This window comes from Acomys russatus, chromosome 2 (assembly GCF_903995435.1).
Source record: "Acomys russatus chromosome 2, mAcoRus1.1, whole genome shotgun sequence".
In the NCBI taxonomy this organism is placed as follows: Eukaryota; Metazoa; Chordata; class Mammalia; order Rodentia; family Muridae; genus Acomys; species Acomys russatus.
Window position 1 is genome coordinate 92,692,174 of NC_067138.1, and position 140,453 is coordinate 92,832,626.

At 44.3% G+C, this 140,453-nt stretch overlaps 3 protein-coding genes, 1 non-coding gene and 1 pseudogene across 5 annotated transcripts; 4 read left to right on the forward strand and 1 right to left on the reverse strand.

Moving 5' to 3' along the window:
* Positions 1-4,757: 4,757 nt before the first annotated feature.
* On the forward strand, positions 4,758-22,829 carry LOC127198692 (60S ribosomal protein L13a-like; annotated as a pseudogene).
* Positions 22,830-49,838: 27,009 nt separating this feature from the next.
* On the forward strand, positions 49,839-72,824 carry Plin2 (perilipin 2). Of its 2 annotated transcripts, XM_051164001.1 has the most exons (7): positions 49,840-50,207; positions 51,438-51,520; positions 54,367-54,652; positions 56,367-56,548; positions 58,552-58,686; positions 59,874-60,164; positions 72,666-72,824. In XM_051164001.1, exons 1-7 carry the CDS (start codon positions 50,126-50,128, stop codon positions 72,744-72,746), a joined length of 1,140 nt encoding a protein of 379 aa, XP_051019958.1. In that variant the 5' UTR covers positions 49,840-50,125; the 3' UTR covers positions 72,747-72,824. The 2 variants fall into 2 exon arrangements, with proteins under 2 accessions (XP_051019951.1, XP_051019958.1); XM_051163994.1 differs by lacking the exon at positions 72,666-72,824 and having other exon boundaries at positions 49,839-50,207; positions 59,874-60,558.
* Positions 72,825-73,689: 865 nt separating this feature from the next.
* Positions 73,690-117,152, forward strand: Haus6 (HAUS augmin like complex subunit 6). The gene is made up of 17 exons (XM_051164010.1): positions 73,690-73,973; positions 78,396-78,491; positions 83,477-83,555; positions 85,158-85,290; positions 86,487-86,631; positions 88,244-88,309; positions 88,781-88,829; positions 90,406-90,576; positions 93,644-93,837; positions 94,993-95,119; positions 96,335-96,437; positions 102,442-102,523; positions 108,298-108,364; positions 108,936-109,121; positions 113,314-113,449; positions 114,664-115,647; positions 116,758-117,152. Exons 1-17 carry the CDS (start codon positions 73,846-73,848, stop codon positions 116,805-116,807), a joined length of 2,796 nt encoding a protein of 931 aa, XP_051019967.1. The 5' UTR covers positions 73,690-73,845; the 3' UTR covers positions 116,808-117,152.
* On the forward strand, positions 108,090-108,220 carry LOC127207577 (small Cajal body-specific RNA 8). The gene has a single exon (XR_007832936.1). It is a non-coding gene; the product is annotated as a small Cajal body-specific RNA 8 (non-coding RNA).
* A 4,791-nt stretch (positions 117,153-121,943) lies between the features above and the next one.
* Rraga (Ras related GTP binding A) lies at positions 121,944-123,554 on the reverse strand. Its single transcript, XM_051164020.1, has one exon. It carries the CDS (start codon positions 123,314-123,316, stop codon positions 122,375-122,377), a length of 942 nt encoding a protein of 313 aa, XP_051019977.1. The 5' UTR covers positions 123,317-123,554; the 3' UTR covers positions 121,944-122,374.
* Positions 123,555-140,453: the final 16,899 nt, after the last annotated feature.

The window sequence follows — 140,453 nt, forward strand, 5'->3', positions numbered from 1 at the left end:
AGAACCAGGACTCCTGACTGCTTTGGTTTCCTAAGCATGCAAGGAACCCCTTCTCCTTCCCTTCCCCTTCCTGTAGCCCCACCTCTGAAACCCTCCCACCTTAATATGCTGCCCTCATGTGTCTGCAGGTCAGCTACTATAAATCTTTAAACATCAGCAATGGGAATGGTGCTAAAAACTACCCACTAAGTGAAACTGCTGAGATGGCTGGTAAGAGTCAACTGCAGACAGAGGATCCTCCAAGGAAGGGAAAGGGGGAAAGAGAGGAATTAAAACAAGAGTGTTGGAATAGATCCATTCTCAACCTACATGGTAGAGTCCATTGTTTTAACCAACGCTGTCTGAATTAGTACAAAGCTGTGCTCTATGCCCTCACTGTCTGTAATGTGACCAATTATACACAACCTTAGATCTGATATGAGAAGTATATGTGAATGCTTGGCTGTGGTGGCGCACGCCTTTAACCCCAGCATTTGTGAGCCAGAGGCAAGTGAATCCCTGAGTGTGAGGTTAGCCTGGTCTACAAAGCAAGTTCCAGAACAACAAGGGTTGTTACACAGAGAAACCCTGTCTCAATAAAAACAAAAACAAGCAAAAAACAAAAACCAGACAGACAGACAGACAGACACAACACACACACAGAGGTATTTGTGAACAATTGAAAGTTAATCCTGGTACTCAAAAATCCATGTTTTAAAGAGCCTATAAACAGGCAGATCTCTGAGTTCGCGGTCTACAATATGAGTCAAGGACAGCCTCAACGACAAGAGAAACTGTGTCTTGATAAACTAAAATAAAAATAAAAAAATAAAGTCTTTAAAGTAATTTAACATGAAAAAGTACAGAAAATGCACAAAACAAATGTGTTAAAGTAAAAGATTTCCCCTCTTGTCTTCTATAAAAAGACATCAGCAAGTATTTGTGACGCATTTTCCCTCTCCTTTCCCCCCTTAATCAGAATTTATGAAGTCAATTTTATTTAAATTAAAAACAAGAATCCTTCTTAAAACAAGTCCTCTCCCCGCCCCCCTTCCTTTTAATTTGTAACAGAGACTCTAAGAAAATAAAATCTAAGGTTAAGGAAATTTCCATCAATGTGAAGAAAATATTTTCCAAAATTAAAATAGCAAGTTCCTCCCTGGTTCACATAACTGATTTAAGTTGCAGACACATGGCTGCCCTAGAGATCACCTTCCTCTGCACACTCCCAGAAACAGCCAAATCCACATCCTCTGAAGCGATTGGCCGGTCCTCTCTAGGGCTAACTTCTTTATGAGATGCTGCACATACGACCAACGCTACAGAAATAGTCCAGGGTACATTCCCATCCCTGTCATGGAATTTCCTGCAAGTTGCACAAAATCTTTAAATGGCACACAGTGAGCCATAAAATGATGAGATATAAAAGTAAGCTGTGTCAACCCTGCGCTGACATCTACATTTTTGTCAATATTTCAGAAAAAGTAGAGGTGCTACATTCTAATCTCAGGAGGAAGATTTGTTATTTATATTGCTTTACTAACAAGCCTTTGATGCTGGGCATTTTGGCGTAGACCTTTAATCCCAGCACTCAGAGGCATGGGCAGGTGGATCTCTGTGAGTTCAAGACCAGCCTGGCCTACAAAGTGAGTCTAAAATAGCCAGGGCTACATAGAGAAACCCTGTCTCGAAAAACAAAACAAAAAAAGAAAGAAAGAAAAAGAAAAAAGAAGAATATCTTTTTATACATTTCTCTTTCTATTTTGTGTTTGGGTGTCTGTGCACCAGGTGTGTACTTGGGGCTGGACAAAGGCAGCAGGGGCTGTGAGCTACCATGTGGGTGCTGGGAACTGAACTTAGGTCCTCTGCAAGGACAGCACATCCTCTTAACCACTCAGCCATTGTTTCCAGCCCCTTAAATCCTCTTGAACATTTGTTTATGTATTTTTTTTAACTGTGCATGTGTTGAGGCACATGTGTGGAGATCAGAGACAACTGTGAAAATCTGTTTCTCCTTCCAGCATGTGGGCTCCAGGCCTCCAAGGTTAACGGCCCCCTTAACTGATGAGCCAGCCTGACCACTCTCTAGGTGAATCTTTAAGCCTGGCATCATGGAGCATGCCTGTAATCCCACCAATAAGAAATATAAGGCAGGAGACTCACAAGTTCAAGGCCAGCCTGGCCTACATAGAGAGCTCCTGTTGGAAAAGAGGAGAAGAAAAGGTTCTGCCTATGTTGTTTGAAATTACACCAGACTGAATCACCTCTCCCATGTCTGATATGCATTTAAATGTGAATGCAATTTGATGGACGTACTTTGTGTCCAAGCTTAACAAAATGGATCCTTCTAAACTTAAGCTCAGAGCTTCCATTTCCTTACCTGTGAGATGAGAACGCTGGAGAGCACTCAGGTGCCTGCAGCTCTGAAGACAAATGAACAGCTGACCTTATGTATGATCACAGCCCTGACCCAGATGCTGAGTTAGCTTCCATTCACAGTTGCAAAGAGAGAGGGGGGGGAGTGGGGAGAGAGAGACAGGGAGAGAGAGAGGGAGGGAGAGAGAGAGAGAACAACTCCATCTTTGTGGAGATAAGCACTATCTGGGTTTTAAAACCCAGTGACTTTACTGTCTTTCTACAATCTCGGAATGCTTACTTTTGCTTCTTTGGTCCTGGTCATATTGAAAATATTATCATGTCCAACTGTAGAATCCCAGTTGCCAGCTTTTGATTAAGGGAAGGTGTGGAGTGTGTTTTGATACAGGGAACAAAGTCTGGTTTCCTTACACCAGTAAAGCTTGCTAACAAGTTTTACGAGTGGTTGGAACCTTTGGTCATATATATTTGAAACACCTTCACCCTAATCTCTGTGCAGCTCCTTGAGGAATAACACCTTCCTCAGCTGTGCTGGGCCCTAAACGCTGACTAATTGCTCATTTTGGAAAACTTAAGGTAAACCTATAAAAATAAAATTCAAGAAAACTTCTAAACCAGAGAGGTTTTGTTAGACTGGCTGAACCAGCAATGGTTGGCTGAGAAAATGCTGCCACCTTGTGGCCAATGTAAGAACTTGCCCTTTAATGGCTGGTTCCCAGCAGAATGGCCTTTTTAAAAAAAGCCTTCCTCCACCCATGAGATCCATGTACTACCATTGAAATCCTGTTGAAGAAGTCAGCACAGTGACACGTGCCCACAATCTCAGCGTTGGAAAGATGGAGGCAGGGGAACCATGATCTCAGGGCTAGCCTGAACTACATCACAAAACTCAAAAGCCAAAGACAAGCTGGGAATAGAGGTTCAGGTCTGTGATCCCAGGACTCAGGAGATGGAGACAGAAAGAAAAGAATTCCTTCAAAGTCACACACAGTATGTCCCAGGCCATTTGGAACTGCATAACACTGTGTCTTTATAAAGAAAAGAAAGGTGGAGGAGGAGGGGCTAAAAGATGGGAAAATATTAAAGAAATCTTTGTGCTGATAAATGTGGGCTTCCTTCCTAACCTAGAAGTCCTGGTTTTCAAAAGTAATCTGAATTTAAAAATAAAAAAATGGAGTCTACAGAGGAGAGCCAGAAGTGGCCACGTGACTTCTTCAGAAACTCAAGTCTCCCCTCCACTGCTGGAAGCTCTCACATGGCCCAGTGAGCTCCTCACACAGCCCTTTCCTCCAGATCCTGCCTTGCTTCGCCTTAGGTTAGAAATGTCTAAAACACTTTCTCCACCGTTGAGTGGAGAGTGGGGTCTGACTTTCACATGTACTCTGATGCCCCATATTTGACCACGCCCCCTGAATGAGGAGACCTGGGGGTACTCAGAGGAAGGATAGCAGACTACCAAGAAGAGACTTGATACCCTATGAGCATATACAGGGGGAGGAGGTCCCCCTCAGTCACAGTCATAGGGGAGGGGAGGAAGGGGAGAATGGGAGGGAGGGAGGAATGGGAGGATACAAGGGAGGTGATAGCCATTGAGATATAATATGAATAAATTAACAAAATAAAATTTAAAAAGAATCATAATATGCAAGAAAAAGGATAGTAAGACAAAAAAAAAGACAAATCAATAAATATAAAAATATTCTTAAGTTTAAAAAAAAAAAAAGAAATGTCCAAAACTCTATAGACCTCTTGAGCTCGAGAACCCTACAGAATGCATCTGCCCAGCAGCCTCTGCATGGATCTGACTGGGGCAGGGCCGCAAGTGCAGACTTGTCCAACAGAACTTTCTGCAGTGGCGGACACAGTCCACATCCTCAGTACAGGATGACAAGCACTTCACTCATGTTTGTGGTTTTTTATTTGTGTATGCAAGAGCGTTTTTGCCTGTGTGTATCTCTGCGCACTGGCTGGTCATGTGGGTGCATGCCTTTAATTCTATCTTTAAATTTGAAGCCAGCCTGGTCTACAGAAAAATTTCCAGGACAGCCAGGACTACACAGAAAAAAAAATTTTGAAAACAAAACAACCAAAAAAAAAAGTTAAATACGATAGTGTGTGTGTGTGTGTGTGTGTGTGTGTGTGTGTGTGTGTGTGTTTTCATGTGTGCCATGGCCATGTGCATGTCTGGTACCCACAAAGGCCTATAACTGGAGTTACAGATGGTTATCAGCTGCCATGTGGGTACCAGGAACTGAACCTGGGTCTTTTGGAGGAGCAGCCAGTGTTCTTGGCCACTAAAACAGCTTCCCAGACTTCCGGTGGCCTTTGAACATCCAAAATGTGATTGAGGAAACGGAGAACTAAAGTTTTCATGTTACTTAATTGGATTCCACTGGAGTAGAATGGCTCGTGTGGCTACCGTTATAGACAGCACCACTGCAGACTGCGTGTCCCTAACCCACTCCAACATATTGCTTCCCCAGACCGACCCATCCACCATTTCACGAAGGTATGTTGTGACCACTAAACAGAATAGTATCACACAGCACGCAGTACAGAGCGTGGCCTTCCCAGAGCACACCGTCCAGCTGGCCAGGACAATAACTAGAAGACCAGAGCACAGGAAACACAGTCCTACCTCTGTGCTGGAGAGCGACAGGTCGAGCCAAAAGGGAGCCACACAGCTTGACTAGGCCTTGAAGGTTAGGAAGCAGTAGGAGGCTCCGAAGCATTTTAGGAAAGGGAAGAGCGGCAAGAGTAAGGAACCAGCAAGGGAGACCAGAACGTCTGCTGGAGACTCAGGTGCTCCATCAAAATCACAAGAGAAAAACCTAGAAAGACTGCACATCAGGAGGGAAAGCGGGCCAACATGGGGGTCAGAGCAGATGACCTTGACAGAACTGCAAAGGACTAAAACAGGAGGAGGTGGCAAGAGAGGAGCAGCAGACAGACTTTATGTGCAGTGGAAGGGGAAAGAGAATCCAAGACACACACCAGACAGGAAGTGAGGTGGCTGCTTCCTGTTTATTCCGTGCCCCTCCTGTGACTGTCCCTGCCTTCCAATCTAGGCTGCACACTGGGCAAAGATGGAACTCAAAGACTCCAACCCCAAAGCTGAGAGCAGAGAAGGAGCCAGGGGGCAAGGCAAAAGGCCCCAAGAGGAAGCGAGTCTTCAAACAAAAACTCAATTTTCACTAGTGTGAAAAATTAGCCCTGAACACTGGTGCGGTTTCACCTGACAAATTAACAGCCTCAGCAAAGACACCTGTTTACAAGTTCCCCTGTCAACTCTAATTAGCACCCAGGGCCACAGTCTGCTCACTGATTCCTGAATTTTCAATGGTTTCTATTTTCAGAATATCCTCTAAACTTGTTCTCTCAAGTATAATAACGATGTTATTTTATGTAACACCTTTTGCAGATCTCAGGATACTAAGAGAGTAAGAGTCCATGTGGAGAGAGAGGACCTACACATTAGCCTTTTATTTGTACCTGTCCTGTGAGGGGAGCCCTCGGAAGGAACTTTTAGTGGAGAAAAGGTCAGTTGCCTATCCAAGATCCCTTAGGCAGTGACAACCCCAGAGTGCTTAGCCGCCCCCTGCCCTCCAGAAGCCCCAGCATTTCAGAGGCCAGAGAATTTCAGAGCCCAGCCCCTTCTGCACGGCTTCTCTGCTAGCCCTGCCTGGTGTGGTCCTGCAGCTCTCTGGTTGTCCTGGGGAAGCAGAGAGAAGGGCCACCTCAGAGAAATCTCTCTCCAAAACGCTGCCTTCCCTGGCCTTCAGCTCAGCGCGGTCCTGAAGGCAAATGGCAGGAAGGTCCCCTGCCAAGCCTGGGCCGAAAACTACAAAGTCCTTTCCCCTGTGACCGCTGTTCAACACTGCAACAACAGGCACCGGTGCCGTGTGCTTCCCAAGGACCGATTTTCCTAAGTGAGAAACTCACACGAAAGAACTCTCCCAATCCTAAGAACTGCAACAGAGGAAACAAGACTGCCCTTAAGCTGGCCAGGGCTTGGATCTTGTCTGACCACATGTAGACAAGGCTGGACCAGTCCCACTCTCAAGGTTCCTGTATCTCTACCCTGCAGGAACACAAGAAGATGCCTGAACAGCACTGACTCAACACGTGTGCATCAAATACCAATCGAGAAAGCTACAGTCTAAATACCCGAATCCAGTGTGATGCTCCCTGGGGAAGCAGCTGGTGATGACTCAATCTGTCTTCTTTCCAGAAACAAATGGCTTGGCTCCCTAGGGAGTGTGAAAATCGGGGGTTCCCCTTCCCAGATTGCCCTGCAGCGACTACCTTACCCGCAGGAGCACAGATCGCAGATGCACTTCCTGTTCACCATCCTTCACCTCGGAGCTTCGACCACCTTAGTCTCCTGGAGGACCCCAACTGCCTGGGACGGCGACCACACTTGTACAGTACCTTGGCCGATGCTGTATTTGCTCAGAAGAAAACTTAGGTGGCCCTTAACCTCTGTAATCTAGTCTCTTCCTGAAGCTGTCCTTGGGCAAAGAAGCAGCACTGAGCCCAACGGAGCGCCAGGCTGACTCAAGTCTACATGCCGCCCCCACAGCCACTGGGAAACACTCACCTGCCTCCAGCAGCCTGGCCCCTGCGAGCCGCAGGGCCCAGAACTGAGTCCTCCATGACTTTCAGGGCATCTTGAGGTGGCAATGACATCACAACCGCCTCCTGTGAGGTCAGACCTCACCCACTTCCTCACCTGGGAGACCCAAGACAGGGACTCTCCCACTGGACCTTGGAAAGAAGATGGAGGATGTGTTGGAAGGCTTTGGAAAGCCTGAGTTAAGCCGGGCGTGGTGGCGCACGCCTTTAATCCCAGCACTCAGGAGGCAGAGGCAGGCTGATCGCTGTGAGTTCAAGGCCAGCCTGGTCTACAAAGCGAGTCCAGGATGGCCAAGGCTACACAGAGAAACCCTGTCTCAAAAAACAAAAAAACAAAAAAAAAACCTATACTACGGTTACATAACGTCAAGTGGCACTTGCCATCTCTAGGACACATTGTGCTCCTTAAGGAAATGCATGCCCTGCCTTCCAGAATGTGGACCCCTGGGTCCTATTTCCAGATCTTCCTGGAAAATCCGTACCTTGGATGCCAGCGTCTTGGAACCGCTCTCTACCACAGGCCTTGGTTCTTGAGAACTGAACAGTTTAAGAAGGCCTAGCCCTTCACTGCTCAGGTGGATCCGTGCTTCTCCAGCTGCTCGTAATGATGCCTGGAAGCAGGGGCTTCTCAAACGATAGCAGCCATCAGAACCACAGGGCTTGTGGAAACGACATTGTCCAGCCCACCCTCAGTTTCTGTTGTTGCTGGGAGAGGAGCTCCAGAAATTGTGTGTCCCTTACATAGAGCCTACACTGCAAGGACCACAGCATTGAAGATTCTGCTTCGCCCTCTCATCTCTCTCTCCTAATAGCAAACATGGTCCTGAAAACCACTTCAAACCTCTGCCCTGAAATCTCCTTTATGAAATAACCCCTGGTCTGAGCACATGATGGCTCAGGCCTGTGATCCCTGCACACAGACTGAGACAGGAGGATTGCCGAAAGCTCAAGGCCAGCCTGGGCTGCAGAGTGAGTCTGCACTCTTATTTCAAAGAAACAGAAAACTATTCTGGGAATCATGTTTTCACAAGATAGCAGCTTCTTCTGATGATAAAGCAAGGTCAAGGGCCCTGCTCTAGAGCTGGGCCTGGCAGCACGTGCCTAAAATCCCAGCAGCTGGGACAATGAGGCAGGAAGATCACAAGTTCCGAACCAGCCTAGGCTACAAAGCATTTCCCTTTCACAAAATATACAGTAGTGTATAGTGTACTGCTATAGTCGAATGTTTAGATTTAAACATTACTGTTTCCTTGTTGTTGTTGTTGTTGTTGTTGTTGTTGTTTCTCTATGTTTGTTTATTTGCAGGTTCTGGGTACAGAAAGCCATGTGTGCTGTGACTCCTATGGAGCTCAGAGGACAGCCTGTAGAAGTTGGCTCCCTCTTTCTAGCATGTGGGTCCGAAGGCTGGATGGAATTCAGAAAATCAGTCTGGGCTACAAGAGTCCGAGGAGTCGTGAACTGCCCTCAGTGTTGAATTGTCATGTGCTCTGTTTTAGTTTTTGCTTCCATGCCAGAATGAAACAAAACTCAGCAAACCATTGCTGGCTGTCCAAATTCAGTTGGTAGCTGGTTGGTAGAGCCACGGAGCTAAGAATGCTTGACATGTTTAAGTGGTTGAAAAATTAAAATATTACATGATCTATGAAACATAAAATTCTAATTTCACTGTTTATAAAGATTTTAATTTTGTCACATTCTACAGAAACATTCCTGATTTTGCCTCTTTGCCAACAGAAGCTAAAATATTTACTAACTATTTACAGTTTTCCAACGTGGGTAGTAGAAAGTCGAGGCATACCATTTACTCATCATTCTTAAGAACAAAACTCCTTCCTGCCTTTCTGGTAAAGGGGAATGTAGACATATGAGATGGGACGGGGAGGGAGGAGGCCTCAGAGAGAGAAATGGGAGCTTTTGGTAACCAAACCAAAGCCACACACTGCTCATTTACTAGGACAGGGTCCACCATGGGCGCACACTGCTCATTGTCAAGGACAAGGTCCACCATGTGCACACACTGTTCATGTCAAGGACAGGCTAGACCATGTGCACACACTGTTCATGTTTGGACAGGGTCTACCATATGCATACACTGCTCATTGCCTAGACAGAGTCCACCATGTGCACACACTGTTCATGTAAGGACAGGGTCCACCATGTGCACACACTGCTCATTGTCAAGGACAAGGTCCACCATGTGCACACACTGCTCATTGTCAAGGACAGGGTCCACCATGTACACACACTGTTCATTGTCAAGGACAGGGTCTACCATGTGGTCTTTACAGAGTAACTGCTGCTGGAGCCTAGCGTTCTCTTCACTGCCACTTAAACCTTATCCATGTACCAGCTGGCAGTAGTTAAGCCAAGTGTTGAGAAGAGAATTTACTGACTTTGTGGGGCCCTTGTCCTCTGTAATGATGAGTGATGAGTGCTTTTCTTCTATTTTTGTTCCTTTTTTTTTTTTTTTTTTTTTTTTTGGTGTTTGTTTGTTTGGTTGTTAAGACAGGGTTTCTCTGTGTAGCCTTAGCTGTCCTAGACTCACTTTGTAGACAAGGCTGGCCTCAAACTCACAGCAATCCACTTGCCTCTGCCTCCTGAGTGCTGGGATTAAAGGCGTGCTCCACCACACCCCACTGAGTGCTTTTCTTATTAGTGAGGACAAAGTTGTGATGAGCAAAGGAACCTCAGGACACTCCTTCCTCTGCCCTGGCCTGTGAGTTTGTCAGGAGCTATGCAAAAACAAACCAATCAATGCTGAGGAAAAAAAAAAAAAAAAAAGTAGGCCAAGGAAATGTTTCCTGGTTTTGAAGATGAGCAGAACTGCAAAGTAGCTCACAACTATGTAGTTAAGCTCAGAGGTGGTGGGCCAGCCTGGGCCTCAGCAGGTCATTGTGTTTGGCGTGAAAGCCTTGCAATCTGAGTTCAATCCCAGGAAGCCACGTAAAGTTGGAAGGAAAGAATTGACTTCACGACTTTGTGCACACACACCACACACACAGTAACTAATACACACTTAAGGCCAGAGATGAACCATTGAGCCACAAAGCTCCACTTAAGGAGAAGGTACCCACCAGTCTGTGACCACGCTATATAAACTTCTAAACCAGCCTCTCAGTGAAATAGCTCTTCAGACACAAAAATCATGGCCACCCTGCCATCAAGAAGTTAGTTCACAACCAAGCTCTTCTCTGGAACCACAATGGCTTCCACTGTTCACAAGCAGAGCCAGCCTTCTGCACCATAGCAGGCTGCACTCCAGGCTCCTTTCAAATTCAACTGGGAAGGGAAAGAGGGAAAGGCTGGGGCTGAGAGGGGAGAGGAAGCGACCCTAAGAACTGACCCCCCTCAGATCTCCTACCATACTTTTGCTGGGGCTTGAGCTGACTTTCTGCAATGCCTCTGCAAAGACTCCAGGAAGCTAGCCCCTAGTTCCCTTAAGCCTTTAGCCTAGCAGTTCTCAACTGGGGGTGGAGTGGCCTTTACACAGAGGTAACATTTCAGACATCCTGCAGATCAGATACCTACATTGATTCATGACAGCAGCAAATTTACAGTTATGTGGTAGTCACAAAAAGCATTTTGTGGCTGGGAGACAGCACAGCATGAGGAACTGTATTAAAGGGCAGCAGCATTAAGGTTGCGAGCCACTGGTTTAGCCTGCGTAGCTCTCCTTTGTGGCGGCTTCTGAGTCCTCTCTCTGAAATAACATAGCTGTATGGTTACATGCTGAGAGCTGAGATATCCTAGCAATGTCTGAATGATCCTCCAGACCTTCCCGACACAATGGATAACAATAACCATCAGAGGTACACAGATGAATACTCAGTGAGATTCCACTACACATCCATTTGAATGGCTGTAATCCAATATTGCTGCCAAGGACAAGAAAGAAGTATTGGCCTCTCAGATTGCCAGCTGAGGATCACATGGTTCAGCCATTTTTGAAAATACTTTGGCCACTTCCTTAACAGTCACACTCTTTAGCCTGGGGGTGATGGCGCACGCCTTTAATCCAAGCACTTGGGAGGCAGAGGCTCGTGAATCTCTCAGTTCCAGGCTAGCCTGGGCTACACAGAGAAACCCTGTATTGAAAAAAAAATTATTTACCATATAACCCAGCAATTCTACTCTTATATACCCAAGAGAAATAAAAATTATGTTCATAGAAAAAAATTAATAAGAAGTTAATCCCAGAATTTTGGGGGCAGAGGCAGGTGGATTTTCTTGAGTTTGAGGCCAGCCTTGTCTATATAGTAAGTTGCAGGCCAGTCAGAGCTACATAGAGAGATCTTATCTCAAATAAATAAGTAAATAAATAAATAAATAAGGAAATTATAGGTGCTATTTTTCATGCTGCTTTATTTGGGTCCTTGTATCTACCATCCTTCTCCACCTCAACCCGCTCCAGCTCCTCACACCAGGAAGAAGGGGCACTGAGGCCCTTCCTAGACTTCCTGCTGATTGGGGCCCTTGAGCTCCATGGGGCAAATCCAGTCCTCCTCTCCTCAGGATAGCCCAACTTCTTCTCTTTTTAATTTATTTATTCATTTTACATCCTGATTGCAGCCCCTCCCCTCCTCCCATTCCCCCTCACATGCCCCTCCCCTCATTCTCTCCTCAGAGAAGGGGGAGGTCTCCCATGGATACCAACCTGCCCTGACACATTAAGTCCCTTCAGAACTAGGTGCATCTTCTCCCACTGAGGCCAGACAAGGAGCCCAGTCAGGGGAACAGCATCCAAAGGGAGGCATCAGAGTCAGCAAGGGCTCCTGCTCCAGTTGTTGGGGGACCCACATAAAAACCAAGCTGTGCATCTGCTGCCTGCATGCAGTGGGCCGAGGACCAGTCTGTGCATGTTCTTTGGTTGTTGGCTCAGTCTCTGTGAGCCCCCATGGGCCCAGGTTAGTTCACTCTGTAGGTCTTCCTGTAGAGTGCTTGGCCCCTCCTGCTCCCTCAGTTGTTCCCCCAACTCTTCCATAGGACTCCCCGAGCTCTTCTAGTGCTTGGCTGTGGGTCTCTGCATCCACCAGCTTTTGGGTGAAACCTCTCAGAGGACAGTTATGCTACATTCCTGTCTACAAGCATAGCAGAGTAACATTCACAGTGTCAGGGATTGGTTCTCTCCCATGGGATGGGGCTCCAGTGAGGACAGTCATTGGTTGGCCATTCCCTCAATCTTTGCTCTAACTTTGTCCCTGTACATCTTCTGGTAGGACAAATTTTTGGTCGAAGGTTTTGTGGGAGGGTTGGTGTCTTTATTCTTCCCTGGAAGTCCAGTGGAGAAAGGGGAACACTCCACCCTTGCTAGTTGGAGTGTAAACTTGTACAACCATTCTGGAAATTAACCTGGCAGTTTTTTAGAAAACTGGGAATCGTTCTACCTCAAGGTCCATATATTCAAAAGATGCTCCACCATACAACAAAGACATTTGCTCAACTATGTCCATAATAGCTTTATTCATAACAGCCAGAAACCAGAAACAGCCTAGATGTCCCTCAACTGAAGAATGGATAAAGAAAATGTGGTGCATTTACACAATGGAATACTACTCAGTTATTAAAAACAATGACATCTTGAAATTTGCAGGAAAAAGGATGGAACTAGAAAATATCATCTTGGGGCTGGAGAAATGGCTCAGTGGTTAAGAGCACTGTCTGCCTTTCAAAGGACCTGGGTTCAATTCAACAGCTCCCACATGGCAGCTCACACCTGTCTGTAACTTCAGTACCAAGGGATCTGACACATTCATATAATACACATTAAAAAAAAGAAAGAAAGAAAATATCATCCTGAGTGAGGTAACCCAAACCTGAAAAGACACATTTGGTTCTCACTTATAAGTGGATATTATCCATAAAGTACACATAACCACACTACAATCCACAGATAGAAGCTAACTTACAAAGAAAGCCCAGGGGAGGATGCTTGAATCTCACTCAGAAGGGGAAATAAAATAGGCATTGGAGGTGGAGGGAGGGAGGGGACTGGGTAGGAAAGGGGTTGGGGAGGAGTCCAGGAGTGGGGATTAGGAGTAGGGAGAGGGGAGACATGGCCTGGTGAGATGCCTGGGATGCATCTCTGGGGCTTGCCAGAGACCTGGGATAGGGGAGGCCCCAGGAGGTCTATGGGGGTCGCCCTAGCTGAAACTCCCAACAGCGGGGATATGGAGTCTGAAGTGGCCACCTCCTATAGCCAATTTCTTCTGTCTCTTTGACAAACCAGGAAGAGAAATCAGCAGGAGGAGCAGCCCTCTGGTCTTTTTATGGGCTCTCTAGAGCCCCCAGAATTCAACTAGCTTCAGGTGGTAGAATCACAGCCCGGCCAGAGCACACAGGAGGCAAACAATCTGCTGCTGAGGACACCTGAATCAGTCTCATACCCCACACCTGGGATTAAAACAAAAACATGTTTATATAACAAAACTGGGTTTTACAGAGACACCAAAATTCTCACTACAGAAAATCCTGTGAGCTGGTTCAGTGTAGTAAATGTAGTTGTCACCAGGCCTGACAACCTAAATTCAATCCCCAGAACACACGTGGTAGGAGGAGAGAACTGACTGTCACAGAGCTGTCCTCTGACCACCATCATAGTGTGTCTAATGACGAAAAGAATAAGAAAACTGTCGTTTTGAGTACTGGGGCTGAAGATTTCTCTCTTGTCCAAATAAAGTGGCAGTATCCACGTGCATATTTATTTTCATTCCTCCAAATTCCACTAAAATGAGAGTTGTATAATGAGAGGGTAAATTCTAAGAAGAGATATGTAGAATATTCCATAGCGGCGCTTTTCATAATAGCCTCAGAACTTGAAGCAGCCCTAATTTCCATCATTCAGTGAGCGAATAGAACGCGGGGCTCCATAACTTCTCAACATGAGAGGAATGAGCTAACAATATGGACTTCAAAACTATATCCAGAGAGAAAGAATCCAGGTACAATTTACATGCATACACAGGCCCGTTTATAGGAAATTTCTAAAAATAGATAAATCTATAAATGGCATGAGCAAACCAACAGTTGCCTGAGTCTCAGAGTTAGAACAGAGACTGAACGTGAGTTGGGAAAAGGAAAGTTTCAGGGTGGTAGATATTTAACCTGAGCCAAGAAAATGAAACTGAGGACCTCTCATGTCCACTGAAGACTTTTATATAAAAATGTGTAAATTAGACCTTATTTTATTTTGTTTGGTTACTCAGGCTCAGGAGACAGAACAGTGATAGCACAGTTGCCTAGCATGTATGGGACCCCAGATCTGAATTCCAGCACGGCAAAAAAACAGAGGGGAAAAAACCCCACACAACCCTAGTTTTCCACAGTTAAAGGACTAAGGGCGCCATCATACGGCAGCCGGGCCCTGTAGCAAAGTACCCCCATGTGGCTGTACACCGCCTCTCTGCAGTTTTCACCAATGTGGCTTTTCAATCCCTTGATATATAACTTTCTTTGTTCTGTTACTATAAAAATTCTATGTTCCAAGGCCATGGCCACTCACATATGTTCCAGAATAAACCATTTCTCTTATTCCTTTGAGGTGAAAACTGCTTCATAAAAATCACACTATCAACAGGTAGACCATTTGAGATCTCTTTAAGAAGCACTTATGTCCATGAATCCCTTTCTCCAGGTCCACATAAATGGGCCGTTACCCATCAAAGACTATCAGTCTCCTCCCCAGAAACAATGGGTCACAGAGTGGCTAGACTGGGGGAGTAGCTGACAAGAGGACTGAGGCTCCCTATTATAGTTTTAAAAGATTTTTTTCTTTGTGTATTATGTACACAGTGTTTTGCCTACATGTATGCTTGTGCATCAGAAAAGGGCACCGAGCCTCATGATAGATGGTTACGGAGGCTCCATATTATAAATAGGAAGATTAAGTAAAATTTGCCTCCAGACTTAGAAGTGGGAGCCTAACTTTCTTCTAGTCAATAACTAGACTGTTCTTTGAGTGTCATTTATGTCCCCATAACATTCACTGTTGATGAAGACCTGACCAGCAGACACCACACTGCTGGGGGTGTGGTAACTCCTCAGGTGTGGTAGAATCTTTGGGCAAGCAGTTCTCAGAGTCGGGTAGGTCTCAGGAAAGGATGGTTTAGACACTGGTTTGTTCTCACCGACACTCTGTACCTGCTTTGAAATACATATTAGCTCCCCACAAATATTTTTTTTTTTTTTTTTTGTAATTGCTGTTCCTATGTGCCTTGAGGTGATATAGTCAAGGGGCAGCCTTCACTGAGCCTGCTGTAAGCCATTTGGACCTTAATTCTCCAAAACCGTAGGCTAAATAAGCCACCTTTTCTTCGTAAGTCCTGGTGAGAGAATAAAAATCATACGGGTACAGCATAGGGTTAGACAACACGGCGCTGGTGTAGACAACATGGGCATCGGAAATGGCTTACTTAAGATGGCAGCTATTAGACATCTGGGGGACCACAAGAGTGCAACAAGTGTGGTCTATCCCTCACCGCATACCCACTTCTAGCAAAATGCCACTTTTATGGGATTCTGAATAAATGTCCTGAGACTAAGGTGTTGCCATTTGGGGAGAGTGACTACTTTGGCACGCTCTGCCCCTGGCTCCAGAGCTCACACTCACCTCTTGGGATTTTCATTGTTTCAAGTTGTGCTTTCTTTTGTTTAGACTGGCCTTGACCTCTTGACCCCCTGCTTTCACCTCCTCAGTGGGAAGACTGTAGATGTGTACCACCAAGCCCCACCTGGGTCCTTCTTTTCCTTTATTTCTTTTTCCAAGACTGAGTTTCTCTGTGTGGCTGTCCTGAAACTCACTCTGTAGACCAGGCTGGCCTAGAACTCAAAAAAAAAAATCACCTTCCTCTGCTTTCCCAAGAGCTGGAAGTAAAGGTGTGGTCCATCACTGTCTGACCATTTATAATCAATGAAAATCCAGCTAGGTGTGATGTCACACGCCTTTAATCCTAGTACTTGGGAAACAGAGACAGGTGGATCTCTGTGAGTTCCAGGCCAACCTGGTATGAGTTGCAAGACAGCCAGAGCTGTTTACACAGAGAAACCTTGTTTTGAACCACTCCCTCTCCCCCCGCAAAAAAAAAAAAAGAAAGAAAAAAATGTAACTAATACACTATATATCAGGCTTTTTATTAGTATAAAAGTCTTGGAAGAATTTGACCACCAAACCCTAAAGATCATTCAACAGCATGCAGGGGTCCCTGAGAATGGGCCCCAGAAACAAAACCCTTTTTCAAATTAATATTATAATTATCCTTAGAAAGGTAAAAGAAGACATTTAGTGCAAGAAAGTGATTCTGTTAAAAACAAAAACAAAAATGAAACAAAACTCAACAGCCCCATGTGGTGGCGCACACCCTTCATCCCAGCACTCAGGGAGTGTGGCGCCCGAGCCACCACGGTACCGAGTCAAGGGCAAGGGACTGCAGATTTAACTCACACACACATACACACACAATAACACAGCAGATCCCTCATGCTAAGAAAGCAGCAGCAGTGGCGGCAGCAGCTTTTATTCGGTGTTCAAAGAGCCTTATAGGCAGCAAAACAGGAATGCCACTCGCAGGTGAAATCCCTCAAGAGGTGATTGCACATAGAAGGAAAAGTCCAGAGGAGAGGAGGGGTGCGTTCTCAGAGCAGTAAACATGACTAGCTAACCAACATAAACACAGACACGGAAGCTGCTAGAAACAGGACATGAAACAGCAAGACAGACAGGAAGCCCAGTCGGGCCTGGTTCCTACAAGGGAGGCAGAGGCAGGCTGATCAATATGAGTTCTCAGCCAGCCTGGTCTACAAGCCTGGACAGCCAAGGCTACACACAGAGACCTCTCTCAAAAAAACAAACAAACAAAACCCACAACCAGAGCCAGCAGGATGGCTCAGCAGGAAAAAGCGCTTGCTACCAAGACAAACAATCTGAGTTCAAGCCCCTGCATCTACTGATAAGAGAAAATCAACTCTCCCCAAAGTTCTTCTCTGGCCCTCACACATACACCATGACGTACACCCACACACATTCAAATTTTAAAATGTAATAAAACATAAAAAAAATAAGTAAATAAAACCAGCCTGACTGTAAGGACAAGGAAAAGCCCCAGCGCTGAGGTGAGCAGGAGTCTGTGGGGTTGTATTAGTAAAGGACTTACAACCTCCCCTCCCCCACACCCCTGGAACACTGAAGCTGCAGAGGCCACAGCCTCCTGTGCCCCACTTCTACTGGAGGCAGCGGGATCTGAGAACATCTCTAACTCAATGGCGTGTGCCAGCATGTCGCTCCATGAATATTCTCTCTCTCTCTCTCTCAGTTTCTATTGCTAATTTCTACTCTAGCACGTGTCTCGTGATGGTTTTGCCTGTTTTCACATTGCTCTGTTAGGTCTAAGGACCACTGTTTATGTCCCCACCCAGTTTACTCTAAGGTGTTCTTCGCTCTCCTCTTCAGCCACATCTCATACACCACCACACGCGCTACATGACTTCTGTCTCTCATCCTGGTCCCCTGCTCTTCTTACTTCCTAATTATGACCTTCCATAGCCTTAGCGATCTCTAAAACCTGTGGACCTTGACTATATCACAATTTTCCCTCCTAGTCACTTTTCCAAAATCGATCTAATGCTTAACCCTTATCCTCATGCTAACTAGTTTTTCAAAGTAAATCTGATGTTTAATATTCAATTTTTGCCTACCTTTCTTGCCTTTCACTGATATTATTAACTAAAATCCGAGCATATGCCACACTCTTCTTGGTTGTTTATCCTGTAGCAGTTATTGAGAGAGTATCCAGCATTACTGATTGGCTAGTGTGTTAGTACAATAGTAAAATCAAACAGCCGTAGTTGCTCTGCAGGTTAAAGCCCGTCTCTGGAAGCAATAGCAAGTGCATTCCAGACACCCAGAGCTCCTAGTCTGAGGACTCATGTTCTGAGACACAGTCCACACTACTGCATCCATGCCCCACTTGAACATGCAAATACTTTGCCTGAATGAAGGTAGCTGATAAAAAAAAAAAATAATAAAGCCAGGGGCTGGAGAGATGGCTCCATAGATAAGAATATGTACTGCTCTGCAGGGGACCAGAGTTAGGTTCCCAACACCTGTGTCAGCTGGCTCACACGGACTGTATCTCCAGTTCTCAAGGAAATCTGAGATCTCTGGCCTCCACAGTCATCTGCACTTACACACACACACACACACACACACACACACACACACACACACACACACACACCCATAATTAAAAACAAATCTTTAAAAAATAAAAATAGCCAGGCGTGGTGGCACACGCCTTTAATCCCAGCACTTGGGAGGCAGAGGCAGGCGGATCACTGTGAGTTTGAGGCCAGCCTGGTCTACAGAGCAAGTCCAGGGCAGCCAAGGTTACACAGAGAAACCCTGTCTCAAAAAACAAAACAAAAAAAAATTTTCTTTTCTTTTTTGCATTTACTTATTTATTTTATTTTATGTGTTTAGCTGTTTTGCCTGCATGAATGTATGTGTGCCACATATGTGCCTGGTACCCACAGAGCCCAGAAAGAGGGCATCAGAGCCCCTGGAGCTGGAGTTACAGAGAGTTGTGAGCTGCCCACATAGGTGCTAGGAACCAAACCCAGGCCCTCTGCAAGACTGTCCAGCGCTCTTGGCCACTGAGTCATGTCTCCAGGCCCCATTGCCCTTTCTAGTTCCTTCCATGTGAGCTTGTGCTTCTGTGTCTTCTGTGTTTGGTTCCAGATGACTCAGTGAGTGTCATCAAGGTTGCCCACAGAAGCAGAAGTGAGTGTTACTCACAGGGGCACCAGCACCTCACCAGTGGCTCTGCCACTGAATAAAACCTCTCCTGTTCCCAGCAAATTCCTGTAGATCCCCAGGGAGTGGTTGAGCCCCACCTCCCTAGCAAAGATTTTCCTTAGGAAGGGAAGAGACCTCAAGATGGAATGTCAACAGCCCGAATCTGCCAGGGTCCCAGCTGCTGAGAAGCTAAGAGTGTAACAGTCTCATCTGCATCCTGCCCAGAAGGCAGCATTACAGAACACTCCACACCTTTCCCAGCACGCGGGTTTTTTTTTTTTTTTTTTTTTTAACTCTTCTTTGTGCAGCCCAGGCTGTCCTCGAACTCACACACTCTGTAGACCTCGTACTCACAGAGATAGGCCTGCCTCTGTCTCCAGAGTGATGGGAGTAAGGCGTGGCCCACCACTGACTAATAGCCTGTAATCCCATCACTCATGAGGCAAAGGTGGGAGACCTTTGTGAATTTGAGGCCAGCCTGGTCTACAGAGTGAGTTCCAGGACAGCCAGAGCTGCACGGAGAAACCCTGTCTGAAAAGGGGAGGAGGAAATCATGTAAGTGTAGTTCGCAGATTTTCCCACTAGATGTCACTCAACACCCAAAAAGTGGGCGACAAAGGCAGAGTATTTTGAAGCTCTTGCCTGTTTGTTGTCTGAATTCTCTGTCTCTCTCTGTGTCTCTGTGTCTCTGTCTCTGTCTCTCTCTGTCTGTCTGTCTGTCTGTCTGTGTCTCTCTCTCTCTCTCTCTCTCTCTCTCTCTCTCTCTCTCTCTCTCTCTCTCTCTCTCTCTCTCTCAGATTTATTTATTATTTATACAGTATTCTACATGCCGGAGCCACCATGTGGTTGCTGGGAGCTGAATTCAGGAACTTTGGAAGAACAGAGAGTGCTCTTAACCTCTGAGCCACCTCTCCAGCCCTGAATCTCTGGTTTTCTTAGTCATGTACTTAGAACTGTATGTCAGTTTCTTGAGCAATATAGCCCCTAATTCTCTCATCTGTCTAGAAAAAATGTGTTCTCCTTATGTTTGTTTTTTAACAAGGTTTTGTGTAGCACAGGCCAGCTCCCAATTTACTGTATAACTGAAAATGACTTTTAACTTTTAAAAGAATCGTTTAAATATGTATTTATTTCAAGTTGGGTGTGGTGGAGCATGACTTTAATCCCAGATCTTGGGAGGGAGAGGCAGGCAGATCATGAGTTTGAAGCCAGCCTGGCCTACAGAGATAGTTCCAGGATAGTCAGGACTACACAGAGAATCCTTGTCTCAGAAAAATTATTTATTTCATTTTTATGTGTGTGAGGTGTCACTTGCATGTGTGTCTGTGCACCATGTGTATGCTTGGTGCCCACAGAGAGAGCTGTGATTATAGACGACTGTGAGCCACCATGTGGATACTGGGACTCAAACCCAGATCCTTTGCAAAAACAGCTGCTGAGACACTTCTCCAGCCCTGATGTTGGACTCTTGATCCTCCAGGCCCTACCTCCTAAGTGCTGGTATTACAAGCATACACCCCACACCTAGCATGAAACGCCTTGGTTTATCACATCAGCCCATGTCCAGTTGAGGGAATTTCACTTACTTGTAAGGGATCAACATGATCCATGGCTGAATTGCCACTCTTGTTCCACGACCACTCATGCCATCTTTTCTGTGGAGCTGTCTCAGTGTGTGGGGGAGGGAGGGCAGCCAAGGATATAGATCAGCAATCATCACTTGCTTGGGCTGTGTAAGGTTTCTACAGTCTTTTTTATGTATATTTTTATTTCTGTATATGTGTGTGTGTAAGCACACATGTGTGCAGGTACACGGGGAGGCCAGAAGAGGGCAGCAGATCCCTTGGGATGGAGTTAAAGGTGGTTATGGACTGCCCTATGTGGGTGCTAGAAACTGAGCTAATGTCCTTGCAAGAGCAGCAAATGCTCTCAACTTCAAAGCCACTGCTCTAGCCAAAGGCTCTGGGTTATCCCAAGTAATGATATGCATGTCCTTAAGAGCAAGAAGGCAGTGGGGAGGTTGGAGAGATGTCTTAGTGGTTAAGAGCACTGACTGCTCTTCCTGAGGACCCAGGTTCAAATCCCAGCACCCACATGGCAGCTTATACCTATCTGTAATTCTATGATCTGATACCCACACACAGACATGCATGCAGGCAAAAGACCAATACACATAAAATAAAAATAAAATAAATATGTTTTAAATAGCAGGAGATCGGTAAAGAAAACATAGAAACAAGAGAGCCTGGTGTGGCGGCGCACACCTTTAATCCCAGCACTTCGGAGACAGAGGCAGGAAGACTGCTGTGAGTTTGAGGCCAGCCTGGTCTACAAGGCAAGCCCAGGACAGCCGTGGCTAACACAGAGAAATCCTGTCTCAAAAAACAAAGAAATACAAAAATAAAATAAAATAAGAGCCATGTGCACCTAGAGTGAGTGTGGGAGGATGCTGGACGCTGAGGGGTGCACATGAGTGTGGAGGCCCAAGGCTGACCCTGACAGATTTATTTGATCATTTTCCTCCGTATTCCTGCATATCTCAGTTGAACCTGGAGTTCACCAGTTAGGCTAGTTTTGCCATCCACTTTCTTTCTGGAATACTTCCTCCCCACCCCACCCCCCAACAGCTGGAGTTACAGGCAGATTGCCACGCCCACTCAACGTATGGATTCCGGGGACTAGAATGTGGGTCTCGATGATCCAGTGGCAAGTGCTTTACTGAAAGGACCATGGCCAGCCTCAGATCTGTTTCTGTAGCCCTTCATGTAGGAAGCTGAGGCGGGATTGTCACGAGTAAGAGGTAGCCTGTGCTATGAGGTAGCTTGAGCTATAATGTGAGACTATGTCCAAAACAGACAAAAACAAAAAAGAGAATGTAAAACAAACAAGCAAGAAATAGTGTGCGGGCTGGAGAGGAGGCTCAGAGCTTAAGAGCACTTGCTGCTCCTGCTGAGCTCTAGAGTTTGGGTCCCAGGACACAGATTGGACAGCTGAGAGAAGGCCGTGAATCCAGCTCCAGGGGCTCTGACAGTGTGCTCTTCTGTACACAGGTAATTAAAAAGAAAACAACGCCATTAAAAACAAAAAACAAAACAGCTTACAGCCGGGCTTGGTGGTGCGTGCCTTTAATCCCAGCACTCGGAAGCAGAGTCAGAGGCAGACAGATCGATGTGAGTTCAAGGCCAGCATGGTCTACAAAGCGAGTCCAGGACAGCCAAGGCTACACAGAGAAACCCTGTCTTGAAAAACAAAAACAAATGAAACAAAACAAAATCAGTTTACAATGGGTTCAGGTGAGTTCCAGGTGGGAATGCAATGGGGGTTTCTGCTCCACTCTTCGTGTGCGATGGGACTTACGGATGGCAGTTAAGCAAAATAGAGCCGTTTTAATGCAAGGGGAGCATGCAATGTGGGCCTAGCAAGTCTTGGCTGTCTTGGGGTTCTGGTGCGGGATGGCCAAGTCCATCTTCTGGGCTGCCTGTCAGCCACTGTGGCCAAGCAGGTACAACTAGGCCGGAAGGTGGTGGTTGTATGCTGTGAGGGCATCAACATTTCTGGAAATTTCTACAGAAACAAGTTAAAGTATTTGGCCTTTCTCCGTGCGTGGATGAATACCAACCCATCTCGAGGCCCCTACCACTTCTGAGCCCTGAGCCCCATTTTTTGGTGCCCTGTGCGAGACATGCTGCCCCACAAAACTAAGAGAGGCCATGGAACGCCTCAAGGCTCTGGATGGGATCCCTCCACCCTATAACAAGAAAAAGCAGATGGTGGTCCCTGCTGCCCTCAAAGTTGTGCAGCTGAAACCTACCAGAAAGTTTGCTTACCTGATCATCCGACTCCTAAGGTCCGGTGGAAGTGCCAGGCAGGGACAGCCACTCTGGAGGAGAAGGAAAAGGCCAAGATCCACTATCAGAAGAAACAGCAGCTCCTGAGGCTACGGAAACAGGCAGAAAAGAATGTGGAGACAGAAACCAGCAAGTTTAGAGAGGTCCTCAAGACCAATGGACTCCTGGTGAGCACCCAGCAAAGACTGTGCCTCATGCCTGCCTGACTTGCACCTCCTACACCGCTGTCCAGGGAAGTGGGAACAAAAGATACTTTAGTCACTGCTCCTGTGGGTAAAGGATACTTTTAGACAGCTCTTGTTGAGTTTTACTAAAATGGATTTACTTGGGCTCCAGAGTTTAAAATGACAAGAGTAGCTGGGCTGCCCTGCCCGTCTTCCCTAGTGTCATATTCTGCAGCTACAAAAATGCTCCCCACCCGCCACACACACACACACACACACACACACACACACACCTGGGCTGAGATGACATGACCAAGAGCAATCACTGCCTTTGTGCCTATACCCTTCTGTACTCCTGGAGGGTTCTGTGTGATAATAAAATATTTGACTGTTAAAAAAAAAAAATCAGTGTACAAGAAACCCAGGTTTGTGGTGCATTCCAGCAGCTGTGAAGCAGAGGCAGGCAGATCTTTGTGAGTTCAAGGCCAGCCTGTTCTACATTGTGAGTTCCAGGACATCCAAGGATACATAGTGAGACCCTGTTTACTACCTCCCCCCACAAAAATCACACACACACACACCTTTTGTTTGTTTGTTTGTTTGTTTGTTTCCTGGCAGAGTCTTACCATGAAGCTCTAGCTGGCCTGGAACTTAAATATGATTTGTAGATGAGGCTCTCCTTGAACTGACAGAGATCTGCCTGTCTCTGTCCTCTCTCTCTCTCTCTCTCTCTCTCTCTCTCTCTCTCTCTCTCTCTCTCTCTCTCTTTCTCTCTCTCTCTCTCTCTTGCTCTCTCTCTCTTAACCAGTTCTTGGTATGTTTTATTTATTTTTAATGAATATTTTATTTATTATAATTTATTCATATTACATCCCGATTGTTATCCCTTTCTTCCTTTTTTTTTTTTTTTTTTTTTTGTTTTGGTTTTGTTTTTCGAGACAAGGTTTCTCTGTGTAGCCTTGGCTGTCCTGGACTCACTTTATAGACCAGGCTGGCCTCGAACTCACAGAGATCTGCCTGCCTCTGCCTCCTGAGTGCTAGGATTAAAGGCCTTCACCACCCCATGCCTGATTTATCGCCTCCCTCTTATTTTCCCATTCCCACCCTCCCTCCCTCTTCTGCCTATTCCCCTCCCCTACATCTCTGATAGGGTGGGCCCTGCTACTCCAACTGTCTGGCAACAGCCTATTAGGTCTTGCCAAGGGGCAGTGACCAAATCATGGTCACCAGGGTACATGTCAGAAGTTCAGCAGCAGTCCCTCCCTTTCACCCTCCCTCCCTCTCTTCCTCCTCCCCCGCCCCCATGGAGAGTCCTGCCTCTGCCTCCTGAGTGCAGGCACCCAGTAGTCTAGTAGAGCACTGGGTCTCCTGGAGTTAACAGACATGGGTTCTGGAAACAAGATGTGGGTCCTCTTCAAGTGCAGTGTGCATTCTTAACCATTGAGTCTCCTCTCCAGTCCTCTGGTTCTCCCCCCCCCCCACTCTCCCACAATATTCTTTAAAGGTTTGGGGTGAACTGGGCAGTAGTGAGTGCATGTAACCACAGGTGGGGGCAGAGGATCAAGAGTCGTAGGTTATTCTTAGCTGCAGACTGAATCTTATGGTAGTAGGGGTAGGACAGGACACATGAGGGGACAGGACACATGAGGGGACAGGACACATGAGGGGACAGGACACATGAGGGGACAGGACACATGAGGGGACAGGACATATGAGGGGGAGGGAGGGTGGGGAGGATGGAGAGAGAGAAGGAATGTGGCTCCTTGTGAAGACCCATTTGAGATGTGAGGAGCAGGTAGCCTGACAGTGCTTTTGCAAGACTTCAGTAGGGGAAAGGGAATGCTGGCCTGGGGTGAGGGGCGGGGCTAAGCTGACAGCTGAGAGGAGAGTGATTGGCAGCTGCTTCCAAGACCAAAGGTCTGTGGGCAGTCCCTCCCCCCACTGGAGTGACTCTTTGATCACAAACTGGCAGTCCTATCATGTCTTTGTCTCCCTCTAGGTGGCAATGTTTGGCGTTTATCACCTTCGTTTTTCAGAAGGCCTAACTTTATCTCTGAGGAGTGCTTTGGAACGTTTATTTTATTACGATGGGTGTTTCACAACTTGCATTGTGAAAACTGAGGGAAACTGAGGTACCATCTGCCATTCACTCAGTGAGTGTTTCACCCTCCCCCCATCCAGTGCAGTATCTTGATGAACTTCAGTCTCAACCGATGTGGGAATCACAACATTGCAGAGTTCACTTGTCCACAGGTGAACTGCCTAATAAAAAGCTGTGCAGGGGGAAAAAAAAAGTTCCCACTTGGATCTCACATGGTTATTACCAGAAAATAAGAAACTCAACTATGTCTTCAAGAGTCCTCATTGCCTGAAACATGAAAAGAGGCTCACATAAATCAGAAATATGGAGGAGATAAGATGGTTGTTCCTGACATTGGGCAGCTCACAACTGCCTGTAACTTTACACCCTCTCCTAGCTCCTGAGGGCTACACACACACACACACACACACACACACACACACACACACACACATAAATAAACATATTTTTTTTAAAGATTTGTTTATTTATTATGTGTACAGTGCACATCCGATCACATTACAGATGGTTGTGAGCCACCATGTGGGTGCTGGGAATTGAACTCAGGACCTCTGGAAGAGCAGTCGGTGCTCTTAACTGCTGAGCCATCTCTCCAGCCCTAATAAACATATTTTTTGAAACACTCCAGAAGTATGGGGAGAGCCTAACATCAACAACAGACAGAGCTGAGTGCAGAGCTCTCACATAACCAATTTGCTCTCTGAATACTTACTCAACAGATACTGAGTATTTGGCCTTTCTTTTAATTTGTTCCCTGATTTACAACTGTCTGGATTCTGTGTATCAATTGGCCTGGCACTGTTTCACTATTTCAAGTACTTTATATATTAAAGAGAGAGAGAGAATGTACATGCGCACGCTCCTATAATCTCAAGTTTTTCCTTGGCCTCATGTTTTGGTTTCTCCTGACAGCTGTGCTTTTTTTCCTTCTTGTAATACACACTTTGCCGTGGACTCCAGCTCTTGGCTTCTGTTTCCTCCACTGTCTTTCTCTCTATTCTTGGAAAAGGGTTTCCATTTCCCTATGATGATCCCGCCCACCTCTCTTTTCCGTTCTCCTCTAGATACCAAGAAGTGAACCTAGGACCTCGAATATATCATACGTACCCATCAAGCTTTCTACCACTGATCTACATCCCCCCCACCTTTTTTCTTAAAACAGGGTCTTGCTGTGTAGCCCTGGCTGCTCTCAAACTCTTTCTTCTCCCGCCTCCATCTCCCAAGTGCTGGAGTTAAAGTGAGCGCCACTGTGGTCAGTTTCCCATTTGCTTCCTCTTTGCCAGCCCCTGCTGCACAGCGCATATTGGCTGATGTGAGTTAAACCGGAAGGGTAGTCTCAGGAGACTTAGCTTTTGTCTGAGGCCAGGGCCCTCTGCACAGTAGACTACAATCCTACACCAGGGTACAGCTGCAGGCTTTTCTGCGAGGACTTCTAAGCTCTATTTATCACCAATAGGATATGAGCTTGGTGCCTGGGTCCTCACTACTGTCAGGTGTCCAGCTATTCTGTGGGTGTGTAGTGGTGTCTCTGACTTTTATTTGCATTTCCCTGGTCATTACCTACAGGGAGTATTTCCTCAGGTGCTACTCAACAGTCACTTGTCTTCTGGGTGAAATGTTTACATTTTCTAAGTATATATTGGGATTGAGTCTCATGGGTCCAGGCTAGCTTCAACTCACCACTTCCCAAGGATGACTTTGTTTGTTTATTGTTTTGGTTTTGGTTTTTTGACACAAGGTTTCTCTGTATAGCCTTGGCTGTCCTGGACTGGATTTGTAGACCAGGCTGGCCTCGAACTCACAGAGATCCACCTGCCTCTGCCTCCCTGAATGCTGCGATTACAGGCTCTGGCTCATCTTCTTGAGCATTAGAGCTAAAAGTCTGGGCTTATGTGCCACCATTCGCAACCTTATATCCTTTCTGCAGGGCTCTGCTGGTTAAGGTTGAAATCTGGTCTTCTCTGGATAGCTGATTCCATGCTCAGACTATGAAGACCTTTGTCAGCCAGGCCCCTCACCCCACCTGATCTGGTGACTCCAGAATTTCGTAAGGGACGTCACACAAAAAATACAGGCCCAACTTTTCCTGATAAGAGGCACATAGAGTTCCAGGAAGTACCTTATCCCTTGCTGTGATCTTAGCCTCCAGAAAATGATCTTTAATTACACCTAGGCACCATCTCCTCACACATAGGATAATTACTGTCTTCCTTCCTGTGATAAAGGCCCCTTTGACTAAGGCACTGTGTCACTGTGTAGATGAGGAATCCTAGCACACTGAGCACTAGTGAATCAGACACATTCACCCTCACTGCCCAGGATTCTATAAATCCCTAACTCACAAATAAAGTTGGCTTGGCTTTGATTTCTCACTCCACTATGACCTTCTGAGACTCTATTCACTCTGGGAGAAACCAGTGCTGGATCTCTGGTGATCCAGGCTGCAGTAGTAGAACTGCCTTTGTAGTCTCTGGGGCAACCACTGCTGGTAGCTCAGCTCAGTGCTGGCCCCTGGGGTAGCACTAGCAGAGCCTTCAGTAACATTCCTTCACCACCTGCCCCAGAGAGGCTGGGAACCCAGCTCTGTCCCTAAGTGACAAGCCTCTGGGGAAGCATTCTCCAAGCATGTGCATCTTCCTGTCTCCCTGTCCTCCTCCCCCAGCAATGCTGGCCTTGGGACCCAAATCTGCCTTCTTGCAGGAACCCAGACCTTTGGAACCCACCAGACCAGCAATGCAGAACCACGCTTTCCTTCTTTAAAAAAATGATTGATTGGTTGATTTTATTTATATGAGAGCTCTGCTTTCATGTACCCCAGAAAAGGCAATCAGATTCCGTTACAGATGGCTGTAAGCCACCATGTGGTTGCTGGGAATTGAACTCAGGACCTCTGGAAAAGCAGCCAGTGCTCTTAACCTCTGAGCCATCTCTCCAACCCTTCAGCCTTATATTCTTAAAACAAAATAAAAGCAGAATCGGCTATTTTATTGTCATTGAAATTGCTGTCACTGTTAATCTTGTAACAGGGATGCGGATAATAAAAAGTCAAGCTATTTAGCTGGACATCGTGGTGCATGCCTGTGATCCCAGCCCTTGGGAGGCAGAGATAGGAGGAGCACCTCAAGTTCAAAGGCTAGCATGGTCTACATAGGAAAGCCAAGCACGATTACGTGGTGAGACTGTCACAGTTTGACTCTTTGTGCCATTGGAGCAAGGAATAGGAAATGTAGACATATAGAAATGGAGTCTGGATGTAGCGCTTTCGTGGTGAAAGCGCCATACTTCGCCATACTCTTACACACCCTTTGTGGCAGGAGTTCTCATGTTTTAATTATGTAGTGTATCTTCTCACCGTGGTGTGCCTGGGCCTCTAGGAGGTCAGCACGTGGTTCAACTGGGGCAAAGGGAAAGGAGTAGAAGTTATGATTATAGGATCGGTGAGTCAGCATCTTGATTTATGGCCCTGTGTTTTATTTTGTTTTGTTTTTTTTTTATGGCCCTGTGTTTTACTGTGAGTGAATGAGATGAGACAGTATTGAAGGATCTTTGTTTTGAGATAGTGTCTTACTATGTGGTCTCCAACTCAGATCCATCCGCCTCTGTGTCCCCAGTGCTAGGACTGTAGGCATGAGCCACCACGCCCAGCTTTGAAAGGTTTTGAACAGAAGATTACATTGATTCTGTGTTGAAAACATAGGTTTGGTAAGTAGGATGAAGTGGAGGACTTCCAGAAGAGACTAGTTAGGAAACCATTGTTGCTGGGCATGATGGCACATGCCTGTAATCCCAGCACTTGGGAAGCAGAGGCAGGCGGACATCTGTGAGTTCGAGACCAAACTGTACTACAAAGTGAGTCCAGGACAGCCAGGAATACAAAAGATCCCTGTCTCAAAAAAAAAAAAAAGAGAGAGAGAGAGAGAGAGAGAGAGAGAAAAGAACCATTGCTAGCTGTATGTAAATCTAACTGTTTGGTAGGAATCTCCACTTAAAGCTTGCCCAGGTTACTGAGTGAGTTCAAATAAAAAGAGGGCTAGGAGCTGGGCATGGTGGTGTAAGCCTTTAATCCCAGTTCTCAGGGAGGCAGAGGCAAATAAATTTCCCTGAGTTCAAGACCAACCTGGTCTACAAATCCAGGCCGGCCACAGCTACACAGAGAAACCCTGTCTCATAAAACCAGAAAGGGGGGGGGGGGGGGGGGGAGGTAGGATATGGCTTGGCAGTAAAGCACTGCTTATCGTATGTGAGGCCTCATGTTCAATCTCAAGCACAGGCAAACTAAACCAACAATGAAAAGCCACTGTAAACTGGACATGGTGGTACACTCCAGAGGAATATAATTCTATACTCAGGAGGTAGAGGCAGGAACATTGCTGTGAATCTAAGACCACAGTTGTCTCAAAAGAAAGAAAGAAAGAAAGAAAGAAAGAAAGAAAGAAAGAAAGAAAGAAAGAAAGAAAGGAAGGAAGAAAGCAAAGGACTTAATTCCACACTGCATTATTGATTTATTTAAAATGTGACCTCTTTCCTTTTGAGACAGGGTCTCACGTAGTCCAGGCTGGCCTCTAATCTTCCGTGCAGCTGGCATTATGTGTGCCCACTTTTGGTGGCAGCGGGGTTGTGTGTTTGTGTCTTCTCAGTGCTGGTGATAAAACCCAGGGCCTCATTCATGCTGCTCAGTGGTAACTCCGCCCCAGGTCACAGTCCCAGCTCGGCTGCAGCTCTGACTGCTGCACAATGGATTGCACACCAGCATCTTGAGCAACACATCACTCCATTCATCCTGTGTGACACTTGACACAGATCACTTTCGTCTTGCATAATGTTTCATCGTTCCTGGGACCAACCTTGGTCTGAACTTGAGTCATTTCCTGCTAAATTTTTACATCTACCTCGTGATGCCAGCAGGCTTGCTGGTCTTAAAGAAAAACAGGTAACTCAGCAGCTCTATCAGGCTCTGACCTTTGCCCTAGTTTTTGGTGTAATGGCATGTGTGCTCTGGAGAACTTTCACAGTAAGTCTGATTCCCTGACGTTATTAATAGTAGTGAAGGCGAGCCTATTACTCACTTTTAGCCTAACTAAATATCTCCTAATCATCGTTAGCGCATGCATTTAAAAATGCAGCAGTCTCTTCTCTTTCTTTTCTCTTTTTGTTGCTTTCTGAGACAGTCACCTGCTCCTTGGGCTGAGGATGACTGGAATTTCTGCTCCTCCTTCCAGCACGTCTTGGAGGGCTGCAGTTAAAGACATGCACCACTGCATGCAGATTGACTCTGTGCTGGGGTTCGAACTCAGGGCTTCAGATATACTAAATGAGCTATGCTCCCAGGCTGGACTCAGCTCAGATTTGCCTGTCTCTGCCTCTCAAGTGCTAGGACCAAAGGCATGCACCATCACTGCCTGGCTGTTTGCTCTTTTGAGAGAGAACCTCACTGTGCCTACAATTCCAACACTCTGGAACTAAAGGATGATGCATTGTTCCAAGTCTACAGCCAGCCTGTGCCTAGAGAACGCTGCCTAAAAGGCCAAAAAGCTAGAACGTGCTTTGCACTATGTCTGTTCAGTTCTTTATATTTTGGTACCAGGGACTGATCCCAGCTCTGCTTAGGGACCAGCTCTACCACTGAGTCTCATCCTGCTTCCTTTGTAAACTCTCTGCCCTTGGGTTGTAGCCCTGTCACACAACTCCAGACTGACAAGATCACCCCCAAGAGAAAAATCTCTTCAAACAACCCTGAGCTCTGTATGTGAGCAGGGACAATGTGTGTAGACTAAAGGTTACACCTTGAGAGCAAAGGTTGAGACCAGAGGGTGGAAACCTTTGACTACAAATGGCAAATAGGTTTGATTTTGCAGGCCATGGGTCCTCTATCCTGATTTCTCAACTCTGTCATTATTAACTGAAAGCAGCCAGTGAGTGCACAGTCAGATAGACACTGGCCTTCTTCCAGAGGGTGTATTTGTAATGACAAGTGGTGGGCAGGAGTTGGTTGTGTTTACCAATCCCTGCTAACTGCTGATTTTCAAACACGCCTTTTGATAACTCCTGGAGCTGAGATGGGACAAGAGGAAACGACTACATTCTTTTCTTCCACCTTCTTCAAGCAGAAACATTAAACTTTAATAGATCTTGTTTACATGGTTTTTACTTTAGATTTACATATTCAATAGATTTTGTTTTTATAATTTTGTTGTTGTTCTTTGAGACAAGTTTCTCTGTACAGCTAGCCTTGGCTGTCCCAAAACTCACTCTGTAGACCAGGCTGGCCTCAAATTCACAGAGATTCACCTGACTTTGCCTCCCAAGTGCTGGGATTAAAGGTATATAACTAATTTCAACAGTGAATTTGTAGCCAAAAATTTAGAAAGCTTCTTGTTTGTTAAAGTTCATTATAGGTGTGAATCGTCAGGTTCTTCAGTCTAAGCCACTCTGCTCTGGGTCACTTTTTCTGCCCTAGTAAGTTATCTGATAGCTCATTTCTTCACTTATGTATTCACTGGTTTATATGTATTTGTGTGTGCCTATGTGTATGTATGTACATACACCAGTGTGTACAGAAGCCTTAGAGGCCAGAAGAGGGTGTTGGAATCCCCTGGAATTGGAAGTACAGGCAGTTGTGAGCCACTATATGGGTGCTGAGAACAAGACCAGGTTCTCTGCAAGAGCGGCAATAGCTCTTAATGTCTGGGCCATCTCTAGCCCCTCCAATAGTCACTTCTGGTCGTGGCACCTCTCATACTATAGTGGTCCCCAATTTACCACCTTTACTCTGTCTACTCTCTCTCCTTAAAAGTAAATATTTTCTATTTTGTGAGCTCCAAGGAAGGAGAGGCTTCTGACTGATCTTGTAGACCAGTCCCTAGGCTCTCTACGTAAGATACCTCGGTTTTCTTCATGTTCCGTTGCCCAGTGTACCCTCTGCCACCCCACACTTTCTGCTGGTGGTATTCTCAAATGCTAGTGGCTTCATGCAATCACCTCTTTTTCACCACCCAGAGGTTCCTTAATGTTTCTTCTGTTCTCTCTCTCTCTCTGACTCTCTCTCTCTCTGTCTCTCTGTCTCTCTGTCTCTCTCTCTCTCTCTCTCTCTCTCTCTCTCTCTCTCTCTCTCTTCCGTGTGTGTGTGTGTGTGTGTGTGTGTGTGTGTGTAACTCATGGCCTATGTATGCAGAGCATGCACTTTACCACTGAGCTATGTCCCTGTCACAGCTCTTGGGGCTTTTATGAGCTATGTCCCTGTCACAGCTCTTGGGGCTTTTAGAGGTCCATGTCCCTCCCTGATGCTGGATTAATGTTCCTAAGCTCAGGGAGCAAGAGGCTCCTTGTGTGGCTCTCCCAGCACAGACATCACTCACCATAGCACACACCTGAATGCTTTCTTGGGGCAGAAGTGGAGCATGGCTTTACAGAGCGCAGCCTGTGTGCTCAGCTCATCTTAGCTGGCCAGTCACCCACTCCTTTCCCTCCTGATCGACCTTAAAGGTCACAATTATGATGCACAGGTGCTTCTCTCCGTTCAGGGATTATTAGAGGACCTATCTGGTGCTCAGGATATGAGAAAACAAGATCCAGCCAGAGCTACATAGAGCATTCTTAGAAATGATGGTATAAAACAGTGAATACACTTGGGATGCAGAGGCAGGCAGACCGTTGTGAGTTCAAGGCCAGCCTGGTCTAAAAAGTGAGTCCAGAACAGCCAGGGCCACACAGAGAAACCCTGTCTTGAAAAACCACCAACAACAACACCACCACAAACAATAGCAATGAACACTATCACAATTCAGAAGAGGGTAAATCGGCAAAGGCTATGGGAAAAGACTAGTTCTTAAGAGAAATGAAATTGCCCACCCATCCCTTTTAACTAGTGAAGTCCTTGGCCTCCTTTGTGTTTTTGTTTGTTTTTAAGGCATGGTCTCATGAAGTAGCCTTGGATGGCATAGCTCAGTAAGTAGACCAGGCTAGCCTCAAATTCAGCAGATATCAGCCTGCCTCACCCTACCCAATGTTGAGATTAAAGGCATGGCTATCACACCCAGCCCCCTTGGTTTCCTTTTTAATCATGGCAGTAGTAAAAAGTCCACAGGTTTTGCCAGCAGTAGTTGTGCACTACCTTAGTGCCAGCCCTTGGGAGGCAGAGGGAGTTGGAGCTGGAAGTCCCTGAGTTTGATTTGAGGCTAGGCAGAGCTACATAATAGAACCCTGTCTTAAAACAATACAACATGCTTGGTCTGCCTGGCAGGTGACTAGGAATCACCTGGACTCCTGTTACAGTGCAGGCTCTCCTTTAGTGACTGTGGATAGAAGTTGCTGACATTGTGCCTTTATGACGTCATGCAGCTGGTCAACAGGATGACGCAGAAACCTCGGAGAGAAGCCCTGTGCTGGTGAGATAAAGAGGGACACATTTGGCAAGGGGTGGGGGGACTGGGAGGAGGGACAGAGGGATGGCTCAACGGTTAAGAGTGCCTGCTGGGTCTCATAGCCAAAACGTGCTAAGGTCAAGAAGAAAGAGGTCCACAAAAGAAGGTTAAAGTTCATTAGAGAGAGTGACCCCAGAGGGCACTCAGCATCACCGTGGGTGACTTACAAGTGAAGAAGAAGTGTTCTCCAGGGCTTACCTGAAAAGCATCCTCAGAACCAAGAAAGCACATTTACATTTTGGGGGTGGGAAGGCTAGCCTTTGGGGAGGTGGGGTGAAATACTAGGCTAGAAAAGGATTGAGAGGCAAGACAGCACTCAGTTCTTTCTCTTTGGTTTTTCGAGACAGGGTTTCTCTGTGTAGCTTTGGCTGTCTTGGTCTTTCTTTGTAGACCAGGCTGGCCTCGAACTCAGAGATGCATCTGTCTCTGCCTCCCAATTGCTAGGACAAAAGGTGTGCACCACCGCTGCCAGGAGGCATTGGGCTTTTTCAACAAGCCATTGACATTTGTCAGTTTTAGCAATGGAAAAAATTGGAATAACAATAATAATAACAACAACAATGATACGTAACGAAAGCAAATCTAAGTGTTGAGTGTTTGCGTGTTCACCTACTATGTTTTCTGTTGTGCAAGATAAACCTCATCCCATGAAATGCCTCGTAGTCCACTCTGATGTCAGGCAGCACGTGGCCTAGGCTGACCTCAAACTTTCTGTATAGCTAAGGATGACCTTGAACTCCTTTGCTAGGAGTAGAGAGGCATGAGCCGCTGTGCCTGGCTATAAACCTTACATCAGTGCAGACTTTGAAGTTGTTCTCTGATTACTAGTTTGCCTTCTCTCGTTCTGAATCCGCACTCATTTTGCTTACAAAGGCACTTGGGTTTGCAGTTATGCGGCCAACCTAGGGGGTGGGGTTTATTTAAGCAGGCCAGAGCTCTCATTTGCTCATTTATCAGGGAATGGTGTGAACCCACAGAACCTGGGCTGGGAGCAGCAGTCTTCACTGTTGAAACGGGGTCACGAGAAGAATGGAGGCATTGTGACACTGGGCAGAACACCACTTCACATGGAGCAGGGAGGAGTCGGAGGGACAGAAAGCCTGCTACCTCTAAGCGCTTCGTGGAATTGGCAGGCAGTACCTGGCGAGGAATGGCTATGGCATGAGTTCCCAGTACTCTGTTGAGTTTAGACTGACAGACCATGGTTAGTCAGAATGACTGGGACTCTCTTCTTAAAGTCCTAAGGGTTGGCTGGTAAAGAAGCAGGAGCCCTCAGGGGCCAATACAGAGTTGGGAGTGGCACACCGGAAGCGGTGCGTGGAAGAAAGGCTGCTGAACAAAGGAGAAGGTTTACACGAGGAGACAAGCTGAGTTGTGGGACACACAGCCCTCATCATCGTGGGCATCCTGTCCCTGCATCACGAGACTTATCTTGAGTCTCACGAGGACAGGAAGGGCAGCTGGGGAGGAGGAGAGGGCCAAAAGGAGAAGGCCAAAGCCAAGGGCTAGAGCTTGGGTGGAAGCACCTAATGGAGAAACAAGGCTTGTCTTTGAGGAGCTGTGCTGGCAGAAGGCTGATAACTAGCTGCCTTGTTCAATGTGTGAAAAAGAATAGAGATTGCATACCATAATCTTTTGAGGGAAAAAAAAAGGAGGGACAGGGAAGAGGAAGAAGAGAGGGAGGAAGAGAAAGAGAGAGGGAGGGAGGGAGGGAGAGAATCATTCTAACCCTCACAGAGAGATCAGATATTAACTATACTAATTCTATATCTTTAAGGGTTTTCTCTTTTCCTTCCTTCCTTCCTTCCTTCCTTCCTTTGCTCTTCCTCTCCTGATCTCACTCTCTGTCTTATTTTTGAGACAGGCTGTCACTGTACGGTCCTGGCTGGCTAACATGACCCTGCAGCCCACCTGCCTCTTGCTGGGATTCCAAGCATGTGCCACCCACACCAACAGCTGTCACTATGAGCCTGTGCTCTCTTGCTTTCCCAATAGCACCCAAGGTGAATGTGTATACTTGACAGACCCTCCTCAAATAGGACAAATTATTCACTGGGGTATAATGAAATACAAGCTTGGTAAGCTGGTATATTCACTGTGCCAAACAACTTGCATGCCTAGGAGCACAACTCCCCACCTCACCTCTGACATTCTTCCTAACACATTTTAAGGACACTAGTTAACAGTCTGCTCATCTACAGTCCCCTCCTCCTCCTTCCCCTCCTCTTCCTCCTCCTCTTCTTTCTCCTCCTTCTTCTTTTTGTTTTGTTTGAGAGACTCTTTTGTCCAAGCCTGAAAATTGCTATGTAGATGAGGCTGGCCTTGAACTCACAGAAATCCACCTGCCTCTGCCTCTAGAGTTCTAGGGTCAAAGGCCTGCACCACAGGTCTGGCTCACTAGTCTTCTTTTTTTGTCTGCTTAATTTTTGTATTTTAAGACAGGATTTCTCTTGTAGTCCTGGATATCCTGGACTTGCTTTGTAGACGAAGCTGCCCTCGAACTCACAGAGATTCACCTACCTCTGCCTCCCGAGTATTTGAATTACAGTGTGGGTCACCACGCCTGGCTTCAGTCTTCTTCTAAAATGTCTCTGACTATCCATGAGGCAATTAAAACTAATTAAAATTTTAGAGTCTGGAACAAGGTGAAGGAAAGACCCCAGATTCAAATAGTACCCAAGCAGCAAAGAGTGTTTATTCTGCAGAAATCCAGCACGCCGGGGCCACTACTTAGACACAATGCCAACCCCGAGGTGAGCTTGTAGGCTCCTTTTAAAGGCATTCAGGGGAATTCAAAGGAGGGTTAGGCAATCTCTAACACGATTGGATCATTCAAACTGAAAAAGTAGAGCAACCTTAGTCAGCGGTCATGAGTTAGTAAATCATCCTTAAGCAATTAGAGCATCAGTAAGTCAACCTTAAGCAATCTTATCTTCCTCTGGCCAGGTGGCTAGGCCATCTCTGATTGGCTGCCCATTCTCTGATGTATTCCCAGTAACTGCTGAACTCATTTCTGAGGAATGGAGGCTTAGGCCTGCTCTAAGCTAACAAGAGACTGAAGCCTGTCATGGAGTCAGCTAGGCTTATTTAACCAGGCCTCATCAAAATACCTGTGACCATTAGCCACTTGTTGGGGGCCTGGAGAGCCAACCATCAACAAAAGGTGTAAAAGTAACTTTAATTGTTGTCTCCCAGGTTTACTGCCTCCCTCTTCTAACCTAGGCCTAGTCCTGGAAGCTTTTAGCCTCCAGGTACAATTAGATTAGATTAGTACATCTAATAAAGGCCTAGAATGTTTTCAACTTCTGAGACATACTGCTCAATAAGTTCACTCTTTCCAGCTCTTTCTGAACTCTGGTTGGCTGGTTCAACGCAGCTGTTCTGGCTCAAACTCCTCTCCAAGCTGACTGATTCAAACTGGCTTCTCTCAGCTTCTGACTGAATTGCTCAGCTTAGCCTCACACTTTGACTGTTGTAGTACATTCTAATCTTCTGGCTCCTTTTCATTTTCCCAGTAAAACTGCCTCTCCTCTCTCTGTCTCTATCTCTTTCTTGTCTCTCTGTCTCTGTCTCTGTCTCTCTTCCTTCTCTGATTTGTCACTTTTTCTGCCTCTCAATTATACATCACTTTCAAACATCGGTGCTGCTTCCTTCTACAAACTAATTTTACCTTCATCATTTGGGGTTAAAGGTATCTCCTAATGGCATGTCTTTATTCCAGCCAGAGGGATTAAAGGTGTGTGGCATGTCTGCATTCCAGCTGGATCACATAGACAGACCTAGGTCCTCAGATATGATTCCTTGCCACAGCAGCCATGTTTCTGGGTTAAAATTCCTCTATGAAAAGGTGGTAGAGGGCCAGGGGTGGGGTGGGCAAAGCCTTCAGGATCTGCTCTTGGGGATAAAAATTGTCCCCATGTGTCCAAGGAAGGGCTTACAGCAAAAGGAAGCCTTGGGGCTTTGGGCCTGAATTACAGCTGCATGATTTCCTACCGTCCAGAGGATTAGTAAGGAGAGTCCTCCACAGCCCCGTGGAGCCCCGTGGGCTCCAGGTTCTCACAGGCTGCAGGGTTCTCATGAGGAAGTCAGTATGGAACTAGTATGGGAGCTCTTGATCTACTTGATGCATGGTAAGCTGCTGGTGTGTGTGAGTCTGTGTCCATGCATTTCCCTGTACATGGGGAACGTGCTTGTGTGCTCCTGTCCACAGAGGTGTGTGTCAGTCTGTGTGCTCCTGTGCACAAGGGTGTATTGTGAGGGTGGAAATCCTAGGCAGATGCCAGGTGTCTCCCTCTCTCACTCTCCACGTTAGTTTTTGAGACAGCGTGTCCTTCTGACCCGAGAGCTCATTGGTTGTCTAGATGGGCTGCACAACAAGCCACAGGCATCTCGTCTCTCCCTCCCCAATGCTGGGGTCTCAGCACATGAAATTAGCCTGTTTTTTTTAATATGAGAAGATTTGTATTATCTTTAACTGTGTGCATGTGTTTGTGTAGGAGTACACACACGTGAGTGCACATAAGGAAACCAGAGGCTTCCGGTCCCTCTGGAGCTGGATTATGGGCAAAGCTTGTGTCTTGCAAAAGGCAGTTTGAGTTGGTTTTTGTTTATTTGTTTGTTTTTGTTTTTTGAGACACGGTTTCTCTGTGTAGCTTCGGCTGTCCTGGAACTCACTCTGTAGACCAGGCTGGCCTTGAGATTTGCCTACCTCTGCCTCCTGAGTGCTGGGATTAAAGGCCACTGCTGCCACCACCACCACCATCACCCTGTGGCTGTTTGAGGTCTTAACTACTGAGCCACATCTCCAGCCCTTTAAATATTTTTAAAACTATATATATTTTGTTTCTTTGTTTGTTTGTTTTAGGTTTTTCAAGACAGAGTTTCTCTGTGTAACAGTCCTGGCTATCTTGGACTTACTTTGTAGACCAGGCTGGTCTCAAACTCACATCGATCCACCTGCCTCTGCCTCCCAAATTCTGGGATTAAAGACGTGCACCACCACGCCTGGCTTAAAATTGTATTTTATTTATTTGTTTGGCATGGTACCATGTATGCAGGCCAGAGGACAACTTGTGGGAGTCAGTTCTGTCCAAAATGTGGGTTCTGTGGATCACATCCCGGTTGTCATACTTGGGGCTATTCTCACTGAGCCATATCCAGCACTGTGCCTGATGCTGAGGATCTGAACTCAAGTGCCCATGTTTACATAGCAAGCACTTTCCAATCTGAGTCATCTCCAGATGTTTGTTTGAGACAGGGTCTTGTTACAGAGTCCTGGCCAGCCTATAACTCACTATGTAAAGGAGGCTACATTCAAACTTGTGAAAAACTTTTCCCTTTGCCTACCAAGTACTGGGGCCATAGGGTGCCTCATCATACTTGGCCACTGGTTTTTGTTTGTTGTTGTTGTTGTTTATTTGTTTTGTTTTGTTGTTTTGAAACAGAGTTTCCTGGACTTGCTTGTAGACCAGGCTGGCCTTGAACTCACAGCGATCCACTTGCCTCTGCCTCCCAAGCACTGGGATTAAAGGTGTACACCACCATGCCTGGCTTTCTTTTCTTTCTTTCTTTCTTTTTTTTTTTTTATTTGGTTGGCTACTCGTTTTTATCTTTGAAACTTGTTATGCTTTTGTGTACAAAAGTAGAAATACAAATTCACTAAACATTTCTGAGCATTGTAATAAATGCCTGGTGTGGTGCTGTATATCTGTAATCCTTCTACTTTAGAGGAGGAAACAAGATTTCCATGAGTTCAAGGACATTACAGTGAGGCCTACATAGTGAGAACTTGTCTAGGGGTGAGGAGGAAAGCAAAGAAAGAAGGAAAGGAAGAAAGACTGAAAACTGAAAACCTTTTTTCTATCCCTTCCCGTCAGCCCCCAATTATTATTGCCAAGTATTTGGTATGTTTCTCAAAATGGCATGCCTTGGGATTTATCTTTTTCTTTTTTCTTTTCTTTTCTTTCTTTCTTTCTTTCTTTCTTTTTTTTTTTTTTTTTTTTAAGACAGGGTTTCTTTGCGTAGCCCTGGCTGTCCTGGAACTTGCTCTGTAGACCAGGCTGGCCTCAAACATAGAGATTAGCCTGCCTCTGCCTCCTGAGTGCTGGGATTAAAGATGTACTCCATCTCAGCACTCTGGAGGCAGAGGCAAGCAGAGCACTGTGAGTTCAAGGCCAGGCAAAAAACAAAACAAAACAAACAGCAAAAAACAAAAACAAAAGATGTACATCATCATGACCTGCACACTCCTTGGGGTTTTGAAGGAAATTGTGTATTAAACCACACAGAATCTCTGATCAAAGGAAACTGCACTACAAACTGAGATATCTTTGAGTATGTGTTCCAAGCTCTGTCTGTGTGTGTGTGAGAGAGGCTGGGGGGGGGGGGGTTTGGGGGGGGGAGGAGGGAGGGAGAAGGAGAGGGAAGAGAAAGAGGAGAGAAAATTTGTGTAGTACAGTGGAGGAGAGGAGGGAAGGGAGAAGTCACCCATATTTCTTTTGGGAGGGCCAGAGAATGTAGCTCAGTGGAATTGATTGCTGAGTGCCCCAGGGCGTGAGTTCTGTCCCCAGCTCCATCCATATTCCTTTTCTGGGAAATGCTCTTCCATTCCTGGTTCTCACTCTTTCAATGATGTATATTTCCCAGTTAGATAGAAGAGAAGTGGTGACAAGCTCCTCTATGAGGCCAGGGCCTGGCAGACACCACACAGGGATGGCGAAGGAAGGGAAGAGGAGGGGAGACACAGGAGACAGCTCCCAACTGTGTGTTCATTTGGCTCAGGTTTGTCCTGGCTGGGTCCAGAGAAAGCCTGTGCAGAGATGGAATCCCTGAGAGCCACGGCAGAGGCAGCAAGTCAGCTCAGCGGAAGGCACAAATAGCCACAGGGACTGCATGAATAAGGCTTAGTCACTACCTCTGAGACTGCTGTGTGTGGGAAAGGGCCCGTAGCATGGACCACCGGGTCAGAGAAGGAGCTGCATGAATACTCTGGCCCCCAAGATCAGGGCTGGAGTTGCTCATCTGCCCTGGCCAGGGCCAAGAAGAGGGCTGACTGAGCAGCTGGCCAGCAGAGAGCGACAGTAGCTCACTGCAGGGGCACTGGGATTGGGGTCACAGATAGAGCGAGGACAGGGATACTATATGCTCAACAGGACATGGGGAACGAGAGTGAACGGAGCCTCCAGTCCATGTTCCACATGCTAAGGCGCCGTGCTTAGCCTGAACTGAGTAGTCCAGGGAGCAGTGAGGCCGGAGGACAGCCTTGTCTGGGTACCACACTGTGCTTCAGGTCATCCAGGGCTAAGCCGAGGTAGGCTAGGCAACTCAGTGTTCCAGGCCCCAGGGAAGGGTGGACAAAGGGAGCCTTGAGAACCACAGAGAGGGGTGGAGGCGTGGGCTGTCACTTCTACACAGGCAGCAAAGAAATGTAGATAGTAGCGACCACAGGGGCCTGTGGGTGGGAGGAGGCAGAAGGGGCAGGCAGAGGAGCTGTGCCAGTGTGAACCTGAATGAATGTCAGCCTGGAAGGTAGAGTGGTGATGTGGGGGGGGGGGGGGGTCGGGGGCGGGAGTTACACTTTGATTTGGGTTGAGGACAGGAGTAGGCGTTGGACCTGTTGGGCCTTCTATCTATCTGTCGCCCTGCCCACCTCCTCCTGGCTAAGGCTTTGCCATTCCCTCCACACCCGAACCCTGTTATAAACAAGGTCTTGTTATGTACCCAGGCTGGCCTGGAACTTGTGGCCAGGTGCTGGAATTACAGGTGTGAGTATTCCTTCTTGTTTTGTTGAGGTATTTATTTACTTATTTATTTATATTTTATTGTATGTGTATGGTGTTTACCTGCATGTACATCTGTGTGCCACACATGTGCCTAATGCTTAGGGGTGGGCAGAAGACAGCATTGGATTCCATGGAATAGTAGTTAAACATGGTTGTGGGTGCTAGGAATTGAACCCTGGTCCTCAGGGAAAACAGCCAGTGTTCTTAACTGCTGAGTCACCTCTCCAGTGCCTGCCCTGCTTTTTAGAAAGAGTATTTTGTAGCAAATGCCTGTTATCTCATGTGTTAGTCACTTTTGTCCTTGCTGTGACTAAACACCGGACAAAATGCAATTTAAAGACACCTGGGATTGGTGGCTCATGTTTATAATTCGAGGACTCAGGAGGCTGAGGCAGGAAAAGACCCTGGCTGCCTAAAGAAAAAAAAAAAAATATTAAGCTACGCAGTGGTTTCACAAGCCTTTAATTCCTACACTTGGGAGGCAGTGGCAGGTGAGTCTCTGAGTTCAAGACCAGCCTGGTCTATAGAGTGAGTTCCAGAACAGCCACAGTTACACTGAGAAGCTCTAGCTCCAAAAATTAAAATTAATAACGATGATAATAACAACAATAACAGAAGCCAAAGGAGGGAGAGGCTTGTGTGGGCTAAGGGTCCAGGAGGTGCAGTTGGTCATAGGTGAGGCATGGCTCAAGGAGAGGACATGAATTCCCCCTGGAGCTGTGGTATGGATGGGCATAAGCCACAGGAATTGAACCTTGGGCTCTGCAGTAGCAGCAAGTGCTCTTAACCACTGAGCCATCTTTCCAGCCCCATAAATAAACTAAAAAAGAAGAGGGGGGGGGGAAAGATTCTGATATTCTCCAGTTTCTCTCCGTGTGTGTGTGTGTGTGTGTGTGTGTGTGTGTGTCTGTCTGTCTGTCTGTCTGTCTGTCTGTCTGTCCTTCTCCTCTTCCTCATTTATTTGAAGTAGAGCCTCTCCTGGAACTTGATGTGCAGATCAGACTGGCCTTGAATTTATAGGAATCCTTCTGTCTCTTCCTTCAAGCACTTGGGATTACAGGTCCGTACCTCTGCACCTGGCTTATCACCCAGATTTCCAGATTTATTACTTACCAATTAAGGATGTCGTGGTCCAGAAATATTTAAAATTAAGTACAAGTCATTTAGACTGAGAAGACCCAAGATACTTTATATATTATAAACAGTACAGAACCCAGGCATGGTGCCTCACCCCTTGTAGTCCTAGAATTCAAGTCTGAGTCATGAGGACTGACATGAATTTACAGTTAGTATGGGGTAGATAGTTGTAGTCCAGCCTGGGCTACAGAGTTCATCTCTGTCTCAAAACAAGCAAACAATCAATCAAATACAACAATAACAAAGAAGAGGGGCTGGAAGGAGGAGAACATTTCCTACCATATACAAAATCCTAGGTTCAAGCCCGAGAACTCCTAAGAAAGGAAGAGAGGGGACACCAGAGGAGGGAAAGAAAGAATCAGCTAATGGAGTCTCTTCTGTGTAAAGACTAGCCCTTGAGGGGCTGGAGAGATGACTCATTGGTTAAGAGCACTGACTGCTCTTCCAAAGGACACAGGTTCATTTCCCAGCACCTACAGCTCAGAACTGTCTGTAACTCCAAGATCTGACACCTTTAGACCAACATACACGCAGGCAAAACAACAATGCAAACAAAATGAAAATAAATTGAATTGGAAAAAAAAATAGCCCTTGATAATGACGTATATTTACTACACTACAGCTCAGTCTTACTGACCATCCCCAGCAACAGAGTGAGAGCCACTTCTCCATAAGTAAGACCTAAAGCCCAAGGGACATTACTGACTTGCTGGAGCATGGTCGGCCCTTGAAAAACTGCTTTGAATGGTGAGTAACATTTGTCTCTGATAAGCTAAGTAGCCTCCCTGGAGGCCACTGTCAACAAGTGTCACTGATTATCAAGGCCCAACCACAGGGAAAACACAGTGGGGGTGGGATGGTGGGGGGGGGGTTGTTAGGGGTTAGGAGGGAACTTTTTTGTTTTAGATAAAATCTCATGTATCCCAGGTTGGTCTTAAACTTACTATATAATTACATATATGAGCCATCACACCCAGGTTTTACGTTTTTGTTTTTGTTTTTAAAGACAAGGGTTTATTATGTAGCCTTAGCTGGATTTGGGACTCATTTGTAGACCAGGCTGGCCTTGAACTCATAGAGATCTACCTGACTCTGCCTCCCCAGTGCTGGATTAAAGGCATGCCATCCTGCTTGGCTCAAATCCATCTTTTGAGAAAGAGTCTTGCTATGTAGCCCATGTTGGCCCGAAATTTACTGTGTAAGACAAGTTAGCTTTGAATCTGAGAACTCAATAGGTAGCTAAAATGATTTTGAACTCCTGATCCTCTTCCTTCCTCCCAGGTGCTGTGGTTTCAGGTGTAAACCTGGAACTCACTAGAAATATGCCTGCCTCTGTCTCCAGAGTGCTGGGATTAAGGTGTGTACCATCATACGCACCATCATCATCATCATCATCATCATCATCATCATCAGTGTGTGTGTGTGTGTGTGTGTGTGTGTGTGTGTGTGTGTGTACATGAGTGCTTTTGCTAGCTGAGCCATCTTGCTGGCCCAACGACTCACAAATTTTTAAATTGCCTTTCTGAGTAACAAGATGAAACGTGAATCATTTCCCTGTGACCCTGGACATGAGCCATCCCTTTGTGCTGGGTATGAAAAGCATCCTAGGACAGGAGAAAGGAGAAGTGGGAGGAAGAGGGGAAAAGAAGCAAGAGAGACCACGTTCATGTAACTTCTATTATCACTGTAACTGTTCAGTCTGATTAGTCATTGTTCATTCCTTACAGTGCCAAATTTTTAAATTTGGGTTTTTAAAATTTGGTTGGTTTTGGGTTTTTGGGTTTTTGAGACAGGGTATCTCTGTGTAGTCTTGACTGTTCTGGACTCACTTTGTAGACTAGGCTGGCCTCAAACTCACAGAGATTCACCTGCCTCTGCCTCCTGAGTACTGGGAACATTTTTTATTGTTTTATTTTATTTTATCATTAAGGGCAGGGGGGCAGTGTGCATGATGGGCTTGTAAGACCAGAAGACAGCTGTGGGAATCCTTTCTTTCTCCTCCTACCATGTGGGGTCTGGGAAATCTAACTGACAGCAAGCCCTTTTATTCTCTGACTGCCTACCCTTTAAACAGTCTCTTGCTATGTAGTCAAGGTTGGCTGGGACTCACTATGTAGATCAAGCTAGTCTTGAACTCCTGGCAGTCTCTCGTCTTACTCTCCCCAGTGCTGTGATTATAGGTGTGTGTCATTACGCCCAGTTCACTACCTTTACTTTTGTGTGTGAATGTGTGCTGTACATGCTTATGAATTTGCTAGACAACCACACCTGGCTTTTTATGAAGATGCTGTGATCCAAGCTCAGGCCCCATTTCCTTACCCGGTAACAGCAGAGTGCAGCAAGGTGTATAATATGTGGCTGGAAACCAAACCACACACCTGCAGTTCCACCGTTCAGGAGGGGGGAGTGGAGGATCAGGTTCGGGGCTAACCTAAACTACACAGGGAATATGAGGGTAGTCTAGGCTATCCAGTGAGACCCTGCCTTAAGAAAAAGAAAAAAGAGCCGACAGAGAAATGAAAAGATTAATACAAGCAATAGCCAAAGAAGGTTATCTAGACCAGGAAGTGTTGTTATCTCCATTTCATAGGTGAGGGAGCCAAAACAAAAATAAATTAAGCAACTAGCTCAAGTCATCTCCTCGGGATCTAATCTTGGCCGAGTTGCTGCTTGGTCATTAGACTATGGCAGATCAGGTGACTTTCCCAAGACTGTTTCTTTCTAAAATGGTGGTAGTAATTCCAAGCCAGCAAGGCTTCGTACTGTTGTAAGGGTCTACCACTCCCCTCAGACCCTGACTCAGTAGTGCCCGGAGTAGGAGGCAAAAGTCTCTGAACAAGTGATTCTAGTGACTTTAGACCATACCATGAGAACTCAGTTTTGTAAAAACAGCTTTTCCTGGCCATGGCTCATGCCAGTACTCCTAATGTTCAGGAATCTGAGGCAGGAGGATCACTGCATGTTTGAGGTTGTTGTGGGGTCCACTCAAATTCAACATAACTCAAAGCTGGTGGTCAATGCAGATGACAAAAATGTGTTGTAATCAAGCTGCTAAGGATCTGCCGGTCAATCAGGGCTGCAGGACAGACTTGGGAGCTGAGCTGCGACACTGAAGGGACATTGAACAGCATAGTCAAAAGATGAAACCATAAAGTGAAGGGGAGTGGGGCGGCCTGTAGCACTGTCCAATCATAGTTTGACATAAGGGGTTGAGCAACGGAATTTCCTTCACTCACCATAGGAGCAGGTTCCTGGCCTGAGAACATGAACTTAGAGTGACCCTACAGGCAAGACCAAGTTTTCCTTGAAACGGCTGGACTTAGGCAACTGTTTCCTTATAAGTTGTCCCTGAGATGGCTGAACTCAGACAACTGTTTCCTTACTACAGAAGCTGCTCAGCTATTGGGCAGTCCCCAGCTCCCCTGGGACCTTAAAACCTAGTTTCTCCCCCATGATTAAATGGAGTCTGAAAATGAAATGGTAGTACATTAAGGTAGTATCATAAAGGGTTTTTGTTTGGTTTGCTTTTTTGTTTGTTTGTTTTGTTTTGTTTTGTTTTTGCTTGTTCCCAACAAGATCAGCCTGGACTCCAAGATGAGTTTAAGGTGAGCCTAGGCTACACAGTGTGACTTTGTCTCAAGAGAAAGCAAAACAAAACACAACAAAAGCCTTGAAGCCTCTCCTACCCTCAGGAGTTCTTTCTTATTGTTTCTTAATAAATCTGTTTGCTCTACGCAAGTCCTCACCTTGGTGAAAGTGGAATAGAAATAGAGCACTAATTAGGTATATTCCAACCTTTGTAAGTTAAGTTAGGCTAGCCTGGTTCCAGATGAGTCCCTGGGGCCCTCTCCCCAGAGGGGCAAATAAAAACAGAAGGAAAATTGCACAACTTTAAAGAGAGGAAGTGACTCACAGGCTTGAAATCTAAAAAGAGGTGGTTTGGTTTTTTTTTTTGTTTTTGTTTTTGTTTTCGTTTTTTTTTTTTGTTTTTTTTTTTTTTTTTTTTTTTTTGGTAGGGGAAAGGGCAAAAAAAAAAAAAAAAGAGGTCAGGTTAGAAAGAGTCATTAGAATAGGGCGAGATGGGGATAACAAACAGTGGGCAGACTAAATATTTGCTTAGAGCAGCGGTTCTCAACCTTCCGAATGCTGCAGCCCTTTATACACTTCCTCATGTTGTAGTGACCCCAACCATAAAATTATTTCATTGCTACTTCATAACTGTAATTTTGCTACCATTGTGAATCATACTGTAAATAAATGTCTGATATGCAGATGGTCTTAGGCGACCCCTGTGAAAGGGTTGTCAGACCCAGGAGTCACCACCTACAGCTTGAGAACTTCTGGTTTACAGAAGCACAATAAATAAATAAATGAATAAATAAATAAATAATTTTAAAAATAAATTATTCGATTGTTTCTATTTTTACATTATCATCATCTTTAGATGGAGAGTGTGGGGTTGTTATTGCTGTTTTTGTGTGTGAGGGAGCTTTTTTTTTTTTTTTTTTTTGGTGGGGGCAGGGTCTTGCTGTGTAGCCTGGCTGGCACACATATGGCATATACACACATATGCATATAAAACAAAATCTTTAATAAAAACATTCAGAACATCTTTGGACTTCCAGACATTTACTTTATGGCGTTTTCCCCCCTTTTCTTTCCTTTTTTAATCACACAGTGGTATCTTTTGCAGCACTGGCGGTTGACTCTGGCACACATTGTAATGTACCAGTTTGGACTTTTGAACCTTTGAAGAAACAGTGAGCAGCACTTGTGTGTGTGAGCGTTGGGACGAGGTGAGGGCTGCCCAGAGTTCACGTTCCGTAGTTCAGAAAGCGGCGTCCACAGCCTTGCTTAGCGGGACCCAACACGGCTGCTGCTTCCCTCATGTCATACTCTGGGGACAGGGGACCTTCATGTCTAGGGCACCACGAGAGCTTCCTTCTAGTTTCCCTCGCAAGGGATCAGAACCTCTATCTTTTTCCTGGGAAAGAAATTCTCCGAACCCCTGATTCCAGATGGCCATACAGCTTTCCAGATCAAATAACCCAGTCACATCCCTGCAGTCTAGGCAGAGGTTAAAAAAAAAAAAAAAAAAAGATTCAGACACTGTTTACGTTTCCTTCAAAACATTGCATAAAGCCAGGTGTGGTGGCGCATGCCGTTAATCCCAGCTCTTGGGAGGCAGAGGCAAGTGGATCTCTGTGAGTTTGAGGCCAGTCTGGGCTACAAAGCAAGTCCAGGACAGGCAAGACTAACACAGAGAAATCCTGTCTCAAAAACAAAACAAAACAACCCCAAAACCATTGCATAAATCACAACAAAGTTGGCTGTCGTCCTTAATTGTTGGCTGCTCTCACTAAAGAGAGATTTGAAGTTGTCTTGCTGAGGAAAACCCAGAAGACAGTCTCAAGCTTTTGTTTTTTTTTTTTTTTGTGTTTGTTTGTTTGTTTGTTTGTTTTTTTTTTTTTTTTTTTTGAAATCTAGATTAACCTTTCAAATTAGAAGTGTTTGATAGCCTGGTGGTGGTGCAAACCTTTAATCCCAGCACTCTGGGAAGCGGAGGCAGGTGGATCGCTGTGAGTTGGAGGCCAGTGTGGTCTATAGAGTGAGTCCAGGACAGCGAAGGCTACACAGAAAAACCCTGTCTCGAAAACCCAAAAACAAGCAAACAAAACGAAACAAAACAAAAATGAAGTGTTTGATATATTGTTTCTGTTTAAGAACAGGGTATTCTTCTGGCCTAGACCTTGAAACAATCTTTCTAGCCCGATTTCCCAAGTGCTGGTTGGGGATTACAGACAGGGGTCACCACATCCGGTTGTTAAATTGTTTCAATCCAGAAATCTCCACAGGTCATTATTGTGTTGGAATTTCACAGATCTTTTGTTAGTTTCTTGACCCAAAGTAAAAGGTTAGAACCACGACTTTCATTTTTGAAGTGTTGTTTTCTGAGGGCTCTTGTTAATTTGTCAGTGTTTTCCAATCCCAAGGTGCTCTGCCTGCACTTGGCAACGTAGTTTTGCAGGACCCCTGACCTGGGTTAGCCGGACAGCCAAAGGCCTCCCCCGGGGGTGGCTCCTAGTCTCCTGGCACTGATCTCTGGGCGATGGGTTCGGGTCCCCTCGCTAAGGAGGCCCTTGATTTCCTGGCATCAGGCTGGCGTCCCCTCGCCCAAGCTGGGTTGCCACTTCCTCCGGGCTGGGCAGTTCCAGAGACCCAGCCTAACCTGTGTTCCGCTGCAGTGGGGAACAGCTCCCCGAGCTGGGTTGTCACGTGTCTCGGAGGCATGGGCGGGGCAGCCGGGCGGTATTTAGTACTCGGTGTAGGCTGCCTTGCGGTGCTGTGATCTGGAGGGCGAGGACTCGCTTCCTGGTCTGCTCTCCGGTTTGGTGAGTGCTGCACCAGATCTGGCTCCCAGGCTGGCACCCCGCTGCCACAACGGGTAGTGGTGGGTCGCCGGGACAGCCCAGGGCTGGCTGGGAATGCTCTCGCTTTTGTTCTAGAGGTTTCCTTTCTGCTTGCATTTCCCTCCTGGCTGTGGTAGAGCAACTTGCATTTGTCCTGTGAAGGCTTTATTTAAAGGGGAAACAACTTACAGAAGTACTTATGGGGTACGTAGTGAGAACTGTCCCGTTTCCCTTTGCTGTTTCACTAGGGCGCGATGGCTCTCTGTAGCTCAAGCTGAGCTTGAACTCGTGTGCTCTTACCCTGCCACAGCACCACCACACCCCTGGAATAGGCTGTACTGTTATGGATATTGCCCTCAGGGCAATTCTTATGGAACTGGGACCCTTGGCAGGAGGCTGCTCTAGCTGTGTCTGGGCAGAGTCTGTTGCTGGGCAGAAGGCGATTTCGCGTGGGTATGGGTCACTGGGGATACTGAATGTTACAGCTAGTGCTGATCCTGAGTTGTTCTCCAGTTCCCTGGAACAACTTTCTTGAACTCAGTCAGCATAAGGCTAATTTCAGTTTTTGTCACAAGAATGGTAAACACCCTAAAGTGTCACAGCTTTATAGGGGCAATGCTGAGAGCAGTAGTGGTGGTCTGTACCTAATCTCAACACTAGGGAGGTTGAGTAAGGAGAGCTTTAGATAGGCCAAGACTTAATCCTGCCACGTGAGAGGCAGAGGCAAGGTTGTCTGTCGTTTAGCTGAAAGCCAGGTGGCCTACATCATTAGTTCTAGGCTGGCTAGGGTTACATAGTGAGACCCTGTATGGGTAGTAAACGCCTTCAATCCTAGCACTCTGGGAGGTAGAGGGAGTTCGAGGTCAGCCTAGTCTAAAAAAAAAAAAAAAAAAAAGAGTTCTAGGACAACCAGGACTGCTACACAGAGAACTCTTGTCTCAGAAAGCCTAAATAAATAAATATAATAATCAAGGGCAGGTGTGTGGGGAAGCTAAGATGTCTTCTGTTTCAATCGCATCCTTTGTCTTCCTGGTTAGCATGTTTGAGAACAGAGGGTTCAAAGGTGTTTCTAATGTCTTGTTTAAGAGACAGGACATATGCCAATGGCTACTATTTCCTATTAAAAGTGTGTAAACAACTCTGAAGCCTCACCTAGCATCAGGCTGTTGGGCACCTGCCTAGGTTGGGGCAGGAATTGGTTCCCAATGTTCTGAGATCACTTTCTTTTCTCTCCAGGTCTCTCTTTTCTCCAGGAGGAAAAATGGCGTCTCTTGCAGTTGATCCACAACCGGTATGATTTTTTAAACACACATCTCTCTCGGCCCTTCCTTTCTCAGTGTTTGAGTCATTAATATCTGTTCATCTGTGGTTGCAGAGCGTGGTGACCAGGGTGGCCAACTTGCCCTTGGTGAGCTCTGCCTACGACCTGGTGTCCTCCGCTTACGTCAGTACAAAGGATCAGTATCCGTATGTGAGATCTGTGTGTGAGATGGCGGAGAAGGGTGTGAAGACGGTCAGCTCCGTGGCTGTGACAAGCGCCCTGCCCGTCATCCAGAAGCTGGGGCCACAAAGTGAGTTCAGACTTTCCTGTCAACCTTGAGCCCCAGGGAGTAGGTCAGCTGAGTTCTGAACAACACCAGGAAGCCCTCGGGCCTCCCTGCAGCACAGTACTGCCTCTACGCAGAACTGTCTAGTGGCCTCCTTCATTCACACAGAAGGACTGCTTCGCAGCTGTGACAGGCGCTCCCTTACGTTACCCTAATAGAATCTTCCCAGCTGGCTCATACCTGCCTCATCCAAGCACTTTGAAAGAGAGGTGGAGGAGAAGTGTAGGTTGAAGGCCAGCTATGGCTGTGTAACGAGCTCCAGGCTGCCTGGACTGCAGGAGACATTGTCTTAAAAAGGAAAAAAAGAAAGGCTGGACTTGGTGGTGTCTGCCTTTAGACCCAGAACTCTGGAGGTAGAGGCATGCAGATCTGAGTTCAAACCCAGCCTGGTCTACATAGCAAAATCCAGGCTGGCTAGACCTAAGTAGTAAGAACTTGTCTCAAGACAAAGGGGGAAAAAAAGAAGAAGAAGAAGAAGAAGAAGAAGGAAAAAAAAGGGAAAGAAAATTTCCCAAATGCTTTTGTGTTAGTAACTGAGTCATCCAAGGGGTGAACTGAGTTAGCGTTCTCATGCAATGTATTTGTTTGTTTGTTTGTTGAGAAAGGGTTTCTCTGTGTAAGAGCCTTGGCTGTCCTGAACTCACTTTGTAGAACAGGTTAGCCTCAAACTCATAGCGATCCACCTGCCTCTGCTTCCAGAGTGCTGGGATTGCAGGTGTGAGCCTCTGTGCCTGGCTGGCCTGTTATCTTTAAGCGGAAAGCTTGGACTGAAATCTTCCTTGTTAGGAAGATCCAGGGTGCTACTGTTCTTGGTGAGACCCCAGGATGTGTCTCTATGCACTGAGATAAATAGGATTAACCTGGCATGGAAATGTTAATTCTGAGAGTGTTCAGTTACTTTATTTTCTGAGTGGAAGCTTGTGTACTCTGTCACTAACACTGAGGCTTTCTTCCTTGGCTGCTTTTCCCATACAACCTGTTACTTACCTGTCAGTGGAAGAAAGTTGCCAGGAACCGGCCAAAATTTTCTTCCTGTCAGAGCTAGAGAAACCGAGAAGAAGATTTTGAAGTTTTAAGAAAAGCAAACTGCATCCTTGCTATTTTTGTCATGAGGTTAACCAAAGCCCTCAGGTACTGTCCTGTGAGTTCATACTGCATACAGCGAGTCATCATTTTCCTGTCTGTTTCCTGCAGTTGCCGTGGCCAACACCTATGCCTGCAAGGGGCTGGACAGGATTGAGGAAAGGCTGCCTATTCTGAACCAGCCCACAACAGAGGTGAGCTTATGACAAGTGTCGAGGCCTGCTGCTTGGTGTCAGCGCAGGCTCTGTGTGCCATAATTGGATGCCTTTCCCTTCAGCAGGAGCTAGGGGTACTTTAGAAAGAGTAATGGCTGCTCCCCGTCTTCCTGAACTGCTGCCGGGTTGAGTCCAAGAAACAGAGAGGAACTGGCTAGAATGCTTTCAGGCTGGTCTCCTGGTGTGAGACTGCTCTTGAAAATGGACTCCAGATGGTGCTGGATGTATTACAAGCTGAGAGAGATGGTCTGGGTTGCTCCCATGCACTGTGTACGTGAGAGCTAGCCAGTGCTGGCCAAACGATTGCTTCATCCATCCTAGTGACCCTGCAGTTCAGATAATGCCCTACATTTTTCTTTCTGGCTAAGAATACAGCATTGCAGCTGGCACATACTTTAATCCCAGCACTCAGGAGGCAGACGCAGGCGGATCTCTGTGAGTTTGAGGCCAGCTTGGTCTACAAAGTGAGTTCAGGACAGCCAAGGCTACACAGAGAAACTTCGTCTCAAAAAACTAAAACCAACCAACCAAAGAAACAAACAAAAAAAACCCAAAACAAAAAACAGCATTGCACAAAATGATATCAGTTGGGAGGAACTCTGCTGTGTCTCACCATTTAAATGGATGAGTTTACTGCACAGCCCTTGTAGTATTGTGCCACTAAAATTATGTTGCTTGAGCAATTATTTCCCCTTTGGACTATTTAAGTTTTGATGAATCGTTCGCTAGTTGTGGTGCATGATTTGTATCCCAGGATTCTAGGCAGATGCAGGTTGTTCTCTGTGAGTTCAAAGCCACCCTGGTCTACACAGTAAGACCCTTTCTCAAAAAAAATAAAATAAAATTTTTATGACTAATTTATAACATGAAGCATGACCTACCTGTGTACAAGGCCGAATTTGATCTATAACACCACAACAGAAGTAGGCAACTCCCTGTATTTCAAACTAAGTAAAAATTAGGTTGGCATTTTAAACGGAAAGCTTTGTAAACTGAGATCTTACTGAGAAGTAACTTGGAGGCATTTGTTGCTAGAGGTCCTCGTGGCTCTGTGCCGCCCTCCCCTGTATCTCTTGCCATCTTCTCGACTCTTCAATAGTCTCTTTAACCTGGGCAACCCTATGGGTCAGCACCTAGAGGACCAAGTTCAGCTTGGTCTGCAGTCTCCTTTCTGGAATGATGTGATTTCTCAATCTGCCGTCCAGTGTTGTATAATCTCACCCATAAGTATTTGTTTTTTTGTTTGTTTGTTTGTTTGGGGGCAGGGTACAGGGTCTCTTAGCCCAGGTCGCCCTTGAATTCCCTTTGTAGGTAAAGGTAGCATTAAGCTTTTGATGCACTTGCCTCTGCCTCCCAAGCGCTGGGTTTTTAGGTTTGTAGACTACCATGCCCACTTTTAACGGTGCCAGACCTTAGGCCAAGGGTTTCATGTTTAAATATTATACATTCCTACCCTACCTCCTTTTCTCAGTGGCTTTTTTTTTTTCTCTCAGTGGCTTTTCTTCCTGTACTTTTATTTACACACAAATGTAACATTGTAAATGTTTATTAGAGTTTTCTTTTCTGGGGAGGAGGCCCTGCTGAAGATTGAACCCAGGCCTTTCTGCTTGATTTTGGTTTTGAGTCAAGGTGTCCCTTATGGAGCAGAACTCAGACTCCAGCCTCAGCCCCTTGAGTGCTGGGATTATAAATTTATGAGCTACCATACTTAGTAGGTTTGAAATATACTATACACGGTGGGCCGCAGTGGAACACACCTTTAGTCCCAGCACTTGGGAGGCAGAGGCAAGCACTTCTGTGAGTTCAAGGGCAGCCTGCCTGGTCTACAAAAGTGAGTCCAGGACAGCTAAGGCTACACAGAGAAACCCTGTCTCAAAAAAACACAAACAAACAAACAAAAAATCAAAACCAAGAGCACCAAGATAAAGTTTTGAAAAATACTATATGTAAATTAACTTGGAGGGGGGGTGGTGAATGGGGGTTTTGTGCCACAGTGCATGTGTGGAGGTCAGCTGAAATCTTAAGAAGTTGGTTCTGTCCTTCCACCATGTGGACTCCAAGGGGTGGGGCAGGCCTTCGGGGTTTGGTAGCACTTCATTTTCTGGGTTGGGCCATCTTACTAGCCCTAAGATAAAATTCTTTTTTGTTGTTATTTTTGTTTCTCGAGACAGGGTTTCTCCACATAGCCTTGGCTGTAGACCAGGCTGGCCTCCCAGGCTCCTAATATAAACTACTAGTGGGCAAATCAGAGCTGGTCATGGTGGCACACAGAGGCAAGTGGATCTCTGTGAGTTCCAGGTCAACAAGGGCAGCATAATGTGAGACCTTGTCTCAAATAAGAACAACACAAACAGGACAACTTGCCTCAACAGATTGATTCATTTCATGTTTATTTATTTTGTTTTTATTTTTATTTTATTTTATTTTATTTATTTATTTATTTATTTATTTTTTGAAGCAGGGTTTTTCTGTGTAACAGCTATGGCTGTCCTGGAACTCACTCTGTAGACCAGGCTGGCCTCGAACTCACAGAGATCCACCTGCCTCTGCCTCCCAAGCGCTAGGATTAAAGGTGTGTGTCGCCACCGCCTGGCTGCTTATTTACCTTGTTTCTACATCTAACAGTCTGTAGGGAGTAGCCTGTAGGACAAAGACCTGATGGAGATGTTCAGCCTCGTTAAATCTCAATGCTGATTCCTAAGACCGAGAGTAAAGGGCATGATCGGCCCGTCTTTCACATTTGGCTATGCAGCCTTTGTAAAACCGTAAGTTTGTATTTGCCCACATTTCTCATAAGACGGCTCCTCTGTTTTCTCTGCTTACAGATTGTTGCCAATGCCAAAGATGCTGTAACTGGGGCGAAAGATGCGGTGACAACTACCGTGGCTGGGGCCAAGGATTCTGTAACCAACACAATCACAGGGATGGTGGATAGGACCAAGGAAGCAGTTACTGGTGGCGTGGAAAAGACCAAGTCTGTGGTCAATGACAGCATCAACTCGGTTTTGGGGAGTCGGATGGTGCAGCTCGTAAGCAGTGGAGTAGAAAATGCACTTACCAAGTCAGAGCTGCTGGTAGACCAGTACCTCCCTCTCACTCAGGAGGAGCTAGGTAATGGTGCTTTTATGCTGAAGTGATGTCTGATTCCCTTTTAAAAACTTTGTTCATTATTTAGAGACAGGTCTCACTGTGCAGCCTTGGTTAGCCTTGAACTCACAGAGATCTGCCTGTCTCTGCCTCTCAAATGCTGGGATAAGTGTGTACCACCGCACTCAGCCAAAAGCTACCGTTAACATTAATTAATTAATTAATAATTTTGTGTGTGGTGTGCATGCATGCCATGATACACATGTGGAAGTGAAGGGACAGGTTGTAGGGGCTGGTTCTGTTCTTCCTGCATGTGTGTCCTAGTGTCCTGTGACCAAACACCATGGCCAAGGCCAACATATAAAGGAAAACATTCAGTTGGACTTATGGTTTCAGAGAGTTGGAGCCCATGACACTGAGGCAAAAACATGCTGGCAGGGACAGCCGAGAGCTCACACCTTCGTCAACAAGCTAGAGGTGGAAATGACACCCCAAACTGAAACCCTAAAGCCTGCTCCAGCAAGGCCATCCTTCCTAGTCCTTGCTGTCCAGCTCCAGCAAAGCCCTGGAGGGCCGTTCTCATTCAAACCGCCACAGTGGGTGCTGGGGGTCAAATTCCGGCCTTCAGGCTTTGCGGCAGGTACCGCTACCCACTTAGCCATAGTCCTGGCTTTTAAAATTGTTTTCTTTTAAGTGTCTTACATAGCCCAGGCTAGCCTTGACTCGCTGTCTAGCTGAGGATGACTTTGATCCTTCTGTCTCTACCTCCCAAGTACACACACTTTCTATTTGTTTGTTTATTTATCTTTTTTTTTTTTTTTTTTAATTTACTGAGACAGGGTCTCAGATAGCCCAAGCTGGCCTCAGGCTCATCAGGCAGATAATGCTAGCTTTGAACTCCTCATCTTTCTGTCTCCATCTCCAAAGTGCTGGCATTACAGGTGTGTACATAGTAAGTTCCAGACCAGCCAGGGTTGCGTAGTGAACATGTCTTTAAAAAAAAAAAAAAAGTGGGGCATGGAGGTTTACGCCTGTAGTCTCAGTACTAGGAAAGCAGAGGCAGGAGGAAGATCAAGAATTTAAAGCCGGGGCTGGAGAGATGGCTCAGTGGAAGAACCTGGGTTCAATTCCCAGGACCCACATGGGGGCTTATGACTGTCTGCAGCTACAGTTCCACCACAGGTGCATGTGATACACAGATGTACCTGCAAGCAAAACACCCATACAGCCGGGTGGTGGTGGCTCACACCTTTGATCCCAGCACTTGGGAGGCAGAGGCAGGTCGATTGCTGTGAGTTCGAGGCCAGCCTGGTCTACAAAGCGAGTCCAGGACAGTCAAGGCTACACACAGAAACCCTGTCTCAAAAAAAAAAAAACAAAAACAAAAACAAAAACCCTACCCATACACTGAATAAAAATAAACAAGTCTTTAAAAAAGGTTTAAAACCACTTTTGCTTATATACCAGCTTTGAGACCAGCCTTAGTAGGACTTAATTACCACTGTGTCTTGTACTATGTGCCAGGGCCCATGTGGCTAAGAAATCCATGCTGGCCTGGTGCATGCCGTTAATCCTAGTGTTTGGAAGGCAGGCGTGTGCATATAAACAGATATAGGACTTCGAGTGATCAACCCAACAGTGGCTGTGAACAGTGTTAGGAAATGAAAGCATCTTTATTAGAATCCCAGCGAGGATCCCTTGTTTATTTTCTCTGTTTCTTTTTGTCCTTTATTATCAGAGACGGAAGCAAAAAAGGTGGAAGGATTTGATACGGTTCAGAAGCCAAGTTGCTATGTAAGACTAGGGTCCCTGTCCACGAAGCTCCGCGCCCGGGCCTATCAGCAGGCTCTCAGCAAGGTTAAAGATGCCAAGCAGAAAAGCCAGGAGACTATTTCTCAGCTCCATTCCACTGTTCATCTGGTGAGTATGCGGTCAGAAGGAGAGGGGCAGATATTACGACACTTAAGCATTTCAGTACTTGTAGGTAGGCATGGCAGTGCATGACTTTAATCTCATTGTTCAGGAGGCAGAGGCAGGAGGATCTTTGTGAGTTTGAGACCAGCTTGTTCTACAAAGTGAGTCTAGGACAACTAAGGTTACATAAAGAAACCTTGTCTCAGGCTGGAGAGATGGCTCAGAGGTTAAGAGCACTGCCTGTTCTTCCAAAGGTCCCGAGTTCAATTCCCAGCAACCACATGGTGGCTCATAATCATCTATAATGAGATCTGGTTCCCTTTTCTAGCCTGCAAGTGTACATGCAGGCAGAGCAGTGTATACATAATACATAAATAAATCTTTAAAAAGAAAGAAACAAAGAAAGAAACCTTGTCTCAAAAAAATTTTAAAAATACAGCCAGGTGGTGGTGGCCCACACCTTTAATCCCAGCACTTGGGAGGCAGAGGCAGGTGGATCGCTGTGAGTTCAAGGCCAGCCTGGTCTACAAGGCTACACAGAGAAACCCTGTCTCAAGAAACCAAAAAATACATAAAAATGTAAAAATAATTATTTCAGTATTGTATATGAATAGCCCAGTGGACAAGGGGAGAATGTTGAGGTGCCTCTAGAAAAGGAAATAAAGCTAGATCTCCTGGGGTGTTGAGTCCAGGCACCTCCCTGTCCTGTGGCATGAGCAGCATGTGATGCTGTCAGCAATGGGTCGGAGAGGGAACTGCTGCTGCTGTGAACCTGTCCAGGACTCCAAGCTCTGAGAAGAGCAGCTTGTTTGGGCTGCAGAGAGAAAGAGGCCTCAGTGGTTCCGAGCACTTGTTGCTCTCGCAGACGGGTCACCAGCACACACACAGCAGCTCGGAACTGCCTGTAACTCTAGTTCCAGGGATCTGACACCCTGTTCTGACCTCTGAGGGCACCAGGCACACACATTGTGCACATACATACATGTAGACATACACTTACCACATAACATAAAAGAAGTAAGTCTTTAAAAATAGGAAAGGAAAAAGAAAAAAAATCACTTTCATTGATTGCAGCACTCAGGGAGGGAGAGGTAATGGGAGATCTGTGACTTTGAGGCCAGCCCGATCAACATAGCAAGTTCTAGGACAGCCAGAACTAAGACTTTGTCTCAAAAAACTAAACAAACAAACAAACAAACAAATCAGGCTATAGCTACAGGAGACCATAACAGTGCACGTCAAGTCGGGGTAGGTCTGTGCAACACACCACAATGGATTATTGTGAGCCATTAAAGATTGCCAAGTTAAAGAATGGCATGTACTGTACTGAATGCCAATCCTTCTGGGAAGAACAGGTAGCTGGTAACAAGGAAGAGGAAGGCTGAATTCTTTCCTTTTTTTTTTTTTTTTTTTTTTTTTTTGAGACAACGTCTTGTTATGCAGTTCAGGCTGGCCCAGAACAGACCAAGCTAGCTCTAAACTTGTAACACTTCTCTTTCCTGTGCCTCCCCAGGGCTGGGACTACAGGCATACACCACCATGCCTGGCCTTCTTACTCTTTATTCCACCCCCCCACACACACACACACACATCCGTACCTTTTCTTTTAATTCTAATCTACCTTTCACGCAAATATAAACCTATTACATTTAACTTGGGCTAAACAGGAGACACATTTGACACCAGCAATTTAATAGTTGTGTAGAGGGGGCTGGAGAGATGGCTCAGAAGTTAAGAGTACTGCCTGCTCTTCCAAAGGTCCTGAGTTCAATTCCCAGCAACCACATGGTGGCTCACAACCATCTGTAATGGGGTCTGGTGTCCTCTTCTGGCCTGCAGGTGTACATGCAGGCAGAACATTGTATACATAACAATAAATAAATCTTTAAAATAAAAAAACAGTTGTGTAGAGAGGCAATAAAGAGCTACAGCTCTCATTAAATTCACCTGTGGTGCTGCAAGCGGATGAGGAATGAGTTGTCATGGTCACCTGTTCTGTCTCGTCACAGATTGAATTCGCCAGGAAAAATGTGCACAATGCCAACCAGAAAATCCAGGATGCTCAGGAGAAGCTCTGTGTCTCCTGGGTGGAGTGGATGAGAAGCATTGGCTATGATGACACTGACGAGTCCCACTGTGTGGAGGTAAGGTGACACACAGAACCCTTCCCTACGGTGTCTGGAGAAGTTTCCCTGCGGAATCTTCTATTGGCCCCACTCTGTGGCACAGATGTGGAACACCAGCTACTTGGGGTGTTGAGGCAGGAGGCTAACAGGTTCAAGGCCAACCTGGGCTTATCATGAAAAGAGAGAGGGGTTGATGAGAGGGGGTTGGTGAGACGGATAAGCAGATAAAGGCACCTGGAACCCACAAAGTAGGAGAGGACCAACTCCCTCAGGTTCTCCTTTGACTTCTGCATAAGTGCACACAGTAAATGTAGTTTAAATCTTTTTTTTTTTTTTTTTTTAAGTAAAGAGAGGGCTGGGGATACAGCTCAGCGGTGCATAGTACCTGCCTTCAAATGGGTGAGTCGATCTAGAAGAGATGAGGACACAGCTGAGAACTGACGATGTGAGAATTGACTACTATCAAAAGGATAAGCAAGGGCAGCTGGGCACATCTTTGATCCCAGCACTTGGGAGGCAGAGGCAGGCAGCTCGATGTGAGTTCAAGGCCAGCCTGGTCTACAAAGCAAGTCCAGGACAGCCAAGGCTACAAAAAGACACCCTGTCTCGAAAACAAACAAGCAAACAAACAAAAAACCCCAAATAAGCAAGGGCAATGTTCCAGTACCAGCTCAGCGTAACCGTAACCATACAGAACAGTTCTTTGTGTCTCCAGTGCCAGCGTGCCTCTGCAATCAGTATCAGCTGTTTGTTTGTTCATATTGTATCTTCCTATCTTCCTATTTGGGAATAGACTATCTTAAATTATCAACAGGGAGCGTACATTTTGATTGTCTGCTCTCCCCTGTTTGCTGCTCTTCAGTTTAAGATCTGGCTTTTGCAGTCCCGAGTTCAAATCACCTACTTTGCCCACTGTTAATTGGGCAAATTCCTTGAACTGTACTACGCATCTGTTCCTAGATGTGAAATTGATTAGTGCCGCTGCATACAATATTGATATTAAAAAGTCAAAGAACTGGTTGGGGGTTTAGCTCAGTGCCAGAGCATTCCTCCTGGGGGAAGAACAAGCAAGCACTCAGGAGTTGGAGACGCTGTTTGTGCAGCAGACGTCTGCATGGCTACCTAGCCTGCTTAGTGTGCTTGGACTAACTCATATATAGCACCATTGGATCCACTGCTAATTCTCATGTTTGTTTTATTTTTAGCACATCGAGTCACGTACCCTGGCTATCGCCCGCAACCTGACTCAGCAGCTCCAAACTACGTGCCAGACTCTCCTCTCCAACGTCCAAGGGTTACCACAGAACATCCAAGATCAGGCCAGACACTTGGGGGTCATGGCAGGCGACGTCTACTCGGCATTCCGCAATGCTGCCTCCTTTAAGGAAGTGTCTGATGGCGTCCTGACTTCCAGCAAGGGGCAGCTGCAGAAAATGAAGGAATCCTTAGATGATGTGATGGATTACCTTGTTAACAACACTCCTCTCAACTGGCTGGTAGGTCCCTTTTATCCTCAGTCTACCGAGTGTCAGAACGCAGAGGCAGACGAGACCAACCCGAAAATCCAGCAGTCTGAGCTCAAAACTCAGTAAACCTGTCCTTGTCACCAGTGCATGATGTGGCCAGTCAGGTGACACCCTCGGCTAAACTGAATTTAACGCACTAGATGGCTTTAGATGGTCATCCTCAGCTGAGTTATGGCCATGCCACAGCTGGTCCTGGCACATGAGTTCTTTTCACCTGGCTGGTTAGTGGAGCATGTTAGTTTTGTGAGAGCCTAGCTGGAACTTAAAAGCACAGGTGTACTTAACTGTCTTGACTGTGGCCTTTGTGTTGTTATCGGCTGTAAACGTCTGTCTGTACTGAATAAAGATTCATTCATGTGGCCTCTGCTCTGAACGGGCCTCTGCTCCTGTGTGGTCTCAGCAGGCTTCGTAATTGTCCCTGTCAAGGCGCGTGCTTGTGGACCTTGGATTTCGGTTTCTTATGCCCCATGAAGAAACGTCTTTGGAGTCAATAAAACTCCCAGCAGGATAGAGCACTTTGTCACTTTGTCGCGTGCGCTTTGTGTGTTGCTTTCTTTGACCAGCTTGACCTGCCTGACATTGTTAAGCACATACATGGATTCCAGTTGGCCTGTTTGGGGAGTTCAGCAGGGTGACAGCATTAGAGGACAAAGTCTGATAGGAGATTTCAAATGAATTTAAAGCTCATATGAGGCTGAGCACATTGTTGCTGCTACTCAGAGGGTGATGGGAGAAGATCACTTGAACCCAGGAATTAGAGAACCCCCTGGGCATCAGCGAAGACCTCATAGAAGGAACAAGGGTCCAGCAAAAGGTGCTTGCTGCCAAGCCTGATGACCTGAGTTCAAGACCCACCCACATGGTAGAGGGAGAGAAATGACTCTGAATGTTGTTCTCTGAGTTCCTTATGCACAAGCATGCACACAAACACAAACACACACACACACACACACACACACACACACACACACACACACACACGCAGGCCAGGGATGTGGTATAGGCCTTTAATCCCTAGTGCCCTTCGATGACAGTCAGGTGGATCTCTGGTCTACAGAGCGAGTTGTAGGACAGCCAGGCCTACATAAACCCTGTGTCCAAAGCAAGAACAAAAACACAATAAAAGTGTGCAGTGTCTTAATTTTTAAAAAATAAATTATAAAAAAGGGGCAACTGGAGAGATGGCTCAAGGGTTAAGACACTAGGGAGGTTCAATTCCCAGCATACACGTGACAGCCCACAACTGTTAACTCCAGTCCTAAGAGGGTCCAATACACATAGTATACAGACACAGAGTAGACTGAATACCCAATTATATAAAATAGAATAAAAATGGAAGAAAAACATGACACTATCTTAAGAAGCCAGAAAGCAGTCTATGGTTATCCTCCCCCATATACTCTTCTGAGCCTGAAAAAGTAAAAACTCAACAGAAACAAAAAAAAAAAAAGAGCAGGGCGTGGTGCCATGGTGGCACAAGCCTGTAATCTTAGCCTATAGGAAATGAAGAGAATCCAAGACTATTCCCAGTGTGGTGGTGACTGTAACCCCAGCACTCCGAGGCACAGGCAATGCAATCTCTCAGTTTGGAGGCCTGGGTTACGTAAGTTCTTGTCTCAGAAAAACAAAACAAAGGGAAAAGTTGCTCATGTGTATATTAGAAGGTTATTGGGTGGCAGTTGTTCATTTGCCAATTTATCTAACCCATGAGAGGATTTTAAAACATTTCTTTTAGATTTCCTATGCGTGCTTGAGAAGTTTTTGGCTGCATGCATGTGTGTGTGCTATGTGCAGGTCCCCTAGAGCTGGATCTATAATTATGAGGCAACCTGTGGGTTCTGGGAATCAAACCCCAGGCCCGATGTGAGGGGGAGGCAGTGCTCTCAACAGCTGGGCCTTCTCTCTGTCCACTCCTGTCCCCAGCAATATGTAAGCCAAGAAAAGGTCCTGTAACACACACACACAAAAAAAAAAAGGACAGGAAGCAATTGGGCAGTTTGTACTGCTTTCCCTGAAAGATGGTAGAGTTTTGTTTTGTTTTGTTTTTTCCCCAAGAGCCCAGTTAAAAAGTCACAGTGAGGGGCTGGAGAGATGGAGCACTGCTCTTCCAGAGGTCCTGAGTTCAATTCCCAGCAACCACATGGTGGCTCACAACCATCTATAATATGATCTGATGCCCTCTTCTGACTTCCAGGTGTACACTCAGGCAGGGCACTGTATACATAATTATAAATAAATAAATCTTTAAAAAAAAAAAAGTCACAGTGAGATTGCTCAGTTTCCACTTTGCCTGGATAACTGGCAATATCTGAGTGAGAAAGCAACTTCAGTCACTGTGTGAGGCACCCATAGGAAAATAAAAGAAGTCTGAGGAATCTGCTGATGGTATCGCGGCATCTAGTCCCTCTAAGGGTGGCCTGTTGTTTAGGATTGTCATGAATCTCCTTAGCACAAACTGCAGTCTCATCAAACTTTCAAAACTGCGAATGCAGGCTGCGGTTGCAGCTCAGCTGGTAGACTGAGTTCCTGACATGCACTAAACCCTGGCTTCAATCCCTAACACCTCATAAACTAGGTGTGTGCACTCCTGTGATCCTAGCCTTCTGGAGGGGCTAGCAGGAAGATCACAAGTTCAAGATCACCCATCGTTATGTAGTAAGTTCAGAGAAGCTTAAGGTATTTTCTCCCCCACCCCTCCCAGAGACAGGGTTTCTCTGTGTAGCCTTGGCTGTACTGGACTCGCTTTGTAGACCAGGTTGGCTTCACAGCGACCCACCTGCCTCTGCCTCCCAGAGTGCTGGGATTAGAGGCATGCACCACCACACCCCATGCCTAAAGTATTTTCAAGACAGCAAATTCCAGGGCCTGGAGGATGACACATTGATTAAGCACTGGCTGCTCTTGCAGAGAACCTCCTGGGTTCCATTCTTAGCACTCACATGAAGGCTCACATGCTTAAAGCCCAATTGCAGGGTATCCGACGCCCTCTTCTGGCAACTATGGCTGTTGCGTGCACATGAGCATGCAATCAAGCAAAATGCTCCCATGCATAAAGTAAAAATACTTTTAAAAATAGAGTGCTTTTAAAAAAGAAAGCAAATTCTAGAGCCACAGGCTCTGCCTCTCAGGCTAAGAAGTGAGCAGGGCTGCCTATCCCTAGAACCAAGCTCCCAGAAGGTTGTCTCTTCCCCTGCTCAGCCCTTCCAGTGAAAACAAGAAAGAGTAGCCAGAAAGCCGGCTGCTGTGGTGCACACCTGTAATCCCAGTACTTGGGTGGGGAGTAGAGGCAGGCAAATCTCTGAGTTCAAGGCTTGCCTGGTCGACAGAATGAGTTACAGGACAGCCAGGGCTACCCAGAGAAACCCTGCCTTGGAAAACAAAACGGGCTTGAGAGATGGCTCAGTCGTTAAGAGCATTGGTTGTTCTTCTCAAGGATCTGAGTTCAAATCCCAGCACCCACATGGCAGCTCACAACTGTCTGTAACTCCAGATCCGGGGGCAGGGGGGTTGACTCCCTTACGGACACATACAAGCAGGCAAACCACAAATGTACATAAAATAAAAATAAATCATTTAAAAAACAAAACAAACCCCAAACAACACCCCCACCCCAAAACCAACCAACCAACCACATACTCCCCTACACACACATACACTCAAACAAAACAAAACAGCAAGAAAGAGCATGTGACTTTACCTGCGTCCTTGTTGTTGGGGCTGGGACCCCCTGGCGTCCTGGCAATTGTCTTTGGCAGTTATAGACCTTCTGGTTTCAGGTAAGGTAGATTGTTCATTGTTTTGTTTTGGTTTTTGCTGTTTTTTTTTTTGAGATGCAGTCTTATTGTGCTGCCTAAACTGGCCCAACTCCTGGACTGAAGCAATCCTCCTGACTCAGCCTTCGGGGTACAGGAGCTATAGATGTGTGATACTACCCCTGGCATGGAAAACTCATATGTGATAACTGCATTGCGTGGTTTTTCCTTGTTAAGACTGATCTTGCTACACAGCTCTGGCCACCTTCAGTCTTCTGAGGGCTGTATAGGCATGTGTCACAATACTGGCTACTTAATTCTCCAAAGTATACTCGTGCATTTCTCCATTACGAGACTTCGGTGCTGACTAAATTGATTATGAAAGGGAGATGGGTTTGAAATTTATTCTTCCTGAGCAACAGAATGCAGACTAGAGCCAGGTGTTGCGGCTCTGTACTCCTAGCACTTGGGAGGCACAAGCAGGCAGATCACTGTGGGTTCAAGGCCAGCCTGGTCCACAAAGTGAGCTCTAGGACAGCTAAAGCTACACCGAGAGACATTGCTTCCAAGAGAACAAAACAACATCAAAGCCAGACTACAGTGCAGATCACTTTTAGAAGAAGCCTCTGCTGTTTATCATGACCTATGAATACTGGTTGTGGTTTTGTCTGCCTGTGTCTTTGTTTAGGGAATTTGTGCAAGTATGCTTTTTATTGGCTTATCAATGTTTGGTGTCTTCAAATCTTGCTTCACTGTGGCATAAACTGACAGAAACTTTAGTTTTAGCAGATTTCCTAACATGATCTCTTACCATGGCAGCTCAGTAAGTAATAGTTGCATGAGCTCTAGTGTGGCAAGCCTGAGTGAAGAACTCTGTACTAGAGCGGGACATGGCAGCCACGCCTTTAATCCCAGCACTCCTGGGGGGCAGAGCCAGGCCAATCTCTGTGAGTTTAAGACCAGCCTGGTCTACAAAGTGAGTCCAGGACAGCCAAGGCTACACAGAGAGACCCTGTCTCAAAAAAAGCGAACAAAAACAAAAACAGAAACAAAAAAGACCTCTGTGGTTAGTCTTGTGCAAAAACAAAAACAAAACAAAACAAAAGCTCAACCAACCAACCAATCAGCCAAAACCCCCAAGCAAACAAACAGCTCAAGAGACTGTGCAGTTCTGCTCATTAATCTCTTTAGTTTCCTTATTTTTTTACAGATCAATGACGCCTCTATAGATGGACATGAAGTATTGAAGATAAGGGTATCTTCAATATTTTAAAAATTAATTTCTTTTGCATTTTGGTTAGGCATGCCTTTAGCTCCAGCAATAGGGAAGTAGAAGTAAGTGGATCTCTGAGTTCCAGGCCAGCCTGGTTTACAAAGCTAGTCCAGGATAGCCAAGGCTACACAGAGAAACCCTGAAACAAAGAAAGAAAAAAAAAATTAAGAGTCTCATTATGTTCCCAAGCTAGACTTGGGTTCGAGTAGTTTTGCTTTGTTTTCCCATCAGCCTCCCCAAAAGTTCAGACTGTGGAAGACACAAGTCACTATACCCATTTGTATGATCTTCACTAGCTTGCACTAGAGGTATGAGAACACCATCTGTGGGACAATGACACGTATGTCTCTAACTGGAAAGCACAGGTAAATTCAGAATACCAGGGCATAGTTGGGCGGTGGTGGCACATGCCTTTAATCTCAGCACTTGGGAGGCAGAGGCAGGCAGATCACTGTGAGTTCGAGGCCAGCCTGGTCTACAAGTGAGTCCAGGACAGCCAAGGCTACACAGAGAAATCCTGCCTTGGGGGGATGGGGGAGAATACCAGGGCATGATTAGGGAAAACACATCTCCTCTGCCAAGACATTTAAGGCACTGAAGAGTAGTGAAGTAAGAAGAGGAACTAAAACGTGGGTTATTCTCGATACTCCTAAAGTGTTAGTCCCAGGGAAGGGACAAGGAGTGCAGGTCTTTAAGGAGCCAAGTCTACCTGGTGCCTGGGAAAGCAGGTGTGGGAGGAGAGGAGCCTCTCACCAGCTGGAGCTTCCTTGGCTCCCATGGGCCGGCTGGACGTCAGATCTGATGTAGGTCCAGGCAGAACGCTATATTGAGGCCTTTATCTGTGATGGTCTTGGGAGGTGTCTTTGACCCAGTAAGCTTAAGTGTTCATAGCTGTGTCTCAAGGAAACCTTCAGGCTATAGGTGTACACTTTCCAAAGAGGTGTTATGTGACAGTATATTCTGTGACTTTTTAAAATGGCTGCGTGGTAAAGCTCATTCCTACATCTCTTGCTTCTTCCGGAGATTCTGATATGGTCCTCTCACCCTGAGCTGTAGAAGTTAGTAGCTAAATTATTTCTGGGATAATCTCGGGGCTTATTGGCAGGGGTTTTGGTGCAGGCTAGCCTCAAATGCATGGCAATCCTCTTGCCCTAGTCAACTTATTGCTAGGATTACACAGGCTTTCACAACCACTCTGACAAGAGGAGGAGGCCTTTTAACTTAAATTCACTATCTACTTGGAGGTGAGCTATAAGGCAAGGTTGGGGTTCAGGAGGAAAAGGCCAGATTGGAATCACACCCTCAGTTAGTGGTGAAATGGTGACCGATGACAGGCTGGCTGTGCGCTGATGGATTTAACCCATAAGAATGATGCTTGGCACAATACATGTTCAGAGAGGTGTCAGCTAGATGACCATTTAAAGTGACAGGAAGGGGGTGAGGGATGATGCTTATGTTTCAGAGTGGGGTAGACAGAAGTTTTCCTCCCTCCCTCCCTCCCTCCCTCCCTCCTTCCTTCCTTCCTTCCTTTTCTCTGTTCTTGATAAGGTTTTGTTAAGTAGCCCAGTCTTGTTTTGAACTCAGTATGTGCTGACCCCACTCTCCATCTTCCTCAGCCTTCCAAGTGTCAGGACTATAAGATGTGCCACCATGCCCAGCTGAGACTCCTCTCTTACACTTGCTTAAACTGGACCCCCAGACTAGAAAGAAGCAGGGCATAGTAAGACACAAAGCTTTGAATCTCACACAAAAACCTAGTCTTCATAGAGAAGGAACCTTCTAGACTGTCAGCTTGGTACTTATCTCACGAAAGTTCTGGTGGAGAGAGCCATACAAGACATTGGGCCCATATCTGGTTTTGTTTAGTGGTTTGTTTTTCAAGACAGGGTTTCTCTATGTGGCCTTGGCTGTCTTGGACTTTGTAGGCCAGACTGGCCTGAACTCACAGAAATCCACTTGCCTCTGCCTCCCTAAGTGCTGGGATTAAAGGCATGCACCACCATGCCTGGCTTAGGCCCATATCTGTATTCTGGCTTGATAATTAAACATACACACACACACACACACACACACACACACACACACACACACACACCAAAAAACAAAAAAGCAAAAAAACTGCTTTGTATACTTATTGGGTAGAAACAATAAGAATATGAAAGCAGCTACTGTGCATGTATGTTACATATGATGTATATGTAGCATCACTAACAAAGTAATAGTATATGAGCTCTGCCCTTGTGTCAAAATAAAGAACAGAAATTTTTATGCCCTTAGAAGAAGATTGCCAGTGAATATTTTATAATGGTCCACTATAGAATGCTGCCACTAGTGGCTCAGGCTACTAATTATTAGTAGCTGAGGCTACTAATTCTTTTAAAGGTTTATTTATTTATTAAGTATACAGTGCTCTCCCTGCATGTACACTTGAACACCAAAAGGGGACACCAGATCTCACTATAGATGGTTGTGAGCCACCATGTGGTTGCTGGGAATTGAACTCAGGAAGTTTGGAAGAACTGTTTGGAAGAACAGACAGTGCTCCTAACCTCTGAGCCATCTCTCCGGTCCCTCTTTCTTTTTTCTTTTTCTTTTCTTTTCTTTTCTTTTTTTTTTTTAATCTTGAGACAGGGTTCCTCTGTGTAGCCCTGGCTGTCCTAGAACTCACTTTGTAGACCAGGCTGGCCTCAAATTTACAGTGATTCCCCCTTCCTCTGTCTCCCGAGTGCTGGGATGGTCTTCACTTCTAAAGGGCATTCTTAAATGCTCCTAATGTAGGTGATCTGATGACCACATTTTGAGAAACAAATAAAATATGAAGCAAATGATTTTAATCTGAAACAAACATAGGGTGAGTTTATGTTATGTATATAGGTAACATTGAGTTATCTATAGTCCTTAAACACACACACACACACACACAGAGAGAGAGAGAGAGAGAGAGAGAGAGAGAGAGAGAGAGAGAGAGAGAGAAGACCCTGGGCACAGGACCTGGTGGTGCATGCTTCTCAATTCCTGATGCTCATAGTTCTGAGATAGGTCAAGATGGGCCTGGACTACAAATCCAGTTCAAGGCCAGCATATTTGACGTAGTGAGATATTTTGTTTCAAAAATAGAATAAAATCAAAGAAGGGCTGTTGACACAGTGTAGCATTCATGAGACCCTAGGTTCACTCCAGTACCATAGAGGGAATCAAAGAGATTTTTGGGGCTAGAGAGGCAACTCTTAAGAGTAATGTGTGTGTTTGGCATCTGCAAGAGCACGGCTTCAGTGCCTAGCACTGGAAAGAACAGAGCAAATGCCTTAGATACCCGGGGGTGAGCACTGACATTGATTACTAACAATAGATAACAATTACCACAGTAACTTGCACCTTATTTTAAGAATTCTAACTTCCCAGCTGGGTGTGATGGCGCAAGCCTTTAATCCCAGCACTTGGGAGGCAGAGGCAGGCAGATCGCTGTGAGTTCAAGGCCAGCCTGGTCTACAAAGTGAGTCCAGGACAGCCAAGGCCACATAGAAAAACCCTGTCTCGAAAAACCAAAACCAAAACCAAAACTAAAACCAAAACAAAAAATCCTTCCTTAATCCCAGCACTCAGGCACTCAGGAGGCAGAGGCACGCAGGTCTCTGTGAGTTCAAGGCCAGCCTGGCCTACAAAGCAGGTTCAGGTCAGCCAGAGCTTGAGAAATCCTGTCCCGAAAAAGCCGAAACCAAAACAAGAATTCTAGCTTCCAGACTTGTTAAGACAAGAACAAACCATTACATTGCTCTACAAAGCATCCCACTTAGCTTGAGTGAGAGCAGCCAAGTGTGTGCCAGCTCACTCAGCTGGTCCTAATTGTTCAGTATAGGTAAAGCAAGCGAGGCAGCAGTAGGCATTCCAGGCCCTCTAGGATGTAAACACACCCTCAGGCTCTTAGCCGGCACTGGGATCATACATTTACCAACAGGTTAAATCCCTCCAGATAGCATTCCTAGTCCTGTAGTTGCCTCTTATATCCAGGACCCAGGACCACTGCCCATCCTGAAAGGAGAAAAAGGCACCACATCCTCAATATGTTTAGTGCCATCTTGCGGAAATTTGCCCTAACAAATTCATGGGTCTGTACTGTGTGTCGGCTGAATGGTGCCCCCTAGGGATTGCACGGTAAACAGCCTAAAAAATAAGAAGCATCTTTGACTAAGGGAATTCCGGTTTTCATAGAAGAATGATATCAATTTATTTTTATTTTTTTATGCATTGGTGTTTTGTCTGCATGTATGTCTGTGTGAGGGTGTCTGATCTTGGAGTTACAGATAGTTGTGAGCTGCCATGGGGGTGCTGGGAATTGAACCTGGGCCCTTTGGAGAAGCAGTCTATTTAAGCAGTCAGTTCTCTTAGTCGCTGAGCCACCTCTCCAGCTTGGGGAGAACCTGTGTCTGCCTCATTAGTGTCACAATGCGCATATGGACTCCACCATCTACCTTCCACCCTTGACAGGCATTTTCAGCAAAACATTTCTTCCAGTGCTGCTTTGACAGTACATGACTGCTTGTTCATGTCAATGAAACAGACATTTATTTTCCAATTTTGAGAACTGACTCGTGAAGCATTTCCCAAAGCCCTGCAAAGGTGGTAGGCAGGATCACCAACTTAGAACTTAAGCTCACCATACATGACACACTATGGCTACTGTTAGCTGCCCCTCCCTCCGCCATTGCCTTCACGGCGCCACAGTAGAGTTGAGGACAGGGTAATAGTCTAAAGGAACTTACACACTGAATTCCTGTGGCTAGTATAATTTATATATAATATAACATAATATAATATAATAAATTGTTCATACGGCACTCCTAAACCATCCCAGGGCCGTGTGTGTGTGTGTGTGTGTGTGTGTGTGTGTGTGTGTGTGTGTGTTGGAGAGCTGGTGGTGGAGGGGGTGGATGTGTTGTTGGCTAGAACTCCATAAGTGGACCCTCCAACATTTTGCAAAGAATCTGCAAAGCGTTAGTGTGCAGGTCCACTTTCACGAGTGAGCTTATTGCTCCCCTTTCATGAGTGAGCTCACACTGCCTTTATTCTTCACCTCAACAGCTGGATATTTCAGATGAAGAAAAGGGTTGAAAAGAACAGAGGAGCACAGTGGGCACATGGTGGTCCGATGGTTAGTGATGTCAAGCTGCATATGTATAGCTCCTGTTCGAGTATTCTCTACCTCTGATAGCAGGAAACCACAGCTGGCTTTCTTTGTTCGGCAACTAGAAAACCCTTCCATTTATATCTTTTCTGTTATAGCTTCCTGTTCTATTTTACACTTAATAAAAATAAATATAGTAAGCCAGGCATGGTGGGTTTGTAAGACTGAGGCAGGAGGCTTTTCCACAAATTTGAGGCTATACTGGGCTACGGAGTCACAAAAACCATCCGCACACAAATATTGTGTTATTATGTGGATTTAGTAAGATAGGAAAATATAAAAGAAGCTGGGCATGGTGGCACATGCTTGTGACCCTAGCACTCTGGGAGGCAGAGGCAGGTGGATCCCTGCGAGTTCGAGGCCAGCCTGGTCTACAAAGTGAGTTTAGGACAGCCAATGCTACACTGAGAAGCCCTGTCTCAAAAACAAAACAAAACAACAACAATAACAACCCCCCATACCCCCCAAAAGCCTAAAATATAAAAGAATGGGTATTAAAGACAAACAATTTGGTGGGTGCTAAATATACATTCAGTTACAATAATAGCTCAGGGAGGATGTTAAGCAAGTATATCTTCTAAGCTAAAAAGGCTCACATGACAGTTAGCTTTTCTGGCTGATGCTCTGAGCCAATTTCTGTAACACTGCTGGCCTCTGTGGAGCTCAGGCGATAGAAGACTCCTGCAGAGCTAGAATGCAAGTTACTCTGTCAATGGGAAACGTAAGGAAGACATTAGTGGACGTTGTACCCCAGATGCACAGTTCTCTCAGATCTTAGAGAAAAGTACAATGAAGGACACGAAGAGATGACAGGCCTGATGAATGAAGACTATTCCTGTTCCCTTGCCCCTCGTTTCCCCCATATTACTATGAAATAAAATATACCAAGCACCAAATTAATTAACATTCTGTGGATGGGGAGATGGCTCAGTTGGTAAAGTGCCAATTTCACAAGCATGAGGCCCTGAATTTGGATCACCAGCACCCATATTTAAACCAGGAGCTGTGTTGTGGCCTGAACCCCCAGTGTTGGTGGGGGTGGATAGAATTATGAAATAGGCAGAAGCTGGAGCGCATTTGGCTTGCCAGCCTAGTGAAGTCAATGAGATCTAAACTTAGTGAGAGACTCTGCCTCAAAAAGTAAGGTGAAGAGTATTTGAGGAAGACACGCGAAGTCAACCTTTGGCCTCAGGTGTGGGCACATGTATACCCACACTCACATGCCACACATAAACATTTTTCTTTTGATCGCTCTTAGACAGGATTTTGCTATGTATCTTTGTCTGGTCTGGTAGCTCAAGCTGGCTTGCTTTTAATTTTGTCAGACAAGGTTTTTCAGTAGGTCAGGCTGGCTTTGAGCTACCCAAGTTAGCGGAGGCTGATCTTGAACTCCTGATCTTCCTGCCCCACCTCCTAAACGCTGGGGCTGCCACATTTTAGCTTGGCTCATTTTAGCCATGGTTTTGATATGTAGCTCAGCAGCATTAAATATGTTCACAATGTAGTTCAGCCACCATCACCCACTCAGAGGCTTTTCTCACCCAAGTAAAATGGCTTGTCTACATTTTATGCCACAGAGCAAAAACATTAGTGGATTTCTTCATTTCTGCATCTTGGTTTTTTGTTGTTGTTGTTGTTGTTGGTTTTTTGTTTTTTGTTTTTTTGTTTTGTTTTGTTTTTTGCTAGCTGTTTTGGCTATCAGGCCATTAGCTTTCCCTCTTTCTTTTTTTGCTGGAAAAGTCCAGTCTGCACTACTGTATCTCAAGGCTCTCGCCTTTATGTCCCTGTGTGCGGCAGGTACAACCCAGGGTTCTAGAGTGCTGGGCTGAAAGATCAGCACCTGGCACAATTTAAAAAAGAAAGAAAGAAAGAACATCTTTTATAGAGCCTACTCTAGTAAAGAACTAGTACAGAAAGGTTTCGGGCTGGTGTGGTGGCACCGCCAGTATTCGCAGCACTCCAGGGGAACAGGCGCGAGGGCTGCTTTGGATGTGGAAGCTCAATTCCCTCACTTCCTGTTGTTCCTCTGTCAAGCCAGGAAGCCAGTGCTTGGTTGGTTGCTTGTTTGTTTTGTTTTTCTGAGACAGGGTTTCTCTGTGTAGCCTTGGCCGTCCTGGACTCGCTTTGTGGACCAGGCTGGCCTCGAACTCACAGCGATCCGCCTGCCTCTGCCTCCCGAGTGCTGGGATCAAAGACATGCGCCACCACGCCCACCCAGCTGAAATCAGTGCTTGTTTTAACATGCAAGGTTCATTTTTTCACAGATGCTTGAGCTCACTGCTATTGACTTGACATCTGAGACGGATGAAGTTCCTGATATTATACCTTTGGAAGAGGAGGACTGAGTCCAACGATCACGCACCTGACAGCCCTGTCCTCTTAGGACAAAAGGCTACCCAACCAACAACAAAGGACTCTCTTGTTGGAAAGTTGGAAATGTAGTATCACTTCTGTTGTTGTTGTTTGTTTGTTGGCATCTGTGTTTGTTCCTGTGCCTTTGGTGAATGTTAATTTACTCCTTTTTGGCTGTTTGATCTTATGAACTTGTAAGAGATCTTCTTCTGCATCATGTATCATTCTATAGAGCTCCTTAATGTTTAATTGCTGAAATGCCTTTATAATAAAATTGGGCTGTAGGCCAGTGAGATGGCTTAGTGGGTAAAAGTGCTTGCTGTGAAGCCCACTGATCTGAGTTTGACACGATGAAAGGAGAGAATTGACTCTCTCTCTCTCCCTTTGTTGTTGTTGTTTTTCGAGACAGAGTTTCCCTGTGTAGCCTCGATCCGCCTGCCCCTGCCTCCCGAGTTGCTGGGATTAAAGGCGAGCGCCACCACACCCAGAACCGAAAACTATTTTTATTTATTTACTTATTTTTGTTTTTCCGAGACTGGGTTTCTCTGTGTAGCCTTAGCTGTCCTGCACTCACTTGTAGACCAGGTTGGCCTCGAACTCACAACGATCCACGCTCCTCTGCCTCCCAAGTGCTGGGATTAAAGGAAAGCGCTTTAAGACTCCAGAACCTAGGCCCTCCATGGTCTCTGGAAAAAGCCGGTAACCCGACCCTGGAGGAAGTCTCTGGCCACACAATGCTCTGTGGGTCTTGTAGTTTCTCCGAGGTACTTTAGATGCAGGGAGATAAGGGCGCATTGCATGGCGGGAGTCCTTTTAGGGAGACCAGTCCCGGAAGTCCCGCGGCGCCGGCGCGTTGTGCTCTTCCGCAAGCGCGGGAGTCTCGGTTTGCAGTCACCGCAGCAGTCGCCGCCTTGGCTTCTCCTACGCGTTCGGCCCTTTGTGGTGGGACGTGTCTCGGCGGGGAGGCTGCGGGCGGCTGCAGCGGAGGGGTTGCCGTCACGCACGCCGGGCTGCCTGTAGAAGGGGAGGGTCCAGGGGTCCTCACCGGCGTCTGGGCCTTCCCTTTCCTCCGTCGCCTTGCCTACCGAAAGGATGGACTCGTCCCGGGACTCCGCCTTCGAGAAGAAGCATCTCTGGATGTACCTTCAGGCGCTGGGTTTGGACCCGGGCTTCCGCACCACCGTCGGCGGGAAGATGGTGTCGTACGCGCACCTTGGAGAGTAAGGAGACCCCCGTGGCGGCGCGGTCCCGGGTGGCCGGTCACTGGCGGCAAAACCTAGCGGCTGCCAGCCTGTGGCGGGGACTGTTAGTCACCAGTGAAGGGCGTGCGGGGTGCGCTTTATTAGGAGTGCTCTGTACTTAGCTTTGTGATTTGCAGCTGGTGGGAGGCGTCGGGGACTAACTATATATGCAAAGGCCTTGTAAGTTGTTAACTATGGGTTTAAACTTTGGATCCAAACCAAAACATGTTACAGTGTTACAGCTAGCAAAAATATAATGATATAATAAAATGAAAATAAAAAGACGATAGACTTTTTTTGTTGTTGTTGCCACTTCTATTATAGTTGTGACCACAAGACAAAATAGTTTATATGTGTCTACTCTACATCCAGGCTTCCGGTTCCACGCCCTTTACCGCCTTAGAATAAAATTTAAAAAATAAAAAAATGGTTCCATGGGCTGGAGAGATGGCTCAGTGGTTAAGAGCACTATTGCTCTTCCAGAGGTCCTGACTTCAATTCCCAGCAACCACATAATGGCTCCCAACCATCTATGATGAGATCTCACAGAGATCCACCTGTCTCTGCCTCCCAAGTGCTGGGATTAACGGCGTGTGCCACCACACCCATCTTAAAAACTATTTAAAAAAAAAAAAACAAAAAAGCCGGATGGTGGTGGCGCACCCCTTTAGTCCCAGCACTTGGGAGGCAGAGGCAGGTGGATGTCTGAGTTCGAGGCCAGCCTGGTCTACAAAAGCGAGTCCAGGACAATCAAGACTACACAGAGAAACCCTGTCTCATAAAATCAAAAAAGGAAAAAAAAAAAAAAGTTCCATTATTATTACTACTATTGTTGTTTTGGGTTTTTGTTTTGTTTTGTTTTTTGTTTTTAGGCAGGGTTTCCCTGTGTAAGCCTTGGCTGTCCTGGAACTCACTCGTAGACCAGAGGTGGCCTCCGTTTGCTTCTGCCTCTGGAGTGCTGAGATTAAAGGCATGTGCCACCATTGCCTGGCTCCTTTTTGTTTTTTATGTGTATTGGTGTTTCACTTGTAAGCATGTCTGTGTGAGAGTGTCGGATCACCTGTTTGAGACACCTCTTAAGCCCCTAAACGAATTTGAATTTTGTTTTTGTTGTTTGATTTTTTTTTTCCTGTGTCTCCCCACCCTCCCACCCCCCATGGGGTTTCTCTGTCACCCTGGCTGTCCTGGACTCGCTCTGTAGACTAGGCTGGCCTGGAACTCAGAGATCTGCCTGCCTCTGCCTCCCTAGTGATGGGATTAAAGGCGTGCACCAGCACACCCGGCTTGTTTTTTGTTGTTGCTTGCTTTTCGAGATAGGGTTTCTCTGTGTAGCCCTGGCTGTTCTGAAACTCACTCTGGCTTAGAACTCCTCACCAAGATCCGACCAAGACTCTGCCTCCTGAGTTCTGGGCCTGAAGGTGTGCAGTACCACCACCCAGCTTGTTTGTTTTGTTTTTGCAAAACAACGTTTCTCTGTTTGACAGCTCTGGCTGCCCTGGAACTATTTTTGTAGACCAGACTGGTCTTGAAAGTTATTTTTGCGTGATTGCGTAGTATACATATAATTTTACTGTTAAGGATGACAGTAAATTTGCATACTGAGGGATATGTGTGTGTGTGTGTGTGTGTGTGTGTGTGTGGTTTTGTTTTTTGAGATGGGTGATGCTGAGATTTGCCTACCTCTCTGTGCTGGCATTAGAGGTAGACACCACCATACCCGGCAGATGTGCTTTTCTGGTTTTTGGTTTGGTTTGGTTTGGTTTTTTTTGGTTGTTGTTTTTTCTTTCCAAGACAGGGTTTCTCTATGTAGCCTTGACTGTCCTGGACTTGCTTTGTAGACCAGGCTGGCCTCGAACTCCTATCAGTCTTCCTGCCTCTGCCTCCCTGCGTGCTGGGATTAAAGGTGTGTGCCACCACTGCCCGGCTTCCTGGCACTCATTTATAGATTAGGCTGGCCTAGAATTAACAGTGATCCTCCTGCCTCTGCTTTGTCAATGCTGAGATGACAGACATACTACCGTGGCTAGTACATACTTGAGTTAGCTTTGGGATGTACATGTTCAGAGACGTTTACTGTTGTTCCATCTTTCAGGACACTCACATTGAGTTATGCTGCCCTAATAGGGTGTTGCAATTGAAATTTCTAGAAACAGGCCTGGAGGCAGTTTCTATTCTAGAAACAGGCCTGGAGGCAGTTTCTATTACGTTCCCTCGAAAGAGCAAGAATAATTTGGGATACATCAGGTTTTTCTTGTTGCCCCCATCTACTTAATTGTTTTGTTTCTTCCTTTCTTTTTCTTTTTTTCTTTTCTTTTTTTTTTTCTATTTTGGTTTTTTAAAGACAGGGTCTCACTATGTAGCCCTGGCTGTCTTAGAACTCACTGTGTAGACTAGGCCGGCCTCAAGCACACAGAGATTCATCGGCCTCCCAGGTACTGGCACTAAAGGCATAAACCACTATGGCCAGCTTGTTTTGTTTCTTGAGACAGGACAGTGTCTTATTCCACAAGGGTGGCCTTGTACTGGTGATGATCCTCTTGCCGTGGCTTCCTCAGTGCTGGCATTGCAGGGGCGTGCCATTATTCCTGACTGATTTTTGGCAATAGAATTTCAGGTGTTCTGTGATAATGCACCTAGGCACCTGTTTTTCCCTCCCTCCTGTGCCGTCCTTTCCTACCCCCACCCCCTTTTTTTTTTTTTTTTTTTTTTGGAGGCAGGGGGAGTTCATATCCCAAGCTGATCTAAAACTCATGTGGCCAGGGATGACTTTTTAAACTCCTAATCCTGTTTCCACCTCCAAGTGTCAGATGTGATAGAAGTAATTATGTCCCACCACTCCTAGTTAGTTCTGTTTCTTAGTTTTTGTCTTATTGTTTATGTGTGTATGTGTGTGAGCATGTATGTGCCACAGCAAGTGTGTGGAGGTCAAAGGGCAACTTCACGATGTTCCGTTAGGTGATTTACCTGAGTTTGGGAATAGAATGCAGGTCTCCAGTATTGCTGGACTGTCTTGACTCACCAGCTCCCAATAATAACATGGAGTCTTTATTATTTATGAAAGCTTAGGCCTTATAGTTTAGGCTAGTTCCCAACTAGCTGGTATAACTTAATTAACCCTGTCTATACTAGTTCATGTTTATTTTGCCACATGGCCCAGTACCTCTGACTTCCTCTGTGTCTGGCTTGTGAATACGGTCCTGATTCTCTCCCAGAATTCCTATCTCTGTCCGGAAGTTGAGCCTTTCCTCTCCTGCCTAGCTATAGGCCATCAGTTCTTTATTAAACCAATCAGAAGGCGATGGAAAAGAATGTTTACAAAGCATTGAGACAGGTGATGCTTCATAAAAATAACACTACCAAAGTCCAGCCTGCACTCCGATCTCTGCCCAGCCCCGTACAGAAATCAGCATTTGAATAATACAAAGACAACCTTTACACAGTGCACAAGGAGGTCACCCCAAATCTTTCTATGAGTTTGTCGTTTGTGTGGGCATGTGCAACTTATGTTCTTATAAATGTGAACATACGGAGCTGAGCAGTTGTCTCAGTCCGTGATATTTGGCTCAGAGTCTGCCTTTGGGAAGTCTTACAGCTTTGTTGGGGTGGACTATTTGGCAAGGAGAGCTGTATAGCTATCCATGTCTGTAAACTGGCAGTGGGAAGGGAAACAGGGTTGAATGCAGTGTCCGACCTGGGATGTTTTGGGAGGGGGCAATTTTTCTGGCTTCTATATTGAAGTTTTGTATATATAAGGACAATCAACTTATTAAAACACATAAGAAAATAATATAGTACTTAGAAGAATTTGGGATAAATTGCTACCTGTAAAATGCCTAAAACAATGTCCAACAAATTCCAAGTTTTCAAAAAAAAAAAAAAAGTTAGCTTTTGTTACTGCTACTCAGTAAATATTGACTGGTACCATCTTCGTCCCATCTGAGGGTATATTTTCTGCTGCTTAATTAGGGTTTTGTTTTTCTGTTTTCAGTGGTTCATAACAATAAAGCAAAGGCTAGTTTTCTGTTTGGATCTGTATTTTCAGAATCAGAAAACAAAAGCTTGTATGTTTTTTTGTTTGATTTTTGTTTTTGTATTTTGAGACAAGGTTTCTCTGTGTAGCCTTGGCTATCCTGGGCTCAACTTTGTATAGACCAGGTTGGCCTCAAACTCAGAGAGATCCAGCTGCTTCTGCCTCTCCAAGCACTTGGTTCATAGGTATGTGCCACTGCGCCCAGGTTGTATACCTTTCTTAATTAATTATAAAATGTACCTGAGTGAGAAAAAGTAATTTGCCTTGATCTCTTGAAGGGAATGAAAAATACCAATTTTAGTGAAATATGTAGGCAGTTAATGATGCTGTAGACTTACTTTTATTAATCATTTATCTTTGCTTACCACTAGGAACATGTTTGACAGACTGAACCGTGATGCCTTTCATGTAGTTTCTTACTTTTTGTTTCAAACGCTGAATGAGTCTCGTGCCAAAGAAGTTTTCAGGTAAGAAAATGTATTTCTTTCTTTTTTTTTTTTTTTTTCTTTTAGTCATTCTCAGATTTGAAATAGTCTATTTCTCTATGTAAGCCTGAATTCCAGCTTTGGCCTTTAACTTGTTTCGAATGTGTAATAAAATTTTGGAATGAGCTTTAGCAATTGTTGTGCTTGCTGGGCACTGTGGTACATGCCTGTAATCCCAGTACTCGGGGAGGCAGAGGCAGGCAGATTGCTATGGGTTTGAGGCCAGCCTGGTCTGCAAGGTGAGCCCAGAACAGCCAATGCCACACAGAGAAACCCTGTCTGGAAAAAAAAACCAAAAGGGGTGACAAAAGAAATTGTAATGCTTAATCTTTATTATAGCTGGGTGAGGGCTTGGATGTATTTATGCCCTTATCTTAAAAATTGTATATTTTTATAAATATTGTAGATTTTGTTGATTTTTTTTTTTTTTTTTTTTTTTTTTAACTGTTGCTTTGGTTACACAGAGAAACTTAGAACCAGCTCTGTACAGCAGGCTGGCCTCAAACTCACAGAGACCTGGCTGTCCCTGCCTCCTGAGTGCTGGGATTAAAGGCGTGCGCCACCACTGCCTGACTTTAAATCTTAACTTGTTTCAGTGTTGGTGTTGGCCATTGGACTCAGGACTTGTACACTGTGCCACAGCTTCAACCCCATCTCTTTCTTTTTTGTTTTTGTTTGTTTTTTTCCTGAGACAGGGTGTGTGTGTGTGTGTGTGTGTGTGTGTGTGTGTGTGTGTGTGTGTGTGTGTGTGTGTGTCAGTGTGTGTAACCTGGCTGTCCTGGAACTTACTTTGTAGAGCAGGCTGGCCTCAAACTCACAGAGACCTGGCTGTCCCTGCCTCCTGAGTGCTGGGATTAAAGGCGTGCGCCACCATGCCCATTGTCCAGGTCTGTTTTCTGGTATGAGGATTAAGACAGGGTCTCGCTATGCCTGGCTAGGCCAGAGCTCCCTGTGTGTGATACGTGTACACAGGCTGTCCTTAACACACAGGGACCCCTGCTTCTGCCGCTAGTGCTGCTGTTAAAGGCCTGCTCCACCACGTCAGTTTCAAGGTATGTGAGTTAAAAATTAATAGATTGATAGACACTTACTTTTTCTCTATAAAGTTTTTCGTTTGGGGAACTAGAGACATGGTTGTGATTAGGATCACCGCCTGTGCTTCAAAGGACCTGGATGTGATTCCAGCATCTACATGTTGCCTTCAGCCATCTGTAACTTCAGTTCCAGGGGATCCAGCATCCTTGTCTGGTCTCTGAAGAGACTGGGCATGGAATGTGGTGCACAAATATGCATGCAGACAAAAGAACCACGTACATAAAATAAATTTTAAAACTTTTTTTGAGACCAGAGTCTCAATTATGTGGTTCTGGTTGGCCTGGAGCCTGGTACGTTGACCAGGTTGGCCTTCAAAATGTTTTAAATAAAAGAATAAATAAATAAATAGGAAGTAAGTAAGTGAGTTACGTGATGGAATGGTCTTCTCTCTGTTCTGTTGCTGTGAAGAGACCATGATCAAGGCAAGCTTTATAAGAGAAAGCATTTAATTGGGGGCTGGCTTACCTTTCAAAGGCTTAGTCCATTATTTTCACGGTGGCAAGTGTGGCAACAGGCATGACAGGCCTGGTGCTGGAGTATTGGGACGGTGGAAGACGAACTGGACCTGTCATGGACTTTTGAAACCTCAAAGCCCATTCCAAATGACAAACTTCTTCCAACAAGGCCCCCCTAATCTTTTGGTTTTGGTTTGGTTTGGTTTGGTTTTACTTTTTTTGAGACAGGATTTCTCTATGTAGTCCTGTTTGTCCTGGAACTAACTGTAAGAATTCAGGGATGTATCTGCCTGCCTCTGCCTTCCCAGTGCTGGGATTAAAGACCTATAACACCACCTGGCCAAATCTTTCTAATCTTATTAAAAAAGAGTTCCACTCCTTGGTGACTAAGCATTCAAGTATGAGCCTTCTGGGGCTGTTGTTATTCAAAGCACCACAAGGAGTTTTAAATAAAAATAGATTCTTCTGATTTTTTTTCCTAATTAAAAACATCATGGTTCATTCTGTGTTTTAGAAAATGTAAAGACAGAAGTAAGCATCATTCCTACGCCTACTAGCCCGAGGGCATAACTGTTTACATTCTGCCCGGCAGTCCTGTTCTTGTAAATTATTGTATTTTTTCCACTAGGGATTGAGTTAACAACCCTATGTTAGGCATGTACTGTACTACTGAGTTATAACTCTAGCCCAGTTTTTTTTCCTCCTGTGAATATAAATCCATGTTGTAAAAGTACAAACAACTTACGGCTGGAGAGATGGCTTAGGGGTTAAGAGCACTGTCTGCTTTTCCAAAAGTCCCAAGTTAAATTTCCAGAAGCAACATGATGGCTCACAGTAGTCTATAATCTGATCTGGGGCCCTCTTCTGGCCTGCAGGTGTTATATGCAGGCAGAACATTGTATGCATAGTTAATAAATAAATCTTTTTTAAAAAGAACAAACAATTTGATTGTACTTTTAAGAGACAGGGTCTCTCTGTAGCCCTGATTGGCCTGGAACTCTCAGAGATCCTCCTGCTCTCCCTCCCTCCCTCCCTCCTTCCCTCCCTCCCTCCCTCCACATGGGGTCAAAGCTTGGTTCTTTAAATAGGTACTCATGCCCCAATAAATAATTGGACAAAAAAAAAAAAAAAAGATTATTGAGGAAGTAATAGGTAAATTGTAAAGTTCCTTTTTTATTTTATTTTATTTTATTTTTCTGAAAATGAGCTTTATTTAAATAAGCGTTTAAATGCATTGCATAACATTAAAACTGGAAGACCATTTTGTTCCTTCACATGGCACTGGGCAGCTGCTGCTACCGAGTTGAAACCTCTGCAGCTAGTCACATGACTGATGGCGTCAGTTTGTTATTTGTTCCCTGTCATAAGTTTAAAATGATACCAGGCTGGCCTCACCCTTCAGCATCCCTTAGTTAGGTATATCTGGTTGGACCCTGGCAGATGTTCAAGACCTCTGGAAAGGTGGCCCTTTCTGAAACCTTCCTACCTGGTCAGATGCCGGGGGCTCTTTGTCACTGCAGGAGACTCCCTCTAGTGACATAGCTGGTGTGCTGTTACCCATCTTCTGGTTTACCTGGGCTGTTCAAGTGGTGACATTCTCCTAGGGCAAGGGCTCTCTAGAGGGACATCTGAGGAGCTTCTGGGCTCAGCTGAAACATTGTTACTGTTTCGTTTCAGGCTGGATACTGCCAGGGCTGACTGCTTGGCCTGTTTAAATGGGGGACTTGCAGACTAGACAGCATGGCTCATTTCAGTTTGGCTCTTTTCAGTTTATTGCATGAAGGAGTTACACTAGTCCAGGTTAAAAGTGGACCCCAAATGGTTACATTAGACAAGCTGTGAGGTTTTTAAACTTGTGACAAGTGACAAGGGACAGAAGAGAAAGTCTACTCATTGCAAGGCAATCCTCACTTAAGCTTCAGAGCCACAAGCACTTAAAACCCATGAACCTTGAGCTGGACGTCCTTAGCCCATCCCATCCCTGTCAGGTACTGGCATATGCTCTTGTGCTGCTCACCTGGAGCGGAGTTACTTCCCCATGTTCTGGATGCACCATTGCAGGCACAGTTCTTTTTTTTTTTTTTTTTTTTTCTCTCCCCCGTTTTTTTCTTTGGCTTTGGTTTTTTGAGACAGGGTTTCTCTGGGTAGCCTTGGCTATCCTGGACTTGCTTTGTAGACCAGGCTGGCCTCGAACTCACAGCTGTCCACCTGCCTCTGCCTTCTGAGAGCTGGGATTAAAGGCATGGAGTTACCACACTTGATGGCAGATTTCTTAAACACCAGACCAGGCTGGCCTCAAACTCACAGTGATTTGCCTGCCTCTGCCTCCTGAGTGCTGAGATTAATGGCATGCGCCACCACGCCCTGCTAGCGGGGAGGTTCTGGATAGTGGACATAGGATACAGTTCTTTTCCTTGGTGGAAATGGCCTGCAGAAGGTGGATGTGGGAGAAGGCTTGCAGCGGGGATAGAGCGAGGGAAGTAAAGGGGGAGGCAGCTGAGTCCTTGGCGGCGGATCAGTAATGGGGCCTTTATTTTATTTTTTATAGGTAGGGTCTCACTATTATTCCTGGCTGGCCTGATATTCTATATAGATTTTGAAATCATACCCAGGCGGTGGTGGTGCACACCTTTAATCCCAGCACGTGGAAGGCAGAGGCAGGTGGATCTCTGTGAGTTACACGGAGAAACCCTGTCTCGAAAAAAAAAAAAAAAAAAAAAAGAGAGAAAGAAAGGAATCACAGAGATCTACATGCCTCTGCTTCCTCAGGATTAAAGGCTTATACCAAGACTACCTTATTTTCTGGTAAATCTCTATGATATATAAATATTTGTAATAAACTGAATTCAGCTTATAAATATTGACCAATGAAAAATAACTATCTTCTCACAGATTGATGTTTTTAGCTGAGTCTAGGAACAGTAGTTTAATTTGTTTTGCTTTAATATTTATACTGTGGGGAATAAATTTAATGCTTTCAAATTTGGCTGAGTTTGTATTTTGGAAGGTGTGGTGGCTTGAGTAGATATGGTCCCCATAGATTCATGTGTTTGAATGCTTGGCCATAGGGAGTGGCACTGTTAGGAGGCGTGGCCTTGTTAGAGGAGGTGTGTCACTGTGGAGGCGGGGCTTTGAGGTCTTAAATACTCAAGCTATACCTAGTGTGACACACGCAGTCCCCTTCTGCTGCCTTTAGATCAAGAAGTAGGGTTCTTGGCTCCTCCAGCCCCATGAGTGCCTAGGCACTGCCATGCTTCCCGCCATGAGAGTAGTGGACCGACTCTCTGGAACTGTAAGCCAGCCCCAATTCAATGTGCTCCTTCATAGGAGTTGCCTTGTTCATTGTGTCTCTTCACAGCGATAAACTCCGAACTAAGACAGAAGTGTTCATTAGTCTACTGCTCTTATGTTTTTAAGAGATTGCTGGCCTCCATTTGACCAAAAACATGACGTGGAATTCCGGAAACATTGCTGCGAATGGTTAAAAGAGATTTCTGTAAGTATTTCCTTTGTAAAATAGAAGATGCAGACTTGAAGAAGGTCCAGGCATGCCTGTAATCCGAGGGCCTAGGCAGGAGGATCCACACAAATTTAAGGCAAAGCTGCTCTTCATAGTGAGTTCCAGGCCAGTCAGGGTAACATAATGAGACTGTCTTACAAAAATAAACACAACAATAACAATAGCCCTTAATGCTGAAGATGTAGGTCAGTGGAAAGTCTCTGGTCTAGCATGTGTAAGCCTCATGTTCCAGCAGCGGCACCCTAACAGCACCATCTAACCAAACCAAACCAAGAACAACAAACTGCTAAACTACATTAATCCTTTTCGAAAAGTCACGTGTGTGTGTGTGTGTGTGTGTGTGTGTGTGTGTGTGTGTGTGTGTGTGTGTCTGTGTCTAGGCCAGAAGTTGATTTTGGATGTCTAATTTGATTCTACTAATTTCCTCCCCCTTCTCTCTCTTCCCCCCATCCCTTTCTCCCCCTCTGTTTCTGTCTTCTCCCTCTCCTTACCCTCTCCTCCTCCTCTTCTCCCTCTCTCCACCTCTCCTGTCATCTCTCCCCTCTCCTCCCATCCCCCCTCCCCTCTCCCCTCTATTCCCCCTCCCCCCTCCCCCCACCCCCCCTCCCCTCTCCCCTTCTCTCTTTTGAGACAGGGTTTCTCTGTGTAGTCCTGGCTGTCCTGGAACTGAGTCTGTAGACCAGGTTGGCTTCAAACTCAACATGGCACCACACTGCCTATCCAAAGCTGGTCTCCTGCTGAACTTGGATCCTGCCTGTTACTGCTTATCTAGCTAGCCAGCTTGCCACCAAAAATCTTGTTGCTGCCTCCCAGAGTGCGGGGGTATAGGCAGCTGCTATGTCTGTCTGTCTTCCCTTTGGATTCTGGGAATTTTAACCCTGGTCCTAATGCTTATGTGATAAGTACTTTATCTATTGAGCTGTCTTCCCAGCCCCCAGTGTGAAATCTTAAAAAGACCGGTTTCACTGTGTAGCTCTGGCTGGCCTGAGACTGATACATAGACAAGCTGGTCTTGAGCTCAGAGATCATTCTACCTGCCTCTGCCAGAGTGCTCAACTTAAAAACCTATGCCACCATCCACAGCCTGGAACAGCTTTATTTCTCTCTCTAGCACTGGGATTATAAGTGTGTAGCACTCTACCTAGCTTTATGTTTTCTATTTCCCATTCCTCTATGGAAATCTGATCTTGCCAAGCTACTGTACTGTGAAGGAGGAATGTTGGTTTACTGCCCTACAGTGAGCCGCTCGTGTGTGGTCTTTACTGCAGGATTATCAGGAACCTTACAACAAACGGAGTGATGGGGCTAGAGAGATGGCTCAGTGGTTTAGAGTACTGGGTAATCTTCAGAGGACCCAGGTTTGATTCCAGCACCCACGTACATGGCCCCTCACAAGCGCCAATTCCAGTCAGCTCCAGTTCTAGGGGAGCTGATGCCCTTTTCTGGCCATAGCTGTCATGCATGCATCTAGAACACAGGTATACACGCAGGCAAAGCACCCATACAAGTAAGCTAATAAAATAAATGATTAAACATGTGACAGATTCTGTTGGTTAAATCATTTGTCTTTTCTCCTAGGCTGAATGTGGAAGCAGTTTTCCTCAGGTTGTTGGCTCGCTGTTTCTTTTTCCTGGTGGACCTAAGTTTATTCATCTGATGTATCATTTGGCGAGATATGTTGCAATCAAATATATTAAAAAAAAATCTAACAGTAAGTTTACTTATTTACTTTGTTTTCTTAAATTGTTATTGTTCATGATTTTTAAAGAAACTTTAAATTTTGTGTGCCTTGGTGTTTTGCCTGGTTGTATGTCTGTGAGGGTGTCAGATCTTGAGTTACACACAGTTGTGAGCTACTACATGGTTTCTAGAAATTGAAGTCGGGTCCTCTGGAAGAGCATCTAGTGCTCTCACCCACCCGAGCCTTCTCTTGAGCCCTATTGTTTACAATATACGCACATTCAAATAATAAATAGGTCCAGGAATGATGATACATACCTATAATTTAAGACCTAGAAGGCTGAGGCAGGGAGACCTCCAGTTGAGAGCCAACTTGGGCTTCATAGTGAGTGTAGACCTCCTTGATGGTTCTATAGGAGACCAAGTCCGGTGTGGTGATGCATGCTTTTCATTCTAACTCTTGGGAGGCCGAGCCAGCCTGTAAGATGGTGTAAACTCCAGGATAGCTTGGGCTCACAGTGAGACTGTCTCAAAAATACTACCTAAACCAAATTTTAAAAATGACCAATGCTCATAAGTGAGACTGTAGCCCTGGTTTTGGATCATTTTTTCACTTGGAATAATTGGGTATCAGTTCATAGACTTTGTTTCTTTTTAGAACTGTATTTTATAGCTAGGCATGGTGGCAGATGCTTTTAATCCCAGCAGAGGCAGGTTGATCTCTGTGAGTTCAAGGCCAGCCTGGTCTACAAAACGAGTCCAGAACAGCCAGTGCTGTACAGAGAAACAAAGAAACAAACAAACATATAAAGAACTGCTTTCTATTATACTGAATAAATATCATAATTTATTTATTTAACCAGCATACAACTGAGATTTCCAATATCTAGGTGACTTCTGAATTCAGTGAACTATTTTCTTTCAAGCAGTTAGACATCGAGAGGTCTCTGTGCAGCATGCCAGGATGTGGGGACGTTGTTTTAAGTGCAATGTGGAGACCCCGACTGGGCGGAGAGAATATTGTTGATTATTGTTGATCTGTGGTTACAGTAGGATTTATAGATAAGAATCTAACATCTGATATGTTTGTATGGATTCTCTTCATTGGTCATCAGTAATAAAGTGAAGAGTTGCTTGGCACACCTTTTTCTTTTTCTTTTTTTCCCTCTGTCTTACTCGAAAAACAAGCTCATGGTGATGTTTTCTGTGGTTTTGTCTTCCGTATAGATTCTCTACATTTTGCAAAAACATTTAATGCAAAGCCACAAGATATGCACAAGTGCATTGCCAGATGCCATGTAGCTCGTGACAAATTCTTACAAATTTTGCAAAGAGAACATTATGTTACCCAAAAATACCAGGAAAATGCACAGTAAGTAATATCTTTTTTCTTTTTTTTTTTCTTTATTAATTAATTTATTCCAATTACAACTCAGTTGTTCTCCCATCACTTGTATCCACTCATGAGTAAGTAATATCTTAAAGTTAGAAAATTGTTTTCTTTCTTAATAAACTTCACTAATATTAAATAAGCCCAAAAATAATCTCTGCCTACTATAAATTCTTGGCAATTAATACTGTATTTTAATTATATACAATTTTATCCTATCTTTTGTTTTATGTGTATGGGTGCCTTGTCTGCACGTATGTCTGTGCACCACATGTACCTGGTGCCCACAGAGACCAGAGGAAGATGTTGATTCTCTTGGAAGAGGAGTTACAGTCCGTTGTGAGGCACCACATGGGTGCTGGGAATTCAGAGTCCGTGAAGGGCAGCAAGTGCTCTTAACTGCTTAACCATCTTTCTGGCTCTGGAGTTATAGTTTTGAATTCTAATTGTGCTGATTCTATTTTGAATTATTTTGTCTGGATATTCATTTTGCAATTTTTGTATTTAATGTTTATTTCATAGTTTGAGTAGATATTTTATATCTATTTAAACTATTTTTTATTTAGGGGTTCCTTAATGTCTCTACCTTCCTTCCAACCCCCTAACCCTGGGTAGGAGAGAAAGAAGGATAGAAGGGACAGGGATGTAAACCTCTTAGTTTTGGCTCGTTAGACCCATTGGGTTCTGTGGGAAAATTCCAGTCTCAGTTGTCAGGATATCCAGCAAAGCCAACAGTTTTCTTCTTTCTCTGTCCATATCCTCGAAGCATCCTTCCTTTCTCTCTGGGCTTTGATATTTTTTCCTCCCAGAGTCCTCAGAGTTAAATTAACTGCAGTTGACAAAGACCACACCCTTCTCTGAGCAGCAAGATGCTGTTATCAGCTGTGGACAAACTAAAAGCATCTCCATATCCCACACTTGGGATTAAAACAAAACCTGTTTACATAACATAACTGAATTTTAAAAGAAACCAGAACTTCCTCTTCAGGGCAGCCTTGAACTTGGGTTCCTCTTGTTTCTACATCCTAAGGGTTCAATTAGAGGCATGTTGCACTGTCCAGTAATAGTATTTTATATGTGTGTTTATCTAGTCAACAAATCTTTTTGGGTTTTGTCTGTGTGCACTGCTGTCACAGTAAGAAAGGAGACAGTCAAGACTGTTGAGGAACAGGTTGTGTCTGTACATGTGAGAGTACACCTGTATTGTGTATGTGCACTCCTCCTTGTGCCAGTGGAAGTCAGAGCACTATGGGAAGTTGATGCTCACTTGCCGTATGGTTATGGGTATTGAACTTGGGCTTGGCAGTGAGGGCTTTACCCCCATTGAAGCATCTTGCCAGTCCTTTTCATTTCTGCCGCTCCCTCCGCCCCCGGCAGGTTTTCTCTATGTTATCTTGACTGTCCTGGATTCACTTTGTAGACCAGGCTGGCCTCAAACTCACAGTGACCGACCTGCCTCTGCCTCCCAAGTGCCCCTTTCATTTTTTAGTATTAAAACATTACAGTAAGGATAAGAAAAGAGAAAATAAACAAATGGGCCATACCAGTTACTTATAATGGAAATGTTCTTTTCTGTTTTTTTTTTTTCCTATAGTCTGTCTGTTAAGCAAGTACAAAGTTTGAGATCAGAATGCATGGGCCTGCAAAACCAAATTAAAAGGCAAGTGACTTTTTAGAGCTGGTATTTACCTTACACAAAGGTTAGATCTTGAATTTTATAAGTGATGAGACTACTAAAAGTAGAAGTAGATAAATATGTCATTATTTAGTTGATGCTAGGACTAGAACATGTTTTTTGTCACTTTTTGTAAAGTTCTAAAAAGTTATCATTGCTTTGAGTTTGAGTTCTTTGCTTGTTTGTTTTTGAGACAGGGTCTCACTATGTATGTAGCCCTGGGTGGTCCGGGACTTTGTATAGGTCATGCTAACCTTGAAGTGCTAGAGATCTGCCTGCCTGTGCCTTGAGCATTAGGAGTAAAGGCCTGTGCCACCCCACTCAGTTGACAGCTTGAGTGTTATTATTTTCTAACTGAAATGTGTGTTTGTAGATTTGCAGACCAATTGTTTTTTTGCATATAAAATTACCATGTGAATTTTTAATGACTAATTCAATTGTCTAATTATTTCTTAGAATGGAGCCCTATGATTACCAGAGTAATATACAAGAGAAAATTCAAAAGGTGAGACACTTTCTTTTAATAGCAGAGTGTCTGTTTATTGTGCACATCGCACAATTAGTTAATTGTTAATTAATTAAGATGTTAATCAATCAATTAATTAAGGGTACTGATAGCAGTTTTCTAAATCAGTATATTTCAGAAACCTGACAGTGTAATAGTTCAAAGTATGAAGCAGCATCAGAGAACATATGTAACAGCTTTAGTTTTGTTTAAAAATTAATTTACATATATACATAGCCACACATGGGAGATAACAAAACATTAACAGGGCATTGATGGAAAGATTTTGTTTTGTTTTGTTTTGTTTATTTGTTTGTTTTTTGTATTTTCTAGCTTTTCTGTAATGAACCTGAGGGCAAAATATTACTTTAAACAACAAAGGAAAGAGCAGGAGCGATGACTCGTAAGATAATAACAGTGTTAAAAAATAAAATAGAAAAAAAATTATTTAAAAAATAATCCATTGCTTTTGAGGGAAGCTAAGTCCATAATGTTTACAGTCATTTCCCTTCACTCTAGAAGGAAGGATGTGGCTGTTTCTTATTCATTTATTTATTTATTTATATTCGATATTCTGGGGCATGTATGCCTGCACACCAGAAGAGGACACCAGATCTCATGTATAGATGGTTATGAGCCACCGAGTGGTTGCTGGGAATTGAACTCAGGAGGACCTTTGGGAGAACAGCCAGTGCTCTTAACCTCTGAGCCATCTCTCCAGCCCATGACTGTTTCATACTTGCTTTTCTGATTTTTTTTTTCCTGACAAAATCCTTCATTTGTCTTGTTTTTTGGAGTTTTGTATGTTTGTTTTAGTTTTTTGAGACAGGGTCAGGATACATAGTTGGATGTCTTGGAACTCACTGTATAGACCTGACTGCCTGGAACACAGAGAGATCTGTCTGCCTCTGCTTCCTGAGTGCTGGCCTTAAAGGCATGGAATACCACATCTAGTATTTGCTTTCATTTTTGTGCTTTTCATATATAACACAATTCTTGAATGGTAGTATAAAGATTTCTTAAGTTTGTTTGGAAATTATATAATCTGTATTTTTCCTAAGAATTCCTTAGTAGTTGGGTGGTGGTGGCACATGCCTTTAATCCCAGCACTTGTGAGGCAGAAGCTGGTGGATCTTTGTGAGTTTGAGGCCAGCCTGGTCTACAAAGTGAGTTCCAGGACAGCCAGGGCTATACATAGAAACCTTGTTTTGAGAAATAAACAAACAAATCTTTAGTTCAGTGTGGTGTAATAAGCCTTCAATCCTAGCAGTTGAGAGGTAGAGGCAGGCTGGTCTCTGAGTTGGAGCTTAGTGTGGTTCTAAGCCAGTTCTTTGGCAGCCAAGGTTACACAGTGAGGCCCTGTCTCAAGCCCCTTTCCCCTAAAAAGGAGTAAAAAAAATCAAGAAGAAAAAATTTCAAACCCATTTGGAGATAATATCTGTATTGTAAGCAGTTAGAATGTAGTTCCTTAATTTTCTCATCAGCTATATTTTATTCATTAATAGGGGTGAACCAATATTTATGTCAATGTTTGCTTGGTATACATATATGTAGATTTTTTATATTGTTTTCAAAGGTTCGAGCTTTGTGGACTTCAGTGAATGGGATACTAGTGTCTTTGGAAAAGGAGAGAGAAGTTGTTAGTTCAGTCTTCAGCATTGCTAACCAGTGTATTTTGGATGGAACTAATGTTGCTGTTAATATTCCAAGGCGCTTACTTGACAGACTTGAGCGGCAAATATGTCAGGTAAGCTTTGCTGTTAAGGAAACACTGTTAAACAGTGTCACTGCTTTTTACATTGTCATCTCAAGGACTTCCCACTGCGTCCAGAATTTGTGTCCTTCATTTCTAGTGTGCTCTCCATACAGGCATTCAAAGGTGTGTGCATTTGTTATCTCTTCTACCCTGTACACTTTTGTATAGTATAGGAAACTTAAGATTGTTTAGTATGAAGAAAGTACTGTATTGTTTCTTTACATTTTATTTGTGTGTGTGTGTGTGTGTGTATGCGCATGTGTATGTACATGTGTGTGAATGCACACCTACCATGGTGTGTATTTGGAGGTCAGAGAACACTTTATGGGAATCTAGTCTCTTTTTCATATATGTCCTGGGGCTGATCTTTGTGGCAAGTGTCTTTATCCACTCCCTAGCTCAACTCTCTTTGTATTAGTTTTGTTTTGTTTTAATAAATTTCGCCCTGCCTAAGCCTCCTGTGCTGGGATTGTAGGCTCCATCAAGCTTAGCTGTTGTGTATCTTTGTTGTTGTTGTTGCTGTTTTCTTAAGACAGGATCAACTATGTAGTTCTGGCGGGCCTGCAACTAGATTTATAGATCAGGCATGCCTCTGCCATCCAAGTGCCTCCTTTGCACTTGGCTTTCATAAAGTCTTTTTTCTTTTAAACTCATCTCTAGTTGTCTTTAAGCAGAATGTGACTATGTGACTTAGGCCCTCTGTTTTCATTCACAAGCTTTGCTGAGTTACTGTATAAGCCTTTGGAGGCGTTAGTTTCTCAGTACTGTACTTTGGGAACGAGCCCTGGGGGAGATGACTCCCAGACTGCTTCCTTTTGTCTCTCTCTCATCTCGGTGCGCCTAGGCTTTCCTTGTGAATGCTGTTCCTCCTTTAGCTCTGCTGTGGCAATACCTCAGTTTTCTCTTTCTTTTTTTCTAGTCCCCCTCCCCAACATCTAAATTCTAAGTGAAAGGTCAGGCTTTGCATTTTTATTGTTGGTTTGAGACAGGGTCTCTTCCATGTGGCCTTGCCTGTCCTGGAACTTGCTGTGTAGACCTCAGACGCACAGAGATCTGCCTGCCTTTGCTTCCCAAGTGCTGGGATTAAAGATACGCTAGCAGTGCCATGGCTTCAACAGCTTCCTTGGTGTCGATATTTTTATTTATTTATTTATTTATTTATTATTTTAAATATTTATTTATTTATTATGTATGCAGTGTTGTATCTGCATGTACCACTGCACACCTGAAGAGGGCATCAGACCTCATTCTAAATGGTTGTGAGCCACCATATGGTTGCTGAGAGTTGAACTCGGGACCTCTGAAAGAGCAGCTCGTGCTCTTGACCTCTAAACCATCTCCCCAGCCCCAATATTTTTATTTTTTCAAACAGGGTCTCGATGTGTGTTTCTGATCAGCCTGGAATTACCATTATTGACAAAGTTGCCCTTGAACTCACAGAGATTCATTTGCCTCTGCTTCCTTAGTGCTATGATTAAAGAAATGCACCACAGCATCTGGTCCCGCTATACAGTATCACTAAACTGATATTTCTAGTCTTTCATCTTCAACAAAGCACCATCTACCATCTATGTATTTCTGTCTTCATTTGGAATGTCTTAGTTGTATGGGTTACTTACTTTTTCTATAGCATGTACAGTTTATTTAATATTTACCACATACCAGGTATTGATTGTAGTATATAGAAGTTACATAGATAAATTATTTTGTGTAGAGATTTCACTTTAGGATACAATATATGTACATCAACTTTATAGTATATAGCAATCAACATGTATGAATTCAGATTCCTATAGGGTATAGGCAGGTATCAGGAAAGACATTTTGTAAAAGAATACAATAAGGCCAGAAGTCTGTGGAGAAAATCACGCCGCCATCATCATCATCATTATTAATTATTATTATTATTAAGATAGAGCCTCACTGTTAGTTCTGTAGCTCTGGCTGGCTTAGAAGTCACTATATAGATTATACTGGTCTTAAACTTACGAAGATCCAGCCTGCCTCTGTCTCCTGAGTGCTGGCATTAAAGGCGTGGACCACCATGCCAGGCCCTAACCCTTTCACCTTGTTTTTGAGACAGTGTCTCTCTCTGGGACCTGAGGGTAGCTGATTATGGTAGGAAGATCTGGGGATCTTCCTGTCTCTACTTGCCAGTGCTGGGATTACAGGTACATGTCACCAAACACACTTTTTCTGTGGGTAATAGGGGCTTCATGCTTGAATGACAGACACTTTATAAGGACTGAATTCTACCATCAGCCCCCCAAATTGTTCCTTTTTTGTTTCTTCCCTTCCTTTGTGTGTATATATTGCTCTTGGGTATGGGAGCACATGAAGGCCAGATGATAATTTCAGGTGCCTTTCTTTTATTTCAGGTGCTAATCCATTTCCCCCCTTTGGAGGCAGGGTCTCTGATTGGCCTTACCAAGTCAGCTAGGCTGGATAGCATTTGCAACTTCGCTTGACATAGTGAGTTCTAGCTCAGCTAAGCTACATAGTAAGAACCTGTCTCAAAGGAAAAAAAAATGTGATTTTTACCCCCAAATAAGCTCTTTCTATCTAAGCTTTTTTAAAAATTGATTTATTTTACTTTTATGTGAATGCTTGCCAGTGTGTGTGTTGTATGTGTGTGTGCCATATGTGTGCCTGGTGCCCGTAGCCGGAAGAGGGCTGCATTTGATATCCTGAACATAGAGTTCGAGAGAACTGTTAGCTGCCATGTGGTGTGGAAGTGAACCTAAGTCCTGCTGGGGCACAGAATGCTCTTCACTGCTGAGTCATCTCTTCAGCCCCTCTGTTTATTTTTTATATATATTTGTATTTCTTTTCTTCTAGATTTTAACCTGTTGTATAATATAAAAATGACGTGCAAGTTCTTTGACAGTTTCCATAAGATTGAAATTATTTACATAGTTTTGTTTTTGTGTGTTGATTCCCTCCTCCCCATTCTTCCTTAAGGTAATGTTATATAATAGTAAAAAACCATAATTATGTAACAATTTATTACCATAAGAACCTACCAATCTTTGCTTTTTTCCCCCTTCTGAATCTTTAGTTGCAGATAGGAAATGTTTATGAGGCTGGAAAATTGAACCTCTTAACAATTATTCAGTTGTTAAATGAAGTCTTGAAAGTAATGAAATCTGAACATTGTAAGGGGGACCAAGCAAGATTGACAATAGACCTTCACTACTTTGAAAAAGAAACCAAAATTCAGAGGGAAAGATTATCAGATATGAAGCATATGAGGTACACAGAAAGATCTTTTGTTATTTTACTATGGGGTGCATAGGGTGGTTTTCCCAGTAGAAGTTGTATATAATTCTTTAATTTTGGCAAATAAATTAACATACTGGTATTCAAGAGCCTTACGTAATAAATTCCCAGAGAGACATGGGAGGTAAAGGGACAAGTAATATTGTTTTCATCTTGTTTGGAATAAACTATTTGCCTTATGATAATTTTTTTTTGTTTTTGAGACATAGTCTTACTTTGTAGGCCTGGCTAGCTTGGAACTCACTATGTAGAACAGGCTGACCTTGAATTTATACACAGTAGTACATGCCTGGAATCCCAGGACTTGGGAGGCTGAGGGCAGAAGGATTGCGAGTTTGGGGCCAACCGACTCTTTACAGTAAGATCCCCTGACAACTGAACTAGAGAACAGTTTCTTCTCTTCTCTCCTCCCCTCTCCCGTCTCCTCTACCTCTCTCTCCCTCTCCTCTCTTCTCCTTTCCCCTCCCCTTCTCTCCTTTCCTCTCCCCTCCCCTTCCTTCCCCTCTCCTCCTTCTCTCTGCCCTCCTCCCTCTCCCCCTCCTCTCCTTTCCTCTCTGTTCTCTCCTCTCCCCTCCACTCCCCTCCCCTCCTTTCCTCTCTCCTCTCCTCTCCTCTTGTCTCCTCTCCTCTCTCTTCTGCTCTCCTCTTCCCTCCTCTCCTCTCTCTTCTGCTCTCCTCTTCCCTCCTCTCCTCTCCTCTCCTCTCTCCCTCCCCGCCTCCCCACCTCCCCTCCGTAAATTATAACCTAATGGAATCTCAGCACTCAAGGAAACAGGCAGTCAGATATCTATGAGTTTGAGGCCAGTCTGGGCTACAAAGCGAGGCCAGCCAGGACTTTGTTAAACAGATACTCTGTCTCAAAAAACCAAAATTAATTAATTAAGAAAAAGACCTTTTAAAAAAGGTTGTTTTTGTAATAAGTGGAGTGTAGATGTATGATTGCCTTTTTGTTTTAAATGGGGAAAAGTACATTTTAAGTTCAGAAGACTCAACTTGGTGAGAGTTAAATTTATATGTAGTTTAATGGTTAATCTTTGTTTTATATCCTTTTCTGCCCTAGTACTATTGTCTTAAATTGTGCTATATTTTTATTTGTCCTTCAAATACAGTTATTTCTTATTATCATAGGCATAAAATAAAAGAGAACATCACTACAATAAGACATTCTATTGTTGAAAAGGAAGACAGATGGCATAAGAAGTGGGAAGGATTTCTTGGTCTGTCTCCTTCCCGTCTCATGAGAGGCGGGGCTTCAGTAAGTAATTTGGGTTGTGTTTTGGAGAAGAGTTTTGGCAATTCTCTTTAAGTTTCAACAGTCTTTTAACTTCTAATGTATTTGTGTTTACATTGAAGTCTAAGGTGTGTTTTTTAAATAAATGTTTGTATATTGTTGTGTGTATGATGGGGTAGGACAGCACTTATGTACCATGGTGCACATGGACAGGGCACAGGATGATTTTACAAGTTAGTTCTTCCCATCCGCTTTAACCTGTTGTGTTCGTGAAATTGAACTCAAGCCCTGAGTCTTGGCAGGCAGGTGTTTTTATCTGCTCAACCGTCTCATCAGCCCAAGTAATTTTTTTGTTTTGAGACAGTTTCTTGTACCCTGGGTTGGCCTTAGGCTTGGTGTGAGGCTCATGATGAACATGAACTGCTGACCTTCCTGCATCTGCTCAAGCCCTCACCACCGTGCTTGGCCCGGTGGCTTTTCAGAGACAGGCAGCTGCTGGGTAGATGTGTGGGGCTGATCTGGAACGCATGTACCAGGACACTAGGAGCATAGGTCTGTGCTACTGTGCAGTTCAAATGCTTTGATTTCTGTAATTTTTCTAAGTACCTAATAGTTTTACATCTAGCTACTGTCACTTATAGTTACTTGTTTTAAATTTAGAGGCTAAAAAGAATAATATTATGTAAAATTGAAGCTTATACAAATACTGTACTCTTTGATTTAAAAAAAAAAGTGTTGCAGCTGGGTACGGCGGCACAAACACTCAGGGAGGTAGAGGCAAGTGGATCTCTGTGAGTTCGAGATCAGCCCAGTCTATAAAGTGAATCCAAGACAGCCGTGGTTACACAGAGAAACCCTGTCTTGAAAAACAAACAAAAAAGGAAGAAGAAAAAAGTGTTTACAGGGGCTGGAGAGATGGCTTATCAGTTATGCCAACTGATTGCTCTTCCATAGAACCCGGGTATGATTCCTAGCATCCATATGGTGTCTTTTAACTAGCTAAAATGCTAACCTTACGGTATCTGATGCCCTCTTCTGGCTTTTGTGGGCACCAGGCACACACATAGTCCACACACATATATTCAGGCAAAACATTCATACACATGCAAATACAAAAAGAAAATAGTCACAGTGCTTGGTAATTTATTGTTAGGGAAAAATACATTTGTAGATGAACTTAGCTTTGTTATTGTGCTTGTTTGTGTGTTTACTTTAATATTGTGAATTCTGTGTTTTAAGGCTGTGGATCTTTTGCCTCCCATGTCTCCCCTGTCGTTTGATCCTGTGTCAGAGGAAGTATATGCCAAGAGTATACTTTTTAAGTACCCTGCTTCACTTCCAGGTTGGTAAGCTCTCCTCACTGTCCCCCCCTTTTTTATTTTTTAAATTATGTTTCTTTTTAAAACATATACATTTATATTATTACATATGAATAAAATTAACTACATACAGCAGTAAGAACCATGAGACAATCAGGAATTATATAATTGTTACATTCATAGTGATTTGGCTATTTGTATTTGGCAAACTTGAAGTAAACATCTTTCCCATCTTGTTGGATCTAAATTTCTGGATGAAAATCAAATCTATAATATCTTATCTCTATTAACTTAAGACATCTATCTTGATCTAAAAACATCTTAACCCCTAACCAGCTTAGTTGTAAGACTAAACTATCCCACTCCCTCTAAAGACAGTGTGTCATTGTGCAGCACTGCCTGACTTGGAACTCACCATGTAGACTAGGCTGGCATGGAACGTGGACTTGTTCTCCTGCCTCTGCCTCCTGAACACTGGAGTTCAGGTGTGCACTACTGCACTTGGCTCACTTCTCACTGTTTATAATAATAAAGGTTTTTTTTTTTATTATTTTTACATTTATGTCCATGCATATTTATGTATATGTGCATGTACACACTATAGTGCATGTGTCAAGGTTACAGGACAACCTGGCTCTCTCTTTTTCCCAAGTGGTACCCGAGGATCAAACTCAGGTAATCAGACTTGATGGCAAGTGCCTTTACCCAATAACTGCTCTCCAGTTTTTACTGTGAAATGTGTATTGCATAAAATGTCTGTTTTGTTGACAAAAAATGTCATGAAAAAAAGAATGAAGTTCTATCATTTGTAAAACATGAATGCTTCCGCCTATCTGAGGGCGGGGATTAAAGATGCGAGCCACCGAGCCTGGTGTTTGCTCGGTATTGAACAATAATTGACCTGGATTTAGAATTCTACGTTGACCAATCTTTAGGACTTCAATGGTAAAGTCCGGTTCTCTGTTTTCTGTTTGTCTCATTGTCTTTTGTTTTGCTTCGTTTTTGAGACAAGGTTTCTCTGGGTAGCCTTGCCTGTTCTGGACTTGATTTGTAGACCAAGCTGTCCTCGAACTCAGAGATCTGCCTGCCTATGCCTCCCTGAGTGCTGGGATTACAGGTGTGTGCCACCGCACCTGGCCAGTAGGTTGTAATTGATGATTGCTTAGAAGATTTTTATATTAGCCGGGCGGTGATGGGTGCATGCCTTTAATCCCAGCACTCGGGAGGCAGAGGCAGGTGGATCCCTGTGAGTTCGAAGCCAGCCTGGTCTACAGTGCAAGTCCAGGACAGCCAAGGCTGCACAGAGAAACCCTGTCTCGAAAAAATGAAAGGAAAAAAAAAAAAGGATTTTTATATCATGCAGGTTTATTAGGGCATTCTTAAATGTAGATTTATTTTTGTCTATTGGGTTGTGTATATATGTTTTCTAGGAGCTCATTATTTTCTAAGTATGAGAATTTGTTGTCCTGTGTCTTCTCTAACATTGCCTGTCTTTCACTTTTAATAAGATTTTATGTGCCATCTCCAGCTTTCTTCCGTAACTCCTATTAGGATTCTTGTGACACATCTTGTTTTAGGTAGTGTGTAACTTGTACGCCCGGCCAGCCTCAAACTTAAGACTCTGTTGCTGTCAGTCTCAGAAGTGCTAAAGTGCTGACATTACAGGTGATGTGTCTTTCATCTCTATTAAGTCGTTAAGTTCTCATTTGTAGATACAGATTCTTAAAGTGTTGAGCTTGTTAATGGCTGTTTTCCTTAGATAGTTTTCATGTTTTAGGTTTAATCTGTCTTTTAGCACTTAGTCTTCATTATTGCTTCACTTTGAGAAAGCCCTATTTATTCGCTGTCTCTTTCTACCTTTTTTTCCTCTTAGTTTTTATTAATTCAGTGTGTGCATGTGTGTTTATGGAGAACTTACAGGAGTTGGTTCTGTGCCGTCAAGTGTGGCCTGGAGTTGGCGATGGAACTGAGGTCTTTAGTCAGCAAATGTTTCCTGCTGAGCCATCTTGTCAACCCAGTCTTAGTCTTGTGTAACTCAGACTGGAGTTGAGCTGCTAATCATCCTGCTACCTTCTCCTAACTGCTTAGATTACAGGCATGGATCTCATAGAATGCGAGAAATGGAGCCCAGGGCTTTGTGTGTTGTGGGCAGTCACTACCAACTGAGGCATGCCCCAAACTGGAAGTCTTATTTACGTCTTTTTCAGAAACTCCCTCTTTTCATAGTCCAATTTTCTTGTATTTTGGCTCTTTACTTTTTGCTCATACCTTATAATTACACCTTTTTTTTTTTTTTTTTTTTTCTGTTGTTTTTGTGTCTTAGGTATTGTTAATCCTGTTTTCTTGATGGTTTGCATGGTTGTTTTGCTTCTCATTGAAATACTTGGTTTAGTTTCACTTTTAGTGTCTCTCCACATACATGGAAGAGTGAACTGGGCTGGCCTAGAACTCACTATGTGACATAAGCTAATCTTGAGCTCAGCGCTCTCTCACACTTTCTCTCTCTCTCTCTCTCTCTCTCTCTCTCTCTCTCTCTCTCCCTCCCTACCTCTCTCTCCCTCTCCTCTCTCTCTTCCTCCTCTCTCTCTCTCTCTCTCTCTCTCTCTCTCTCTTTCTCTCTCTCTCTCTCTCTGTTTTTTTAATAATTTGTTTTTTCAAGACAGGGTTTCTCTGTGTAGCACTGGCTACCTGGACTCACTCTGAGGACCAGGCTGGCCTCAAACTCATAGAGATTATCCACCTGCTCTGCCTCCCGAATGCTGATTTGTTTTTATTATTTTTAAAAAAGATTTATTTATTTTTATTTTATGTGCATTGGTGTTTTACCTGCATGTACCTCTGTGAGGATGTCAGGTCCCCTGGAACTGGAGTTGTAAACAGTTATGAACTGCCATATGGGTGCTTGGAATTGAAGCCAGGTCTTAAGCACTGAGCATCTCTCTAGCCCGATTTATTTTTATTTAATTAGCATTGGTATTTATGTCTGTGTGATGGTGTTAGATCCCCTAGAACTGGAGTGACAGTTATGAGCTGAGCTGCCATGTGAGTGCTGGGAATTAAACCTAGGTCAGAGCTATCTTTCTAGCCTCTGAACTCTGCTTTCTATGTGCTGGGATTATGGGTATGAGCCTTTTTTGTTTTGTTTGTTTGTTTGTTTTTGAGACAGGGTTTCTCTGTAGCTTTGGCTGTCCTGAATTTGCATCATAGACCAGGCTTGCCTTGAACTCACAGAGATCCGCCTTCCTCTGCCTCCCTGAGTGCTGCTGCTTATAAACTTTTTTATATTCCAGACAGACAAATTTCAGCTCTGCCTACCAGTGCAGGTGATATTTATAGTTTTGTGTAGTAATTTGTTTTTATGGTGTTCTACTAATTTTGTGATATTTGTGTTTATTCTCATTTGGAGAATGTTTTGTGATTCCATAATAATAAGTACAGAAGGTTTTGGAAAAGTTGAGATGGAGTTCGGCAGTGGTAGCACGTGTCTTTAATCTAGGCATTCAGAAGGCAGAGGCAGATTCCCGAGGCCAGCCTGGTCTACAGAGCGAGTGCCAGGACACCCAAGGTCACACAGAGAAATCCTGTCTTGGAAAACAAAAGTGAACCAGATGTCGTGCAGGCCTGTAATCCCAACACTCAGGAGGCAGAGGCAGGCGGATCTCTGTGAGTTTGAGGCCATCCTGGTCTACAAAGCAAGTCAAGGAAAGCTAAGGCTGTCTTAAAACCCTGTTGCAAAACAAAAAAAACAAAAAACAAAACCCAACAACAAACAAAAAATGCCTGCATTGGCAGCTGCTCATACTGTTGTAACGGGCAAGTATCTTTGCATAGCAGCTGCTTTTTAAAAATTCGTCCTTTAATTATGATACATTTTGAAGGGCTCACAAGAGATGAAAAATGAACCAATAATTATTTACATAAGTGGAACTCCTGCCTTTTTTCTTTGTTCGTTTTTTTACTTAAATAATTTATTCAGATTACATCTTGATTGTTGTCCCCTCACTTGTATCTTCCTGTTTCCCGCTCCCTCCCTCTTTCACCCTATTCCCCTTCCCTAGGCCTGTGACAGAAAGGGACCTCCCTTACCATATGATCAAGGCTTATCAGGTCTCATCTGGGTAGCCTGCTTCCCTTCCTCTGAGTGCCACCAGGCCTCCCCACCAAGGGGAAGTGGTCAAATAGGGGCACCAGAGTTCATGTCAGAGTCATCCCCACTCTCCACACAACTGTGGAGAATGCATTGTCCATAGGCTAGATCTGAAGAGGGGGTCTGGGTTTACTACATGCATTGTCTTTGGTTGGTCCGGTAGTTTGTGTATGCTCTCCTGGGCCCAGATCTGCCAGCCTTGATAGTCTTCACTCAACATCCTTAGTCATCAGAGAAATGCAAATCAAAACCACTCTGAGATTCCATCTTTTTTTTTTTTTTTTAAGATTTATTTATTATGTATACAGTATGCATCAGATCACATTATAGATGGTTGTGAGCCACCATGTGGCTGCTGGGAATTGAATTCAGGACCTCTGGAAGAACAGTCAGTGCTCTTAACCGCTGAGCCATCTCTCCAGGCCCCCCTGAGATTCCATCTTACCCCCATTAGAATGGCTAATATCAAAAACTCAAGTGACGGGGCTGGAGATGGCTCAGTGGTTAAGAGCATTGTCTGCTATTCCAAAGGACCCGGGTTCAATTCCCAGCACCCACATGGCAGCTCACAACTGTCTATAATTCCAGGTCCAGGGATTCTGAAACTCTCATACCAATGCACATGAAATAAAAACAAAAACAAAGAAACAAAAACTCAAGTGACAGCACATGCTGGCGAGGATGTGGAGAAAGGGGAATGCTTCCTCATTGCTGGTGGGAGTGCAAACTGTACAACCATGGTGTAAATGAATCTGGTGTTTTCTCAGAAAATTGAGAATAGGGATACCTCAAGGTACAGCCTTGAAATATGCATTGGCTTCTTATGTAGTGACACCTTAGCTAACTGTATGGGAATACTCTTAGGTATTAATGTGTCCTTTTTGCCTTTGCTCACTTAATTGTTAGCACATAGCTGTTTGATAGGATGGTGAAAATGTATAGGCTGATGTCATGAGTGTATTTAAGTATGCTAAGTACCTTTTGTCTTTGCTTGTTTATATTGTTAGCATATGATTTTTATACTTAAGAAATGAAACATGGTTATGTAACACCGAATTTGATGCTGATGACCAAATTGGAAGCCATGCACATATATCTCCCTCACTCTTTTTGGGTCTCTGTGGCCCAGACTGTCCTCAAACTCTCAGTATAGCAGAGGTTTGTCTTGAATTCCTGCCTTTACCTTTCAAGTGCTGGGCTTGTCAAAGTACAGCATTATGCATGGCTACAGTCGGTCTTTTTATAAAAGCCTGCTATCACGTAATCTGTTACTCTTATTGCTTCATCTTAGCAATTTGCTGGTTACTTTTCCCCCAAATATTATTTCATGTGTGCATGTTCACTCCAAAATGCATGTGGGGGTTAGTCTTCTCCCCCATGTGGGATTAGGGGAGCTAATCGGACTGTCAGGATTGGAGGCGCGCACTCTTACCTGCTGAACCAACTATCTCACTAGCTCTAGATAGATTAAAAAAACCAAAAACCTCTCTGTGTGACCCCTGTGCCGGTGTTGGGGAGGGTCTCCTCTGCTGCTCTTCTGCAAGTTTGCAAGGCCAGCTACCCTGCAGTCCTTTAGTTTCTCTGTCTCTGTCCCCCACTTCCTCTAGGGGTTCTGAATGTATAGGTGCATGCACTACATTTGGGCATTGACCTTGCGTCATCAGCTCTGTGTGGCAGGCTGTTTTAGTCGCTGAGCCATCCCCTTGGCTCACTACTCGTGTTTATATTGCCTGTCTGATTTCTACTGAGAAGCTGTTCTAAACAGTTGGCTGTGAAGCTCGGTGAGAGGCGGAATGGAATACATGTTCTGTCATTTCTAGAGATCCTTGGATATTAGATACACGAACATAATTAAAGGAATAATTTTCATACTTCCTTAGATACACATCAAGAGCATAACCAAGAAAATGGTGCCAGAAAGGAAGCCGAGACCCTAGGAAGTGTGTGTGATCCTGCCAACAGGTAACGCATTTGACTTTCATGCTGGCTCATCTTGAGTAAGTTTAGAGCTTTTTGTACTGTAGAACAGTGTGTGATTTCTTCCTCTAAATCAGGCAGTGTTTTTCTACTGTAGGCCCACCCACATTTGTAGAAGATGTTCAATACTTATTATGCCTGGGCATTTCCCCTCTTCTATTTATCTGAATATTGGGTTTTATGGGTATTATCTGAGTTGTGAAGAAAGTACAGGTTTGGAAATTACACACGGTAAGTTTGGAAATTTTTGCCCTTTAAAAAAAAATTATGTATGTATGAGTGCTCTATTTGCATGTATATAAGAGAGCATTAGATCCTATTATAGATTACCGTGAGCCACCATGTGGTTGCTGGGAGTTGACTCAGGATCTCTGGATGAGTAGCCAGTGCTCTTTATTGCTGAGCCATCTCTCCACCCTTTTGCCCTTTTCTATGTATCTGAACTATTTTCAAATCCTCTTAGTTGGGTGTGGTGGCACACACCTTTAATCCCTCCACTCTGTGGGAGGCAGAGGCAGGTGGATTGCTGTAAGTTTGAGGCCAGCCTGGTCTATAAAGTGAGTCCAGGACAGCCAAGGCTAACACAGAGAAACCCTGTCTCAAAAAACCAAAACTAAAAACAACAACAACAACAACAAAAAACCAAGAACAACACTCTTAACTATTGAATGAGTCTAAATTTTGGGAGCCTTTGAGGTCATCTGGTTTGGTAGAAAACTCTGAGACTAGTACTTTCTCTTGCTATAGCTGAGTCTAATTTAACTTTCAGTTGTCCACCCCTTTCCTGCGTTAGCCTACACTGCTTCCTGTTTTCATCTATAGTTCAGATGAAACATTTTTTTATTTATGCTTATTTTATGTGTATGAGTGCTTTGCTTGTATGTATGTAAGCACCAATGCCTGTCGCCTTTGGGAGACTAGAGACAGTGCTAGATAAAGACGGTGCTACATCCCCTGGAACTGAGTGATAGTTGTGGGTAGCATTGTAAGTGCAGTAACCCAACCCTGGTACTCGGCAAGAACAGCAAGTGCTCTTAGTGGATAAGTCCTCTCTCCAGCCCATATATTGAAGAGGTTTTACTTATTTTATTTCCTTAATTAAGTAATTAATTAATTATTTTGGTTTTTTGAGACAGGGTTTCTCTGTGTAGCTTGGCTGTCCTGGACTTGCTTTGTAGACCAGGCTGGCCCTGAACTCACAGTGATCCACTTGCCTCTGCCTCCCGAGTGCTGGGATTAAAGGCGTGTGCCACCACGCCTAACTGGGCTTTTTATTTTTATTTTTTGAGACAGGGTTTCATTGTGTTGGTCTGGATGTCCTAGAACTCAAGCTGGCCTTGAACTCACAGAGATCTGCCTGCCTCTGTGTCTTGAGTACTAAGATTCAAAGTGTGCACCCTCTGCCCAGCTTATAATCAGATTTTTGATATTTTCTTTTCCTTTTTTGGTTTTTTGAGACAGAATTTCTCTGAGTAGCCCTGGATGTCCTAGACTTACCTTGTAGACCAGGCTAGTCTCAAACTTACAGAGATCCACCTCCCCTTTTCTCCCAAGTGTTGGGAATAAGGCATGGGCCACCATGCCCAGCTTTTAACATTTTATAAAGAGTTAACATTATTTAGAAAAAAATACTAGAGCATCTGATTTACTCTGTTGCCAAATTTAACATGAAAAGCTTACACCTATGTTGTTACTGCTTCTTTCAGGAATTCTATTTTCTTTATTGCCTGTTTTCTGTTACCTTGTTTTGGCTCTTATGATCAGGGCCTGATATACAGTGAGACAGCTTAGTGGGTAAAGGAGTTTACTCCCAAGCATGGGGACCTGAGTTTAGTCCTGACCCTTCAGACCCACATAGTGGGAAGAGAGAACCGATTCCCCCACGCTGTCCACTTATTTCCACATGTGTGCTGTCCGCCCCCCCCCATAAATAAAAAATAAATCAAAAAAGCCCAAAACTCTGAAATAATCCACATGATATTTTTTATTGCAAGTAAGAATTATTGTGTAACAATGAAGCATGTGTACTGAAAAGATAGTCGCGTTGGTGTGTACATATGTGGTGTGTGCTTGCATCTTTGGAGGCCAGAGGTCATCATCAGGTGTCTTCTATTACTCCTCACCTCTTACATTGAGACAGTGACCTCACAAATCAGCTAGGTTGGGTGGCTGGTGAACCCTTGAGATCCTTTTATCTCTGACTCCCCTTGCTAGGATTACAGGTTTGCGCCGTGCCTTTCCTTTTTATGTGGTTGTTGAGGCTGAACTCAGGCCCTTCCGCTTGTGCAGGAAGCTCATTACCCACTGAGCCATCCCCCAAGCCTGCATATTGTTTTTTATACTCGTTTTGCATTTCTGTGCTGATGCATAAGTGCATGTGTGTGGGGTCAGAGTGACAGCCTGTGAGAGCTGCTTCATTCCTCCCTTCCACACTGCGTTCCAGGGCTCACACTCAACACTCAGGCTGTCAGGCGTGGCAACAAGTGCTTTACTATTATTTTTTTAAGCCTTGATTTCAGTATTTTCAATTCTGTGAGTATGTGTATGGGTGTGTGCACAAGAGTGCAGGTGCTGTGGAGTTGAGGAGGGGGTGTCAGGTCTTCTGGAGCTGGGAGCTGTCCAGTGAGTGTGCTAGGAGCTGAGCTTGGGGCCATTGCTCCAGTGCCACCATGGATTATCATTTGGTTGATGTTTGGCTTATGCAGGTTTCTTTTACTACAACTTCCCCAAGAAGAGGGACAGACATGAAAGTAAATTACTTATGAAATTTGTGAAGGAACTATTACTTGAAAATTATGTGGATTGGATATAATATTTAGTTAAGAACCATGGAAAGAGTACAGTTTTAAGCCAGGTATGGTGGCGCACTCCTGTAATCCCAGCACTCGGGAGGCAGAGGCAGGTGGCTCTCTGTCAGTTGGCAGGCCAGCCTGGTCTACAGAGTGAGTTCCAGGACAACACAGAAAAACCTGTCTGGGGAGAAAAAAAGAGTGGTTTTTTAGAGAATTAGCCCTTTCACACACACTTGTCATCACAGGTAATCAGGACCCCGAGTCTTGTTGCTGGTTTTGACTAGAGTAGTGGATGAGCCAGCGTTATACTTGAAGCCAGTGCTCAGGCTGGCCACTCCTCTCCTGGTCAGTCAGTGCTCAGGCTGGCCACTCCTCTCCTGGTCAGCCAGTGCTCAGGCTGGCCACTCCTCTCTTGGTCAGCCAGTGGTCAGGCTGGCCTCTCCTTTCCTGGTCTTCGTGAGCCCTCTTTATTGCAGCGCTTGCAAAATTTCCAAATGTGCAGTGGTGATGCTGTTTTCTTGTTTTTTTTTTTTTTTTTTTTTTTAACTTTTTTGACATTATTTTTACTGGCCTGCAATTCACTGTGCAGAGCACACTGACCTGGAATTCACAGAGCTCAACCTGCTTCTACTTCCTTGGTACTAGGATAAAAGGCGTTTCTCAGCTCTTTGGAAATTACTTATTTTTACATCCTTTCTAAACTTACATAATAAACTAAATCCCATTCTGGCCTTTTAAAAAACAGTTACGTAAATTTTTAATTAGAATATATTAACTATATGTTATGGCTTATTCATATATCATCTTTTAAAATATTTTTATTAAGTTTTTGAGAACTTAATACAGTATATTTTTATCTTATTCACCCTCCAAGTCCTAGGATCTACTCTTATCTTCCAACCTACTCAACTTCAAGGCTTCACCTCTCTAGTTGCTGCGAGTGTTGTACCTCTTACGAGTTAATTTGTTTTAAATTGTATTTTATTATAATTGGGTGTGTGTGTGTGATGTGGGTTGATGGTGAGCACATGCCTTTGTGCATCTGTGAAGGCCAGAAAAATTTGGGGGGTTTGTCTTTTCTTCTAGTGTAGGTCCCAGAAATGAAACTCAGATCTGCAGTCTTGTATAACAAGTGCTTTTACCTACTGAGCCATGACCTCCTACCTCTTACACAATTTATTTGATTTTTTATTTGATTTATTTATGTGACATGCACATGCACTTCCTTAGATGCCCAAGGAAGCCAGGAGAGAGTTCCCTGGAGCTGGAGGGACAGGTGGTTGTGGACTGCCTTATGATGTGCATACTTAAAACTGAATGTGGGTCCTCTAGAAGAGCTCTTGACCACTGTGCTGTTTCTCCAGGCACCGCCTCCCTAAAAACAAAACAAAACAAAAAACCAAACAAACAAACAAAGAAAAAAACAAAAAACCCAGTCCTATTGTACAACTCTAACTGACCTGGCACTCAGTATAGCTACATGGCAAGACTCTGCCTGTCTAGTACGAAAACTCACCAGATTAATTAGCAAAGCTGTTCAGTTTGTAGATTCTGGTTCTGAAAAGTGCTTGCTCTTGGCAGGAGTCTCTGGTATTGTTTTGTTTTGCTACAGGGTCTCCTGTAAGCCAGGATGGATGATCTAGGCTTACCTTGAACTACTTTTTCTTTGTTTTTTAAAGACAATATATTATTTATTGCGTGCACATTTCTTATGTGGGTGTTGTATGTTGTATGCACATGGACCATGACACACCTGTGAGAGTCAGTAGGTACTGTGGCCGGTTCTCCCTTTGTTTAGGCTCTAGGGCTCTGACTCAGGCTAGCAAGCACAGCATGGAGTAAAAGGAAACTGAACAGAACAGTCTCACTGTATCTGTAACATAGTTGCTATAGTGCAAGATTCACAGGAAAAACTGATTTTGAACATGAAATACCAAGTCTTTTGTTAGTTAAAAAAAATTTGATCCACAAAATTAAGTTTTTATGATACTATAAGGGAAGTTGAAGAAGCCCTTAGTGTATCTAATTTCTGAAACAGGTTTTGGTTGGTTGGTTTTGGGTTTTTGTTTCTGTGTATTCTTGGCTGTCCTGGAACTCACTCTGTAGACCAGGCTGGTCTCGAACTCATAGAGATCCGCCTGTCTTTGCCTACCTAGTGCTGAGATTAAAAGCGTCCTTCAGCACAGCCAGACTTGCTATGAGATTTCAACCTGTACGTGTTATTAAAAATAAATCTTCTAACCATGTGCACTCCCCCCCAAAAAACCAAATCAATCTTCTAAAAGGGGGAAAAAAAAAGGTATTCTAATGTGCATGATTCTGGAGTGGGGGAAGTCCAGGTGTGTGTGTGTGTGTGTGTGTATGTGTGTGTGTGTGCAGTAGTCCGAGAGCAGTTTTGGAGAGTAGATTCTCTGCTGAGGGGTCTGTGGCTCTAGCTCCGGTTCTTAGGTTTGCATGGTGAGTATTTGGCACCTGTTTGAGGCAGTCTTCCTTTATAGCCCAGCCTGGTTTAGAACTTGAGATCTTGTTGCCTCAGCTTCTGAAATGCTGATATTACAGACATATACTACTATGTTTGGCTAAAGAATATTAAAGTCTCTGCTACCGTGAAATTGTATTAGCATGCTGAGGACATTGTAATAATGTAATTCTAGTTTGTTGAATTTGCTTTGAAGTTATATTCAAATTGTTGTATGTCAAGTTATATATAAGTTATGTAATCTGAAATAAACATATATAGTAAGAAAGTTTAAGTTAATCGGGAGACGGATACACAAGTTGGGCAAAAGTGCCGCCCTAATTGTCACTAGACCTCCCCAGAATAAACTGCCTTTTGATGACCAGGGCGAATTGAGTGAAATCGTCATGGACAGATACGGGGCAGACAGTTTCTTAGACACTCAGCTACATCAAGGTGCTCAGTGCCTACCTACACATGACTTGCACTTGCTGTCTTCTTCTTTTCAGCGCTGCTCCTTTCCCCTTACAGTGTGCTTCACCATCAGATGCAGACAGTTCCACACTACTTGAGAAGGTATAGTCTAAAACAATTTTCATTTTTATTGTTGATTCTTTGTAAGACACAGCCTTGGTAAGTGACCCAGGCTTCTCTTGAACTCATTGTGTAGCGCAGGCCAATCTTGAACTTACAGCAAGTCTCTTGCCTCAACCTCCCAAGTACTGGGTTTATATAGGTGTCAATTGCCTGGCTTTAAAAACAGTTTCAATTCATTGTCACTAGTGATTTATAATAAAATCTTCTTGGTGACATAACATTTTTTTTCTTCTATTTTTACCGTTTCTATTCTCTTGCTAAATGAGAATGTGGAATTATTTAGCTCAGCCAGTGAACACATACTTTTTCATAATGTCTTTTGTCAGTATGGTGATAAACTCTTGTGGTCCTGGTGCTTAAGAGGCTGGGGCATAGATGTCTCCTACTGAGACCAGCCTGGGCTACACAGCAAGCTGTCAAGGCCAGCCTGGCTCCTTACTACCCAGTCTCCAAAAAGGAAAGCAGCCCCACCTTTAGCCCATGAATATGGAAAGAAGAGAGCTCCAAAACTAGGCGTGATCATTAAGTTGTAATGTATGTCTCTTTTCAGGATCCAACTATGAGAACTCCCAAAGAGAAAAGCATAATGGCTTATAAGAAAATACCAGGCTCTGAAGTGGAAGCCTCTCCTTTATCAGATGCTGCAACGAATGCACAGAATGGTGTATTCAGAGAGTCTCCACCGGTGAAAAAGAGCGACCCGTTCCAGAGGGAGCAAGATCATCTGGTAGAAGAGGTTAGAAAAAGATTATTAATAAATATACTTATGTATTTGTGATCTGCTAAGTGGTGTTGGGATCAGAGATGGAGTACAGTTAATTCTTGAGAAGTTTGAAGTAGGGAAGTTACATAATAAAAGTGAAGGCAAAGGGCCAGAGAGGCTTGTTTAGTGGTTAAGAGCGTGTACTGCTTCTTACAGAGAACACAAGTTCTGTTCCCAGCACCATGTGGTAGCTCATAACTGCTTATAACTCAAGGTGCAGTGGATTTGATGTTTTCTTCTGGCCTCTTCAGCCACTGCACTCATGGACATGCATATAACACATAGTTGAAAATAAAAATAAGGGGCCTAGAGAGATGGCTTGGAGATTAAGAGCACTGCCCTTCCAAAGTTGAATTCCCAGGAACCACATGGTGGCTTACAACCATCTATAATGAGATCTGGTGCCCTCTTCTGGCCTGCAGGCATACATGTGAGCGAACACTGTATACATAATACATTAAAATACACAAATAAGAGCCGGGCGTGGTGGCGCACGCCTTTAATCCCAGCACTCGGGAGGCAGAGGCAGGTGGATCGCTGTGAGTTTGAGGCCAGCCTGGTCTACAAAGTGAGTCCAGGATGGCCAAGGCTACACCGAGAAACCCTGTCTCGAAAAGCCAAAAAAAACAAAAAACAAAAAAAACAAAAAAAAAAACCCCACATAAATAAATGAATAAATTAAATTAAAAAAAAAAATCTTTGTAAAACTTAAGCTAAAGTAAATCAGCCTTTATAAAAAAGCAGATATAGATTTCTTATAAACATATTTAGTTAAGATTGACTCATTATTTATAGTCACTTCCCATGCTATAAATATTCAACATATAATACGTATCTGGTAGTTTATGGATTAGCCATTGCATACATTGTTAGGTAAATGTGCTCAGTGATTATAGTCATTTGAATACTTTCTTATTCTTCTTAGCTTTTTAAAAATATTAGACCTAGGGCTGGAGAAATGGCTCAGCGATTAAAGGTTAGGCGCACAACTAAAAAATAAAAACCAAGATTCTAGCCAGGCAGCGGTGGCACGCACCTTTAATCCCAGCACTTGGGGAGGCAAAGACAGGCAGATCTCTGAGAGTTCGAGGCCAGCCTGGTCTACAAAACAAGTCCAGAACAGCCAAAGCTACACAGAGAAACCCTATCTTGAAAAAACAAAAAGCAACAACAAAAAACTACCAAAACCCCAAGATTCTGTGATACCAAACAGTGAAAGTTTTGTTGACTTTGTTGTTTTCTAAATATTTCAAAGGTGACTAAAAATATTGATACCAATTCATTGATTTTTTTCCCATAAATTTTTTTAGTTTTATTTGTATGTGTTTGCTTAGTGTGTGTGTGTGTGTGTGTGTGTGTGTGTGTGTGTGTGTGTGTTAACGTGTGTGTGTGCACATGTATTTGCATGCCGTAGCTTATATGTGGAGGGAGAGGACAACTTGGAGGAGTGGTCCTCTCTTTCTACCATCAGTCCGTACAGTCAGACTCAGGTCATTGCAGCAAGTGCCTTTGCCAGCCTCTAAAGTAGTCCTGTTTTGTTTTGTTTGTTTTCACAGTACTGAGTTTTATTAGGGATTTCATTAAGGTTGTTTTGGGTTTTCACATTGTTTTGTTTTTGTATTAAGTAACTTGATCAGTTACTTGATTTAATTTAATACAAATTAAGTAGTTTATACAAATTAAATACTTAGGCCTTTCACTTGTTATCTTGATTGTTTTATAATTTAGCATTATTTGAATTAATGTTTGGCCAAGCAATCACAGCATACTACAATTTTTTCTGAGTGTCTTAAAAATAGCCTTCAGATAATATTAATTTGGATTTTACCTTCTCTTTTATCAGTTCTGATCTTACTAAATTAGCACTGTACAATACCAGAGAATGGGATGAATGCTAATTATTGTCCTTTTGTAATGAGACCAACCAACTTCATGGTTTCCAAATGCTTCTAGCTCTCTAATATTCTGTTGATTCTCTATTGACTTGACTGTACACTAAAAAGATGGTAAGTCCTTTTCTTTTTTTCTGAGACAGGGTTTCTCTGTGTAGCCTTGCCTGTCCCGGACTCCCTTTGTAGACCAAGCTGGCCTCGAATTCACAGCTGTGAGTTCTGGGATTAAAGGCGTGTGCCACCACACCTATCTGATAAGTCCTTTTAAAGTTGAAATTCCCTAGTTATGAAAAACAAGGCACATTTTTAGTTTAATAGAATTTAGATTGCATTTCAAAAGTGGAGGCAGGAAGTCCAGGAATTCAAGGTCATTCTCTGCTAAATAGTGAGTTCTAGGCCATCCTAGGCTATAGGAGACCCTGTCTCAGAAAACAAAACAAAACAAAATATATATGGGCTTGAGAGATGGCTCAGCAGTTAAGAGCGCTTGTTGCTTTTCCAGAGGGCTCAGGTTCAGTTTCTGGTGTCCATAGTTTGGCTCACAGCTATCCAATAACCCCAGTTTGAGGGGATCCAATCGGCATGTATATGGTGCACATACATGGATGCATGCAAAACATTCATATACATAAAGTAAATAAATTAGAAATTAGAAAAAAAATCAAAAACGTCATAAAAAGAATTTAAATTAACAATAGATTAGGGTGGAATAGAATAAGAGAATCCTAAAGTCTCATGAAACTGAAAGTAAAATGGATTTATTTTTATTTGTGTATTTGTTGGTTGAGACAGAGGTTAAGCAGGGTTCTTTTTGTAGCCCTATCTGGCCTTGAACTCATGATGGTTTTCCTGTCTGTCTCCACAGTGTTGGGATTACAGGTACATATCACTGTGTCTGGTCAGTGAAGTGAACTTAGTTCATTAATGCTTTTATTCTAAGAAGCCATCTGGGGCTAGAGAGATGGCTATGCAGTTCAGGACACTTGGCTAAGGCTGGGCGTGGTGCAACACACCTTTAATCCCAGCACTCAGGAGGCAGAGGCAGGCAGATCTTTGTGAGTTTGAGGCCAGCCTGGTCTACACAGCAAGTCCATGGCAGCCAAGGCTACACAGAGAAACCCTGTCTGGAAAAACAAAAAAACAAGAACACTTGCTGTTCTTGCAGAGGACCAGGGTTTGGTTCCCAGCACCTACATGGCCACTCACAACCTCCAGTAACTTGGGAGCCAATGCCGTCTTCTGATCGCTGGGTACATATATAATGCAGACAAATACTCACACATATAAAAAAATTAATTAGAAAAGAGGCCTCCTGTTTTCTTGGGGCAACTTGATTAGAGTTCTGTGCTCATTTTTCTATTTCACTGATCTGAAGAGCAGGAGTTTTAGTTTGCATGCTGTTTGCATTCTAGTTGGTTACTAGAGAGTGCAAATTTCATGTTGTACATTTTTTATTCCTTATTACTTATTCACTAATTTAGATCTAATAAGGATATTTCTGACAAAGAAGTATGTTGTCCAGTGTGTTCTGCTTGGCAATAGAGGTATTAAGTGCAATTGGTGCATGCTTTTCATACCAACAGAGATAGGGGGATCTCTGAGTTTTAGATCACTCTGATACTCTGTCTCAAAGCAAAAACAAAGAAATAGAAGTCTTATTGTGCAAATGGACTGTATGAAGAGTCTGCTTGTTTAAAACGGTTATTTTGATGATTACAGAGTTGTCAGGTTCAAGGTCACTATAGTCAGAGTGGCCTTAAGGCTTCCTGAGTATAGCTGGGTGGTGACGCACACCTTTCATCCCAGCACTAATGGGGCAGAGGCAGGCAGCTCTCTTGAGTTCGAGGCCAGCCTGGTCTACAGAGCTAGTTCTAGGACAGCTAGGGCTACATAGAGAAACCCTGTTTCAACCTCCACAAAAACAAATCTTTTTGTCTATCTTCTGTTGCCGCCTTATAGACTCTCACTCTGTAGCTCTGGCTGCCCTGGAACTCAACTGTGTAGACCAGGCTGTCCTCGAACTCACAGATCCATCTGTCTCTACTTCTCTAGTGCTGAGACTAAAGATGTGCATCACTGCGCCTGGCTGAGTATAGCTTGTAACCTGTTCCTTTTTGCAGCAGTATGGCACCTGGACCACCTGAAGAACATCAGAGAGTTTCTTTGTTGCCATCAGCTAGTGCTGGGCTGCTGACTCTGTGTTCATGGTTCCTACTGGAGTTTTGTCATTTCTGTCTGGTCTTGGTCATTTTTCTTTTTCTTTCCTGTTGCAGGTTGCCAGGATAGTTCTGTCTGGTTCACCACAGCTCTGTGAAGGGAAAGAAGTAAAGTTGGAGGAGCTAATCAACACTCTAATTTCTAATCCCTTCTTACCCAAGAAAGAAATTCCCCGGACCCCAGAAAGCTTGAGTGAGTTGATGCTTTCTGTCTAATTTCCCACCGCTAGACTCATGATCTGACAGTTCTTTGGAAACAATTTAAAACTCTAGTTCTTTGTGGTTGGCAGTGGCTCTTTATATAGTGAGTTATGTTGAAGTCTTCAGCATGATTGCTCACCTTTATACAACAGTCTCTCATCAGTAACCTTTTGTGACTTGTGCACTTACACAGAAACATAGTCAGTCCTGATGTTACAATCTTGTTTTAGTTGTGTTACTTGGCTATTTTCTGCAAAACATTTTATTTGGCCATTTGAAAAAAAACATCCTGGGGCCAGTTCCATGTGGTAAAAGGAGAGAATGGACGTCTGGAAGTTGTCCTCTGACTTCCATGCATGCACCGTAGCATGTGGATGCTCTCACGTGCATGCATACAGAAAATAAACAAATAAATGAGTAAATGTACTAATAAAAATTTCCACGTTTAGGTCAAACCTGTGTTTAGGGGGAGTAGGAGGATTTTGCTTTCCAGTCAGCAGTCATAAGCAGCTACCACACTTCATGCATAGATCTTTGCCCCATGGCAAAAGTGGTCATAGCATCAAATGCTTGCCCGCTAATACATATAATTGGTGTAGGCAAACCTTTGATACTTCCTTCTTTAACAACGCAGAGCGTTGGTGTTGAATGGTTGAATACAGTTTCTTTGCTGCTGATATAATTCATATTGAGCTGAGACAGCATAAGTTGGTGTTCTTCAGATGACAGCCTGTGAATTAAATAGGTCCTGCAGTGTGTTTTTTATATATATATATATATTTAAATACAGCCTTGTTCATTTGTTGACACATTGTTTATAGCCATTTCCATGCTCCAGTGTCAGATTTGCAGAATTGTGGGATATCAAATGACCAACAGAGCCTACAATCTAAAATATTAGTATCTTTTATTTAAAAAAAAAAATCTGTCCACTTGTGGCATGGATAGACAAGATGTTTTTCGTGCATGTAATCTACATACTTGTGTAGGAGTGCATGTGTATTTCAGGAACAGCAGTTGTATGTGTACTGATGAGTTGGGTTGTTTGGAGATGAAGTTTTCTGATGTTCAGGTTTGTCATCCTGTCAGCAAATGTATAGAACTTGGACTGGACAGTAGCTTTATTTTTAGCACTAGAATAAAGAATTTTAATTGCATGTCTGTGTTTGGAAATACATAAATAATGTTTTCCCCCACTTCCATTAGTAACTGAAATTAGGAGCTCATGGAGAAAAGCTGCTGAAAGTGAAGATAACAGCAGTTCAGACGGGATTCTAGTGGATGCCAAAGCTGGAGAGGTGTTGTCAAAGTCTTCATCTGCACTGAGTAACCAGAGGGAATTTAGTCTGGCGATTTTTTCTCCAGATTTTGATAGGTCTTATTTGCCTGAAAAGAAAGCTGTTCCAGATCAGCCCAAAGGTGTGCCTCAGAAACATCTGGTGACAAGTCAGATTACTGAACCCCCAAGAGAAGATGAGTCAGACTTGATAAATAAGAAAATGCATTGTAAGCAAGATTTAGAATGTGCAACCACCAGGCTTTCAGAAACTAGACAAATGGAGCCATTCTCCCTTGCTGTGGGCAGTGGACTAGATGTGACATGTACAAAGGAAGAGGACTCTGTTCCAGTATTGGACCACTCACAAGCTTCTTGCAGTGAACCTTCCACACATAGGACTCTGTTTCAGAGGTTGAGTGGCATTGGCATATTACACGAAACTCTTCCAGAAGAAGTTGGTCACCTAAGTCTTAATAGCTCTACTAGTTCAGAGACAGCTTTTCAACTGGAACCGAATAGTTATGTGCACAGTGCTGCCTTTTCAGATGATGTGGGGAAAAGACAAGCCATTCCAGAGTCAGAATCCAGTTTACAGGCTGTTCTCAGTAGGTATGAGGCTCTAAAGAAATCTTTTAACAAAATAAGGAACGAATCTTACCTGTCTAATCCCAAGACACTTGAACACCACAAAGTAGAATTGAGCCCTGGAGCCAAAGACATGCCAGCGGATGATACACAAGCTATTTCGGACACTCGGGATTTGTGTATTGACTACACACAGCCATCTTCCCACATGTCCTTTGATGAAAAAACACAGTCTGTATCACCACTAACTAAAGCTTCTCTTCTGGAGGAAAAATTGAGAACCAGGTTACCATGTAGTCTTAGGGAATTTCTGCCTAATTTAAAAGGTAAGAGATAACCAACCCTTTACAGTACCCTTGGTGATCATTTTCTTAACTTTTCTTTTTAACCCCCCACTAAGATGCAGTACTATTTTGATACCTACCTCTGGCTAGCCACAAACTATAGTTCAGGTTGGCTTCAGACTTACCATGTAGCCCAGGCTATTTCTTTTTCTTTCTTTTGTTTTTGGTTTGGGATTTTTTGGGTTTTGGGGTTTGTTTTTGTTTTTGTTTTTTGAGACAGGGTTTCTCTATGTAGTCTTGGCTGCCCTTACTTGCTCTGTAGACCAGGCTGCCCTCAAACTCAGATCTGCCTACCTGTGGCTCCTGAGTGCTGGGATTAAAGTGCTAGGTGGAAAAAATAAAAAAATAAAAAAATAAAGTGCTAGGTGGTGTGCGCTGCCACCAGCTGGCTGCCCAAGCTGTTTGTAATCGTCTCCTGTTCACTTAACTTTTCATATAGTACAAAGTGAAGGTTGCATGATCATGGTGGGAAATATGACAAATATAGTCTTTTAAACCTTCATCTAGGGCAAGAAGAGTGAGCCCGCACTTTTCGGGTACTTTCAGAGTCCTTATGATTATATGTATCTATAGAGAGAGATAAACTAAGTCTTTTTTTCCAAATATAGTCACATTTTGAGATACTGGGGTTAGAATTCTAACACAGTGTGTTGGTAGGCATAATTCAACCTGTAACAGTGTAAATAACTGAAGCCAAGCGTTCACTACATTTTGTTAATCATGTGTTTGAAAGTTATATAATAAAGAATTAAAGTTATTAGTTACTTAGGACAGAGTTAGGCCTTACTATACAGATCCTTATATACCACTTTGGTTTCCCATGATAATTATTTTTTTCCCATGATAATTATTAAACACCTTTTTTCTTTTTTGTTTTTGTTTTTTCGTTTTATTTTGTTTTGTTTTTAAAAAATTCTAGAAGTGCATTGAGTTTTTGGAGGAAAGGTATTTCGGTAGAAGTGGTAATTTTATTTATTTATTAGTGTATCTTGCACAAAGTGGGTCTTCTAAACCAGAAAGTTGCTACGACTTGGAATTTATCCTGCTTTCTTTGTAATACTTATTGTCCTCTTTTAAAAATCAAATTTTTAGAAGAAGAAATCTCAAGTAAGAGCCTTGAAGCAAGAGACGCTGTGGTCTGACAAGATGAAGCCTTTTTCAGTTAATTTACCTGTGATGCACTTACACTGCAGGCTTGCCGCTCCACTGCAGCTGATCTACACACACACCGGAAGTGGAATACTCTTCTCCAAGGTCGAAGAAGGTCTGAGTGCACTTTGCCCCTTGTGATATATTTAGGTGTTTAGGTCTTCTTTAGCAAATATGAGGCTGAAATGTGAAGTATTTAGGAACAGCAAATGTCAAGTTTTGGGAAGCCATTGTGATTCCTTAGAGTAATCTTATAACATAAGTAAATGGCAAATATCATAGCTATGGTAAAACATCAGTTATTAACCTCAGAGTGAGTGTGTAATAGTCGCTGAATAGCCTCGTCTTTCCCTTTAGAGAAATAAATCATTTTGTTATATCTTTATGAAATATTCTGGTACTAACACAAAATGAGAAAAGTGTAGTGCCTTTGGATGTATAGTCAAAACAACACACCTTAAGGTTTGTAAAACTGTAACAGGCTTAATGAACTCCAAGTATGTTGGTCCTGAGAGAGATGCTGAATAAAATGCATGTGATAAGACAGGATGGATGAACTGAGAAAAGGGGGGAAGGGAGAAGATGGCCACACTGTCAGACTCTCCATTGTTTGTCTGCTTTAGACTGAGAATATAATTCTAGCTGATACTTAACAAGAATGTAAATGAAAAAATCACAAACCTGTTTTACTATTGTCTGTGGGTGGTATGGGGTGGGTGTTGTTTTGAGAAAGCAGCAAGTTTTTGTTACTTACCGATAGAAAACATTAAATTTCCCTAGTGCCTACAGAATATCCCAAAATCACATGAGAACATTGAACATGGATTTAAGTAACTTGTAACATTTATACACTTCGCCTTATTGTCAGGGTCTCTGGCCAAGAACTGGGCTTGTTTGTATCGTCCAAGGAGTAAGTGCATGTTCCCGAGTAAGCAGGACTGGAAGAGGCGCTGAAAGGTTGTCGTCTCCTTCCATTTGTGTAGAGCCTCAGTTTATAACTATCAAAAATCTTGTCCCCAGGTCTTAAGAACGTGAGAGAAAAGTTGGAGGGAAGAATACTGGAAGTAGATGGGCTGAGTGTCAGAAGGTCTATATCAAAGCTCCTTGCCAGTGGGACGAAAAGAGGACAAGTTCCAAAGGCGCTGGGTTCCTTCATGAGCACAGCAGAGCAGGGACTGTGCCCTTGTACTGGGAAACCATTTTGTTGTCTGCTTTACAGAAAATGTAGTGTCTGCATTCTAAGTAGCATGTTAGGGGAGAGGAAGGACCATCAAAATAGCATCTGTCATGCTAGAGCCAATTCTACGTATTTAATATGCATGATTTCGTCATTGAGCAAGTGAAGCTAGGGAGATTAAATGGCTGGAGGGGGATGCAGGGACCAGCTGTATGAGGACCATCTGAGATGCTTGTTTAAAAATGCTTACTTAGAGAAGGCCTAGAAATCTCATCTTAAATACGCTTCCCTGGTATTTCACAAGTTCAGCAAACATTTGCTGCTAAGAGGTTGGGATTTACATTTAGGCCCGAGATAACTTTAAGAAGGGGCACACTATTGTATGTCTATTGCTCTAGAAGCCCTTAGGACAGTCACAGGATCAGGTATCAAGCCGGGGCGTGGTGGCGCATGCCTGTAATCCCAGCACTTGGGAGGCAGAGTCAGGCAGATATTTGTGAGTTCAAGGACAGCCAGGACTACAACAGACGTAAACAAATTATAAGTCATTGAATTTTAGGTCAGCTGAACATTCCTGAAATGATTATTTCCTGTTTCAGCACCATGAACAACAGCAACAAAAAAATGTCACATCTGCAAAACTGGTTATAATTTGCCTTCCCACCTAGTATCTGCTGCAGTTCCTATGCTTTGATCGTGTCAGGTTCTTGCCTGAATGCCCATTGATGGTTCGCTGTAATTCTAGAATCGGGTTCTGAGTTACAGTCAGCTCTCCTTTTCTCCTCTCGCTGGAATCTGCAGACTTCCTTGTCCTTCTAGCTCATCTCAGGTCTTTCATTATTTTGACTTGAAAATTTTAATAACCTTTAGTTATACTAGTTAGAATTATTTTTAAATTTTTATTTATTTTTACATGTGAGAATATTTGGCTGCATGTCTGTGTACCTTTTCAATTCCTGGTGCCCAAGGATGCCTGAAGATGAAGTGAGATTCCCTGGGACTGAAGTTATAGACTGGTGTTGGCTTCCATCTAGATGCTGGGACTTGAACCTGGGTCACAGGATGAACAGCCACTACCCTTAGCCACTAAGGCTTCTCTCCAGCCAGTTATAGCTCCTTTAAAGCTCCTAACAGGACTTAATCCTTTAATTAAACACCTTTAATCCCAGCACAGAACCAAAGACAGGCAGATCTCAGTCTAGTCTACGAATGAGTTCTAGGACAGACAGGGCTACATAGTGAGACCCTGGTCCTAAAACAAACAACTAAAAACAGAAAGCTCAGAGCAAATCACATTTCCACTTTGAAGTCTTAATCTTTCCTCCCTAGATGCATGGTCTTATGTCTTTCCTGAAATGTTTGTTTAACTGGGTTTTTGTTGTTGATGATGATAATGGTGGGTGGGTGTGTTTGTGTTTGTGTGTGTGTGTGTGTCTATCTTGCTCTGTTCAGGTAAGCCTCAGCTCACAGCAATCTTCCTGCCTTAGCCTTTCCAGTGCTGAAGTACAGGTGTTTGCCTAGCTTTTACTTAGTATCTTTATTAGACACCCTCCTCCTTCATCCCCAGGTTAGTAGATACTTAAGTATTGGAATTTTGTGTGCCTCCATGACAATAAAAGAAATGGTAGTTTTTTCCTTTGGTTGCATAGAGTGTTCCCTGTTCTGTTCACAAAGATAAAAAGCTGTGCAAATAGACTTCTGCATTCAGTAAAACTAATTATTGTGGGGGTAGGATCAAACTATAACCTCTGAGTGCTAAGCATGCACTCTCAGTCCCTAAAAATTAAATGTTTAGAGGACAGACAAGTACTTGATGTTGTTGAACATGAAAATATTACCACGTAGGATAAAGAGTAGTTGGGGGTCAGGGATTAAGCTGAACAAAATATACTAAACAGGCATTTTGAAGCCATACTTTCCTTAGCTATAAGGAATGACATCAATTTTATTAAAATGTAAACATGTTTTAAGACATTTTAATGAGTGACGACAGTATAAGGTTCAGATGCCTAGTTGCTCTAAAGATCACCTTTTATGCACTGACAGCTGACAAGTTCTTAAATGGAAAATGTCTGTGCGTCCTAGGGACTGTTTATAAGTGTGTTCTAGAATAAAGTGTGTGTGTGTGTGTTTTTACTACCTGTCTGGAATTCTCTGTACTTAAAAAAGAATAATGCCTCCAAAATGTCATTGAATTATCACATACAAAAGTACAACTTGGTAAAATGACTTAAAAGGTTTGGTGATACACTAAGAGTATTTTGTTTCTGTTTTTTTAATCACTAGAATCTAGATTTACTACAACCATTTTTGTTGTTGTTGCTGTTTTGTTTTGTTTGTTTTTAATGTTTTAGGCAGGGTTTTGCTATGTAGCCCTGCCTGGCCTGGAACTCCTTTCATACACCAGGCTGGCTTAAGTGAGTAGTTGGTCTTTGGCCCTGCCTCCAAGCGCTGAGGTTATAAGGTCCAGTTTACCACCATACATTTAGCAGCTTTCTTGGTTTTCATGGGGAGGCACCTGTTATCACACCCACTGCCAGTGTTTAAAATTTTAAATCCCGTTCCGCCTCATTTGAGGTGATCAGAAGTCTCTGCTCTAAAGTAGACTACTTAACACAGACTATAAGCCATTACTAAAACTGGAATAGGGCAGTTTATTTCAGAATTCTGTTTTTACTATATCATGGCCAATGCAAATTAAGAGCCTCAAAATCCTCCACAAAATCTACAAATTTGGTCAGTAATTTTCAGATAAATGCAAAGGGAGTTTGGAATTACATGAAGAAATAATCTATACATAAAAATCTAGGAGTGTTTGTTTTTCTTACCGTAGTCTCCTGAGCATGGGGTTACAGGGAATGAGCCGCCGCCTAGCAAAAGCTAGATTTTGAATTTTTTGTTCTTTAAAACAATTTTCCCTCAATGAAGGTAGAGGGATGATGGTTAGGAGACACAGAGGGTCTGGTCAGAATACCCTAAGTGCTTCACCTTAATAAAGTCATGCTGGTTTCCTTATGTATTCGTGACAGAAGTAACTATTCCCCAGGTTGTGAAGATAAAATATGAGCATGTCAAGTAAGTACTTAATACCTGGCATGTAAAAGGCTTAAATTTAGCCAGATGTCACATGCAGTAATTAGAGGAATGGCTCAGTGGTTAGTAGCCAAAGCTGTCCAGGTGCATATCCTGGATGCTTTGTGTGTGCATGTTTTCGGCAATCTTCCGTAGATGAGGCTGGCCTTGAACTTAGTGGTCCACCTGCCTTTGCCTCCATGAGTGCTGCACAGCTCTTTTTAGTAATCTTATGTAGTAGTATTCTTACTGTATCCAAACAAGAGAACAGGCACAGGGAAATAAATGTCCTGCCAAACTTCAAAAGGATTAGAACTGGGATTTGAATCCAGGGGCTCGGCTGTGCTAAACAGGCACACCACCACTGGGCTACATCCCTAGCTTAAGAATTTTCTTGGGTGGGGAGTCTGATGTACCTCTGGGTAGTCTCAAACGTCCTGATGATTTTAAAGCTCCCAATCTTGCTGCCCTCGCTGGGATTACAGGCACACACCACCACCCCCTGGTTTTTATGTGCCACTTGTGTCCAAACCCAGGCTCGTGTGCCCTGCTAGGCAAGCCATCTATCACTTGAGCTGCATTATATAAACATACATGGGCATGGGTATTTTGCCTGGTGCTTGCAGAGGCCTGAAGAGGGTGCTGGACTCCCTGGAAATCGAGTTACAGATGGCTGTGAACTGCCATGTGGATGCTGGGACTTGAACCCAGATATTCTGGACAGACAGGCAGTGTTTTTAACCACTGGGTCACCGCTCTAGCCCCTTGAGTCTTAACCACTGCTACAGCTGCTACCAAGCAGTGCCAGAGTGGTGGAGGCCACAATAGCAAAATGGGAGTTTACCAGTAAAACAGTACTTTCAAATTACTTCAAACAACATTTTAAATTGCTAATAATAAATGTTTATTCATGATTGAAACCAAGGAGGATTTAGAAATACATTTTAATACCTTGCTGTTAAAATAGTAACATTCCACCTTTGTGATCTGGTAATACAGAAGATAACTGCTTTAACATTCTTATTATAATCAGGTAACCGGAACACACACACACACACACACACACACACACACACACACACACACACCACCTACTTTAGTGTTACTCCACACCAACTTTTCATAAAGGCCTTCTTGAAGCTCTACAGGATAGCTGAGTTGAGTAAATAGCGTCCAATGCTAAGACTAGGGGAGAGATGAGAGAGTAAGCACACGTTTCAAGGCTCACTTTCAAGCATATGACATGAATATCCAAAACAAAGGATGCAGAAAGAAAAGTAATTCGGCATTTTACTAAAGAGCATCTGGCATTCAACGCATGAGGAGGCTGTGCTTGGGGCCATCTACTCTCTCCAGCTTCTCAAAGTGTTTCCTGGCATTGCGAATGTTGATTAGGGTAGCTGCTGAAGGAATGGACGGATCTGACATGACCACCATCACATACGTGTTTGACGTGAAGATGTCGATGAAGGCAGCGAAGTTAGAATTCCTCACTTCCATGCTCTGGAAAGAAGCGGCCAATTTACTGCAGCTGAGCTTGAATTGCTTGATGATGTTGCTGATCTTCTCAAAGCGGTGCACGTCGCGCTGCTCTTTGCACTGGTAGTGGGAAATCACCAAGAACGTGGCTCTCTCGAACAGCAGAACTTCATCAGCCTCGATAATCTGGGCAAAATTCCTTAGGTTCATCTCCAGCTGCTGGACGTTGGGGATCAGCTGATAGACGATGCTGGACCAGGCTTTGTAGAGCGTCTCATCCCAGATGGACGTTCGAAAACAAGCACACTCCAGCGGGCGAGACAAACGCCTCAGGTCTTCCTCTCGCTCTTTAAAAATCAGGTCACGTTGATCTTCCTGAACCAGATCCATTTTGTGCACCAGGCAGAAGATTTTGGCATCGGGGGAATTCTGGAGGATGGCTTCCAGACACGACTGGTAATAATGCATGTCTTTTTCCAGTTCGCGGCTCTCTACGTCAAACACGTAGATCAGAACCTCCACGTTACGGAAGATGTTATCCCGCTGGCTGGTGAAGTAATTCTCCATGAAGGTGTCCTGGCCGCCACAGTCCCACAGGTTCAGCACCAGGTTCCCCAGGAATCGGACGTGGGAGTGCTCCACGTCGATGGTAGCACCCAGACGCCTGGTGTCGCGCGCAATATAATTTGCAAAGATGATCGACCTCATGCTGGTCTTCCCCGACCCGCTCTTTCCCATCAACAGCACCTTTTTCTTCATGGCTGTATTTGGCATCACCTGCCGGCGTCGCCACGGACTGGGCCTAAGGCTCGGCCTTAACGGCGGACCGACCGAGGATGGGGACGGCGGCTCAGAAGGGCTGGGCGCCAGGCACCGCCGAGCAGCGGGAGCTCGGGCGGGAAAGACGGCGGCGAGGCGAGGCCGCAGAGAACAGCCCCCAGGCGACGGCCACAGTCACTCGGTGCTAGAGCGAGACGAGCACTGACGCGATCAGCCCCAGCCGGCCGCCACCCACTTCCCGCCGGTATCTCGCGAGAACTCCGAGTTCCTGCCGCCACCCACTTCCGGTAGTGACATCGCGAGAACGTCGGCTGAGCTTTTATGAGCCGTGGCTCCTGGGTCCTGAGAAAAACTGCTTGTTAAATTGCAGCCTGGTATTCGCTGCCGGAGAATTAGAACGAAAGGGAAAGCCACACCGGTGTTTTGTTCTGTTTGGGTTGCACTGGGCATTTGCAGAAAAGTTCGAGTGAGCCTAGGAGGGAGAGTGCTGCCCTCTCGTGGCCAAAAGTCCCCACACGCCCGCTGCCATTGTCACCTGACGGAGAGACGCGCTTTAGGTTTGAGAAGCAGGCAGGTGAAGGCAAGGCCTTATTTGTCAGCCGACATGAGGATGACAAATGAAAACCAGCTAAGTAATTGCCCAGGGCTAGGCAGTACCTTACGAGGAGACATCCTGATTCCTAGTTCGTCCTTTTTCTACTTCCAGACAAAGTTTCCTTTTCATACCCTATTTTCTCAAGGCTCTCAGACTTGAGAATTTGTAATTAGAATCCAAAACTGGAGGAGAGGGTAGTATGGAACACCATGTGCCGGGCGTGGTGGTGCACGCCTTTAATCCCAGCACTTGGGAGGCAGAGGCAGGTAGATTGCTGTGAGTTCGAGGCCAGTCTGGTCTACAAAGCAAGTCCAGGACAGCCAGGGCTACACAGAGAAACCCTGTCTTTAAAAAAAAGGGGGGGGGGACCAGCACGCATTAGCTCCGCCCTCAAGACTAAACCGTGGGAACAGCTATTTTCAAGTGAGGAAACCAAACATTAAGATTTAAGGAGTTTACTGCACCAACCAAGGACAATACATGCAGTAAACATTGAACCCTCACTCAGATCTAGCCAATGGACAGCACATTCTCCACAATTGAGTGGAGAGCAGGGACTGACTCTGACACGAACTCTAGTGCCCCATATTTGTCCACGTCCACTTGGTGGCACTCAGAGAAGGGATAAGCAGGCCACCAAGATGAGACTTGATAGCCTATGACCATATAGTGGGGGAAGAGGTCCCCCTCGGTCTTAGACCTAGGGGAGCGGGATAGGGTGAAAGTGGGAGGGAGGGAGGAACAACAGGAGGATACAAGGAATGGGATAACAATTGAGATGTAATCTGAATAAATTAATTAAATTTAAAAAAAAGGATTTAAGGAGTTTGAATGACTTGCAAGGTTTGCTCTTAGGTCTTACATCGCATTGCCTTCCCTAAGTACAGGGCGCTGCTCTTGACCTTCAAGGAGAGAAAATCGGTGTCACCGAACACATTCAGGATGAATCAGTGGGATTGCCAGGGCACCTCAGATTCCTAAACTGGGACACTACATACCTACTGCAAAGTCTTATTCAGGTTGTATGCCACATTGTACCAATGAAGACATTTCCTCACCCACTCATTCAGAAATTGAATCTTGGGTGTAGAGACCTGGCTCAGCAGTTCAGTGTACTCGCTGCTTATGCAGAGGACCAGGGTTCAGGTATGATACCCACTTTTGACCTCTGTGGTCTCTCGCACAGATGGGGTGCACTTAAACTCAAACTGCTCTTCTGGTTTTGTTTGTTTGTTTGTTTGTTTGTTTCGAGACAGGGTTTCTCTGTGTAGCTCTGGCTGTCTTGGAACTCTCTTTGTAGACCAGGCCGGTCTCGAAGTCTTAGCAATCCACCTGCCTCTGCCTCGCGAGTGCTGCTATTTAAAGGTGTGTGCCACCATGCCTGGCTTCAAACTGCTCTTCTAAAGAACCTGGCTTTGTTGACTTCCAGCACCCACCCCAGCTCCAGTCCCAGGGGATCTGATGCCCTCTTCCAGCCTCTGGGGGCACTGCATGCACGTGGTGCACAGAACAGACATACATGCAGGCAAAACATCCATTCACATAAATAACACATGCAAGAAAATTAAAGTGACCATTGTTCCTTTTTGGAGGGGTGGTTGTTTTTGTTTGTTCGGTTTGGTTTTGGTTTTCAGGGTTTTTTTTTTTTTTTTTCCCAGACAGGGTTTCTCTGTGTAGCCTTGGCTGTCCTGGACTAACTTTGTAGACCAGGCTGGCCTCGAACTCACAGCGATCTGCCTGCCTCTGCCTCCCGAGTGCTGGGATTAAAGGTGTGTGCCACCACGCTCCTTTTAAGTGTGTGTTGAAATAGATGTCTTCTTTAGGGCTGCCTGTAAAAGTAACTTTTATTCTCCTGTTTTAAATGTTGTCTTGGAGGCTAACTGCGAACCTAGGCCTAGTCCTGGAAGCTTCTAGCCTCTGTACAATCTAATCTAGGCCTAGAATGTTTTCAGCCTCAGAATATACACACACTAATGTATGTATATGTATAAATTAACTTACAGATAGTAGGTTTCCATAAATGCTTTCCTTACATCTTTTATTTTGGCTAAAGGAACCCCCCCTCCCTTCTGTACCCTGTACCCCTACCCCTACTACTGCTTAAAATTTTAACCTCCAGTATTTCTTCCTCCCTATTTTCCTATTGCATGTACCCTACTATACCCTCACTCGTTAAGAACCCTCACTCCTACATGGGCTCTTTTAGCTTCCTGAGTTCAACAGGTACTCCAAAGTAAACACAAGTCTAAAAGCTCAATATACTTTGTTTTGTTTATTTAGTGTTTTTTTTTTCAGATTTATTTTGTTTTGTTTTGCGGTGTGTGTGTGTGTGTGTGTGTGTGTGTGTGTGTGTGTGTGTGTCTGCCTGTGTGTCCGTGTGAGTATACGCCACATGTGTGCAGGTGTCTACAGAGATCAGAGAAGGCATTGAATTCTGAGCCAAGGCTATAGTCAGTGGAGAGCCACTTCAGCTGGGTTCTAGATACCAAACTTGACTCCTCGAGAAGAACGAGGAATAATGATTATAGTGAGAATTTCTGATTTCTTTCAAACACAGAAATGTTATGTGACTGCGTTTTTGTTTTACTCCTAAGTGTGTAAGAGGGGGATGCTTCAGACTGACCACAGCAGCTAATTATGATTTTTCTCTAGCAGAGGCATGCTTTTGCTAGCTGAGGATAGTTTACCTTTAGAATTCTGGGAACTCTTCAGAGGTCATATAATGGCAGAGCCCAGAGAGGAGGGCTGCTGCCCCCCCCATCCCTTTTTACCCCCCACCCCCACCCATCCACTGTTACCCCTCCTCCTGTTTGCTGTATTGCTGATTGGAGATATCCTGAGGATGAGATCAAACTTGCCCCAAGGACCTCGATGACCCTAATCAGCAGGAAGTTGTCTAACAAGATTGATGCCCCCCTTTACCCTCTATCCTTCTTTCTCTTCGACCTATTGTTGGTGGGGGTGAGGGTGTGAGGGGTGGGGGGTTCGAAAGGATTGGGGTGGAGAAGGGTGGTAGGAAAGAACCCAATAACGTAGGTAAAAGCCAAAACCGATAACCTATAACTCCGCAACTGTCTGTCTGTCCAGTCCCTGGTCTTTTAGTTATCGTATGGTGAGAGGAGTCTCTGTTTGATCTGTCTGTGAGGTGTCATAAACGCCTTGTGTATCTGGATTAGCATCTCTTTTCCTAAATCTTGGGATTTTCCTGTTTGGTTCTTTTGAAGACATTTTTCATGTTTTTAGAATGAGATTTTTCCCCTCCTTCAATGTCTATAATCTAAAACTGTATGGACTTTTTTTGCCTAACCCAGCTCTGAGAAATGACATAGAGACACATTTATTTATAATAGCTTTAAGCCTTATCTTACTCTTGTTCCCAACTAAATTTTATAACCTATGGAAACCCATTTATATTAATCTATGTTCTGCCACATGACTCATTACCTCTCCTTAATTTCATTTGTCTGGCTTCCTCTGTGCCTTGTAGGCCAATCCTTTTCAAGCCTCCTAGTTTCTTTTCCCAGAACCCCTACCTCTGCCGGAAGTCCTGTCTATTCCTTCCTACCTTTGCCATAGGCCATTCAGCTCTTTATTCAACCAATCAAAAGGTGACAGAGAACAATGTTTACAAAACACTGAGGCACTGAGATGCTTTATATAAGTGACAATATCAAAGTCCAGCCGGTACTCAGCTCTCTGGGTACAGAAATCAGCATTTGAATAATACAATGACAATCTTCACACAGTGCATAAAAAGATCACCCCAACAATAAATCAATAAATTTGGCCTTCTCAGAATGTCATGTGTGTCTTGGACTTCCACTGGAGCCTCTTATATTTTCTTTCTCCTTGTTGGGTTGCCCATCCATCTTGTCTTCCAGGTCAGATCTTCTGTCCCCTATCCATTCTTGCAGTTACTTTTCAGAGTTGATCTGATCTATTATGTATTTAAATTTTTTCCAGATATCAGATAGTTTTTCTCTGTTGAATTCCTTTTATACCACTCAGTATCTTTCTTATTTCATCCAGCTGTCTGCTTGTGTCTTTGAACATGCTGAGAATCATTGTTTTCAGCTCTCTCTTTCAGGAGTGGGGGGGGGGGGTCTCTATGATCACTACGTCCAGCAGAGTAATGATTCATGGGGTGCAAGAGGGTAGTTTGCTTCAACATGGCTAAGTAACCTATGTTGGTTCAAGCTTTGGGAATCTGACCCTGAGTAGCTTACTTTAGGCATCTTTAAGCATAGCACAATTCAGTGAAAACTTTCCTGGTGACAGTTAACTTAATCTTGTGTAAACAATAGAGTGCACAACATGACTCTTTGTAAAGGACATGTGACATCTTCAATAAAGATGGGTTCTGTAGATTGACTGTATGCAACACTTTCCAGAAAGATGGGTTCTATAGATTGACAAACTCGTGATAAGGCTCTGGAGGAGCATCTGTTGTGGCCTTGGCCCACAATAGCCCAAAGGTCACCAGGTTATTAACCACATCTGCTCCCAGCCTTCTGGCTGATAACTCCCTTCAAAGGAACAACCCTGTGTGTTTAACATTCCCAGTTCCCCCAGTGTTAATCTGTGAGCACAGTGACGTCCATGTCTCCCATATCTCCCCACGTTTTCTTTTATTTTTAAAATAGAAAGTTGTGGCTGTAGTAGAGGCCAAGGTTGAATGTGTTGCCTGTATGGCTAGTCTAACTGAGACAGGCTAGCATAACAGCATCAGAACAGCTGAGGGCCAAGGGCAGGGCAAAGCCATCGTGGCCATGGTGACCTTTCAAAGGTCCCTTAAGAGATTGTGTTTATCTCTATGAAAACCATTCATTTGACCATCCATAGTGTGAGAGAAATCTGACACATTTAAGCAGCACAAGCCAGGAAACTGTTGACAATCAAGACTATGCTCAAGCAACAGATAGTCTAAAGTGGTCCTCAGTTCATGCATCTCTTGATTAATTTCCACTCATCTTTTTTGCTATAGTAGCAATAGTAGTGATCATACAGACCATCTTTGACCATCTTTGTATTCCAGAACTATTCCTGGGACTGGGCATAAAAAAAAAAGCCTAAAAACAAACCTTAGCATGGGAAAAGATCATACTGTTCCCTATTACAGTCATGCCTTTTATCCCCCTGACAAGAGGCGTTTGGGTTCTGCACTGACAAGCTGAGAATCAGCATGTAATACAGTCAGTAAACATCCCGCATCATCCTGGGTCAGTAGCACCGTGTCCTTGTCGTCTCCTTAGGTCACCAGCTTCTCTTCTCTGGGGCGTCTCCTCTTGGCTGGTATCCAGCCTTCACCTGCTTCCTTCGTCCGGTGTCTCTGGGATACTGGCCAGGTCGGACGCATCAGAGCAGGGACCACATGGGACTCCACTCTCTGGAAAGACGAGCGTATGATGTTGGAAGAACACCGGGCCTTTCCATTGATTCATTCCTAGATCATGCCTCTTGACATCGACTTCTGGCTGTGCCTCCTTAAGGCTAAAATGCTTTGGGGTAGCAGCAACGGCACTATGCTTTAAAGTGAAAAAAAAACTGGTAATGTTAACAGGGCTAAATATAGCATAGTGTGTGGGGACTTAGGTGGGTGTGTTTGCCTTTTTAAAGCTTTTAAATTTGCCGTTTAAGCATTTGGTGCTGTGGTTCTACAAGAGCCGACCCTGTGCTTCCACAGGGTCTTCAGTGATGTGATTAATATTACATAAACTGCAAAATACTTGAAATTGTTTGCTAGAATGAGCAGGACCATTATCAGCTTTTACTTGTAATGGGAGTCCTAGAAAGGCGATGCATAAAGAGCTACTTGAGAAAGCCAAGGCCCAGATCTGACACAGTGATGTTTTCCTGGACCCCCAACCCCAGGGCCCACGCCGCACCCAGGTTGTGCTCTGCTGTGGGAGGCCCGGAAGCCCTGTCCTCTCACTCTCTGAGACTTCAACCTACTTGCAGGAGATCTCATTTCTGTAAGGGTTAATAAATTTTGAGTAAGTTATGTTGTCTCAATTTTTCATAGCTCTTATTGCCTTAGCTGTATGCATCTGATCTTATTTCTTTGATATGTTTATTTTCTTTCTTTTTGTTTGTTTTTTGAGACAGGATTTCTCTGTTGTAGCCTTGGCTGTCCTGCACTCACTTTGTAGACCAGGCTGGCCTTGAACTCACAGCAATCCACCTAGACTCTCCCTCCTGAGTGCTGGGATTAAAGGTGTGTGCCACCATACCTGGCTATTTGTATTTTTTTAAAGATTTGTTTTTAATTATGGTTGTATGGAGTGTGTGTGTGTGTGTGTGTGTGTGTGTGTGTGTGTGTGTGTAATTGTAAGTGCAGATGGCTGTGGAGGCCAGAGATCTCAGATTTCCCTGAGAACTGGAGATACAGTCCGTGTGAGCCAGCTGACCCAGATATTGAGAACCTAACTCTGGTCCCCTGCAGAGCAGTACATATTCTTATCTACGGAGCCATCTCTTTATTATTATTATTTTTATCAGCTACCTTCATTCAGGCAAAGTATTTGCATGCTCAAGTGGGGCATGGATGCAGTAGTGTGGACTGTGTCTCAGAACATGATTCCTCAGACTAGGAGCTCTGGGTGTCTGGAATGCACTCGCTATTGCTTCCAGAGACGGGCTTTAACGGGCAGAGCAACTACGGCTGTTTGATTTTACTGTTGTGCAAACACACTAGCCAATCACTAATGGTGGGTACTCTGCCTTCAATAACTGCTGCAGGATAAACAACCAAGAAGAGTGTGGCATATGCTCGGATTTTAGTTAATAATATTAGTGGAAGGCAAGAAAGGTAGGTAAAATAGAATATTAAATACCAGATTTACTCTGAAAAGCTAGTTAGCATGAGGATAAGGGTTAAGCATTAGATCGATTTTGGAAAAGTGACTAGGAGGGAAAATTGTGATATAGTCAAGGTCCACAGGTTTTAGAGATCGCTAAGGCTATGGAAGGTCCTAATTAGGAAGTAAGAAGAGCAGGGGACCAGGATGAGAGACAGAAGTCATGTAGCGCGTGTGGTGGTGTATGAGATGTGGCTGAAGAGGAGAGCGAAGAACGCCTTAGAGTAAACTGGGTGGGGACATAAACAGTGGTCCTTAGACCTAACTGAGCAATGTGAAAACAGGCAAAACCATCACGAGACACGTGCTAGAGTAGAAATTAGCAATAGAAACTGAGAGAGAGAGAGAGAGAGAGAGAGAGAGAGAGAGAGAGAGAGAGAGAGAGAGAGAGAGAGAGAGAGAGAGAGAGAGAGAATATTCATGGAGCGACGTGCTGGCACACGCCATTGAGTTAGAGATGTTCTCAGATCCTGCTGCCTCCAGTAGAAGTGGGGCACAGGAGGCTGTGGCCTCTGCAGCTGCAGTGTTCCAGGGGTGTGGGGGAGGGGAGGTTGTAAGTCCTTTACTAATACAACCCCACAGACGCCTGCTCACCTCAGCGCTGGGGCTTTTCCTTGTCCTTACAGTCAGGCTGGTTTTATTTACTTATTTTTTTAATGTTTTGTTACATTTTAAAATTTGAATGTGTGTGGGTGTACGTCATGGTGTATGTGTGAGGGCCAGAGAAGAACTTTCGGGAGAGTTGATTTTCTCTTATCAGTAGATGCAGGGGCTTGAACTCAGATTGTTCGTCTTGGTAGCAAGCGCCTTTTCCTGCTGAGCCATCCTGCTGGCTCTGGTTGTGGGTTTTGTTTGTTTGTTTGTTTTTTCAAGAGAAGGTTTCTGTGCGTAGCCTTGGCTGTCCAGGCTTGTAGACCAGGCTGGCTGAGAACTCACATTGATCAGCCTGCCTCTGCCTCCCTGAGTGCTGGGATTAAAGGCGTGTGCTACCACACGAGGCTGTTGAGGTTTTTTTGGATTTTTGTTGTTGTTGTTGTTTTAACAGAATCATTTTCTTGAACTAAATGTCTTTTTTTTTTTTTTTTTTTTTTTTTTTTAACCTTTTTTACCTTTACCAAAAGGGTTTTGTTTCTAGGGCCCATACCCAGGGATTCCTGACATGCTGTTGGGTGATCTTTAGGGTTTGGTGGTCAAATTCTCCCAAGACTTTTCTACTAATAAAAAGCCTGATATATAGTGTATTAGTTACATTTTCTTTCCTTCTTACTTTATTTGGGGAGGGGGGAGAAGAGGTGGTTCAAGACAGGGTTTCTCTGTGTAACAGCTCTGGCTGTCTTGCAAGTCGTACCAGGTTGGCCTGTAACTCACAGAGATCCACGGGCTTCTGTCTCCCAAGTACTGGGATTAAAGGCATGTGACACCATACTTAGCTGGATTTTCATTGATTATAAATGGTCAGACAGTGATGGACCACACTTTTAATTCCAGCTCTTGGGAAGGCAGAGGAAGGTGGTTTTCTTTGAGTTCCAGGCCAGCCTGGTCTCAGAGTGAGTTTCAAGACAGCTAGCTACACAGAGAAACTCAGTCTTGGAAAAAGAAGTAAAGGAAAAGAGGCACCCAGGTTGGGCGTGGTGGTACACATCTACAGTCTTCCCACTGAGGAGGTGAAAGCAGGGGGTCAAGAGGTCAAGGCCAGTCTAAACAAAAGAAAGCACAACTTGAAACAATGAAAATCCCAAGAGGTGAGTGTGAGGTCTGGAGCCATGGGCAGAGCGTGCCAAAGTAGTCACTCTCCCCAAATGGCAACGCCTTAGTCTCAGGATGTTTATTCAGAATCCCATAAAAGTGGCATTTTTGCCAGAAGTGGGTATGCGGTGAGGGATAGACCACACTTGTTGCACTCTTGTGGTCCCCCAGATGTCCAATAGCTGCCATCTTAAGTAAGCCATTTCTGATGCCCGTGTTGTCTACACCAGCGCCGTGTTGTCTAACCCTATGCTGTACCCGTATGATTTTTATTCTCTCACCAGGACTTATGAAGAAAAGGTGGCTTATTTAGCCTACAGTTTTGGAGAATTAAGGTCCAAATGGCTTACAGCAGGCTCAGTGAAGGCTGCCTCATGGCACATAGGAACAGCAATGGAAAAACAAACAAACATGTGGGGAGCAAATACGTTATTTCAAAGCAGGTACAGAGAGTGGGTGTGAACAAACCAGCCTCTAAACCATCCTCTCCTGAGAACTACCCGACTCTGAGAACTGCTTGCCCAAAGATTCTACCACACCTGAGGAGTTGCCACACCCCCAGGAGTGTGGTGTCTGCTGGTCAGGTCTTCATCAACAGTGAATGCTATGGGGGCATATGACACTCAAAGAACAGTCTAGTTATTGACTAGAAGAGAGTTAGACTCCCACTCCTAAGTCTGGAGGCCAGTTTTACTTAATCTTCCTATTTATAATATGGAGCCTCCGTAACCATCTATCATGAGGCTCGGTGCCCTCTTCTGATGCACAAGCATACATGTAGGCAAAACACTGTGTATATAATAAATAAAGAAAAAAAATCTTTAAAAACTATAATAGGGAGCCTCGGTCCTCTTGTCAGCTATTCCCCCAGTCTAGCCACTCTGTGACTCATTGTTTCTGGGGAGGAGACTGATAGTCTTTGATGGGTAACGGCCCATTTATGTGGACCTGGAGAAAGGGATTCATGGACATAAGTGCTTCTTAAAGAGATCTCAAATGGTCTACCTGTTGATAGTGTGATTTTTATGAAGCACTTTTCACCTCAAAGGAATAAGAGAAATGGTTTATTCTGGAACATATGTGAGTGGCCATGGCCTCAGAACATAGAGTTTTTATAGTAACAGAATAAAGAAAGTTATAAATCAAGGGCTTGAAAGAGCACATTGGTGAAAACTGCAGAGAGGCGGTGTACAGCCACATGAGGGTGCTTTGCTACAGGGCCCGGCTGCCGTATGATGGCGCCCTTAGTCCTTTAACTGTGGAAAACTAGGGTTGTGTGGGTTTTTTTCCCCTCTGTTTTTTTGCCATGCTGGAATTCAGATCTGGGGTCCCATACATGCTAGGCAACTGTGCTATCACTGTTCTGTCTCCTGAGCCTGAGTAACCAAACAAAATAAAATAAGGTCTAATTTACACATTTTTATATAAAAGTCTTCAGTGGACATGAGAGGGCCTCAGTTTCATTTTCTTGGCTCAGGTTAAATATCTACCACCCTGAAACTTTCCTTTTCCCAACTCATGTTCAGTCTCTGTTCTGACTCTGAGACTCAGGCAACTATTGGTCTGCTCATGCCATTTATAGATTTACCTTTTTAAAGAAATTTCCTATAAACGGACCTGTGTATGCATGTAAATTGTACCTGGATTCTTTCTCTCTGGATATAGTTTTGAAGTCCATATTGTTATCTCATTCCTCTCATGTTGAGAAGTTATGGAGCCCCGCGTTCTATTCGCTCACTGAATGATAGAAATTAGGGTTGCTTCCAGTTCTGAGGCTATTATGAAAAGCGCCGCTATGGAATATTCTACATATCTCTTCTTAGAATTTACTCTCTAGTTATACAACTCTCATTTTAGTGGAATTTGGAGGGATGAAAATAATTATGCACGTGGATACTGCCACTTTATTTGGACAAGAGAGAAATCTTCAGCCCCAGTACTCAAAACGACAGTTTTCTTATTCTTTTCGTCATTAGACACACTATGATGGTGGTCAGAGGACAGCTCTGTGACAGTCAGTTCTCTCCTCCTACCATGTGTGTTCTTGGGATTGAATTTAGGTTGTCAGGCCTGATGACAACTAAATTTACTACACTGAACCAGCTCACAGGATTTTGGTGTCTCCGTAAAACCCAGTTTTGTCATGTAAACATGTTTCTGTTTTAATCCCAGGTGTGGGGTATGAGACTGATTCAGGTGTCCTCAGCAGCAGATTGTTTGCCTCGTGTGTGCTCTGGCCGGGCTGTGATTCTGCCACCTGAAGCTAGTTGAATTCTGGGGGCTCTAGAGAGCCCATAAAAAGACCAGAGGGCTGTTCCTCCTGCTGGCTTCTCTTCCTGGTTTGTCAAAGAGACAGAAGAAATTGGCTATAGGAGGTGGCCACTTCAGACTCCATATCCCCGCTGTTGGGAGTCTCAGCTAGGGCGACCCCCATAGACCTCCTGGGGCCTCCCCTATCCCAGGTCTCTGGCAAGCCCCAGAGATACCTCCCAGGCATCTCACCAGGCCATGTCTCCCCTCTCCCTACTCCTAATCCCCACTCCTGGACTCCTCCCCAACCCCTTTCCTACCCAGTCCCCTCCCTCCCTCCACCTCCAATGCCTATTTTATTTCCCCTTCTGAGTGAGATTCAAGCATCCTCCCCTGGGCTTTCTTTGTAACTTAGCTTCTATCTGTGGATTGTAGTGTGGTTATGTGTACTTTATGGATAATATCCACTTATAAGTGAGAACCAAATGTGTCTTTTCAGGTTTGGGTTACCTCACTCAGGATGATATTTTCTTTCTTTCTTTTTTTTAATGTGTATTATATGAATGTGTCAGATCTCTTGGTACTGGAGTTACAGACAGGTGTGAGCTGCCATGTGGGATCTGGGAATTGAACCCAGGTCCTTTGGAAGGTAGACAGTGCTCTTATAACCACTGAGCCATCTCTCCAGCCCCAAGATGATATTTTCTAGTTCCATCCTTTTTCCTGCAAATTTCAAGATGTCATTGTTTTTAATAGCTGAGTAGTATTCCATTGTGTAAATGTACCACATTTTCTTTATCCATTCTTCAGTTGAGGGACATCTAGGTTGTTTCTGGTTTCTGGCTATTATGAATAAAGCTATTATGGACATAGCTGAGCAAATGTCTTTGTTGTATGGTGGAGCATCTTTTGAATATATGCCCAGGAGTGGTATAGCTGGACCTTGAGGTAGAATGATTCCCAGTTTTCTGAAAAACTGCCAGGTTAATTTCCAGAATGGTTGTACAAGTTTACACTCCAACTAGCAAGGGAGGAGTGTTCTTCTTTCTCTACTGGACTTCCAGAGAGGGATAAGGACACCAACCCTCCCACAAAACGTTCAACCTCAAATTTGTCCTACCTAGAAGATGTACAGGGACAAAATTAGAGCAAAGATTGAGGGAATGGCCAACCAATGACTGTCCTTACTTGAGCCCCATCCCATGGGAGAGAACCGATCCCTGACACTGTGAATGTTACTCTGCTATGCTTGTAGACAGGAATGTAGCATAACTGTCCTCTGAGAGGTTTCACCCAAAAGCTGGTGGATGCAGAGACCCACAGCCAAGCACTAGAAGAGCTTAGGGAGTCCTATGGAAGAGTTGGGGGAACAACTGAGGGAGCAGGAGGGGCCAAGCAAGCCAAGCACTCTACAGGAAGACCTACAGAGTGAACTAACCTGGGCCCATGGGGGCTCACAGAGACTGAGCCAACAACCAAAGAACATGCACAGACTGGTCCTCGGCCCACTGCATGTAGGCAGCAGATGCACAGCTTGTTTTTTATGTGGGTCCCCCAACAACTGGAGCAGGAGCCCTCGCTGACTCTGATGCCTCCCTTTGGATGCTGTTCCCCTGACTGGGCTCCTTGTCTGGCCTCAGTGGGAGAAGGTGCACCTAGTTCTGAAGGGACTTAATGTGGCAGGGCAGGTTGGTACCCATGGGAGACCTCCCCCTTCTCTGAGGAGAGAATGAGGGGAGGGGCATGTGAGGGGGAATGGGAGGAGGGGAGGGGCTGCAATCAGGATGTAAAATGAATAAATAAATTAAAAAGAGAAGAAGTTGGGCTATCCTGAGGAGAGGAGGACTGGATTTGCCCCATGGAGCTCAAGGGCCCCAATCAGCAGGAAGTCTAGGAAGGGCCTCAGTGCCCCTTCTTCCTGGTGTGAGGAGCTGGAGTGGGTTGAGGTGGAGAAGGATGGTAGATACAAGGACCCAAATAAAGCAGCGTGAAAAATAGCACTTGTAATTTACTTATTTATTTATTTACTTACTTACTTACTTACTTATTTGAGACAAGGTCTCCCTATATGCTCTGACTGTCCTGGAACTTACTATGTACACAAGGCTGGCCTCAAACGCATAGAAATCCACCTGCCTCTGCCTCCAAAATTCTGAGATTAACTTCTTTTTTAAAAAGAAAGATTTATTTATTATATATTCGGTGTTCTCCCTGTGTGAATGCCTGCTGAACCAGATCTCATTACAGATGGTTGTGAGCCCCCTGTGGCTTCTGGAATTTGAACTCAGAACCTCTGGAAGAGCAAACAGTGCTCTTAACCTCTGAGCCATCTCTCCAGCTCTGGGATTAAACTCTTATTAATTTTCTCTATGAATATAATTTTTATTTCTCAGGGTAAATAAGAGTAGCCTTTCCCTCTTTCCCTTCCCATTTGAATTTGAAAGGAGCCTGGAGTGCAGCCTGCTATGGTGCAGAAGGCTGGCTCTGCTTGTGAACAGTGGAAGCCATTGTAGTTCTAGAGAAGAGCTTGGTTGTGAACTAACTTGCTGATGGAAGGGTGGCCGTGATTTTTGGGTCTGAAGAGCTATTTCACTGAGAGGCTGGTTTAGAAGTTTATATAGCGTGGTCACAGACTGGTGGGTACCTTCTCCTTAAGTGGAGCTTTGTGGCTCAATGGTTCATCTCTGGCCTTAAGTGTGTATTAGTTACTGTGTGTGTGGTGTGTGTGCACAAAGTCGTGAAGTCAATTCTTTCCTTCCAACTTTACGTGGGTTCCTGGGATTGAACTCAGATTGCAAGGCTTTCACGCCAAACACACTGACCTGCTGAGGCCCAGGCTGGCCCACCACCTCTGAGCTTAACTACATAGTTGTGAGCTACTTTGCAGTTCTGATCATCTTCAAAACCAGGAAACATTTCCTTGGCCTATTTTTTTTTTTTTTTTCCTCAGCATTGATTGGTTTGTTTTTGCATAGCTCCTGACAAACTCACAGGCCAGGGCAGAGGAAGGAGTGTCCTGAGGTTCCTTTGCTCATCACAACTTTATCCTCACTAATAAGAAAAGCACTCAGTGGGGCGTGGTGGAGCACGCCTTTAATCCCAGCACTCAGGAGGCAGAGGCAAGTGGATTGCTGTGAGTTCGAGGCCAGCCTTGTCTACAAAGTGAGTCTAGGACAGCTAAGGCTACACAGAGAAACCCTGTCTCAAAAAACAAACACATTCCAAAAAAAAAAAAAAAAAAAAAAAAAACCAGAAAGAAAGAAAGAAAAGAAAAAAAAGAAAAGCACTCATCACTCATCATTATGGAGGACAAGGGCCCCACAAAGTCAGTAAATTCTCTTCTCAACACTTGGCTTAACTACAGCCAGCTGGTACATGGATAAGGTTTAAGTGGCAGTGAAGAGAATTCTAGGCTCCAGCAGCAGTTACTCTGTAAAGACTACAAGGTGGACCCTGTCCTTGGTGGTAAGCAGTATGTGCACATGGTTGACCCTGTCCTTGGTGGTGAGCAGTGTGTGCACATGGTGGACCTGTCCTTGACAATAAGCAGTGTGTGCACATGGTAGACCCTGTCCTTGACAATGAGCAGTGTGTGCACATGTTGACCCTGTCTTGACATGAGCAGTGTGTGCACATGGTGGACCCTGTCCTTGGTGGTGAGCGGTGTGTGCACATGGTGGACCCTGTCCTAGGCAATGAGTAATGTGTTCAGGCTTTGGTTTGGTTACCAAAAGCTCCCATTTCTCTCTCTGAGGCCTCCTCCCTCCCCGTCCCATCTCATATGTCTACATTCCCCTTTACCAGAAAGGCAGGAAGGAGCTTTGTTCTTCTTAAGAATGATGAGTAAGTGGTTTGCCTGACTGAGTGTATGTCCTCGACTTTCTACTGCCCACGTTGGAAAACTGTAAATAGTTAGATAGTAAATATTTTAGCTTCTGTGGGCAAAGAGGCAAAATCAGGAATGTTATTGTAGAATGTGACAAAATTTAAATCTTTATAGACAGTGAAATTAGAATTTTATGTTTCACAGATCATGTACTATTTTAATTTTCAACCACTTAAACATGTCAAGCATTCTTAGCTCCGTGGCTCTACCAACCAGCTACCAACTGAATTTGGACAGCCAGCAATGGTTTGCTGAGTTTTGTTTCAGTCTGACATGGAAGCAAAAACTAAAACAGAGCACATGACAGTTCAACACTGAGGGCAGTTCACGACTCCTCGGACTCTTGTAGCCCAGACTGATTTTCTGAATTCCATCCAGCCTTCGGACCCACATGTTAGAAAGAGGGAGCCAACTTCTACAGGCTGTCCTCTGAGCTCCATATGAGTCAAGGCGCACATGGCTTTCTGTACCCAGAACCTGCAAATAAACAAACATAGAGAAACAACAACAACAACAACAACAACAACAAGGAAACAGCAATGTTTATCTAAACATTCGACTATAGCAGTACACTATACACTACTGTATATTTTGTGAAAGGGAAATGCTTTGTAGCCTAGGCTGGTTCGGAACTTGTGATCTTCCTGCCTCATTGTCCCAGCTGCTGGGATTTTAGGCACGTGCTGCCAGGCCCAGCTCTAGAGCAGGGCCCTTGACCTTGCTTTATCATCAGAAGAAGCTGCTATCTTGTGAAAACATGATTCCCAGAATAGTTTTGTTTCTGTTTCTTTGAAATAGAGTGAAGACTCACTCTGCAGCCTAGGCTGGCCTTGAGCTTTCGGCAATCCTCCTGTCTCAGTCTGTGTGCAGGGATCACAGGCCTGAGCCATCATGTGCTCAGACCAGGGGTTCTTGATACAGGGGATTTCAGGGCAGAGGTGTGCAGTGGTTTTCAGGACCATGTTCACTATTAGGGAAGAGAGATGAGAGGGCGAAGCAGAATCTTCAATGCTGTGGCCCTTGCAGTGTAGGCTCTGTGTGAAGGATTCTCAGATTTTCCAGGAAGATCTGGAAATAGGACTCAGGGTCAACATTCTGGAAGGCAGGGCATGCATTTCCTTAAGGAGCACAATGTGTCCTAGAGATGGCAAGGGGCCCTCGACATTATGTAACCGTAGTATAGGTTAACTCAGGCTTTCCAAAGCCTTCCAACACATCCTCCATCTTCTTTCCAAGGTCCAGTGGGAGAGTCCCTGTGTTGGGTCTGCCAGATGAAGAAGTGGGTGAGGTCTGACCTCACAGGGAGCAGTTGTGATGTCATTGCCACCTCAAGATGCCCTGAAGGTCATGGAGGACTCAGTCCTGGGCCCTGGCTGCTTCCCAGCCACTGTGGGGCCGCATGCAGACTTGAGCCAGTCTGGCGCTCTGTTGGGCTCGGTGCTGCTTCTTTGCCCAAGGACAGTTTCAGGAAGGAAATAGACTACAGGGTTTAAGGCCACCTAAGTTTTCTTCTGAGCAAATATAGCATCGGCCAAGGTACTGTACAAGTGTGGTTGCCGTCCCAGGCAGTTGGGGTCCTCCAGGAGACTAAGGTGGTCGAAGCTCCGAGGTGAAGGATGGTGAACAGGAAGTGCATCTGCGATCTGTGCTCCTGCGGGTAAGGTAGTCGCTGCAGGGCAATCTGGAAGGGGAACCCCCGATTTTCACACTCCCTAGGGAGCCAAGCCATTTGTTTCTGGAAAGAAGACAGATTGAGTCATCACCAGCTGCTTCCCCAGGAAGCATCACACTGGATTG

Bases quoted from the DNA above. Each gene is read 5' to 3' on its own strand.
- Plin2 (XM_051163994.1), top strand. From the start codon at position 50,126: ATGGCGGAGAAGGGTGTGAAGACGGTCAGCTCCGTGGCTGTGACAAGC. The intron at 54,653-56,366 runs GTAATGGTGCTT...CTTTATTATCAG, and splicing joins TCTCACTCAGGAGGAGCTAG to AGACGGAAGCAAAAAAGGTG. The intron at 56,549-58,551 runs GTGAGTATGCGG...GTCTCGTCACAG, and splicing joins TCCATTCCACTGTTCATCTG to ATTGAATTCGCCAGGAAAAA.
- Haus6 (XM_051164010.1), top strand. From the start codon at position 73,846: ATGGACTCGTCCCGGGACTCCGCCTTCGAGAAGAAGCATCTCTGGATG. The intron at 85,291-86,486 runs GTAAGTTTACTT...TCTTCCGTATAG, and splicing joins TATTAAAAAAAAATCTAACA to ATTCTCTACATTTTGCAAAA. The intron at 88,310-88,780 runs GCAAGTGACTTT...ATTATTTCTTAG, and splicing joins CTGCAAAACCAAATTAAAAG to AATGGAGCCCTATGATTACC.
- Rraga (XM_051164020.1), bottom strand. From the start codon at position 123,316: ATGCCAAATACAGCCATGAAGAAAAAGGTGCTGTTGATGGGAAAGAGC.